The sequence below is a fragment of the Lissotriton vulgaris genome, unplaced genomic scaffold (genome assembly GCF_964263255.1).
Source record: "Lissotriton vulgaris unplaced genomic scaffold, aLisVul1.2 SCAFFOLD_3164, whole genome shotgun sequence".
Lineage (NCBI taxonomy): Eukaryota > Metazoa > Chordata > Amphibia > Caudata > Salamandridae > Lissotriton > Lissotriton vulgaris.
The window spans coordinates 151532-267759 of record NW_028248696.1 but is presented as its reverse complement, the minus strand read 5'-3'; the positions used below and the strand labels follow the sequence as shown (position 1 = coordinate 267759).

The window sequence follows — 116228 nt, the reverse complement described above, 5'->3', positions numbered from 1 at the left end:
GCCACTCCGGACGAAATCAAGACATGGACTGAACAAGGAGGGGTCCAGACAGATCAGGGATGGATGACAAAGGGGAAAGCCACATGGTTTCTCCCCGACTCTATGGTTCAAGCTATCATTAATACAGCACATAGTCCAGCACACTTAGGAGGTAAAGCCAAGTTAGACAGCATACAGAACATTTGGTCCAACAAATATTTACGTGCAGCAGCAAAACAGAAAGTACGTACCTGCATGATCTGTTGTCAGTTCAATCCAGGCAAATGCATTCCCGTGGAACAAGGTGGATTTCATCCTCCTGACCACCCTTTTGAAGTCCTCCAGATGGATTATATCCAGATGGACCGATGTTGAGGATTCAAGTATGTCCTCGTAGTTGTATGTGCCCTATCCAGATGGACAGAAGCGTACCCAGTCCCAGATTACACTGCCGTGACTACTGCCAAACAGTTGGTTCGTGAATTCTTCCCGCGATACGGCTTGCCCCGTGTCGTGTACTCGGATAATGGACAGCCATTCTCTTCTGAACTCATGAAACAAGTATCTCTCCTGTTAGGGTACCAGTGGAAGTTCCATTGCGTACGACATCCAGAGGCAGCTGGCCTCGTAGAGAGACACAATCAGACTCTGAAAACACGACTAGCAAAGATCTGTGCAGAAAAAGGCGTAGATTGGATGGTAGCCTTGGCGGTTGCCCTCTTTTACATGCGTATGGTAGCTCATTCCAGAACCGGACTATCTCCTTATGAGGTTGTCTTCGGTAGACCTCCAAATATTTGGGGTACACCTATGCCTAGAAAAATCACTGACGTTGACAGTAATATGCTGACAGATTACCTGGCTTCCTTGATGTCTGCACTACTCTCTTGTTCGCAGGTTGCCGCCGCCTTTCCAGACAACACCCAGGTTAAGGACCACGCCATTGTCCCTGGCGATGTCGTGCTTGTGAGAAATTTCGACCAGTCAAGCCCCCTGGAGCCGCGTTGGAAGTCACCGAAACTTGTGCTACTAACAACGAGGACAGCTATAAAAGTGGAAGGACGTAAGGGCTGGATCCATGCCCATCACGTCAAACGGTTCTACGGACTTGGCTCAGATTCCAAAGACTGTTTCGCGAAGGTTTCTGAGAACATTTCTGATAATGACACTAAACTCCCTTTGTTAGAGAAAACTCCGCAGCAGGAGTATAAATCAAAACTACGGTCTAGTAAGTCAGGCAGCGTTTAATTGTTTAAGTCCCCCTCGGGTGAAGCGGTTAGACAGGTTCCTGACATGTATGAGATAGACCCAAATAGTGAGAGAGATAGACAGGAAATAATGAAAATGAAATATTGTAAGAATCTACGTAGTAAATGCATCGTTACCTTGCTTATTATGTTTTTTCTAAGTATATCGATTATATGTATGAGCTTGACACTACATGTTTTCTTTCCTCCTTTTGGTTCACATGTACATTCCTCTTTCAATGACACTGTAGAGCACACATTCAGTGACCTGCCACCTCACGAATTATCCTATCGACTAGCACTGCGCAACAATACCTTTATCCGAATGTTACACCATTCTCATCAGACCAGCAATGTCACGAATTGCTGGGTATGTGGCCGACTCCCACCTTACCAGAAAATGAAGGGAGCTCTGCCCCTCTTTCCTTATCCGTTTTCGCACAATGGTTCGTGCGGGGCATGGTTTACTTTAATGTCCTCATTAGACAGTAAGTCCGCAATTACCCAGGGCAATTGGATATGGGGAGACCTGAATACAGTTATGAATAAAGTATGTTTCCCAGACAAGGACGGTCTTCCCCAAAGGATAGGGACCGATCTAGAAAATGAAGTGTATAATTTAGGTAATTTTTCCCTTACCCTCATGATCCTGAACGTCCAGTCTGAGACTAATTCGGACTTACCGTTTATAACCGTCTTACCAGTGAAAGGCGAATTATGCGTTAGAAAGAATGGTTCAGTACACCTAGGACACAGTGATTGTAATACTGTGGTCGAATTCAGTGATAAAGGAAAGTCTACTTTCAAAGCTTCCCGCCATTCTTATTTTATTTGTGGTCAGACAGCTTATGTACGTCTGCCCTTAGATTGGGGTGGAACATGTTATATTGCGTTCCTACTGCCACCAGTTTTTCTAGCCCCATCCAATTATCATCGAGATACCCATCTTGTGCATGTTAGACATAAGAGAGACCTTCCTCCTGTTATCGATTACTCCGAGTCAGCGTGGGACCAGTATAAGGATTACATTAAAGGATACTTCTGGTTCATAGGTCCCGTCCAAAATAGTAAAATAATACGCAGGTTAACAAGAACTCTTGAAGCAGTAGTGAACGAAACTACATTTGCTTTAGGTAACTTGACCAAAGAGCAGTCTGCTATGAGACTTGTTGTTCTTCAGAACCGCCTTGTTCTTGATGTCATCTTGGCCGATAGGCGCGGAGCTTGTAGAGTGATCGGCTCCAGTTGTTGTGTGTTTATTCCAAATAACGCACCATCAGTGTATGCAGCAATAACAAGACTCCATAAGATAGCTCGTGAATTACATCAGGACCCATGGTCCTGGTCCGGCTGGCTCTGGAGTGTAATAGCGGGATGGGGCTGGACCGTACTGTCATTTATTGGAATAGTACTGCTCATACTCTTCAGTTGCTGTCTCTGTCTGCAATGTGGGCCAGCGATTTGCGGCTTGTGCGCCACTGCTTGTGTTCCCCATCCACGTTCACGTTCCCGTGCTCGAATGAAAAAGGACAAGCAAATGATGTTATACGAACAAATAGATGGTCTCATGAAGATAGATATATCCTAAAGGGCGCAGTAGGGGCCAAGGAGGGAATGAGGAAACAGAAATTTTTAGGTAGTCAGTGTGTCCCCCCACTCGCACCCTATCCATGTACCTATGTCCCATGTATGTCCATGTTATTGTGTAACTCCCTTCCCGTGTCTGCCATGAAAATGCCTCTGCATTTCCGTCTAATGTTAGCATGTCAGTTAGTGGGCCCTCCATGTATAAAGTACTGATTCCACATTAAGGCCTATGTTTCCAATGCATTTACATGGTGCATTTTTTAATATCGCAAAGCACACGTTTTCCACGTTTTCCTGGCCCAGTTGAGCCAGGCCCTGAATTGAGGCTCCGAGCCTCTTCTGTCTCAGAAAGCTGCAGTTTAGGTATGCATCCCTGACCTCTACCTTACTTCCTGCCCAGCCGAGCGGTGCCCGGCTCGGCCTGGCCTGCCTGCCAAGACGGTATTTTGCCTACAGTTATATGTTCAGCCTCCGCAAAAACACATTCCAGTCTAGTGAAATAGGTAAACATATTCCCGCCTGCAGAGCAAAGGGCCCGGCCTTCCTGTCTCCTTGCAAGTAATTTACTGCACCCGTTGCCATGGTAGGCCCATGGCCCCCGTACATTGCACGAAGAAACATATGCACGCGCTAGCATTCAGTAATGAACGGCCTCTGCTGGAGAGACCTTTTACTTCAGACAATACATCCTCCAAACACAAGATATCAGATATGCTATAGGTGTAGGTCGTTCTGACATCCCAGACACCAGACTCCTCTACTAGTGCTAAAGTCAAGCCCCCCAGCTCTCCCCAGTTACACGTCAATACCACGTCATGTTCAGTTGCGCGCGCATGTATGGTAAAGGTTACTGCTGACCCTGCAGATTTTCTCTATGCATCCACCCACTTGTGACACTTCTGTGACTCATCTGGTACACACCTCCGTGTACTCCTCCTTACACGCCTTCTTTTACGCCCATATGTTCTTATCTCTCTCTTTTCACTTGTTACGCCTACTGTATTCATTGCAATTGTACAGTTTTACTATATATAATGTGTGATGTTAATAAAACGTTAGATATCCCTTCCTGAACCTTAGTGGTGATGGAACCCGATTCTCAGTGACTCGAGTCATCTTAATTAAAGCCCGTATGACTCAGATACCACGGACTCTGCCTCTCATTTTTTATGAGCTATCCTTATTGTCATTTAATGTATAGAAAAATAGTCCCGGTAATTTTATTTACCAAAGGAGGATGCCTCTACCATTGATGTAGTCACCACGTCTCTAACAGTCGTCCGCATTGCACCTGAAATTATTTTAATTGGACTCCTATGGGTGGCGGAAACGGCTCTTCATAAACAGATTTATCTGCCATGGGTGGCGGGTGACAAAGTTGTTTCTGAAGAGGGGGAAAGGAATTGTAGCGTAGTTCCTATTTTCCCAATAGGCCCTGCGCATTGAAATAACATAAACAGTAGTATCGACGTAGAAGTGCGGATCTTCCAGGCCTCCACTGACTATGCTAAACTTAATTGGGTTTGTTACCAACTAGCTCAGAGGTCACTGGAAACTTTCTTGACTGAAATAGGAAGTGATCAGCTTCCCTGGCACAGACAAGAAGGGATTCAGTTTTCCAACAACCGTGCAACATGACAACTTTGCTCCTCAGATCAAGAGTCAATCTCTAGGGTCGTGTGAAACAATAGACAGTTATTTTACTCAGTCAGGTTGGTGCAGTTTACTTTCACAATATGTAGAGAACAGAGAGACGGGCGTTTGTCAATAAAAGGTTAACATTTATTGAACAGTCTTTCTTCTCGTACAAGAGAAATGTATTGCCACAATTGCAAGACTTGTTATTATAAAAAGTACGTACAGTAAGATAAGTATTGCGAGATAATACTGTAAAAGCATTGATATGGTTTCTTAGCCATACAATGGTTTAAAAGTAATAAAACATATATACATTCATATATACATTAGGCTAAAATACTCAACTGGTGCTTCTAACTACGCCTACCCCAGTGTACCTGACCTAAGCCTAATACTTGGGAGGGGAGTAAGTAAGTAGCTTTAAGTTAAGTTGGTTTTGCCAAGGTTTGCTTCAAGAATTCTCATGAAGGGTTTAGTCAACACCATACCTCTGAATAGAATGATGGAGGTCTGGTATCTCCTTCAGGGAAACTCGGTATCCCAGTCACCCGCGAGGGTAGACCAGAAACGCTGGAGCTGGATTTCTCTGCAGGAGAAAGGCAGCGTCTCTCTTCAGCGCGTCGAGGAGGAGGAGGGGGGACAGCGTCCGTGGGCAGCTTGCATCTGCTGGGCTCTTCGCAGAGGGATGGCTGTTCAGCTCCTAAGTTCACCACACCATCGTTCGCGCTTTAGCAGCGATAATGGTATCAGCAGCTTCACCAACAGCAACGAGACAGCAGCAGCATCAGCGTACTGCAGACAGCGTTTGCTTAAGGCAACGTTGGTAATATTTATACCTGACAGGTGCCTGGTTTGACGTAAGTTTGCTGGACATAAGACGTCAATTAAGATGTCACTAGGAAGTGATCACTATCAGTTGCTCATTAGAGTTCTATTACTAATCAAAACACAGCAAGCGGGGATTTCCAGGTTTGCTGAGTTTTTATCTTGTTGAAGAACTCAGAGTGTTAATCTAGGAATCTCAGATAGTGACTTCTGCTCTGTCATTGCACTAATTGGTTGCAAAGGAAGTGGCAGAGAAAGCTATCCTGGAATGTGGCTCTGTTCGTGTGAGGCCAGAGATGAGTTTCTGAATATCGCACTTGAACGGTTATGCCAATATAGGGAATAAATGGATTCATAGCCGAATAGGGGCATAAGGTCACAGTATCGATCAGGATCCTAGATAAGCACGCAACACCCACTCCACAGGTTCATGTCCATCAAATTACTAAAACTAGAGCAATAAGATGCATGTGTAACATTGCCCACCCCAAAATACATAAATGCATTTGAAATTGGAGTATATTGTAATACGTGAAAATTATAGGTACTGTACGTTTTTTGAAGCATAGAAATCATTCAAAAATTATAGCATATGAAATCGATGAACGATTATGCAAAAGAATTACACATGAAATATCTCTGAAACGGAAGAAGGGTGAGATAAATCATCACATATAAATGCATTGCAATAAATGTGCTAGAGGCTGGTGTAAGTTATTATGTCTCTAGATGTGTTTAGAAATAGAAGTTGAAGCTTCTGTTCTCTAAGAATAGTTTTTACCTTAAGCAAAGAATTTTTCGTGCCAAAAAAGGGTCAATATTAAAAAGTGTTCAATTCAAAAGAATAATGCTTGAACGGGGAAATAGAGTTCCAACGCTTTTAGCAGTTTTTGTTGATCAAAACTGAAGGCCGAATTCAGAGTTCATGGGAACGCTGTGTGTCGGAAAGCTTCTCCAAAGTTATTGTTTCTGTTCGGGTGAGAACATCATATCAGACAGGCTCTCAAAGAATTGGTCTACAAAATCAGGTGACAGTTCAACCAAATTAGATAGCGCTGTAACTTGGCAGGTGTGAGAATGATTGCTGTCATCATAGTCGGGATCAGCAATGCTCACAGAAGGTCGTACCTGGGTGATGCTGCTTTTGTCACTCGCTCCACTGTTACCACCTAGTCGTAGCACAGGAGTCTCAACGAATGCCGTCATCAGGATTGGTAGCCGCTGGGGACAACACAATGCGTGAGCCGTTATCGGACTGAGCAAAGTATCGACGTCCATTGGTACTGCTCATGGAAGTGAAAGACAGATGTCCAACACGCACTCATCTCCGCATAGCATACATCGAAGTACCGGTAAGATACAGTTCTGCCATATAGGTCTGAATGAAAGGAACCAGGTCATGTTTAGATCTCTCAGCCTGGCCAATCCAAGGACGTTAGTTATCCTGTCCCGGTAGCGCATTGCTAGGATTGTCTCTTCCATTCCCATGGGAGCTATGTCTGAGTTTTGGCTTGCCATAACGAAGCAGGACGGTCAAAAATAAAATCCCTGCTACAAGTCCCAAAAATAAGGGTATGCCGCCAAAAACAGAGTGGACAAAATTAGGAACGATTCCCAGAATTGCTTGAAATGGTGTTAGCAGTCCCGTAAAAATCGTCTTAAATATGCCTGGGATGCCTGTGGCACTAGACATGTTAAGGAGTTGGCTAAGCATTTCTACGAAATGCACGGGGCAATTTGTTGATAAAAGTTCATGAACTTCAGTAGCTGTCCTTGCAACTAGAAGATCATACGTCTCTTTTGATGACGTTATGGGCACTGTTGTCTGCAAAAGCACGGACTTCATTTTGCTTAAAGTATCAATTCGTATACAATAGAGATTCAGACGAGGCCATATGGGAGTCTCTGTGTCTACAGGCCCGCTCGGAAACAATGCCTGCATACAGCATTTGACCATGGATGTTACTCTTACTAGATAACTTTTCCCTGGCACAAGGCCACAACATCTGTGATCCGTTCTAAGAATGTAACTCCCATTTGCAAGTTGCATAAAGAAGGGCTCTATCTGAGTTACAGGTGTGACAAGCTGGTGGCATGAAAGGTTGTTAGAATTTCCATCACAAGCTCCGTATAAATTAATACCCTGGCACAAAAGTATACCGCTTAGTGAATGTTTACAATTTTCACCACTAAGAAATACATTTTTGTCGCTGTCACTATAGCAAGAATGTGTGTATGGTAATTTCCATTCAGATTTTACATATCCTTTACCCAATCGTTCATACTGGCCAGTAGGTATGTATTCAAGGCACTTTTTAAATCAGAAAGTTGTCATCGGAATAGTGATAATTCCGTGTATTATCCATTCATGACAGGACTTTCTGACATTGTCAATGTTAATCTCTCAAGTTTTTCGATGCTCAGGATTGTATAGTCTGCTCCTTTCTGTGCCAAACTGATTTGTTTATCAGTAAGGTTAAAAATGGAAAATAATGACGTTGTGTTTATTAAACGCCAAGGCACATAGCCTGAACGAAGATTTTGCTGCGTCCAGCCTAATTGTACAATAGAGCGTAATTGTGACTGGCCATGTTGTAACATTAGCAAGTCTCTTTCTATTACATCAAAGGCAGAGGATACAATATTGTCCAACGAATATATTTCTGGAGGACGGAGTCATTAACCCATTGTCCACTACAGAAAGTGATTTTTCCCAATTAATACGATCAATTTCTCGTATTTTTTCAGCTGTTTCAATTTGTTTGACTTTCCAAGCCTCGTTGTATGCAGCATAGATACTGGTCGCTATGAAACGCTTTTGACGCTGTTTGCGTGGTCCAAGAATGAAATCGCGCAAATCAGCACCATCTTTTAGTAAAGACAAGTGTTGCTTAATTTCAGCCAGTGTGGATGTTCCTAGCCATTCAAGGCAGAGTTTCCCTACACTGTATGTTGTTACTATCCCTGGATGTTGTCTCTGGGAGTATCTCGGGTCTTGTCTGGACATTTTTAACCCCTGTGTTTTGTTCAGGAATCTATCTTGACAGCTGTTTGTGTCAGTAGGCCAGATTAACCACTTTTTCCAATCAGGATGTGTTCTGTTAAAATGTAAAATTTGTGACACGTCTAACTCAATATCTGTAGTTGTATTTTCAGGTATTGGCTTTGGATAGACGGTTTTTTAAGGTCCTTGATCTTAGCTAGGCCAAGACAGGATGTTTGGTGTATTGTCATTTAAAAACATCATTTGTTCTGGTATCATGCAGGTTCTGAATAGTGCTTCAAGGACTTGTACCTGCCAATCTTTTGTACCCCAAATGATTTTCGTTTCAATGTTATTTTTCCAATAATCAAAACCAAATGTCATCATTTTGTCATAAAATGCTTCTGAATATATCAATTTAGAATTTGTCAGCATTGTTTTCATTCCTGTTTTATCTAACAGTTTGTAATAAAACGTTTCTGCATCACTGGTGTTAAACCCTGAGAAGTATTTGAATTTCTCAAAGAATGTTTTAGAACTGCTTTTAGGTGGTGTAGCACAATGTTCCCATTGATTATACATAAAAACATTTCTAGGCTGTGCAGATTTATGCAAGTAATGATCGCCATAATGTGTGTAGCAGAATAATTGCTCATAACTAGATGAACCTTGTAAATAATCATGTTCTGTAAATCTAGCTGACATTACTAAATCAGACATCATGTCATTAATACTGTTAAAGTCCCAATCATCAGAGAATGTACTAGCTTTTACAAAGTCAATTAAGGAAACCTTCAGTTGATGAGGATACTTCTGGATCTCGACCGGACCATAGATCTCGTAGTCAGTTTTCTCCCATACTACCCCACCAGGTATTGGAATGGCTGTGACATTTACTGTTGACAGTTCTCTTTTCTTCACGTGGGATGATCTGTGTGGTTTGAGGACTAGGTTGATGTTCTGACTTGCTGTGTCCATTCAATTGTAATAAACTTTCCTAAAATTTAAACTAAAATTAGGCATAGTAGGAGTATGAATACCCCTGAAATAATCCAATGCTCAATCAACGGTGAGTCCAGATATAATTCTTTGATTTGTTGAAGGAGTCCTGTTGTATTTTCTTTAGAAAACTTTTTTGTTTCTGGCATCACTTCGGGGTCGTTTTGATCTTCAGAGAAGTTGTCGAAGTTGATGAAATAACCAGAGGCAGTTCTGTCAATTGTTGGGATTGTTCCTTCAATCTGTCTCTCGGTAGCACATTCTGATGCCACATTATTGTAGACTGGAATTTCTTGACGAACTGTTCCAATCTGTGTTTCAAGAGGCACGAGTTCCATGGCATTATTGCATAGTCCTTCTCTGTGCACTGCAGGCTGATCGAATGTGATTAGTCTTTCAGTTTGAACCTCTTGGGTTGTTGCAAGTTTGGGTATTCTGTTGTTTCTTGGGAGTCCACTGGGCCTACTGTTGATTATAGGCGACATGGTTGTGGTTTTACCAGGTCGATAGACACGACTCTGTTCTTATTTTTACCAGCAAGGGGCGGTAGTACAACTGATCTTGTTTCGGTGACTGCCAAGACAGGTACTGCTTTTCTGTAAGAAGGCCCAAATTCCTTCTTCACCGCGATTTTTTCTCTGACTAGATCCCCAATCTTTGGAATCCAGACAGGCCTTGCTGGGGCTGTTGCTTGTGGTGCCTCGTCAGTGGTATCTGGCTGTTGCTTTAACTTTATGTTGCTTAAGGATTTTCTTGTTTCATTCAGTTCCTGTAAAACAGCCAAACGATCTTTGATGTCAAAGTCTGTTGTTTTTTCTTGTACCACTGACATCTGACTATCGAGGTCCTGAATGTTCATTCTAATTCCGAACAATAGTTCGTATGGGCTGAAACCTTTTAGAGATTTTCTTGGCAAGTTGTTAAGACTGGACTGGACACTTATTAAATGTTTGACCCGCCCAGCGCCTGAACCTAATACCTTCGCTGTTATAGATCGCTTTATGTCTCGGTTTTTTCTTTCAACCACACTATTCCCTTCGGGGTGCGACGGACAAGAATACCGCAACCCAATTCCCATGCTGGCCATGGCCTCCTTATAAGCTCAAAAGCTGAAAGCAGGACCCTGGTCAGAATGGAACGTGGTAATTGCGTATGTGCCGATAAAGACTCGCAGATCTTTTATACCCGTTCTAGCGTCAGCCGAGCGCTGGGGCCACATTTTTTAAGTGTGTTTAGCCTTAACTGATTAATAGGACACAGGATGGGGTGTAGGCAGCGTTACGCTGTTTCTGATCGGTAGCCGGTAGCATGGTTCACTACTGCGATCCCTATTGCAGTTTTCACAGTTGTTTGCATATATTTGGTGTTCTACACTCATTCCCGGCCACCAGTATACTGATTGTAATTCAGTCAGTGATTCCTTGATCTCTCTGTGTCTAAGACCCAAACCCATATGTGCGTCTGCTATTAAAAATATTCTCCTGTTCGTGTTTGGAATAACTCTGTCCCCCACTCCAGGGAATCGAGCAAAAGGAACGGAGTTTGCATCGATTACGTATGCATAATTGAGTGGATAGTTCACGGGTAGTGCTGCACAGTCGCCTTTTATGGTCGTTTTAACCGCCAGCATGGTTTCCCCGTCTATGTATTTTTTCTGTACGCTTTTTTGTGGCTACGGAAGCCGGTTTAGTTGCTTCCGCTGTGGCTGTATTAGCCAATGAATTCCCTGCAACGTGAACGCCATCACGTTGAAGACTCTGTGCGTGTACCACGTGAGTCTTTTGTAGTTCTTTCTGTAAAAGAGCTACCTGTTTCCAGAGCAATTTATGCTTTATTATGGCACCTGTGTCATCTTTGTAATCGTTTTCAATCCAACTCTGCAGTTTATTATTGTAAGAGTTGACGCAAAAATGAGAATCGCACACGATAAGTGTCGGGAATTCACGTTCTGCATTTTCGAGCGCCATCTTCAAACATCTGATTTCAGCTCTTCGAGCCGAACAGTTTCTCAATGATTCAGTTTTTGTTACTTTCGGTCTGAATTTACCGCACAGCCAACGACCTTTAATAATCGCACATGCTGCATCGTAGGATTTGCTCTCTACGTTAAAATGCTGTACAAACCTATCTGTATAGATTATACAGGCGTATTGTGGGAGAGGCAGAAGTTCGATTGGCAGAGGATATTCTTCTTCATATTCTAAATCATTCAGTTCTTCAAATTGTGGAGCAAAATAGTATCTCACATCTTCTGCTCCTAGAGAATCTACACACTGTATCCATTTTGGATCCAGTGACACTGTAGGCAGGTTTACTGGGCTGAATAGCGCCTCGAAGGCGGATTCCGCTGTGAGGATATTAATCCGTTTGCCGTGTGATTGTTCTCGTTCATTTGCTAATGCGATTTGCACTGCTTTCACAGTTCTTTCTGTGAGACTGAATGCCTTTTCTGCTTGTGTGTACAAGTGAGATTTAATTGAAATAGGTACCTTTTCTCCCTCATTAGAGGTCAGGTACGTGAATCCGCATCTTCCTGGGATGACTCGGATTACAAGACCGCGTGTATTGTCACGTGTATCTAATTTAGTTTTAGCTAACATGTCTGTTTGCAGTGATCTCAAAATTTCTGTGTGTTTTTGAGTCCAATTGATTTGTTTAAAATCAGGTTTAATTAGTTCGTAGAGAGGTTTAACCCTCTCCGCGTAATTTAGAATGTAAGTTCTTCCGAAATTCAGAAAACCTAGTATGGATTGTAAATTCTTCAGCGTTTTTGGAGCTTGGAGTACAGCACACTTTTCTAAGAAGTTGTCTGCTAGGCTTTTTCCTTCACTTGATAATTCGTACCCTAAGAATAGTACTGTCAGATGGGCAATTCGAGACTTTTTAAAGTTGAATTTGTAACCCTCTTCTGCGAACCCAAGTATAATGGTGTTCACTCTTTTCAAGTGAGTATCCAAGTCGTCGTCTGTGAGATAGATATCATCTACGTAAGATAATGCCTCATCATCATAGATTTGTAGTAACTCTGTTACCCTAGCTGAGAATAGTCCTGGGCTGTTCTTGAACCCCTGTGGGAGTCGACAGAATTTTTTTGCGACCCAAATGCTGAGAAAGCGGTCAAATATCTGCTTTCTGGTGCAATGTTTTGACAAAAGAAACCATTAGATATGTCTAATGTCGTTTTATATTTTTTCCTAACTATGTTATTCATTAGGGCTGCACTATGCGAATTTTGTACTGCAAATGTTTTACAACATGTATTTAGGTGTCTGTAGTCCAAAACTAGACGATATGAATTGTCTGGCTTGGAGACAGGAAACAAAGGATTGTTCATTTGAGAGGTGCATGTTTCAATCACCCCCTGGTATTGAAGTTGATCTAAGATCTCCCTGACCTGTTTTTTAGCTTCTTGCTTAATGGGATACTGCCGTTGGGCAGCTGGTTCACTTTTTAGTTGGATTTTGTGAGGAGGAGAGTCCTCATCCCATCCTACATGATTTTTATATAATGCCGGTGCCTGGGCCACTGCCCATTTCCTTGCATATGTATATTTTTTGTGAATCGGAATGTGATTCGAGAAGGCAGGCATAATCACTTCTTCGCCACAAGGGCACTCCCTGACAAACTCTGGGGGCCAATCTTTTTCAGCTAACAGAATATCATAGCCTTTTGAGAGTTTATCCCAAAATAGATCCTTTATTTTCCTAGTCTTATCACCCTCTATACGCAATGTTATTTCGTATATTTTATGGGGCTCGCTAAGTCTGGTGTCGGCAGTTTCAACCTGAATGTATTCATTCGTGTCCACTCCCCGTTTTTCAATTGTGTCCTCAGTATTCTCGGCATGGTTGATTACTCTAATACTGGCTACCTTCTTTTTTGGAAATTGAGATTTTTTACTCTGAGCAGGTTCCTTTTCTTTGGTCTTGGTGTGCTCTCCTGGGTCTGACCGTCCTCTTCTTTCCGATTTCTACGAAAAAGATCGAGAGGGACGTGTATCAATACTTTGATATCTATCAGGTTTTTTCAAATTATCCCTATTTCTAAGGTTATATCTTTTCTCAGAGGGCTCCCTCTGGGGAGACTGGTGTTCTCAAGTCGGAGTTCTTTCCCTCCGTCGAGGAGACCTTCCTCTGGACTGAAAAACTTTTTCCTTGGGAGTGGATTGTTTATTTCCATCCCAGCTCTTTTTAGGAGTGTTTGAATTATTTTTAATAAAAAAAATTTCAGGATTTTTGAGCAGTTGGGGCTTTACTGGTTTCCCACCCAAGCTGTCTCTACCTAATTCTTCATAGCATTTTTCTATGATTCTGGCAAGCTCAACTGGCTGATCTGTCATATCTGTTTCCTTCAACTTATGGCAGATCGCCACAGATGCTGCTTCTCCCTTTATGTTGGCTAATAATATAGCCGAGACCTGCTTAAAGTCTTTCAGTAATTTCATACCAAGATTTAAGGCGGGCTCTGGACCGTATTCATTTTGAATCTGTTTTAGCACTTCTGGTATTACCGCCATAGACGGAACACCGTGTGTTTTTGTGTAAATGGAAGCAAAGACTGTACCCCAAGTGTCGCAGTCCTCCACGTGTGGTGCGATTCCCATAGGAAGGCAGATGGTCAAGATTCTGTGTTTCTCTATAGGGGTAGTATCAGGAAATACTGCCTCTATTTGAGTGATTTTCTGTGCTAACCAGAAAGAGATTTGTTCCCGTTTTACGGGTGTTTTACCAAGACATGACTGTATGTTCTGTGGTGTAATTTTATTAGTATTCCCCTAATGAGGGGTCAGCTGTGGTATATTAACAGCTGGCTGGACTGTTGCAGTCCGCATTACATATTGGTCTAATTGTCTATGTATTTTAATTAATGTTTTTAGCTGTACTAACAGCTCTTCTCTAGACATTTTTGCAATGTCAGGATGTGGTGTGTAGCCGGCTAGAACCGGCCACGTTGCTCCTGGTCTACCTAGTGGACCGAGCCTGGTAATATGATCATTGTTTTAGGGCGCCATTAAACCAGAGCAGGTGCTCTTGGAATTTTAGTGGGATTTCAGTCTCCTCGAAAGGAGCGTACTCTTCCGGAGGTTCCTCTATTTTGTAATAGTGAAACTCTTTTGTTCTAGCGTTTGCCGCTGGAAAGTTTATCCATGAATAGAATACATCTGTCTGCCGATATTCGTGAGCCTCTATCACGAAGATTACTGTACCACCTTGTGGTGTCAGTCCGTTTTCTATAAGTTTTAACGTTATAGATTTTCTTAAGTGGACCGGGATGATTATTGCATCCGGGTCAGTTTGTAGGAGACTCGAGTCTTCCTCTATTAGTAGGGTTGCCAGCCTAGCTGCTTCCCTTTCTTCTTCTTCACTGTCTGACATTTTATAAATGCAGGCTTTGCAGAGTAGGTCTCCAAGGAGACAAAGATTAGGTGCACAATATTTTGGAACACTGTATCCTTCAACGTTGAATAAACCAGAGCTTTACATAGGAATCTCTTCCTACTGAGTTCGGGCGGATTTTAACCTTTCACCCACTCCAGATGTCTATTGGAGTATTTACGGGAAAAAGGGGTCTGTGTGAAATATGCACGACTGAGTTACTCTAACGTCTTGCGTTAGTTTATCGCCTTACCAAACGTTGGGCGCCATGTAGCGTAGTTCCTATTTTCCCAATAGGCCCTGCGCATTGGAATAACATAAACAGTAGTATCGACGTAGAAGTGCGGATCTTCCAGGCCTCTACTGACTATGCTAAACTTAATTGGGTTTGTTACCAACTAGCTCAGAGGTCACTGGAAACTTTCTTGACTGAAATAGGAAGTGATCAGCTTCCCTGGCACAGACAAGAAGGGATTCAGTTTTCCAACAACCATGCAACATGACAACTTTGCTCCTCAGATCAAGAGTCAATCTCTAGGGTCGTGTGAAAGAATAGACAGTTATTTTACTCAGTCAGGTTGGTGCAGTTTACTTTCACAATATGTAGAGAACAGAGAGACGGGCGTTTGTCAATAAAAGGTTAACATTTATTGAACAGTCTCTCTTCTCGTACAAGAGAAATGTATTGCCACAATTGCAAGACTTGTTATTATAAAAAGTACGTACAGTAAGATAAGTATTGCGAGATAATACCGTAAAAGCATTGATATGGTTTCTTAGCCATACAATGGTTTAAAAGTAATAAAACATATATACATTCATATATACATTAGGCTAAAATACTCAACTGGTGCTTCTAACTACGCCTACCCCAGTGTACCTGACCTAAGCCTAATACTTGGGAGGGGAGTAAGTAAGTAGCTTTAAGTTAAGTTGGTTTTGCCAAGGTTTGCTTCAAGAATTCTCATTAAGGGTTTAGTCAACACCATACCTCTGAATAGAATGATGGAGGTCTGGTATCTCCTTCAGGGAAACTCGGTATCCCAGTCACCCGCGAGGGTAGACCAGAAACGCTGGAGCTGGATGTCTCTGCAGGAGAAAGGCAGCGTCTCTCTTCAGCGCGTCGAGGAGGAGGAAGGGGGACAGCGTCCGCGGGCAGCTTGCATCTGCTGGGCTCTTCGCAGGGGGATGGCTGTTCAGCTCCTAAGTTCACCACACCATCGTTCGCGCTTTAGCAGCGATAATGGTATCAGCGGCTTCACCAACAGCAACGAGACAGCAGCAGCATCAGCGTACTGCAGACAAGGCAATGTTGGTAATATTTATACCTGACAGGTGCCTGGTTTGACGTAAGTTTGCTGGACATAAGACGTCAATTAAGATGTCACTAGGAAGTGATCGCTAACAGTTGCTGTTGGACAGGCCACATGACGGGCCGCTCTCCCCCGGCTCAACCAGGCCCGAGCCCAGTCACGCAAGTACCACACACCACCATTGCACGACCTCCGTCCCCTCAGGGACCCCTGCCCTCGAACATGTTAACCTCGTGGGTCCGATCCACTGCCGGCCCACACGCCCAGCCCGGGCCGCCATCTTGGACACTTCACCACGAGGCCGCCTGGCCCCCGATCGACCTCAACCCTGGGCCTAGCCCGGCCTCAGACATTCCGGCACCACCCTCCGCCCAGGAGGTGAGCGGGCTACTTGGCAAGTCAATGGGAGAAAGAGGTGCCGATGGCTCTCCCCCGCCCAGTGCCGCTCGCCCATCGCCTCCCCGGGCGCTGGCTCCGCCCCCCTGCTGGGTGTCTGGACTCCCTCATCCCGGACCTCCTGACCTCCAAGTGCGAGGGTCCGGACATCAAAGCACGCCAGCCCTATAACTGGGGCAGCTCCAGAGCAGGAAGGCAGTTGTATCTTGGAGTCGAGAGACGTAAAGAGGAACTCATCCTGGACGGACTACTGGCGCTGCCGTAGCTCTGTCCTGTGCACCATCGTCCTGCCTGTTGGCGCTGCCACAGCCGTCGTAACCTTCATCCTTCATCGTCGTCGGGATCTGCTGGCGTGGCCGCGGACCGTTGTAACCGTCATCTTTCACCGGGACCTGCAGGCTCCGCCGCGGACCGTCGTCCTTCCTTCATCCATCTCGGGACCTGCTTGGCTCCTCCACGGCCCGATCATCTAGAACGCCGAGCTCGAGGATTGAGAGCTATTTGGTACTCATTGGTAACTAAGACTGTCCCGCTACCCTTTTCCTCAGCCAGAGATCAGAACCGAGGGGACCCCTGAGTCCAGACCTCCGTGTATCATACCAACGTAACCTAAGAATTGCACATAAAGTCTCGTTAACCTTCAATCTTGTGTGGTGTCCGTCTGTGGGGGGGAAGTTACTTGTCTGTACAGTCGTTGGAGACGGCTCTCCCTGGAGACCTCTCCCCGTAATCTCGGCCGACCCTCCCGGTCCGTCTAACATTGGTGGCCAGCGGCGCGATCCGAATCACCGCATAACGTACAGAGAGTAGCTCACCCCACAACGAACCACAATGTCAACTAAAGAGAGCGGATCAACTGAGAAGTTCCAAATGGAAAAACTAGAGGAGTACAGCCATCGTGAACTAAAGCAGTTCTGCATCGAACTAGGTATCGCTACCACCGGACTAAGCACCAAGGACGATTTTAAGCATGCCCTAGAATCTTGGGCAGAGACCGGGGATGTCGAAGCCCCTGAGCAAAACACCGCGAAAAATACCAACACGGCCCCTGAGGGGCAAAGAACCAGTCTCTCGCAAGACGAGATCCAAGAAAGAGAAAAAGCCCGACTACACGAACTAGAAATGGCCCGACTCAAGATGGACGTAGAACTCAAGTTGGCCGAACAAAAAATAAACTTAGAGCACCTACGTCTCCGAGAAGAAAGAGAGGAGAAACAGAGGCAAAGGGAGCTCGAGGAAAAGAAACTAGCGTACGAGCACGAACGGAACCTAGCCGAGATCAACCTGCGCAAGCAGAATAAAGAGTTAGGGGTGCCCGACAGACCACACACCCCAGGGACCACGGAGAAAAAAGTACACATCCCCAAGGATGTTGTCCGAGAATATTTTCGAGAAGACGACATCCAGCAATGGTTTAAGGCCTATGAAATCGCGATGACTGCGCACCGGATCGATAGAAACGATTGGGGAGCCGGCCTATGGGGCAAATTCCTCAATGAGGGCCGCGATACCCTGTTACAGCTCCCAGACCACCAGATGACCTCCTACGACCATATGAAAGCGGCCCTCCTCACCCGCTATGGCCTCACGCCCGAGATGTACCGTCAGAGGTTCCGAGACTGCACACGCATTCCGGGTACAACTTGGGTGGACTATGTAACGTACTTTAGCCGAGCCTTCGAAGGCTGGATCAGAGGGAACAACGTCACGACCTACGAGCAGCTGTTCAATCTGATGGTATGGGAGCATCTGTCCAACAATTGCTTCATTGAACTACGCCAACACCTCCTCGACAGCAAGTTAACCGATCCCCGGCAGCTCGCAGCCGAAGCTGACCGGTGGGAGATCACCAGAGTGGGCCGGAATGGGTCCTACGAGCAGAACAGGAACAACAATGGTCACCACCGACCCAGAGGAGGAGGAGGGGGCCAAGGACGAGGAAGAGACAACACTCCGGCCGCCCCCACTACCAGCACCACCCCCCCGGCCAACCGGGGCAGCACCCCGGCGCGACCGGGGTACAGAGCCAATGTTACATGTCACCGATGCCAACGAGTCGGCCACTATGCAAACGACCCAAGCTGCCCGCAGTATCAGAGTCCAAAACCCCGCCATGTGGCCGCCGCGGCACTAGGGGAAGAACAGATCTCCGAGGAACAAGAAACAGACGAGCAAGAGTATCAAGAGTGGGAGCCAGCAGCCATGACTCTCGCGTGCTTAGGGGGAAGAGACATGGTCCCGCGGGTCCCCCTACCCGCTAACACCCAGAAGTACAGCCAATGGGTGAGCATCAATGGACAACGGGCCGAAGCCCTTCGAGACACCGGGGCCAGTGTGACAGCCGTCCGCTGTCATCTGGTGACCCCAGAACAATATCTACCGAACATTCTCTGCCCTGTGCGATCAGCCGACAACTCGGAAAGTCTGTGTCGGATGGCCTGCGTCCCCTTTGAGTGGGGAGGGGTCTCCGGCATATTGAAGGTAACGGTCCGAGACGACGCCCCCGTGGACTGCCTCCTCGGAAATGACCTGGAAAGCTCCCCGTGGGCAGCCGTGGAGCGAAAAGAACACTTGGGGATGTTGGGCGTCCCGGACTGGGCGTGCGTCACCACCCGGTCCATGGCCGCCCGTGCCAACCATCACCCGGAAGAACCAGAATGGCCGGCGCCACCGCCTCCGGTCGCCCCAGCCGAGACCCCCGACCATGACATCCCCCTCGAACTTGCTCAACCTTCCGACCTCGCTAATCTTGACCAGTGGGCTCAAGAAGGGGGACCCACACAAGAACAATTTCGTCAGGAACAGAAGACCTGTCCCTCCCTCGAGGGACTCCGACAACAAGCGCTCGCCCAAAGCGCAGGGGATACCTCCGGAACTCATTGGGTCTACTGGGACAATGATCTGTTGTACAGCGAGCAACGAATCGCCGAGCTGGGGGCCAACCGAGTACTAGTAGTGCCCCTCCGCTTTAGAGACTTCCTGCTAAATCTGGCCCACGATGTCCCCCTGGCAGGGCACCTGGGACAAGATAAAACCTACAGCCGCCTAGTGACCCACTTCTTCTGGCCCAAAATGAGAAACGATGTGCACCAGCATTGCCGATCTTGCCCCACGTGCCAAGCCAGTGGAAAGAGCGGCCGCAAACTAAAGGCCCCCCTGCAACCCTTTCCAGTAGTCACGACCCCATTTGAGAGGGTCGGAATAGACATTGTGGGACCCCTGGACCCGCGTACAAGACAAGGCCATCGCTTCATCCTGGTACTAGTGGACCACGCCACCCGCTACCCTGGGGCTATTCCTCTCCGGACCGTGACAGCCTCAGTGGTCGGCCGGGCCCTGATGGGGATCTTCTCCCGTGTGGGGTTCCCCCGAGAAGTCGTCAGCGACAGAGGCACAAACTTTATCTCTAAATACATGAAGTCCCTCTGGCAACAGTGTGGGGTCACCTACCGCTTCACGACCCCCTATCACCCCCAAGGAAACGGACTTGTTGAGCGGTTCAATCGCACGCTAAAAGGGATGATCGGGGGATTGGAAGAGCCCCTCCGTCGCCAGTGGGACGTGCTGCTGCCGTGCCTCCTCTTCGCCTACCGGGAGGTCCCACAGAAGTCCCTAGGCTTCAGCCCATTCGAACTGCTATATGGGCACCCAGTGCGGGGGCCGCTCAGCCTGATCAAAGAAGGCTGGGAGATGCCTCCGGCCAAGAGTCCTCCAGATGTCTTCCGGTACCTCCTCACCCTCCGCAACCAGTCCCGGCGGTTCAGAGACCTAGCAAAAGCCAACCTAGAGGCCAGTCAAGAGGACATGAAGAAATGGTATGACCAGAACGCCTCATCCATTGAATTCGAGCCGGGGCAACAGGTATGGGTAATGTCCCCCACAGAGCCATGCGCTCTCCAAGACAAATGGACGGGACCCTTCAAGGTAATCGAGCGCAAGGGTCCTGCCACCTATCTGATCGATATGGAGTCCTCCCGGAATCCACTCCGAGTCCTCCACACCAACAGACTGAAACCCCACTTTGCACGAACAGAACTCAGCCTATTGATGGCCACAGACAATGGGGTTGAAGACGACTCCGAGCCTCTCCCTGACCTCTTGCGGACCCAGGAGCAAGACGGCTCCGTGGATGGGGTCCGACTCTCGGAGACCCTCACCAGAGAACAACGCCAAGAGTGCCAAGCCCTCCTGTCACGGTTCGCCAGTCTGTTCTCCCTCACCCCAGGTGTCACTTCCTGGTGTGTGCACGATGTGGACACCGGAGACAGCCCTCCTATCCGCCACCGGGCCTACCGCGTACCTGATCGGGTACGGGCCTGCATCCAGGCGGAAGTAGCTAAGATGCTCACGCTCGGGGTCATCGAGCCCTCAGACAGTCCATGGGCCAGCCCGGTCGTACTGGTCCCCAAAGCAGCCGCCCCCGGAACCACACCAGAACTCCGGTTCTGCGTCGACTACCGGGGCCTGAATGAAGTCACCAGAACGGACGCACACCCCATCCCCCGGGCAGATGAACTGGTCGACCGAATGGGCGCTGCCCGCTACCTCAGCATCTTCGACCTGACAGCAGGTTATTGGCAGATCGGCCTCACACCCCGAGCACAAGAACGTTCTGCCTTCTCCACCCCCGATGGCCACTATCATTTTACGGTCATGCCCTTCGGCATGAAAAATGCCCCAGCAACTTTCCAACGGCTCGTCAATCAGGTCCTGGCGGGGCTCGAAGAGTTCAGCGCCGCCTACCTGGACGACATCGCTGTGTACAGCCACCATTGGACCGAGCACCTCCACCACCTCCGAGCAGTGCTGCAAGCCCTTCAGCGAGCTGGCCTCACGATCAAGGCCAGCAAGTGCCAAATTGGACAAGGGTCGGTGACCTACCTCGGACACCAGGTGGGAAGCGGCCTAGTGGCCCCTCTACAGCTGAAAATTGCCGCCATCCAGAACTGGCAGCCCCCTATCACCCAAACCGAGGTGCGAGCCTTCCTGGGCCTCACGGGCTACTACCGAAGGTTCGTGAAAGACTATGGTACCATAGTGGGGCCTCTCACCGAACTCACGTCAAAGAATCAGCCCAAGAAGGTGAACTGGACCCCAGAGTGTCAAGCGGCATTCGAACAGTTGAAGGCCGCCATGTGTTCCGCTCCTGTGCTCCAGGCCCCAGACTACAGCCGGGAGTTCGTCGTCCAGACGGACGCCTCCGACCAGGGCATTGGGGCGGTCCTGTCTCAAGTGAACACCGAAGGCCTTGATCAACCGGTGGCCTTCATCAGCCGGAGACTCCTACCACGGGAGCAACGCTGGAGCACCATAGAGAGGGAAGCCTTCGCTGTGGTATGGGCCCTCAAGAAGCTCCGGCCCTACCTTTTTGGCACCCACTTTCGGGTACAGACTGACCACCGACCCCTGCAGTGGTTGATGCATATGCGGGGGGAAAACCCAAAATTGCTACGCTGGTCCATCTCCTTGCAAGGTATGGACTTCACAGTCGAACACCGGCCTGGGTCAGACCACGCCAACGCGGATGGCCTGTCCCGGTTTTTCCGCCTTGACGAGGAGAGTCCCCAAGAGGATGGGTAACTCTCCCCGCCTTCAGCTGGGGGGGACGCATGTTGGACAGGCCACATGACGGGCCGCTCTCCCCCGGCTCAACCAGGCCCGAGCCCAGTCACGCAAGTACCACACACCACCATTGCACGTCCTCCGTCCCCTCAGGGACCCCTGCCCTCGAACATGTTAACCTCGTGGGTCCGATCCACTGCCGGCCCACACGCCCAGCCCGGGCCGCCATCTTGGACACTTCACCACGAGGCCGCCTGGCCCCCGATCGACCTCAACCCTGGGCCTAGCCCGGCCTCAGACATTCCGGCACCACCCTCCGCCCAGGAGGTGAGCGGGCTACTTGGCAAGTCAATGGGAGAAAGAGGTGCCGATGGCTCTCCCCCGCCCAGTGCCGCTCGCCCATCGCCTCCCCGGGCGCTGGCTCCGCCCCCCTGCTGGGTGTCTGGACTCCCTCATCCCGGACCTCCCGACCTCCAAGTGCGAGGGTCCGGACATCAAAGCACGCCAGCCCTATAACTGGGGCAGCTCCAGAGCAGGAAGGCAGTTGTATCTTGGAGTCGAGAGACGTAAAGAGGAACTCATCCTGGACGGACTACTGGCGCTGCCGTAGCTCTGTCCTGTGCACCATCGTCCTGCCTGTTGGCGCTGCCACAGCCGTCGTAACCTTCATCCTTCATCGTCGTCGGGATCTGCTGGCGTGGCCGCGGACCGTTGTAACCGTCATCTTTCACCGGGACCTGCAGGCTCCGCCGCGGACCGTCGTCCTTCCTTCATCCATCTCGGGACCTGCTTGGCTCCTCCACGGCCCGATCATCTAGAACGCCGAGCTCGAGGATTGAGAGCTATTTGGTACTCATTGGTAACTAAGACTGTCCCGCTACCCTTTTCCTCAGCCAGAGATCAGAACCGAGGGGACCCCTGAGTCCAGACCTCCGTGTATCATACCAACGTAACCTAAGAATTGCACATAAAGTCTCGTTAACCTTCAATCTTGTGTGGTGTCCGTCTGTGGGGGGGAAGTTACTTGTCTGTACAGTCGTTGGAGACGGCTCTCCCTGGAGACCTCTCCCCGTAATCTCGGCCGACCCTCCCGGTCCGTCTAACAGTTGCTCATTAGAGTTCTATTACTAATCAAAACACAGCAAGCGGGGATTTCCAGGTTTGCTGAGTTTTTATCTTGTTGAAGAACTCAGAGTGTTAATCTAGGAATCTCAGATAGTGACTTCTGCTCTGTCATTGCACTAATTGGTTGCAAAGGAAGTGGCAGAGAAAGCTATCCTGGAATGTGGCTCTGTTCGTGTGAGGCCAGAGATGAGTTTCTGAATATCGCACTTGAACGGTTATGCCAATATAGGGAATAAATGGATTTATAGCCGAATAGGGGCATAAGGTCACAGTATCGATCAGGATCCTAGATAAGCACGCAACAGAATGGGGATGCAACTATGGAACCTGGAGAGCATGGTTGGAATGTTTATACTTTGTTTGCTATTAAAAGCATGTAGTAGGTTCATTGACTAGGAGAAACTCTTTCTGACATTGCTAAAGAGCTATAACTTTAGCACTTGCCAAATAAGCATTCAAACACTGCTCTTCAATTACAGCGCCCGTTCACAGCGGCGGCAGTCTGTTCCACGTGCCAATGAGTAGGACCAGACACCAAGATAGCTGTTGGCGTAAATGAAGCTGGGTCCTTCAAGATTACTCCTCCCCACCCCTCCTTCCTAGGACCTTAGTAATGTATGGATGTTAGACCTAACAGCTTTAAGGTGGTCTTACACCCCGCCCCCTACCTTGTGCCTACCTCCTCCTTTTCTGATCTGGTTTTTGTTGGCTTTAGGACTCTGTGAACTTTACCACTGCTAACAAGTGCTCAAGTGTATATGCGGTCTCCTCTAAACATGGGGATATTGGCTCCTCCCAAATTTGCATATTTAATTTACTTCTAAGTCCATAGTAAAGTGCACTACGTGTGCCCAGGGCCTGTAAATTAAATGCTACGAGTGGGCCTGCACAGGTTATTTTAGGGTTTGCCTGCTTCTTACCAGACTAGAATTGTGGCTGTTGCTTGACGAGGGCTCATACACCAGTCAAACTCCAACTCAATTTCTAACAATGGGCCTAGCATGTAATCTATTCCAAAAGGGGCGGCAGGTCCCGGCTCACGCTGGTGTTTGGATGGGGCGCGCAAGCCTGTGCTCACTGCTGATTTAGGTCTGAATCATTTGTAATCTCTGTCATTGTAGGTTTACGGTACGTGGTAGCAGCTCGCACTCTTCCCTACTCTGAGATCAAGACAACAGACAATACAGCAGACAAGGTAAGGACGTGACTTCATGGTGTCCACCTGAGCACAACTAGTAACCAGGGCACGTTGTATGTCCAAGTGCTTACGTGTCAGGGTGTGTTCTTGAGATGCTCTACTCAGTCACTCTTGCCAGCATTTTAGAACAAGCATTTGCAATGCAACAGGTCTCGCAGTTGTGAGAGTTTGAGCTATTGGCATTGTAAATGGCAATGCCTTTTATTTACGTGTTGGTTTTTAAAACAAAAATAAAAAGCACTGTCATTTACAATGCCAGTAGCTTAAACTCTCGCAAATGCGAGACCTATTGCATTGCAAATGCTTGTTATACATGGTGTATTTACTTTGTGCTACATGTGTGCACTGTATTTTCATAGTTGGTGTGGTTTTTGTTGTGCTGCTTCTATCTGCCACAATGTCCTTATGGTGCAATAGTGTACAATTGTACTTATTGTTTTATTCATTCTGCATGCTTGGAGCAGCGAACCGTGTGCGTCCTTCAGAAGGCTGTTAGTGGAAGAGGTGTAGCGCAGCGGCCAGGGTGCCTGACTCCGGACAACAGGGTTCACGGTTCGATCCCCGGTGCCAGCGGCAGGGCAGCCCAGCACCATGTGACTCTGGGCAATAGCTTGCTTAATCTTCCCAAGGGCCCCCAGCGCCGGGAAACCGCTTCAGAGGTAGCTGTGCGCTGTACAAATTCAAGGTTGTTGTTATTATTATTAGTGTCTCTCGCGAAGCTGAAGAACTTGAAGCAGGCGGTTTATCCTCCCTTAAGGCTGCAGTATCCTTTCCAGACTGTGGTGTGTCTCTCCCGTGGGTTCCAGGGTGTAGGTTACTGTATCGTTCCCTGATGCCGCGCCCCCCCTTTGCCCCTGGTATTCTCCATTGTGGTCTGGTGTCACATTGCTGCTCTGGCTCCATGCACAGCTTCAGGTTATCACCGTCACCGTGTTCCCTCTGCTGCTGCTGGGATGCACAAGATGATACGCCGCCTGTTCTCACTGCCGCATCCAGTGTACTTGGGAGGTACTTCCCCGCCAAGCCCGGCTTTGCGGCCCTCTGTGTCAGCCTGAGACATGGTTGTAGGGAGGTGGCATGGAGGAGTCTCCCAAGGCACTGAGGGCGGCGGGAGACTGACTGGGCCTTCCCGTCTACCTACACTCCGGCTCCGAGTCTGAATCCGAGGCCGTACTGTCCTGAAGCCTGGCACGCACCAAAGCACGCTCCTACGGCAGCACGGCGACAGCTGCATGGGCCGAAAGGTACACCGAGCACCCCGTGAGCTCCAGGGACATGCTGCAGGGCATCGCGCTGAAGTATGGTGTAACGGTAAAGAATGCAGGAGCGACTAGTTGGATGGAGGGGCATCAGGAGCTGAAGGGTTCTGCTGCGATGCCTTCGTCCTAGCAGTTGAAGGTAACAACGTCTGTAGTCCTGGAGGAATATAGTGGGGGTCGGCAGATGGCGCAGGGCTGGCTGAGCCTGGAGAGGATACAGGGGACAGCTGGGGATTGGAGAGGAGCGGCCTGGTGAGGGCAGGCAGGAGGGTATGTGGCAGTCGGAGGAAGCGCACGCCCGGGCATGTATGTTACTAACACTACCCAGATATAGATGTGAAAAAAATGGCAGTGTAGTGAGCATCATCCTAAAGAGAATGATGGACAGTAGATAGTGCTCTGAAAATTATGACGGAACCATGTGAGTACTGCAAAAATCCTATGCACAGCTCCATAGTTAAACAAGTGGAGCGCGGCCAGAAGTCCATGTACAGTGTTTACCTTGCGGGAGCGAGCGCTATAATTGTTAACAGATGGCACCGCTGCCGGCTTCCGCAGGGTAAATGCTGTACATGCACGAGGGCTCATTGGAAACCATGCATAACATGCAAGAGTTTCCACAAAAGCCCGGAGTGATTCCAAGAGGTCACTCCAAAGCAGCGCTTGCGCCCTGCGTAGGTGAGACCTAAAAATGGTCTAAAATCTAATGGATGACTCTTCCCAATGGAAAGTTTTACAAATATAAGGCCACCATCTCCCTACCACCAAGTACCTACTCACTAAGCATACCTAGCGCATGTGTACTGCTGTCCTGCATTGTAAGCCTAGGGTCAGGGTCTCAGACATTGGGACACGACTTGCTTGACTTGACCAGTCATATAGTTCCTAGGCCGCGTCTCCCCTCTCCCTCCCACATACAGGTTACTGGTGCCTCATGGTTGTGACTAGGTTTAATTATAATGTGTAGTCTCCATTTTCCGCCACGAAATACCCACTCAAGTATAAGAACGCTTTAAAATTACGAGTTGTAACTTTAATCTAATTTTAAACTCTAACATCCATCTGCAATACCTTTTGTAGTTTGATACTAATTCATTTAATGTCCTTTCTCGAAGTGGACACTATCTACTAGAAAAAACATTTTACAGATGGGTATTTTTCAACCATATAAGCAGTGTTTTTCTTAACTTGCTGAATGTCCCATCTAAATGGTCTTTTTTAATGACGTATCAAAATTTGCTACTGTCTTTTGTTTCTTGCATTCAGTCTGTTCAAATTTCTAAAATCATTACAACTATCGGTTTTATTGTGTCCACTTTGTCATTCATAATCTCAAGCTTTATTCATCTACACTCACAAGCACCGTACATACACACTCCAAGCAGCGCACATACACACTCCAAGCAGCGCACATGCACACTCCAAGCAGCGCACATGCACACTCCAAGCAGCGCACATGCACACTCCAAGCAGCGCACATGCACACTCCAAGCAGCGCACATGCACACTCCAAGCAGCGCACATGCACACTCCAAGAAGCGCACATACACACTCCAAGCAGGGCACATGCACACTCCAAGCAGGGCACATGCACACTCCAAGCAGGGCACATACACACTCCAAGCAGCGCACATGCACACTCCAAGTAGCGCACATGCACACTCCAAGCAGGGCACATGCACACTCCAAGCAGCGTCCCAACACAAACACATGGGGAGAGTATGTAGCTTTACGGCTGGAGCGGTTGACCTCGAAGCTGGGGAACCGGATTCGAGTCTCTGCAACAACGCATCCTGTGATTCCAGGTAAATCTCCCAGTGCCCAACGAAAATAAATGTGTCCATCTGTAACGAAACTGGTGCTCATGTAAAGCGCTTTGATACCCAATGTCTCTGGTCTAGTTTGCGCTATATAAAACTCCTAATTAAAAAGAAAATTCCAAGAGACATACATGCACACTCCAAGCGGCGTACAAGCACACTCCAAGCGGCGTACAAGCACACTCCAAGCAGCGCACATGCACACTCCCAGCAGCGCACATGCACACTCCCAGCAGCGCACATGCACACTCCAAGCAGCGCACATGCACACCCCAAGCAGCGCACATGCACACTCCAAGCAGCGCACATGCACACTCCAAGCAGCGCACATGCACACTCCAAGCAGCGCACATGCACACTCCAAGCAGCGCACATGCACACTCCAAGCAGCGCACATGCACACTCCCAGCAGCGCACATGCACACTCCCAGCAGCGCACATGCACACTCCAAACAGCGCACATGCACACTCCAAGCAGCGCACATGCACACTCCAAGCAGCGCGCATACATACACACTCCAAGCAGCGCACATGCACACTCCAAGCAGTGCACATGCACACTCCAAGCAGTGCACATGCACACTCCAAGCAACGCACATGCACACTCCAAGCAGCGCATACATGCACACTCCAAGCAGCGCGCATACATACACACTCCAATCAGCGCTCATGCACACTCCAAGCAGCGCGCATACATACACACTCCAATCAGCGCTCATGCACACTCCAAGCAGCGCGCATACATACACACTCCAAGCAGCGCACATGCACACTCCAAGCAGCGCACATGCACACTCCAAGCGGCGCACATGCACACTCCAAGCGGCGCACATGCACACTCCAAGCGGCGCACATGCACACTCCAAGCAGCGCACATGCACACTCCAAGCAGCGCACATGCACACTCCAAGCAGCGCACATGCACACTCCAAGCAGCGCACATGCACACTCCTAGCAGCGCACATGCACACTCCAAGCAGCGCGCATACATACACACTCCAATCAGCGCTCATGCACACTCCAAGCAGCGCACATACATACACACTCCAAGCAGCGCACATGCACACTCCAAGCAGCGCACATGCACACTCCAAGCAGCGCACATACACACTCCAAGCAGCGCACATACACACGCCAAGGAGCGTACATGCACACTCCAAGCAACGTAAAAAAAACAAACACACGGGGAGAGGATGTAGCCTTATGGCTAGAGCAGTTGACCTTGAAGCTGGGGAACCGGGTTTGAGTCTATGCAACAACGCATCCTGTGATTCTGGATAAATCTCCCAGTGCCCAACGAAAATAAATGTGTCCATCTGTAACGAAACTGGTTCTCATGTAAAACGCTCTGATACCCAAGGTCTCTGGTCAAGTTTGCGCTATATAGAACTCTTAATTAAAAAGAAAATTCCAAGAGACATACATACACACTCCAAGCGGCATACATGCACACTCCAAGCAGCGCGCATACATACACACTCCAAGCAGCGCACATACACACTCCAAGCAGTGCACATACACACTTCAAGGAGCGTACATGCACATTCCAAGGAATGCACATGCGCACTCCAAGCAGCGCAAATGTGCACTCCAAGCAGCGCACATGCGCACTCCAAGCAGCGCACATGCGCACTCCAAGCAGCGCACATGCACACTCCCAGCAGCGCACATGCACACTCCCAGCAGCGCACATGCACACTCCCAGCAGCGCACATGCACACTCCCAGCAGCGCACATGCACACTCCCAGCAGCGCACATGCACACTCCAAGCAGCGCGCATACATACACACTCCAAGCAGCGCGCATACATACACACTCCAAGCAGGGCACATGCACACTCCAAGCAGCGTCCCAACACAAACACATGGGGAGAGTATGTAGCTTTACGGCTAGAGCGGTTGACCTCGAAGCTGGGGAACCGGGTTCGAGTCTCTGCAACAACGCATCCTGTGATTCCAGGTAAATCTCCCAGTGCCCAACGAAAATAAATGTGTCCATCTGTAACGAAACTGGTGCTCATGTAAAGCGCTTTGATACCCAATGTCTCTGGTCTAGTTTGCGCTATATAAAACTCCTAATTAAAAAGAAAATTCCAAGAGACATACATGCACACTCCAAGCGGCGTACAAGCACACTCCAAGCAGCGCACATGCACACTCCCAGCAGCGCACATGCACACTCCCAGCAGCGCACATGCACACTCCCAGCAGCGCACATGCACACTCCAAGCAGCGCACATGCACACTCCAAGCAGCGCACATGCACACTCCCAGCAGCGCACATGCACACTCCAAACAGCGCACATGCACACTCCAAGCAGCGCACATGCACACTCCAAGCAGCGCGCATACATACACACTCCAAGCAGCGCACATGCACACTCCAAGCAGTGCACATGCACACTCCAAGCAGTGCACATGCACACTCCAAGCAACGCACATGCACACTCCAAGCAGCGCATACATGCACACTCCAAGCAGCGCGCATACATACACACTCCAATCAGCGCTCATGCACACTCCAAGCAGCGCGCATACATACACACTCCAAGCAGCGCACATGCACACTCCAAGCGGCACACATGCACACTCCAAGCAGCGCACATGCACACTCCAAGCAGCGTACATGCACACTCCAAGCAGCGCACATGCACACTCCAAGCGGCGCACATGCACACTCCAAGCGGCGCACATGCACACTCCAAGCAGCGCACATGCACACTCCAAGCAGCGCACATGCACACTCCAAGCAGCGCACATGCACACTCCAAGCAGCGCACATGCACACTCCAAGCAGCGCACATGCACACTCCAAGCAGCGCACATGCACACTCCAAGCAGCGCACATGCACACTCCTAGCAGCGCACATGCACACTCCAAGCAGCGCGCATACATACACACTCCAATCAGCGCTCATGCACACTCCAAGCAGCGCGCATACATACACACTCCAAGCAGCGCACATGCACATTCCAAGCAGCGCACATGCACACTCCAAGCAGCGCACATACACACTCCAAGCAGCGCACATACACACGCCAAGGAGCGTACATGCACACTCCAAGCGGCGCACATGCACACTCCAAGCGGCGCACATGCACACTCCAAGCAGCGCACATGCACACTCCAAGCAGCGCACATGCACACTCCAAGCAGCGCACATGCACACTCCAAGCAGCGCACATGCACACTCCAAGCAGCGCACATGCACACTCCTAGCAGCGCATATGCACACTCCAAGCAGCGCGCATACATACACACTCCAATCAGCGCTCATGCACACTCCAAGCAGCGCGCATACATGCACACTCCAAGCAGCGCACATGCACACTCCAAGCAGCGCACATGCACACTCCAAGCAGCGCACATACACACTCCAAGCAGCGCACATACACACGCCAAGGAGCGTACATGCACACTCCAAGCAACGTAAAAAAAAAAAACACATGGGGAGAGGATGTAGCCTTACGGCTAGAGCAGTTGACCTCGAAGCTGGGGAACCGGGTTTGACTCTATGCAACAACGCATCCTGTGATTCTGGATAAATCTCCCAGTGCCCAACGAAAATAAATGTGTCCATCTGTAACGAAACTGGTTCTCATGTAAAACGCTCTGATACCCAAGGTCTCTGGTCAAGTTTGCGCTATATAGAACTCTTAATTAAAAAGAAAATTCCAAGAGACATACATACACACTCCAAGCCGCATACATGCACACTCCAAGCAGCGCGCATACATACACACTCCAAGCAGCGCACATACACACTCCAAGCAGTGCACATACACACTTCAAGGAGCGTACATGCACATTCCAAGGAATGCACATGCGCACTCCAAGCAGCGCAAATGTGCACTCCAAGCAGCGCACATGCGCACTCCAAGCAGCGCACATGCGCACTCCAAGCAGCACACATGCGCACTCCAAGCAGCGCACATGCACACTCCCAGCAGCGCACATGCACACTCCCAGCAGCGCACATGCACACTCCCAGCAGCGCACATGCACACTCCCAGCAGCGCACATGCACACTCCCAGCAGCGCACATGCACACTCCCAGCTGCGCACATGCGCACTCCCAGCAGCGCACATGCACACTCCAAGCAGCGCGCATACATACACACTCCAAGCAGCGCGCATACATACACACTCCAAGCAGCGCGCATACATGCACACTCCAAGCAGCGCGCATGCACACTCCAAGCAGCGCGCATTCACACTCCAAGCAGCGCCCATGCACATTCCAAGCAGCGCCCATGCACTCTCCAAGCAGCGCACATGCACACTCCAAGCTTCTTATGATTGGCGTACATGCACACTCCAAGCGGCGTACATGCACACTCCAAGTGGCGTACACACACACACTCCAAGCAGTTTATGCACACTCCAAGCAGCGTACACGCACACTCCAAGCAGGGTACACGCACACTCCTAACAGCGTTTATATCTACTCACAAGCAGCGTACATAGAGACTTGCTAGCGTAGCATGGAGACCATATTGACCCTCAGCACATCCACCCTGTCATTCACACACTGAAGCAGTGTGCGTACAGTCTTGCAAGCGTGGAGACCATATTGACGCCCCGCATATCCACTCTGCCATTGATACTCTCAAGCAGCGTACATAGAGACTCACAAGCAGCATATGTACACACTCGCAAACATGGCGACTATAGCAAAATGCTTTTTTTCATCATGATCACCCCCATTTATTTTTATGTCAAAATTGGCTATGCTTCTAGTTAGCACAGTTAACTTTCCTGTGAGTCTGTATTAGATGGTGCAAAGCGTACCCTGGGCCTGCAAGTTAAGTGTCACTTATGGACTGCGCCAATCTTTGTACCATCATTAGATTGATCATGCTGGAACTGACTGCAGGCCTACTACAGTAGCCTGAATGTGTAGTTTTAATACTGCAATGTTGACCTGTTATAATTGGGCCTTGAAAAATCATTAAAGGCATGCAGGTCTAGGGGATTGAATAATCTACTTGACCTAACTGTAATCTACTTGACCCCTAAACTGGTCTCAAATTGTGTGATCCTTGGCAAATATTTAATTTTATAGTGCCACCTTTTTCTTAAATATCACATTTTAGAGTACCTTCAAATATGTGAGTTCAGCATTTCTGCTGTACAAAATTAGCATTGCCATCAGAGCAGGGTCTGGAGTGTTTCTCAGTTCATGTTTAAAAACTCATAATTAATAAATATATCACTAAATCATAATGTGGTTGCGCCCTGTCATTTACAAACAGTATGTTTTCTATTGAAGTGGACAAAAACTTTACCATTACCATGCAGTTTTACTGATAAAACTATGTAGTGCATAAACAATGTGTAAACTTTGGGTTTCAGCAAACATATTTATCATTTGCATGTCACCAAGTAAAGTGTTCTGATTTGTTTTCATCTTTTTACAGTATTGTTTTCATCACACAGAATTACAAAAATTGGAATTCATGAAATATATTTTGAAATGTTTGTACAGATCACTTTAATAGCTATTTAAAACTTGACGCACTACAGCTTTTTATTTCACACTCTTTGTACAGCACATCAGACAGTTCACTTAACAAAACTCTGGATAGACAGTAATTGTAAGAAGATGTAAACTGACTTCTGACCTTTGTATGCCCAGAGCAAACGTGACAAGTTAAAAACAAGATTTAAAGGCATCTTTGTTGCTCCTTCACATTCTGAATGAACAGAGCACCTGTTCTTTGTCAGCTCGGCAGAACAGGTGAAGAGGCACTAAATATAGCTCGCCCTGATCAAATCTGACTCGCCATAGTGAGTTGCATGTAGCTTTCTCGAGGGATGATTATAATTAATAATAAATCAATATTAATAATTCACCCCTCAGTAGGCTTTTATGCCCAATAAGGCAGGGTGAATGGTATTTGAATGTGAATTGTTCAAGTTATCAATAAAAATAGACCCAGAAAGCGATGGAGTTGGGTTGGATACAGAAAACAGGTTTTGTCCCAGTCGAATATTTTACCGTCTGACTTAGTCTCTGAAATGGAAGGCAGAAATGCTTGATCCGCACTTTTGTGGAGCTTGGATTCCTCACGTGGAGCAAGGCTGAAAGATGCATCCATGAGGCTGGGTAGCCTCACTGCAACTTCCCCATGAAACAGATTTGCTGCTGCAGACACGCTTGAGCAGGAGCAATCGGTGTCTATGGACCAGCCGCAAAGCACCTTTGTTGTGTTGTCGTTGCCGGTTTGCCCCAGTTGTCCGGAGGATTTAAATGATGGGATTGTGGGCTAACATTTTAATTCATTCAGTTCCCATTTTGATCAATATCACATATAAGAGCACCTTCAAATATGAGAGTTCAGCATGTCTGCTGTACAAAAAACTCTCTTGTTTGATTTAATGGACTAAACCTTTGCTCCATATACAATGCAAATCTAGCTGTGTATAGGATACACATGAACCCTGACTTGCCTCTTAGTTCATTAACAGCATTGTCATCACGATGGGGGCAGGGATGTTTCTCAAATCATGTTTAGAACTATCACTTTTAATAAATACATGACTGAAGCATAAAGAGGCCGCCCTTATCACTTTTAATAAGTACATGACTAAAGCATGAAGAGGTAGCCCACTGTCATTTGCAATCGACAAATTTTATATTGAAATGGCCACATCATTTACCACGGACATGGGGCTTTACTAATAAAACTATATAGTGTACAATGTTCGGAAATTGAGTTTCTGCAAATATGTGTCATTTGCACATCACAAACTGAAGTGTTCTGATTTATTTTACTCCCATTTAACTCTGTTTGCATCACACTTCTTAGTTTAAAAAATGTGTTTTCATAATTCCTGATATATTTGGTAATATTTGTAATATTCATTGGCAGGCTATTTATTTAAATGTTATGTGTTATAGAACAAAACTGACATCTTCAGCCAGCTCACTTGACGAAAACATCTAACTGCAGTAAGACAACGAAAAATAACCTCCATTTTCCAAGCAGCAATTCGTAAAAAGACAAACTGACATTTGATCTCTTTCTTTGAACAGACAGCAAATGTGTCAAGATAAACAAGATTTAATGGCATCTTTATTGCTCATTCACTTTCTGAATAAACAGAACAACTGTTCCTTTCCAGCTTATATTCACTTTGCAATAGAAACACATAGACTTGTGTATGCAATAGGGTGAGAATATAATGCAGTCCTAAGGGAGGAAAATAGTGTAATGCATTAACAGGTAAGTACACAACTTACTCTTCCAGTCTTTGAAGGTTTAGACCAACACTGGGCTAGGTTCTCTATAAGGTAAGTGCTGCACCACCAGCGGCAGTGGGGCAGCGAGGTGCAGAGGTCACTGTACATCAATGGAGACTGGGGGCTCCTCGAAGAGGCACATTTTGCAGGTAAGTATCTGCGGTTTCAAGGCACAGTCCTGGTGGTTAAGTTCAGCAAAGGGGAAAACAAGGCAGCACCAAAGCTACACCACCATGCGGTATGTGTTTGGTGAGGGGCCCTGGAGGGTGGCACAATAAGTACTGCAGCCCTTAAAGACCATCTCTGGTCACAAGGCCCTTGGAACCACTGGTACCTTTTTACAAGGGTCTTACAGGTGAGCCAGAGGTGCGCCAATGGTAAAAACAAAGATATCATTTTGGGAAGGAACACAGGCACTGGGAGCCTGATTTGCAGGGATCCAGTGCACACTCAAAGTGCATCAGAGACCGGGAAAAAGTGGGAGGATGGGGTAACTATTCAAAAAGGACACTTTCCTACAGCATACATAGAGACTCACAAGCAAGGAGACCATATAGACAAGCAAGGAGGTCATACTGACTGTCAGCACTTCTGCTCTGTCATCCATACTCTCCAGCTCTCATCGTACACACTCACAAACAGCTTACACAGTGGATCGCAAGCATGGGGACCATAATGACCTCCATGCATCCATCTTTCATACTGTCAAGCAGCGGTCGCACACACAAGCAACACACATACACACTTGCAAGCATTGAGGCTATATAGATGCTCTGAGCAGCTACTCTGTACTTCAAACTCCAAAGCAAGGTACTCACACTCTGCAAGTAAGGAGACCATATTAACCCTTTAAGTGCTGCCGTCGGCCAACGGTCGTCACGAGCACTACCTTGCCAGTGCTGCGCACGACCATTGGCCGACGGGTCAGCATTCGTTATTCGAACGTTCAGCACTGGGCGCTGAACGTTCGACGCTCGGAAGGTGTTAACTTTTACTGCATCCATTGTATCATTTGTAGTCTTGATCTGCGTCCATACACATTTCCTAGCACGGCACAGACTGCCTAAAGCATTAAGACCTCTGTCATTCATGCTCTCAAGCTGAGAACAAACACACCCACAGCCTCAAAGAGCATATTGACTTTGAGCGCGTCCATTCTCACTCACACTCTCATGCAGCGTTCATACACAAATGCACTCCGAGTATACGCAGTAGCAGACATGGAGCCCACATTCATTCTATGCTTCCACTCTCCTTCGTACCGTACAAGTCAGAGGCCACCGAAGTCATCTGCGGCGTCCCTCAAGGATCCTCGCTGAGCCCCACCCTCTTCAACGTCTACATGAGCCCCCTCGTGGCCATTGCACGCCAGCACAACCTCAACATCATCTCCTACGCTGACGACACCCAGCTGATCCTCTACCTGACCAACGACCCCGCCGCCGCCAGAGCCGACCTTCACGAAGGGATGAAAGACGTAGCCGAGTGGATGACGACCAGCCGCCTGAAACTGAACTCAGACAAGACGGAAGTCCTCATCATGGGCTCCTCGCCCTCCGCCTGGGACGACTCCTGGTGGCCCCCCGCCCTGGGCACCGCACCCAAACCGACAGACCACGCACGCAACCTGGGCGTCATCCTGGACTCCTCCCTCTCCATGACCAGACAAGTCAACGCCGTCTCCTCGTCGTGCTTCAACATCCTGCGCATGCTACGGAAGATCTTCTGGTGGATCCCCACCGAGACCAGGAAGACGGTCACCCAGGCCCTCGTCACCAGCCGACTGGACTACGGCAACGCCCTCTATGCCGGAACCACCGCCAAGCTCCAGAAGAGACTCCAGCGGATCCAGAACACCTCAGCCAGACTCATCCTCGACATCCCACGACACAGCCACATCTCCGGACATCTGAGAGTCCTGCATTGGCTCCCCGTCAACAAAAGAATCGCCTTTCGTCTCCTCACTCACGCACACAAAGCCCTACACGATCAAGGCCCGAGCTACCTCAACAACCGCATCAACTTCTACGCTTCCAAACGCCATCTCCGATCAGCCAGTCACGCCCTCGCCGCCGTCCCCCGCATCCGAAGAACGACAACAGGAGGAAGGTCCTTCTCCTACCTGGCCGCCAAGACCTGGAACTCCCTCCCGACCTGCACCTGACCCAAGACCACCTCTCCTTCAGGAAGAAGCTCAAGACCTGGCTGTTCGAGCAGTAGCAGCACCCCCAAGCACCTTGAGACCCTCCGGGTAAGTAGTGCGCTCTACAAATGTTTTTGATTGATTGATTGTATCTCGAGCTTCGTTCATACACACTCACATGCAGCATACATACACACTTCACACTTGCAAGCATTGAGACCATATTGACTCTCAGCGCATCCACTCTTTCATTCCTACTTTTGAGAGGCGTTTAAACACCGTACCAAACAGAGAACATACACAGTCGAAGGGAGGAGGAATATTTTGATACTCCATGGATCCTCTCTGTTATTCATAATCTCAAGCAACGAAGGGCCACACCCACAGCTGTAAAGCGCTTATTGACTCTTAGTGTGTCCACTTTGCCAGTCTTACTTTCAAGCAGTGTTTACATACACTCACATAATAAATGCTCGGAAGCAGCATACATGGCTGCACTTAAGCAGCATACATTGTTGCTCTGAAGCAGCGTACATGGTCGCTCGGAAGCGGTATACATGGTCGCTCGGAAGTGGCATACATGGTCGCTCAGGAGCAGCGTACATGGTCGCTCGGAAGCAGCGTACATGGTCACTCGAAAGCAGCGCACATGGTCGCTCAGAAGCAGCGCATATGGGAGCACGGAAGCTGCGTACATGGGAGCACGGAAGTGCGTACATGGGAGCACGGAAGCTGCGTACATGGGAGCACGGAAGCTGCGTACATGGGAACTCGGAAGCCGCGTACATGGGAGCTTGGAAGCCGCGTACATGGGAGCTTGGAAGCCGCGTACATGGGAGCACGGAAGCCACGTACATGGGAGCTCGGAAGCCGCGTACATGGACACTCTGAATCAGCGTACATACCTCCCTGAAGCTGCATATACACATTCTCAGAAGCAGCGTACCTACGCACTCACAAGCATGGAGACCATACTGATTGGCTAAGTGAATGACACCAGGGTTAAGACCTGTTGCCATTTTGAACTGAAAAAATAAACATTTATTCTAGAAGGTGAAAACATTCATCGGATTTAAAACTTCTACAAAAAATTATTGTAGGTCAATCTTTTTTGTCCTCAAAATGAAGTGCCACGCAATCTGCATAAAGCTTATTCTGTCGAAGAAAGCACATTTCCTGTATATCACGGACATGTCCACAATTAGCTTGACTAGAAACTGAACGAGAACATACAAGCCATGCATTTAGCTATTAGTAGACTGACATTACTACTAAATTAAATATAAAGCTTGTAGTGTACTTTTTTAACTATTTCCCAAATACTGGCATTTGCAGGTCCTAGCTCGGAATACGCTCTCTGGTTCAGTATATAGTGCAGTGCATTGTGGGAGGAAGTGTCAATCACAGTGAGCTGCGTAAAGAGGTGTCTTTGGTAACTGAGAGGAGACAAGGAGGAGGACTCAACCTGGGCGAAGAGACCTCTTGTCTGCTGCTTACGTTACATGGAATAGCACACAGGAAATCAGTACTGCGCTTGCTAAACAGACCCAGGCGTACTATTTCTGCAGCATAGGGAGGCGGGATAGTACTTATCTGTGGTCTTCGCTCCAATTGGACAGCATTACTCCGGAATTGACGTTGTCAGTCAAAGAGCTACACTTCTCCAACATGTTCGACAACTGGTGCAAGTTTCCTTAGTGATTCCATCCCTTGGTGAAAACCCTTATCTAAAGATTGTCTAGGGTGGAGATCTTTAGAGGCTTTGTGCTTTAACTCTAATTTTAGTAGGGAGGGATCAATATGCAGGAGAATTCTCGCCTCACCTTCTCTTCCCTTCTCTTTTCAGGTGGACACCATGTCGTCTGTGATCATAAAAATTGATGGCGTTGAGGTGGCCATGGTTAGCCCTGGATTGAATACGACTGTCGTCAACCTCAAACTTCCTCAGCATAATCACATGGGTTTGAGGGTAAGCAGTGCTCTGAGAGATAAGAGTGTGTCACCGGAGTGAGTTGGCATGGGCTGTATATAAGGGAACATTTCCATAAGGCTTGCAGCCAGACCCCAAAGAGGACAGGTCAATGCTCAATGTATACGTGATGAATAAGTTAATGCGGGGTTGGATCTAGGAATGTGACCCCATCACCGCACCCCGTAAATGTCAAGGGCCTGCCTCTGTTCATTTTTATTAAGGAGTCTGACTTCATTTGCAGTCAGACACGTTATACTAGTGCAAAATGAAGGAAAAACAAACCCTAAGTTGTTGGTACCTTCAAGATCCAATGTATTTATAGCGCTCAGAAATCATTAAGTTAATTATTCATTTATTGGGATACTGATTCTCCAGCTCTCTAATTGTAGCCCTGGTAAAAGAATGTAAATGAACCCTGACAAGGAATAAGGGGGCGTGAAAGGTAGGGATGCCCTACAAGGATTTCCTACAAGGAAACCCTACAGGGATAATGCTGTACAAGAAGAGGTATTCGCGCCACCAAAGCCATGGGCCATCTCGCGGTCCATGGGGCAAGAAGGCTCAGTTCTGTCCGAGTATCTCTCTTTCCCTTTGGGACTGAGGACGCCACCTTTGAAGTGAGGTATGGTTTGGAGGGGAGAGATGCGATCTAGATCGAGTAAAGTAATAGAAAAAGGACTCCTTCTAATGTAAATGTTCTGATATTTACAGGTGCTTGAATGTGTGGCAATACTAAGGGTTTTGTTGTATCCTGCATAGAGAAACTAGTAGCCTTTTAGAGTAGTTTCAAGTCTTCTTTATTAGATCCACGTCACAATCTTAGTCCAGCCAGCTCTATATAGGTACAAGTCATGTACCAGCCATACACCAGCCCCACCAGCAGCAGCCTGCCTAGCTGCTCAGCCCATCTCCAATTGTCCCCACACATCCACTCAGGCAACCAGGCATTCCACGCATCACAGTCACACCAACATTCCGTTACCATCTCACACTCTGGCTGAGCAGCTAGGAAGACCCAGGTTGATTCCACATAAATGCAATACTTAGGATAGAACAGGTTTCTGATGGGAGTTTTGCAGACAGTGAGGTAGTTGCATCGCTTTCTGACCGGGGAAGATGTGCATTGTTATGCTGATATTGAAAAAAAAGTGTTACCGTTTATTATGGAGAAATAAAGAAAGCTAAATTCGCATCTAGTTTGTGCTTGATGACTTTCAGCCGTTGCAGTGTTGATGCATTGTCGACTTACAAGGTTTTGTTGTGTCTGTGTGAGGAAAGAAATTGTGTTGGGAAGAGTTGTATGCAGATGAGTATCGCCAGCAGTGCCCTGACATGGGGGATTTGTTCACGTTTGTTGTACAGACGGTTCTGTGCAGATGTCTTTATTGTGTCCGTTCACGGTGCACTGTTGTACTGTGTCCTTAGTGTCCATCTTTTGTTCGGTTGAAGGGTGCACCCTCTTTGCGTTGTGATTGAGTGTTTAGACGATGACAGGTTGGTACCGAGTGTTTGGACGATGTTAGTTGAATGGTGGTTGAAGTTGTGACAGGTTGGTATCGAGTGTTTGGATGTTTTCAGTTGAATGGTGGTTGAAGTTGTGACAGGTTGGTATCGAGTGTTTGGATGTTTTCAGTCGAATGGTGGTTGGAGTTGTGACAGGTTGGTATCGAGTGTTTGGACGATGTTAGTTGAATGGGGGTTGGAGTTGTGACAGGTTGGTATCAAGTGTTTGCACGATGTTAGTTGAATGGTGGTTAAAGTTGTGACAGGTTGGTATCGAGTGTTTGGATGTTTTCAGTCGAATGGTGGTTGGAGTTGTGACAGGTTGGTATCGAGTGTTTGGACGATGTCAGTTGAATGGTGGTTGGAGTTGTGACAGGTTGGTATCGAGTGTTTGGATGTTTTCAGTTGAATGGTGGTTGAAGTTGTGACAGGTTGGTATCGAGTGTTTTTGGACGATGTTAATTGAATGGTGGTTGAAGTTGTGACAGGTTGGTATCGAGTGTTTGGATGTTTTCAGTTGAATGGTGGTTGGAGTTGTGACAGGTTGGTATCGGGTGTTTGGACGATGTCAGTTGAATGGTGGTTGGAGTTGTGACAGGTTGGTATCGAGTGCTTGGATGTTTTCAGTTGAATGGTGGTTGGAGTTGTGACAGTTTGGTATCGAGTGTTTGGACGTTGTTAGTTGAATGGTGGTTGGAGTCGTTCCATATTGTTGTTTTGGAGACTGGAGTGCATTGTTTGGTGGTTGATTAAAGGTAGGTGTGATGCAACTTGTGTCTGTCACCTGGTCCTTTCCTTGTCTAGATGTCCTGCCTTTTTGTTGTTCTGTGTTTGTTCTCTACATCCTCAGTATTTTCTGTGAGTCAGCTTCAACCTGCAGAATCTGCCCAAGGCCTTATCTGAGAGGTGGGCCTTAACTCTCTCACCTGATCACTGAACTGCTGTATGGACTTGGATAGTAATGAACATTTCAGCATCTGTCCTTGCACCAGTGATGTGCACCTGCCTCTGCTCTGGTCTAAATTGACCCATCTTTAGCTGCTCCCCACTCAGCCCAAGGCCTCTCTGTCCTGTGAGTTGGGGAAAGGGGAGTGATGGTTCCCTGGAATGCTGACAAAAACCATTAAACGTGTTCTGAAGCAGCACAAGTGAGAGACCAGCCATGAAAGGGCAGCCCTTCAGTTTGGCCAAAGTTCAGTTAAAAATGTAAATGATACACGTCAAGAAGCTGTAACCAAGGTGAATTGAGGGAAAGTAAGTAATTGTATAATATAACAGCCAAACTCATGACAATGTGACAAAATATAAAGTTATAACCTCTACCTCAGATTGAGAAGAGGGACTTAAAGAAACACTTTAAATGTCAGAGAAGAAAGCCACGAAGAAGCGAGCTAGAATCATATTTAAAGAATACTCTCCTGAGGAAGGGAAACTTAAAAGATTAGTCAAACAAACAGCATTTAGAAGGAGAAGCGGACAAAGACAATTCAGATTGCAGAATCAGTGGCAAGCGATTATGGCGTACGCATGGTGGCCACCAAATGGTGGACAACAGCTGACGAAATACAAGCCTAAATAGAAGAAGGTGGACAACCGAATTAGAGAACTTATTTGTTGATAATCTACTACTACAGATCTTGTATGTGTATAACATTTGCTCACTGCTGTTGTAAAACAACTGACTTACACCTGCGGACGGACAGACGTGGAATAGAAGTTTGGAAGCCATTTAAAGAAAGCTTAAAATAAGCTATTTTCTTGAGCAAAAACCATTGTTCTTTTTCAAGGCTGAACACAGTAAGAGAAACACTTAGTTAAGGATAGGATAGGATAGGATAGTGAAGGATAATAAATGATTTAAGAATTATCTGCAAACAAAACCTGTCCATAGGAAGAAAAGTAAGTAAACTGAGTGGTGCTCAGAAGAGGAGGCTGCCACATGCAGCGCCCTGGGGTATCCCCCCATGTCTTCTAAATACTGCAGATGTATGAAGACCTGAAGAATGGATCAGCAGTGGAGTATGTGTGATACACACACTCTGCATACCTGATAAGTAATCCTACTGAGGTGTGAAGATTTACAAATAGCAGAGGTAGGTAAATGATGTGATGGGTGGCAAGTGAGGTTTGTGGGTAGCGTTGCATCTGCAAAGTTTGCTCGTCCTGCTTTGTCTTTCAATACAAAGATCTTTTTAAAGCGGTGTGTGGTTTTGGGGACATGTGGATTCTTGTATTGATGAAAGTGTTGTAGATGGACTTGGGGGATGTGAGTGAGCACTCAGCGAGTAATTCTTCTGGAGTATTCAAACCGGGTGGGTGGTAGGTGAAGGGTTCGGAAGAAGTACGGTGAAGGAGTCGCTGCGTAAATCTTGGTCTTCAAGGGAGTCCATGTACTAATCCTTCTTCACCAAACTTGTGTTCTCTTTCTGCAGGTGTCGCAGATCTTGGCAGGTTTGGTGTGCGTCATATTCTGCTGGACCAGTCCGTACTACCTAACTGGACTATGGACAGGGATTCCGGTGAGAAGTTTGGGCCTGCTGCATTGATGATTGGTTTTAGGAGCACTAACCTAGGCCTTAGCAGCTACTGGGCTTAGAGTTTATGGGAACTGACATCCTCAGCACCTGAAGGCCCATTAGCAGGGCAAGGAAGGCTTTTGTGCATAAAGATGTAAAGTTGCAATGGACCAACATCCCAGGACCATTAAGACGTGCCACAGAGTGCCCTTGAGGGAGTAAAACGCATTAAGGTCTACAGCAAGTGACCACTGACTGCCTTCTAATGAGGGTAAAGTTGTGTATTCCAAAGGGGCTTTGCGGTTGGCTGTGTCGGAGAGCACTGCAGTGAATGAATGAGTGAGCGAGAGAGCAGATGAGTGAATGAATGAGTGAGCGAGAGAGCAGATGAGTGAATGCCAATCCACATTTGTTAAATGCCCAAAAGTTGATGGAAGGATTCTTGCATTAAGTCTAACCACTGGCAATCGCTCTGGGTGCCATTCCAACGCATCGTTCTTTTTCTTACCTTGCCACCTCAGTTTGTACCCAGCTCTATGCAAATCACTCCTGACCCACCTCCAAAAGGAACAGACCAGCCTGAACTGACAATCCAGGCCCTTTCGGAACTGGAACACCGGTAACCCAAGAACGGCTCTGCCCTGATTGGGGGTCTTCTGTCAGGTGTAACTTGATTCTAGTGGCATTGGGATGGGCCCGAGCGATTGCCAGTGGCTGAGAATAATTCAAGCATTCCATCCATCACTTTATGTATAATTTAGAGCGTCTCCCTAAGTGCGACGGGCATACCCAGATGGGGGGTCCGGTGCTCACTGTAACACTGGAACCAAATGCTACCAGCCTGACGAGCCCTAATAAAGGTGAAATCGATCGTGGGTTGCTTGCGTTCCGGTTCAAGGAGGCCCTGACTTGCAGTTCAGCCTGGACTGTCCCCATTGGAGCAGGGTCAAGACTGATTTGCATATGGCTGGGTCCAAACTCAAGTGACATGCTGGAAGGAAAACTATGGGTTGGAATGCTACCCGAGCAATTGCCAGTGGTTGAGATTAATTGAAGCATTTCCTCCATCTTCTTGTTCTCCACACCTGTTGCCACTTTTGTGGCCATAAAAGCAGACAGTTGACAACCATCCTTTCCAAAGAAATACATCGGACCGACCTTCCAAGGAACGAGACAGACAGAATTCTCCAGGGTTTCCTAAGCAGTTACTTAACACCTTAAGTGCTGCTCCCGTCCAACGGTTGACGGCAACAATACCTCGGGAGTGCTGCCGTCGGCCATTGGACGTTCCAACTGCACCTGCGCAATGGAACGTTCAGCACTGGAGCTGGACGTTCCATAGCCGTTAAGGTGTTAATGACTCTGGTAAGTTGACCGCTCCAAAACAAAACAAACTTAACTCAAAGGACATGTCATTCATAGGACTAAGTGTGCGGACCGTTGGTATGGAGGTTCAAACTTTACCAAGTTTGTAAAAAGTTAGTAAAGTGTAACCAACTTACAACATTGAACTTTTAATGAGAGTATTACCAGGTGAAATATTCTTTCAGAAAAAAGCAAAACCTATGTTTTCGAGTAACACTCTCCTGGAAATGTTTTTTTCCTGAAAAATCTTCTGCATAAAACTTTTTGCAGTAAATTTAACCCACAACGGTGATTTTGCAAGTGGTGACACATATTTTACATTTGCCACCCTGCTTAAATTATAAAAGTGAACACCTGTGTTTCAGGGGGTGGATGGTAAGAAAGGGGAACAGTGACTTGGAACGTAGAATTAACTAGACTTTCCGCACACGTTTGCCATAGTATAGCCTATGGCAAATCCCCGCCGCTCTTCAGAGCAGGCCTCTGCCCCCACTGACAAGCAGAACTCTGGAGATGACCAGAAATACCTAAGAAAAGCCCAGAGGGCTTCAGAAATTGGCAGCTGAGTATGGAAAGGCTGCAGCAATGCAGGATGCCTGCAGGGAGAGGGTCTGAGAAAGCTTTGCAGGTTCTCACTCCAGGGAGAGGCTCGTCTGTATCCCTGATCGACTCCAGATCTTTAGGAGATCAGACCCAGTATGAGACGCCAGGAAATGCTGGGGTGGACAAGTGGAGCCTCTCTCTGGAATGAAGATTGTTTATCCATGGGTGGGACAGGAAGGCAAGCACACAAATGAGTTGATTTGGGTTCCAAACCAGAGCCAATACACGAATCAACCATGACTTTGCATCTTTACTTTTATTTGATATTTACTTCCTTGCCCTAACTTAACAGCACTTTTACTTAGTTTGCATTTTTAAAGATACACCGCGAATTTGCACAAAACATCAGGAAAACTACTTTTACGGTATGTACAATTTAGTATTATGGTTAAAAATCACTAAAGTAATGGGAAATAATTTAAGGTTTACTTTTAGGTCTCAGACCTAGAGTTGCTGGAATTCATTGAATTACAATGTAGAGTTAGGCTTAGTTTTAAAATTAACTATTAATGTAACTATTTAAATATAAAATCAGTGTAAGTTACAGTTAAGGTTAATGTTTCGTAATTAAATAGCATTCAGTTAAAAACAAATATGTATAAAATATATAAAGTTAGGATTTGCATAAAGTGTATAATGATGTTAATGTAGGGTTAGCATAAGATTTAATGCAATAGTAGGCAAGTTAAATCGATGTAAAGTATTTAAATACAATAAGCATTGGGTTAACAAGGTTATAATCTAGGGTATTAAATGTTTGAACTTCATTAAATACATTTAAATTCGGGTTAGGTTTCATTGGAATGGAAAGTAAAGTTGGAGACGTAAAGGTAGGCTGAAGTAAGTGGTTGAAGTACAGGCGTGGAAGTAAAGGTAGAAGTAAAAACACACAATGTTTCATGATACGTACTTGTCCCATTGGATTCCTTGGCAGGGCCATCTAATGCATCAATGACGTGTTACCTCTGAAAACGGTCTGAAAAAACATTTTAGAAAATATATCCTCCAAGCTATAGCCTGCCAAAATTTCCACCTGACACAAATCTATCTATAAAAAAGATCTGCCTATATTGAATTATTTCTAAATCCAGCCAAACTTGCATATTGTAATACTTAGTATATTTGTTTAACTGCTTTCCATAGAGGGGTGAAATGGAGTTCGTAATTAGTGTAGGTAGAAATTTTATTTTAGGCAGAGATTTTAGCAGTGTGATCCTCTGGACTGGGTCCCAAAAACATTTTGCGCATGTATGGTGAGCTTATTCCTACACATAGACTTTTTAAATAAGTTTTAAACCACTTTTATAATGAATAAAAAGTAGTTTTATACTCTTAAAAATACTTACACCAAGATTTTAGTCTGAGTAAATCTACTCCCACTGGCATGGGCAGACAGTGGCTGTTCCCAGAGGGTATGATATGAAAGTTTGTGCACACCCACAAACGTTGACATGTGTCGGTATTCACGAACCTTTCCCGGACCCACTCCGCCTTACAAAATATTGGAGATACCATACTCCTGTCAAGGGCAGCAATAAATCCTGTTGAGGGTGTGATTAGGGACAGGGCACCCCCCAACATTGGTGAAGTGTAGGGAAGGGGTTTCTGTTGGGAAAAAAAATGCATCTGACACATGGTGAGGCAAAGCCCACATCCCTGTTCGACTTTATGAACAAGTGCACATGTTAAAACGCCTCTGCATGTGAGTAATCGGAAATTCAGAAAGGTTTCCCAGAAATACATGTGGAAACATTTAACTGCAATCCCACTAGAAACTCTTACGAATTTGAGCAAGTCGATAACCAACAGACGCGGATCTTTTATTTATTTTTTGTTTGAATCTGGCACATTCTTGCCCTTTGTTTCCTCATGATAATAGTCGTTGCTGACAGACACTGTTCTCCTTCACAGCTGTCTAGGGTCTATTTCAAAGTGTCCTTTTCTCACCCCTTGCTTCCATGTTGTATCTACTACCTTGGATGGGGAGGAGAGTGGCCTCCAGATAAACTGAGAGCAAATGGTGACCTGGCCTTCTGAAGTTATTTGCCTTCTCAGGTTTCTTCGAGGTCCTCCATGTGTCACTGGCAGCCAGTAGAGCTCAACAGACCGTAGAGACCTGCTACTAAATGTGGCTTTCACCATACCCATGACTCCATAGTTCAATAACAACACCTTTCATTGCGGAACCTTATGAACGATGCCCTTACGCCCATCGTCAGTGCTCCTGACACTTCTCACCTGCACAATGAGGTCACCAGCTGTCCCCTCTCTTGTCCCCTATGTACCATTCTTAAGTTCACTCTGAGTAAGACTGGTGTCCAGTTGGGGGTGTTATTTGGAGGTGCCCCATAACCCCCAGGGATGAGGTTCTAGGTTCAGGAGTTGATGCCAAAACTCCAGTGAGATGTTCTGTAGGAGAACCTTAGGCTCTTTCTTCACACATGGTTCTTTCCAGGGTTGGAATGCGAAAGGTTCATTTGTCCTCAACTTGTTTTTTTTAATATCTTTTTATTGAATTTTTGATGGATAAAGTCACCCTCCTGACTGAGTCCTCCGCATTCAGGTGGCCTAGCTCACGAGTTGATAAGCTGTGTTAACAACGTCTACTTTGAAATCTCTTGATTTTTCTGAAGAAAGGAGCCTGTAAGGAGGGCTTGCCTTTGATGCATGAGAGACATCCATCACAACCCTACTGGGTCCATATTACACTGTGCCCCGGGGCCACAATAGGCATTTGCACCCACTTTGCGCTCCCCGGGGCACTTTAGTGGTAAGAAGGGGATGTAGATGCTTGTGTGGCCTCTCAGTAATACCGATTGCGCGACCGTACATAAAGCACCAGGGCTATCTTCAGGGGGCGTTCCCTCATTTGCATGAGGGCACGCCCCCATGCAAATTTGGGAATGCCTTTGCCTCTGCACCTGCGCCGTATTACGGATGCGGGAGTAGAGGCAAAGAAGCTCTCAGGAGGCGCAATGACAGTGTGCCACCTAAAAGGTGGGGCGCTGTCAGTGCAATCCCTGAGTGCGGCCCTCTGGAGGGGGAAAAGGGGTCCATCCCCTTGCAGGCGGGTGCAATCACTGACTGAACCGGCCTGCAAGGGGATCTCTAATTCCTCTTTAAAGTGTACCAGGACCCCCGTTCGGAACAACCTGCATCAAAGAGGACAGAGAAGACCAGTATTTGTGACGACTTGACTAGCAGACATTAAAAGAGGGCTACTCTGTCCCTCTGGCAATGCTCCTGGAACTGCCTGATCGAGACTCGTCCTAGGCTAACTCTCGTTTCACGCAGACAGAGGGATCCGTGTGAGAGCCCGAAGCACCCTCAGACTCCCCTGGAGTAGTGGCACTAGTCCCCTGCAACCTGCAGGTAAGACAATGCTCCATATTCGAAAAATCGCTGTCCATCAGGCCCCCCAAGGGATTTCCTAAATCCAGGTGGTCTAGTGTGTTTGGGAACTGTAGTCCTGCCTTCCACGAAGTTAAAGCCAGCTACCATGGTCCCTGGGACCACTGGACGTCGAAGTAACCATCTGCTCTGCTTGCCGCTGCCAAGGCTTGTTGGTCGCCAGTCTGACCACTGACCCCGGCATTAGGTGCAGCACCTAGAGGGAATTCAATTTGACGTTCATCTGACATAAGCAGTGGCCTGGTTGTTGTGTTTTTGCATCTTGTTCCCCACAGCACCGTTAAAGTGGTAAAAGAAGCTTTGCCGCGGCTCCCGTTCAGCACCAGGAGCAGCCAGGACAACTCTGCACCTGGGCTCCAAGGGCCGGGTAAAATTGAACTGACTGCCTTGCTTTGGTCCTGGGACTCGCATCACCTTTACCCTCCATTAGTTCCACGCAACTCTCCCTTCATGTGACCAATTATCACTTTTGTTTTTTACCATTGACGTAAATGATAAAGTTCCACTGTATTATTTTAAACTGCTTTTCCATTGTTTTCTAAAATCCATTACTCCGGTTAAATGTATCTGATTTCCTTCGATTTGGTGTCTAAATTAAGATACAAATCTGCTTTATTTCTTATAAATTGGTGTCAGATTTCTTTCGAGTCATGTCAATTACTTATCGTCCATGTTGGTACTCTGAAATGCTTAACACGTGTTCCTCTATTAAAGCCGGACTACTCTTTGCTACTCTACCAGGACTGAGCTAAGGATTTAGTAGATCGAATCCAAGGCCAATTTTTGGGGTTCGTGATAGTATTGCATGGTGAAGCCGAACCAGCATCACTACAGAATACTCCATCTTCCTACAATACTCTGCTGAGAAATATGGGAAATTCAAGCATAAAATCCGAAGGATTCTGAGGATTAGTACAGCCACAAAAAGTGGGTGGGTGGGAGCCCACTCCTCTGCTGGGATGCTTTTCCAGTTGCAATGGGCGGTGCTGATAGGTCTTTTGTGGTGTAGGGTGGGTATGCTGAAACTGGCGAGAGCATAATATGTCCAGGTATCAGTTGTTGGCATGTTGTGATGTTGCTGATTGAGGAGAAAATTGGATCTAGTAGAAGTAGGTTAGGCAATCTGCTGAGTTAAGCTCAGGTTTCGGAGGTTTTCTAGAAGGGCCTTGAGTATGGACGGTTGTGGTCTTCTAGGTGCAAGCTAAGGTCTTCGAGGAGGATGAAGATTCTGGTGTTGATGGCGGTGCGACAAAGCCTGTGGAGATGCTGGCTAAATTGGTGCAGGGTCCTAGTGCTCGGTATAAAAGGGTTCCGAATAGGGAGAAGTTGGTAGTGCTGTGTATCTTGAACTTGAGGTGTTCCATGTAGCTGGTGGGGGTGTCTGTCTATGTGGTGCCAGCTGATAGTATTTTTTAATATGGTGGCGATTCCACCTCTGGGTTTTTTCTGATAGTCTTGCCTGGTGATCTTGTAGTTGGCAGAGGTGGCGGTAGCGATGTTTGGTGCAGGGGTTTGGTTTAGTCATGTTTCCATGGGTTTGGTTTAGCCATGTTTCCATGGGTTTGGTTTAGCCATGTTTCCAAGAAAAAGAACAGGTCTGGACGTGGTTGTGCAGTAGGTCCCATATATCCGTGGCATGTTTGGTGAGCGAGTAGCTGTTAAGGAGTATGCATGAGTTGTGTGGGTGGTGTTTGGTCTGTGTGAGCGGGTGGCTGGTTTCTATGAGTGTGAGCAAGAATGGTGCTGGGTGCTAATCAATCAATTAGTATTTGTTAAAATGCACATTGTCACCCTGTGAGTGGGTGTGGTGAGCCTCAGTCGGAGAGACAGGTCTTGAGTCCCCTCCTAATGTTGGTGAGCAAGCGGGAGGTCCAGATGTGGAGTGGAGGTCGTTCCAGGAATTGGTTGCGAGGTAGGAACAACCTCTGCAGTGGATTCGTCGGATGCAGGGGACGTGGGCGCGGGATGCGGATCGGAGATGTCTGATCAGTTGGTGGAAGGTCCTGCGATGGTTGATGTAAGAAGGTCCGGCGTTGTGTAGGGCTTTGTAGGCGAGAGTCAGCAGTTTGAACTGGCATCTCATCGGGGCGGGGAACCAGTAGAGGTTTCTGAGGTGGGGGGTGATGCTGGTCTGTTTGGGGGGGGTCAAGGATTAGTCTGGCTGAGGTGTTCTGTATGGTCTGTGGTCGTTTGAGGAGGTGGGTGGTGGTTTGGCGTGAAGTGCATTCCTGTAGTGCAGTTGGCTGGTAACGGTGGCTTGAGTCATCGGTTTCCTGGTGCTGACCGGGATTAACCTGAAAATCTTGTGAAGCACGCGGAGGGTGGGGAAGCAGGGGAGGCGACTGCGTTGACCTGACGCTTTATGGATAGATCGCGGCTGTTGGTGCATGAATGGTGGGTTTAGTGTGTGGGAGAGTGCATGAGAACTAGCAGGAGAGGGATATGAACGCTCCTACTGTTGATGTGTGTGTAATGCGGTGTGGCTGCAGTGTGGTGAGGAGTGACCAGGGTTGAGAGCATAGAGGAGCGCGGCAGGGTAGCACTGGGCGGTGGAGAACCACAGTTACTGGTGCTGGGCGTGGTCAAGGCACGGACAGACTCAGACGGGCTTGCGTTCGGTATGCCAGAGATGTTTCCGCACGTCTGCTGTCAGTAAGTAGGTCCTGGGAGGAGGGAAGAGCAAATGATGCTGTGGATGGGAAACAATGGTGTTGCTTCCTGTGCAAATGGATGATGGGGAATCCAGTGATGTCACTTCTTACGCCATCTTCTTCTTACGTTTCAAGAGGACCTCTTCCAGCCCCTGCACGCCATCTGCTGTCAGTCATTCGAGACAGCTACTGTTCCAAGCTGCTGGAAGAAGGCAGTGGTATCCCTGCTTTTAAAAAAACCTACGCTCGACCCTGCCTGCCTTTCTAACTACCGGCCAATCTCCCTGCTCCCTTTTCCGGTTAAAATTATGGAAAAGCTGGTCACCCGTCCTCTGTCCAGTTTCCTAGAAGGGAACAGCTGGTTGGATGAGACGCAATTCGGCTTCCGCCCAGCACATGGGACGGAATCCGCGTTGGTGACCGTGTTAGACAATCTGCGGGCGCGAGTCGACAGTGGTCGGGCAGCATTCTTGGTGCTGCTCGACATGTCGGCCGCGTTCGACACGGTCAGTCATCCCACCCTGATTTCTAGGCTGGAGGAATGCGGGGTCAGGGACAAGGCCAGGGATTGGTTAATCTCCTACTTGGACTGCCGTCAGCAACGGGTTTCATTACCCCCCTTCAGTTCGGAGGAACGGAGAGTGGGACAAGGAGTACCTCAGGGCTCGGCCATCAGCCCTATACTCTTTAATGTCTACCTCCGCCCCCTAGTCCAGCTCATTAAAACCTTCGGTATCTCTGCATTTAATTATGCAGATGATACCCAGCTGGTCTTCTCTCTGGAGGGACAGGATGCAGTCCCATTGGAGACCTTTCATCGGTGCATGCAGGCGACAGCGGAATGGCTCCGGCTGAACTCGTTACAGTTCAACGGAACTAAGACGGAGGTTTTACACTGTTCCACTGATCGAGTTCCTCGTGACCTCCCAGTGGACTTCTGGCCTCCGTCCTTCTCGGAGACGGTGTCTGCGGCACAATCAGCGCGCAATTTAGGCGTCACTTTTGGGCCTAACCTGCAGTTGGATCTACATGTGAATAAGATCTCGTCAACATGTATGATGCTGATTCGTATGCTGCGCAAGGTCCTTCCTCTCCTCCCTGTGCAAGCCAGACCAGAAGTAGTGCGTTGTACCATCCTAAGTCGACTTGACCATTGTAACGCACTACTTCTGGAGGCCCCGGTAACACTCTTGGGCAAGTTGCAAAGGGTGCAAAACATCGCTGCTAAACTCGCCCTTTCTCGCCCTTACCATAGTTCTTCTACGGCAGCTCTGCGAGAACTTCATTGGCTGCCAGTTCATCTTCGGGTGCGCTACAAAGCAGCATGTATTGTGTTTAGGGCTATTCACGATCTGGGCCCCATTCCTTTGCGGCGAATGTTTGCCTGGTATTGTCCATCTAGAGCGTTACGCTCTTTGTCATCCAGGCTACTGGTAGTCCCACGATTCCAGAGAGTGAGGATGGGGGGCCGCTCTTTCAGAGTAGCGGCAGCCAAACTCTGGAACTCTCTGCCTATATCCTTGAGAAGCCTTGGAGATCTCTTATCCTTTAGAAAGGCTCTAAAAACTCATCTTTTTCCCAGGATAGGCTGAGCTACTGTTTTCATTGAGTACGGGTCAAAGCGCCAGGATGCCCTTGGTGGTGACAGGTTGCGCTATATAAGTATGCCACAATACAATACAATTACGCAGATGACTGATGGGAAATGAGGCCCTCTTGCTTGGCTTCTTCTTTTAACCACATGGCTGCTGCGGGGATTTTTGCGCTGTGCTGGTGATTTATATTTTCCATTATTCATGACGAGCTCAGCTCGTCATCAGCACACGACACCCGTGGGTGATGACGAGCTGAGCTCGTCATCAGCATCGAAAGGGTTAAAGACTATCTTGCTTGTAAAGTAGGTGTCACATCTTGTGCAAATGTAAGATGAGAAATCCAGTGATGTCACTTCCTGTGCAAATGGATAATGAGAAATCAAGTGATGTCACTCTCTGTGCAGATGGACAAAGGTAAATCCAGTGATGTCAATTCCTTTGCAGGTGGGTGACGGGTGCAGGTCACAAGTTTAAGCCCTATATATGGCAAGATCACAGCCTTCCAGCCTTCTGAGGTTGCTAAACTGAGTAACATAAATTGGTTAATACTAACACCTGTTATTTGCAAACCTTAGAAGTGACAGAAGTGCAGTATCAAGTGCTGTATTTAAAAAAACAAATAGTTATTTTTTCATTGTCTTCTAATCCCTCAATTGACCCTTACTTTGTGCCTTTTCTTTTGCAGTTAATCGTGACTGGAGTTTTCTACATTCTTTCTCAGACTATGAAGGATCCTAGTTGGGTAAGCTTGGACCTTTATTCTGTGACACAAACATTTCACTCAGTATATTTGAGCTATTTTTGATTATGTATCGTTTAGGAAAGACGGTGCAATGAAACACATGAGGAGCAAATCAAAGTGACGTAGGGGCAGATGTATCAATATACCTATTTGCGATTCTCAAATAGCGTTTTTTTGAGAATCGCTATTTGAGAATTGCAAAATGGTATGTATGTAAAAATTAGCTATTTTTTTTGCGATTTCTTAAAATTCCTTAATTGCAATTAGCAAATTGCTAATCGCAATTAAGGAATAACTTCCCATTCATTTCTATGGGCCAGGAGGCCCATAGGAAGGAATGGGAAGTTATTCTCAATTTGCGATTCGCAATTTGCTAATTGCAAATTTAGAATAATTTCAAGGGTGCAAGGGTGCACCCCTGACATTTACATGTGTTCGCATATGGCATACATACATGCCCTAAGGGCATGTATGAGCGCCACATGGCACCTTTTACAAATGCCAAAAAGTGCATTTGTAAAAGAATTCGCAAATTAACACCAAATACAAGTTGGTGGTAATTTGCTATTTCTTAAGGGCAAATCGCTAAATTGAAATGCTTGATGCATAGCATTTAAGGAATCACAATTTGCGATTCCTTAAATGCTTACGCAAAATTAAGGAATCGCAAATTTAGCGATTGCTTAATTTTGCTATGCATTTTGCTTCATACATTCCAAATAGTGAATTTTTAGTCGCAAACGCTGCTTTTTTGCGAATCGCAGCGTTTGCGACTAAAAATTACCTTGATACATCTGCCCCATAATCCTATAACTGATTTTTTTAAATGTTATTTTTATAAATTTCAAAACCTGTACTGCCACTTCCCCACAATTCATCACAATTACTCTTTCTCTTTGCGCTGATTTCAACAGTATGGCATCTGGAAATGTATTTTAACAAAAAAAAATTGTAAACGGTGTGTTCCTCTCCAGTGAAATTTACATCAGGAAATGTTTGAGATTTTTCAACTTACAAAATCAAATTGTTTAAGAAAACATTAACAGTGCGAGGAAAACCTACAAGATGCAATTTATTTTGTGATTTAAATACTTTCAAATAAGGAAAGGCCTAGACTCTTCAAAGACTTGCTTGAATAACTTTTAATGTGAAAAATTGGGAGAGGTAAATATAGCTGAAGTGTGTGCAACCATTACCCCCAAGTACGTAAATTGTGCCAACTCCTAGCACAAGCCAACATCCGGCAGGGTCTCCGCAGGAGTCCCAACTAATGCTGCCGGTGGGGCAAAAGGGACTTACCACGATTAATCTGCAGTCTGACAAAGCCCCAAAATTGTCCAGGAGTCGTTACAGCATCCCAAGAGATTCCTGACTCACTGGGCTTGGCGTAAGGAAGATGGATCTAGCCCTTAAATTGAGGCCCAAACCCCATGACATTCAGCACCTCAAGTCGACTGTGTCAAAGGCTTTCTCCCGGTCAATAGAGACCAGAGCCATTTCCCTATCACCCTGCTCGACCTCATACATGACATGGGACGAGCGCCTGAGGTTCATCCCAGTGTTGCACCCCCGGATAAACCCACACTGGTCCTTGGGAACCAGGCTGGCCATAAAAGGGTTTAAGCGGGGAGCCAAAAGCTTGGACAGGACCTTCACGTCAGAGCTTATCATGGTAAGCGGCCTATATGCCGAGGGATCCAACTTGCAATTCATTCTAAAAATAGGTGGCTTAGAACACCTCTTTAACTCAAAACCTGACACCTGCCTTCACACCATAAACGCAAGGATAACTAGAAATGACCTAAATTTCAACATCGCGAAGCACGAGATTTTGACATGAAAACAATGACAAAAATAATGGCGTATCGTCATACGGCCCAAGGAACTCCAGGTTCATCCAAACAACATCAAGAGAAGTCAGAAACCTAGGTGTAAGCATGGATTCAGACCTGTCCTTGATCCCACATCAATACCATCACCGGGAGTGCTTTTGTACACAATGAACACCCTGCGTCGCATTCTCCCATACCTAGGATATCAACAAAAGCAACAAGCTTTTCTCGCATTCGGGATCTCCAAGCTTGACTATGCCAGCAGGCTATACCTCGGTTCACCCATCATCATCATTCGGAAAATCCAGCTAATCCACAATGCCGCTGTAAGACGTCTTCTCTGCCTTCACCTAGGAGAACGCATGACTCCAGTCTTGCAATCACTCCTCCAGCTAAAAGGACAATGTTTAGGGCACCCTGTATTGTCCACGGAGCCTCCCAAGGAAAAGGACTTCTATATTTACAAGCTACTTCCAAGCAATACAAACCAAACGGAGCACTACGCTGCAGGCTTGCACCACTTCTCGTCATAGCACCGTACCATAAGAGATCCGTACGAGGCGCAGTGTCCTCCGTGCAAGCTGCCAACCGATGACGCTCACTACCAGCTAACATTCAGAGCATCCAGGAGCATATATAATCTTCAGAAGACAGGTAGAAACATGGCAGTTTTTAAAAATACCTAGATCATCCCACAACCATGGTGTGGAACCCGGAAAAACAATCACACCTTCACGTTCAGTCTTCAGCTTACAACCCACAGACATGGAACAAGCCAACCTGCAAAGTCATTTTTATGTCCAGATTAGATAAGAAGACCTATGGTTAGCCTGGGCTTTACAAGATGAAGTGAATTCAAATGTAACCCTTCCTGCACACTAATACTAATACCATGAAACGCAGTGGCCTGCAGTCAATGGTAGCCTCATTATTATCGACTCCTGTAGGATGCATCTGTTACAGGTCTTGCGCGTCACCCAGTACTGAACCGGCCAATAAACCAGCCATCACCAACTGAGCAGGCATAGGAAACAACACACCATGTCCCAGCGAGCTAGACACTGAATGCTTCTTTCCATCACACAATGACATCCAGACATAAGATGATAGGAACAAAGTTCATCCCAGCTGATCTCCCCTCCACCTCTCTCTCCAACCAGGCCTGCTCACCACCAGAAATAAAACTTTAAACTAAAGTTCTGTTTGAACAACCCAATGCAGCTTAGTGAATTCATAAGAATGAGCATCAGAGTTCTGCAGAGATGGCAGCTTATTGAAAACCATAAAGCGCTCGTCTTGCTCACACGTCTTCACCCTCCATACTGCTAAGCGCTGTGCCCAATAATCTGATAATCGCACCCCGGTGGTCATCACGCACAACGAGAAACATTACCCACATAGGATAAAAAAAAATGACTGTACCCTTCCAACCACACCTCCTGTGAGGTGTAGCCTTCTGCCCAAGTAGGCAAGTGCTGCAGGGTCCAACATAGGGAGAGTAAGCGCTATATAAATGCTGCTGTACTGTACAGAGAGTTATCAGTACTTGCCTACCAAGTAAACTTTCCAGGTGTGTGCTTCTTCACAATGGAATAGACTTCCCATCTCCATCTGGATGATTCAGGAGGAGTTGCCTTTTCGCAAAGCGCTGAAAACTTTTATTTTCTGCTAAACTCCATTGGACAAGATTCAGCATCTGTGCAGGAGCGCCGGGACACCCCATTGGGGTAGCTGTGCGCTATATAAAATACACTAAATAAATAAATAGTCGTCCATATAGATACTGTCCTCATGTGTAACTAGACAATCCCGGCCAGGCCTACTCCAGTGCAGAAAAAGCCATCTGTATCTGAGTTTGCTTGCGTTCCCGTTTTAAGGGGACCTGATCTGGCAGTTCACCCTGGACTCTTTCCATTTGAGCAGGATCAAGGTTGACTTACATATGGAGGACTTTTTTCTGGAGTGCTGAACTAGGGAAAACATGATAGGTCGAAGTGTGGCTTGAGCATCTTCCATTGGATGAAACATTTGCAGTCATTCCACACATCACCTTTGTGCTTTCATCAAAATAGGTTGTCATCGGTGTGTGAGCAGCATGTCACTGCCAGGCTTGTGCCCGTACCCTTGCAGATAAAATCAAGTGTCTGAGGAGGCTGTCCATGCCAGACTTGTTACCAATGCTGATATAGTCCTCAGTGTGTGAGCAGCCTGTCCTTGCCAGGAGTACATCCATCGAGTACTTTTGTGCACTCTGCGCATGTGCAGTTTGTCCTTCCATAAAGTCTCCAGTGGCAGTAGCGTCCCCTATGGTTTAAGGTCACTGTGTAAACAGGGTGCGGGTGTGGACACGTTGTGTGGACAGGGTGAGTGTGTGGACAGGGTGAGTGTGTGAACAGGGTGCAAGTGTAGGACCAGGTACAAATGCTGCGGATTCTGCAATTCCGGAATCTCGCTTTATTGCTGTTCCTAAGTTATGATTTCATTCTGTGCGTTCAGTCTAGCGTCCTTCCCATGATGATGGTGGGGGTGTTCTGTAGTGCACTACCACTTCTCTCCTCTGATCACCTTTCTTGTCTCCCCTCTCCTTAGCTGTTGGCCTCTTCGATAATGAACATTCTGAGTTTCCTGCTGGGTGTTGTTGCCATTATCCTGTTTTCCATCCAGTGGGAGCAGCGGTGGAATAACCTGGAGGTGAGAGTTCCGGGCTCAATGGTGCACTTAGATGGAGATTGGTGCAGTAATGTAGAACCATCATTTAAACTAGACCCAACAGGCCCTAGATTCATGCCTTGGATTAATTTACAAATGTCAATGTTGGGCTTAGCCCCTTCTGAAGGGTCATCTCCAAACGCTTGCCTTCACCCTCCTGTTTACTGAACCTGTTTTTGTTGGCTTTAGGATTCTGCTAACCAGTACTAAAGTGCCTGTGCTTTCTCCTTTAAACATTGTAAAATTGGCATACACCCAATAGGCATATTTTGTTTACTTGTTAGTCTCTATTAAAGTGGTACTACATGCACCCAGGCCTGTAAATGAAATGCTACTAGTGGGCCTGCAGTACTTGCTGTGCCACCCACTTAAGTAGCCCTTTAATTATATCTCAAGCCTGCCATTGTGACCCGTGTGTGGATTGTGAAACTGCCATTTGGACCTGGCAAGATACATTTCTTGCCAGGCCCAAACCTCCCTTTTTAATACATAAAGGTCACCCTATGGGTATGCCCTACACAGCCCAGAGGGCAGCGTCCAGTGTATTTAACCCCTTCGCTGTGGCGGCTATTCTGCCGCAGCGCTAAGGGGGCAGGGGGGGGGGGGGGCTGCGTGGCACGCCCATGCTGGTAACGGATCCGCTCCGTCACCAACCCAGGTCGCGCTGTGCTCATGACGGAGCAGTATTGTCACGGCCCGGCCCGCTTAATAGAACGCTCAGCGCAGGCGCGGAATCCACGCCGCCCAGGCGTGCCGAGCGGGCCGTGACGGAACAGCTCCGTCATCAGCACAGCGCGACCGCGGCTGGTGACGGAGCGGTTCCGTCACCAGCAGGGGAGGGGTTAAAGAGTTGAACATGTATGTTTAAGTTTTACATGCCCTGATAATGAAAAAATCTTGCATTTGTTTTTCACTCCTGTGAGGCCTACCTCTCCCATAGGATAACATTAGGTTCCCATATTACATTTGATGAGTGGTACTTTCAATTGGGAGCAGATAGGAATGTTAAGTTTGGTGTTTATGGAATTGTAATTTAAAACCTTCTTTAATGGTAAAGTCAGGTTTTATGTCGCAATTCTGGAAATGACACTTTCAGAAAGTTGTCATTTTCATGTCCTAACCATTGGATGCTTGCAGCCTGTATACTAGGTCATGTGACGAGGGTAGGTGTAGCTGGCAGTAGGTTTTTGTGTATTGCTCCCAGACAATGAGATAAAGGGAGGCTAGGTATTGGCAAGACGGGCCACTCTGACTTAACGAAAGGGAGGAGCTGTCACCACACTTGCACATTAAAAAGCCTTTGCCTGAACTCCCTTACGAAGGGTTTCTCGCTAGTCTTTTGTATCCTCGGACAAGCTGTGGGCCAGGTCAGGGAGGAAGTCGTTGCTTGACACCTCAGGGGGGTGGAAGCCTCTAGAAATGTCCAATTCAAAGGGCGTAGCTAGTATAAATAACAGCCCAACTCTTCAGTACAGATCTGGACCTGACTGATAAAGAAGGATTGCTGTTCTGCTTTGTTGCAAGAAGGACTGCCACTCTGCTACCCTGCTGTCCTCGAGCTTAAGTGAGAAGGATTGTACCTACAACTTGAACCCAGTGCCACAAGAGTGACTCCAAAGGCTAGTTGTCAGGCCTACTGATGATAGCCTCAGGGGCAGAACAGGGTAAAACAACTTTGCACCCAGAACCAGGACTCTGCCAGAGTCCTGTCATCCTAAGTTATGCCTCCCCAGTCCTGGACCATTGAAAGAGGGCCTGAAGGTGCTCTGCCAGCCCATACTGTGGTTCCAGCAGAACCAGTGTCTCCACATCTGGACAGCTGAGTGACACCTCTCCGATGCAGGACTTTGTATCACTGCCTGCAGTCTCCTCAAAACCACCGCTGCTTGATGCATCCTAGACACGGCTTGTGCATTATAAGCCCCTTGTTGACGGCATCCTTGATAAAAACCCAGGACTCCTCATCGCGAGCCCCACAAATTCTCCGTAACATGCCAGTGCGTGACTTATCTTCAATGTAGGAATTTGCATTGCGAGCCTCTCGACGATGGCATACTCGACAATGATGCAGGACCTCACATTGCAGCCGTGCAGACCCGAGAAACCACTGTTGCATGCCCCGTCCTTGACACAGGACTCCGTATCGCTCTACAACCAGGATTTAAGGTACTTTGTTCAGTGGACCTAATTTGGTCCCTCTAGCCAGCCCGCACTCCATTGGGGTCGGCCTGAGCTTGTAACATTGTCCCGGCCGAGCGGGACCAGATAGCCACAGTTGACGCTTTGTGCTTTACAGCATTATTTTCCCATAAATCTTCAAAATTGCACATTTATGATTCAATTGATTGGATTTTGTCAATGTCGTCTGAAATTATTTATTATATTTTACTCTATTTTTCTAAATTGGTATGTGTTTTTTCTTGTGTTGAGTTATGATTTTATTACAGTTTGAAGTGCTGCATAAATACTGTGCACATTGCCTTCAAGGTAAACGTTATTGCTCTGGGCCAACCCGCCAGAGGGTTAATCACAGATATATTTGGGGTTTCCTTTTGACTTCATCCGGACAAGGATTGTGGTTGCTGCTTGAGTTGAGCTTCACCCCCATCAACGAGTAACCCAATTTCTTGCAGTTGAATGCACTGCCTTGCTCGTTCTGCACTGGAATTTCCGGTATCGTGCAAAATCACTTTTGCAAAAAGAAGACCACTGTATGTCTTGTTTGTTTATAGCCAAACAATACAACAGCATGTTTCAATATCTGCATGCCACAACAAAAACACAAGATGAACATAAAGGAACACACTGCAAAAACACACATTCTTCTCTAACACAAATGTGATGTTGTGGTTTGCTATTCTTGTGTTGTGTGGAGTGGTGTTGCCCTTAGGTTACAGTTTTATTTTTGTGTTATTTGTTTGGTTTATGTGTTTGGCATTGTTCAATCTCCAAATAAAGAAGGCCCATATAGCCTGGTTTAAAAAATGAAACTGGTAGCTATCATTTCTTGTCAGTCAGTGGACTGACCTGAACGAACTGGCATTTCGGATACTTGTTGGCGAACACAGGCTGGGTGCCTACTATGGACTCCCTGAATTATTGATATACGAAGGACTGAAAATGTATCATTCTCGTGATCTGGGAATCGATCCATAACATTGAAAATAGCGCCATGACCTGCTCTCTTCCTCTTGGACCTAATTAGGGAATTAGGAGTGTGACATTTACTCTGAACGTTTTTGGAAGAGCAATGTAGGTCCAGTTTATACGCATGGGCATTTGGGACTATTCAAACACCGTAAGAAGCTGACTAGGATTAAGACTACTAGACTACCTTGAAAAAGTCTTACAAGATGAAACACTTATTGGCTGATATCTTGAAAGTGTTTTTGCACAGAATAAACTCACAATGAACATTCATTGGATCTTATTATTGGCGTCTGTAGAGAAAATATCTGTTTGTCCCTTCAAAAAGACTGTTAAATTGGATGGTATACTGTGTTCTTATTAATAAATACCCATTATGGATGTGGTTACAATAACTACCCATGAGGGTGCTGAGGTTGCAGTTCTATAATAAGTTCAGTCGGTGGAATAGCCCTGCATTGGAACTCTGTGGTACACAGGGACTTCTGAATCCATAAAAGCACCCAAATGGTAAACCACGACCCCTGCAGTCTGGAAGGATGATGGTCAAATGCCAATAGACCAAAGAGTAGCTGCACCCCCCAAGACTTATGTTGTGTTGGCTTTTATTATTAATTAATTGGTGCTCCACCATTCATCAGTGGTGTGTAGGTAGGTAGAAAATTTCGCGGAGTTTAAAGTGGACGTTGTCATCAGAGATGTCATTTGAGATGTCATCAGTGATGTCATGAGTGATGTCACTGACCATGTCATGAGTGATGTAATATGTGACGTCATCAGCAGTGCATTGCACGCGCAAGTTATAGTGAGTCCAACTAACTATAACGTGGCAATTTCAATGGTTTTATGCGATTAAAATTTCCACCTAACTATAATTGGTGTGAAACTTATGGTTTTTTCAGTGAATTTAATAGGTTTTTTAAATGCTAATTCCTAACTATAACTGGTGTGCAACCTATGGTTTTTTCAGTGTGTGTGTATATATATATATATATATATATATATATTCAATGAAAAAACCATAGGTTATAGGCCATATATAGTTAGGAATTAGCATTTACAAAACCTTATTTTACTCGCATAAAACCATTGAAATTCCATATATAGTTAGCTAACTATAAGCGCTAACTATATATCGCGCACCCGCAATCCACTGCTGATGATGTCACATATTACATCATTCATGACATGGTCAGTGACATCACTGATGACATCACTGATCAAAACATCCAGTGATTGTATGTGTCTGTAAAGTTTAAATATGTTTCACATATTGAAGAATGAGTGGATGTATAAGTGTCTGGATGAAGAATTTAGTAGGTGCATGACTGACTGTATGAGTGAGTGATTAAATGTGTCTCACTGAGTACATGGGTTAGTGACTAAACTGTCTTAATTCGTGCATCAGTATGTTTGTTGTTGTGTAAGCTGCTGCATGTGTTGATCAGTAGCTATGAGAGTGGCCATATGGGTTATTGATTGGTTGCCCAAATATTTGAATGGGAGGCTGAGTGTGTGTGTGGGTGGCTGGGAGGTGCGTGACTCTGTGCATAGATGTGTAAGCAGTTGATTCACTAGGAGTATGAGTTCAAGAGTGCATGTGGAAACAGCTATATGGGCGGTTGACTGTGCATGGGTGTGTTGGTGAGTGAATGGATTTCTCATTGCTACATGTGCAAGTAAGTACGTATGTAAAACACAATACATGTGAGAGTTGAGATATATAAATAACTGAACATAAGAGCCAGTGAATGTGTGAGTGGCTGTATCGATCACTGTGAGCTTGTATCAGGGATTATATAAGAGAGTAAATATGTGTTATTATATGTTTGAATAAGTAAGATGTGTATAACTGTATAGTTGAGGAAATGGAGGTGTGATTGATTCTTTGCATGACTGACTAGGTGTGTGAGTAACTCCATGGATGAGTGACAGTCTGTGAGTGTCTGTTTATACTGAGTGTATGTAAGGTTATATTAGAGTCTGAAGAGGTTCATTGTATTATCACATGAGTGATGTGATCAGTGATGACAAATGAGATGTCATCAGTGATGTCATTTGAGTTGTCATCAGTGATGTCATCAGTGATGTCATTTGAGATGTCATCGTTGATATCATTTGAGTTGTCATCAGTGATGTCATTTGAGATGTCATCAGTGATGTCATCAGTGATGTCACTGACCATGTCATGAATGATGTAATATGTGACATCATCAGCAGTGGATTGCGGGTGCGCGATATATAGTTAGCGCTTATAGTTAGCTAACTATATATGGAATTTCAATGGTTTTATGCGAGTAAAATAAGGTTTTGTAAATGCTAATTCCTAACTATATATGGCCTATAACCTATGGTTTTTTCATTGAATTTTCAAGGTTTTGTAAATGCAAATTCCTAACTATATATCCACTATAACCTATGGTTTTTTCTGTGAATTTCATTGGTTTTTTAATAGCAAATATGAAAAGCTTTAAAATGTCAAGTACGTGATAGATAAAAACATTTTCGTATTTATGCACGCTGATGTGCTTTGAACGCTGCCCCCCCCCCTCCCCTCTTTTGCCTTAGTAGTACTCTCTCTTTGCAGATACTGAAGGGTAGTTAACGCAGGCCTTTACCCCCGTTGTAATCCGTCGTGCCTCCTTGTCTCTCCATTTGATTGATTGTTGTCCAAGCATTTACTGTTTTAGAATTGGTTCTCTTTGGATCATTCTCTATTTACAAACAAGCACAAAGTCGCAATACTCTGTTTAGTCTTTGCAGATAGTGAAAAATCGTGTAAAAAAATAAAAGTAATCGAGCAAAATCAGTAGGCCACTAATTGGATCTCTTTTGACCTCGCTAAAATAGAAATATTAGGAACAACCCTTCTTGAGAAATACGAAAATAGTGAGATGAACTGAGCTCCACACCATGAGGGCTGCAAGACAGCTCGGCTCCATCACCCATCCCGCACAAAATAATGACAAACCCTATGCAAATATTAAAAATATAGACAACACACCAGCAAAGAAACAGGGTAAAACATTTTATTAAAAAACTATTTACATAACGTTGGTTTATAAGATGATGTCAGTAGTGGACCGATGTGTGAATAGATCGAAAACAGCACAAGGCTCCAAGATCCGGATAGCAAGCTCCTGGATGTTGGGTGCCATAGTTTAGAGTTCTGAATTTCAGCCTTTTTCAATGCCTGTGCTTTGTTGAATCAAAATGGCGGCTTGACACAAAGCTGACTCAAGCGTTGTTACTGATGCTATGCAGACCAAAACTGGTTTTCAGTTTGTACATTTTTCTAGATTTTTCAATCCAAGTTTGGTTGACTTTGTAGAACGATGGCTTCAGATTTTCAACATACGGTGTGGTGGCGCTGACTGGGAGGGGGCGCTTCGCTCCTGCCCCCTCCCCAAGTAAGATTTTCATACGTGAAAGTACGTTAATGGTTTTGGTCCCTGAGATGCTTCGATGTCACTACCATTCTCAAATAGCATAAGTTCTGGATGTTGGGTGCCATAGTTAAGAGTTCTGAGCAGCGCTTGTAACACTGTCTGAAGCTTATTTCCACCTACTGCAGCTTCACTATTCTCAAAGTAAGTGAGTGTCGTTTGTGGACCTGACTGCATTAGAAAACAATGTGATATGTTACCTTCCTAAACAGCTTGACGGAGGCCCCTGAGGGGCGGTGTGATGGCCATGGACTCGGAGAAGACGCTTGGCTCCGACACCCTCCCCAAGTCTTATAGCACTGGTGTAGCCTGAGATCGCCCCCGACATAGGCGGCCGGCTCCCGGGGTCCGGCGGAACTTTTTGCCTTTTGATGACTCTTCAATTCTGGACCTTGTCCCACAATCCGTTTGACCTGAAGACAAGCTGTAGTGGGGCGCCCCTTTATCGTTTTAGTTGCCATTCCGCCCGCTTTTGCTACACTGTGCCTCTTCCGCCATTCAGCTGTTTTCCGCCCGCTCTTGCGACTACAGCGTCTCGCTCACCATGTAGTTGAGATGCGCCCGCTCTTGCGGTGCAGCGATAGGCGGCTGCCACAGGACTCTCAAAATGGCGGCCGGCTCTTCGGTTTTGGGCCTGGTCCACTAAAATGGCCCTGGGACACCTTGGAACTCGGACGCTTGTCTGCTAGGGCTTGGGTCCCATTCTCGAAAAGCGTCCCCTCAGCCGTGAAGATTCTACAAAAGTCTTGGGGGCCTCCGACTCCCGCAGGCTTCTGGTGGGGAGCGGCTGCCATGATTGCTCGTGGAATGGCCACGACGGAGCTACGAGATGGTAGTGGTCTCATGCTGACGCCAGCTTTAGTCTGAAACATCCAGAAACACTGTAGACTACCAATTCGATCAGTTCCGGTAGCGCCCCAACATGACCCGGAAGAGAAGAACTTGCCCTCCCCTCTTTGACTGATGGTTCTTGTTGCCTGTCCCCTCTGTTGTCATTTAACAGAACTTTTTGGACTGCTGAAAGGGGTTGTGTTCTGAACGCTGGTTGGTGGAGACATTTAGACTATATTCTTGACCTACGTTGTCGCGTAATGCGTTTTATGACACGCCGCGTTAGCGCACCCGGAAGTGATCCGAGGCGCGGCGCGCAGCGCGTAACGTAAGCATAACAGGTCATGTGACTTGTTAATAAAACTTTTCATTGGTTCATTTTACTTTTGTTAATTTAATGATGAAAAGCTTGGTCATATGACCTAAAAATTACGCTTTTTATTATTTTCGAACAATATTTTTTTTTCAAACATATGTTATAATATTCCAGGCTAATGTACTTTCCCGGAAAATTTACAACTGTCTTGCAAGTAAAATATATTCCTTTTTCGAGAAAAAGGGCGTTTCTTCCTTCCATGACGGAGCCGTTGAGTAAAAGAGATTCGGCCTGCTGTCTTAGTCGCCGATACGCCTGATTATCAGATTCTTATCGATCACTTTATGTTGCAGACATGAAAAACACAACTGCCCTTGACCATTTATCTTTACTGCGTTCCTACATATTATACCTTTTATCCGTCATGTAATTGGACTGCTTTATTTCACTTGCCTTTTACTGATTCGAAAACAGTCACTAAAAGTAAAAACTTTACAAATGAAAATACTACTACTGTGTTTTGTTTTAAAAACCTTTATTGTGAAAATGTCAGTATACAAATACGGGCCTATAACCACGTGGGCCGGCCACGGAGCAAACTGAAATCGTATATGATGAGGAGACATTTACACTGTAGAAGAACGTAACGAGCGGGCCATTAGGTGACAAGAACAAAGGTGTCTAACAGTTGCGGAATCGGTGGACGTACATTTTGTAATTAAAATACGACAGGGCCACTTACAATAACATTTTCTAGATATACATTTGCGGGCAAAGAGTTACGAGTCCCATTTATACCGGCGCCATTTTGGGCGAGGCCGGGCAGGTCCAAGATATAGTCAAAATGTCTCCACCAACCATCGGCCAGACCAGAACCCCTTTCGGCCCTTTATGCTACAAGATGGTGTCTTCCATTCAGAAAATATTGGTGGCAGCATTTTGAAAGGAAACAGAAACAGCCGTTCTCCTAGTGAGTTTCACATTGTTACATTTAGGAAGAATGTTGAAGAGTAGTATGTGGAAAATCTGAAGCCATTTTTCTACAAACTCTCAATCAGACTTGGATGGAAAAAAAAAACCTGAAGAATGTACAAACTGAAAACCAATTTTTGTCTGTATAGCACCAACAGTAACGCTTGAGTCAGCTTTGTGTCAAGCCGCCATTTTCATTCAATCAATAGCGTCCCCCTGCACACATTCAGGGACCTGGTCGTGTCTTCAGATGAAACGCATTGTAGGAAAAGAAGCAGAAAGGAAAAGGAAAAAAGTTCCGCCGGACCTAGTGAAGCTGCAGCAGGTGCAAATAAGCTTCAGACAGTCTTACAAGCACTGCTCAGAACTCTCAACTGAGGCACTCAACATCCAGGACTTGCCATTCGGATCTTGGCGCCTTGTATTTTTGTTTTGTTTTTGATGGAGGGGAAACAACAAAAAACAGACATTGAAAAAGGCTCAACAGTGCAGGGCGCCTTGTGCTGGTTCCGACCTATTCACACATCGGTCCGCTACTGACATCACCTCATAAACCAACGGGGCACCCCACGCCGACTTTCGGCGCAGCATTGTAGGATGGCCACACCAGTGCGGCAATTTGCTGGACACCACCTCGGTGCCATCCAGATCTCGGCGCGTTCATTCAATCAATAGCGTCCCCCTGCACACATTCAGGGACCTGGTCGTGTCTTCAGAAGAAACGCATTGTAGGAAAAGAAGCAGAAAGGAAAAGGCAAAAAGTTCCGCCGGACCTAGTGAAGCTGCAGCAGGTGCAAATAAGCTTCAGACAGTCCTACAAGCACTGCTCAGAAATCTCAACTGAGGCACTCAACATCCAGGACTTGCCATTCGGATCTTGGCGCCTTGTGCTGGTTCCGACCTATTCACACATCAGTCCACTACTGACATCACCTCATAAGCCAACGGGGCACCCCACGCCGACTTCCGGCGCAGCATTGTAGGATGGCCACACCAGTGCAGCCACTTGCTGGACACCACCTCGGTGCCATCCGGATCTCAGCGCGTTCGACTCACTGTACCGGAAGAGTGACCGCAACTCAGCTGGACACGCCGTCTTTCGGCGCAGCATTGTAGGATGGCCACACCAGTACGGCAATTTGCTGGACACCACCTCGGCGCCATCCGGATCTCGGCGCGTTCGAGTCACTGTACCGCAACAGTGACCGCAATTCAGCTGGACACGCCGTCTTTCGGCGCAGCATTGTAGGATGGCCACACCAGTGCGGCAATTTGCTGGACACCACCTCGGTGCCATCCGGATCTCGGCGCGTTGTGCTGCCTTCGGCCTATTCGCACATCGGTCCGCTACTGACGCCGCCTCATGTGCCAACGGATTTTCTACGCTTTTTGTAGCCCTATGTCGCATAACAGGTCATGTGACTTGTTTATAAAACTTTTCATTGGTTCATTTTACTTTTGGTTTCCTAAAGATGGAAGGCTTGGTCATATGACCTAAAAATAACACTTTTCATTGGTTTAGAACATTTTTTTTTCCCAAACGATGAAAGCCCCACCTTGTTTCTGGATCATTCAGACTGAAGCTGGCGTCAGCATGAGAGCACCACCATCTCGTGGCTCCGTCGTGGTCATTCCGCGAGCAATCATGGCAGCCGCTCCCCACCGGAAGCCTGCGGGAGTCGGGGGCCCCCAAGACTTTTATACAATCTTCACGGCTGAGGGGACGCTTTTCGAGAATGGAGCCCAAGCCCTAGCAGGCAAGCGTCCGAGTTCCAAAGTGTCCCAGGGCCATTTCAGTGGACCAGGCCCAAAACCGAGGAGCCGTCCGCCATTTTAAGAGCCATGTGGCAGCCGCCTATCGCTGCACTGCAAGAGTGGGAGCAACTCAACAACATGGTGAGCGAGACGCTGTGGCCGCAAGAGCGAGCGCAACTCAGCTAGATGGCCGCCACCTGGGGAGGCCCGTTCACGCCGGCTCCCCCACGCCCCCCCCCCGGGCCGCCGCACGCCAATTTTCGGAGCAGCATTGTAGGATACCAAAACCAGTGCGGCAGTTTACTGGACATCACCTGGGTGCCTGTCGTACATGTTGTGTCAGCCATGTGACACTGGACACAGACCGCTACTGACGAGGCCTCCCCCCGCACCACCCGGGACGCCCCACGCTGTTTTTCTGTGCTGCATTGTAGGATCCCTAAACCAGTGCGGCACCCAGGCGACATCACCTGGGTGCCGTCCAGAACTCTGCACGTTGTGCTGCCTTGGGACTATTCGCACAACAGACCGCTACTGACGAGGCCTCCCCCCGCCCCACCCGGGACGCCCCACGCCAATTTTCGGAGCAGCATTGTAGGATCCCTAAACCAGTGCGGCACCCAGGCGACATCACCTGGGTGCCGTCCAGAACTCGGCACGTTGTGCTGCCTTGGGACTATTCGCACAAAAGACAGCTTCTAACCATTGTTGCTTTTTGTGTTGAGAAATGTTTAAATGTTTTTAGTTTTTGTTCCGTTTGTTAAAGTTAGTAGTTAATAAAGTTTTATAACCTTACTTTGTTGGAGTGTTATCTATTTTTTTAAAAACGGGTGAATGGGGCCTTGATTCGGGTTATTGTCATGTGTGGGCTTTGGAAGTGTGCTGCTGCAGGATCGGACATTTCAAACTCAAATGCACGTTCTTTTTCTTACCTTTCCGAAGCATGGAGCGCAATAGCAGGCAGAGAAAGGGTGATGCACGTGTTGAACACTACCTGACCTGGCAAGTTGCTGGCAGTGCCCCCCCGCCCGCTCCTGAAAGAGGGCACACACACACCGCCGCCCCGAGTACTTCACAAATCTTTAAAAGACCATGCGCTTGTTCATGAGGCTTAAATGGTTTATCACCTCTTCTAGAACCCCTACATCGACCCTCTGACGTTTCATGGAAAAATTACCATGTAACACAATACCAAGCCCTGTCAGCTGAAACCCCCAAGGAATCGTGGGGCATATTATCAAGGGGGTTTATCTCCGCTTTTTTGGCTTTAAAAACCATGAAAGCGGAGATAAAATTATTTCCCTATTATCAAGCTGTCGCTAACACCAGTTAGTGACAGCTAAAAGGAGATAGCGACCATCTTGGGCCCCGCTTTGCATGTCAGTGATACTTATCACTAATGACATGCAAAGTGGCGTGCCAAGATGTTAGCGACTGGAAACAGTCCCTAACATCGCTACCTTCTATTACCAACTTTTGGAGATATTCGCGCTAAGCGCGAATATCTCCAAAATCTAACACCTGCCCTGAGCAGTTCTTAGCCATGTTATCCAATGGGAGGTGGATAACATGGCTAAGAGCATTAGGTCGATAATACATGAATATCGCTGACTTTTCTGCGATAATAGCAAGGTTTATCTGCGATAAAAATCGCCGATGTGCGGCGATAATTTTTGTCTCTAAACAAGTTATAGACAAAAATTATCGCTAGTTGTTCGTAATATGCCCCCGGGTTTTTGCTTGCAGAAATCGGGAGGCGGGAGACTAGCACTGAAATCAGTACTCACACGCCTGAATCAGGAGGATTGGCATGTCTGAATTCTCTACAGCTGGGGCCATAAACTACATCCGCAGGGTTAGGTGATAGCCTGGAACCAGCCTGGCATCTAAAATGGCTGCCGTGCACGACAAAATTGTGGCATTCGAAAAAAGGCAAGATGGCGCAGCCGCTGGAAGAGATATATCAACATATATCAGCCTCCTCAGCCACCCTCAGGAAACATAGGGGATTAGGATATGTCTCCCGCACCCCCTTATACCTAGTACTTTAATTAACGAAGCACAAAATGGCGAATTCCCGTTTCGCTACCAGTTTGCGGCCCAGTTCGCGGCCCGTGAAGCGCTTCTACCGTGAAAAATCATTTTTTTTTTATTTTCCCCACGGGACCCTTTAATAACCCCAACAACATTCCTAGGGGGTCAAGAGGGGGATACCTTGCCCCCTTTCATTAAATTCCCCCTTAGTTTTTCACCTTTTCTTCTCTCTCGATCCTACCGAGAGACAAGATGGCGGCCGCTCCGGACTGTCACGCAGCAAAAAAAAAAAAAAAGCTCACGCACAGCCGCTGGAAGAGATGTATCAACATATATCAGCCTCCTCACCCACCCTCAGGAAACATAGGGGATTAGGATACGTCTCCCGCACCCACTTATAACTAGTAATTTAATTTACGAAGCACAAAATGGCGAATTCCCGTTTCGCTACCAGTTCGCGGCCGCGCTTCTACCGTGAAAAATCATTTTTTTTTTATTTTCCCCACGGGACCCTTTAATAACCCCAACAACATTCCTAGGGGGTCAAGAGGGGGATACCTTGCCCCCTTTCATTAAATTCCCCCTTCGTTTTCCACCTCTTCTTCTCTCTCGATCCTACCGAGAGACAAGATGGCGTCCGCTCCGGACTGTTTAGAATGTTGACAGACACCGGAGAGCCAATCAGCTTTCTGCGCGCAAAGTTCCGATAAGCGAAAAGTAAGCGGACCGGATCGCTGCCCAGAGCGCTGTTACAGATATATATCTTGGTTTGAACGTTAATTTCTCAAAAACTACTGGAGCACATATATTGAGACCTAGCAAAGGCACATCGGGCTAACAGTCCCTACAATTTTGCCAAGTTTCGTGCAAATCCATTCAGCCGTTCGAGCTAAAAGTGAGTCCAACCGCCCTATGGAAAACTCAATGCAAAAAACGCGTTTTGGGACCCCCCTTTTTTCTCAGCCCCCCCTTGACGAAACCCCACCAAATTTTCAGGGGCTGCTCAGAAACAAAATGTGCCATTTTCCTGAAAATTTCAGCCGGTTCCGTCCACAAACGCCAAAGTTATTAGACATAGAATTTTCAAAAGTCCCATAGGGAAAAAATTCTAACTATATATACCTACTGGCTATCGCCAGTAGGTAATATATATATATATATATATATATATATATATATATATAAAATTTCTATGGAAAATGAAAGCCCTCATTTTGTTCCTTTTCAAATTAAATGTATTAAGTGTTACCACTTTATTCCAATTTATTCCAATCAAGATGACTTCAGGTGTGCCATACTTTTGTCATAAGTAATACTGTTAGCGTTCTAGTTGTTCTTTAGAACACTCTGGGACATTCTGTCATTGGGCTATAGTTGGGCAACATCTGGCTGATATTTGGGCTGCATTTGGGCTCTTTTGTCTCTGGTGGCCATCTTGGGAGACTGCATATCAGAATTTTTTTAATGAAATATAAGAGGATTTGAGAAGTCACTCAAAATGTGCCCTAATTTTTCTTTCTTCAGCACTAATCATAATTTCTATGGCAAAATGAACCCCCTCATTTTGTTCCTTTGCAAATTAAATGTTTTAAGTGTTAACACTTTATTCCAATCAAGATGACTTCAGGTGTGCCATACTTTTGTCATAAGTAAGACTGTTAGCGCTCTAGTTGTTCTTTAGAACACTCTGGGACATTCTGTCATTGGGCTATAGTTGGGCTACATCTGGCTGATATTTGGGCTACATTTGTTTTTTTTTGTCTCTGGTGGCCATCTTTGGGCTACATTGGGCTACATTTGGGCTCTAACATATATATATATATAGCCAAATGTAGCCAATATATATTTATTCAAAGTTAATTTTCGTAAAAACCACTGGAGCATATATCTTGAGACATAGCAAAGGCACATCGGGGTACCAGTCCCTACAATTTTGCCAAGTTTGGTGGAAATCTATTCAGCCGTTCGGGCTAAAAGTGAGGTCGACCGCCCTATGGAAATTAACATGGGGAAAACACGTTTTGGGACCCCCTTTTATCTTGGCCCCCGCTTGACGAATCCCCCCAAACATTCGAGGAAGGACCGGAGCTCAGCGAGGCAAATTTGAGGAAATTTTCAGGCAGATTCGTCAACCGGCGCCAAAGTTATTCACAATAGAATTTTGAGATTTTGCATTGAAAAGAATCCTAACTATAACTACCTACTGGCGACCGCCAGTAGGTTAAATATATATATAAATTACATACTGGCAGTTGCCAGTAGGTAGTTCTAGTTAGGACCTATTTTCCATAGGAAATCTGCAACATTCTATTTGGAAAAACTTTGGCGCCGGTTGACGAATCTTTGCAAAATTTTCAAAACTGGTGGGGCGCTCCGTTCATCTCGCTCCTATCCTGAAAGTCTCTGGATGATTCGTGTAGAGGGGCCGAGAAAAAAGGGGGGTCCCAAAACGTGTTTTCCCCATGCAATTTTCCATAGGAACCGTTAGTCGCGGCTACAGCCCGAACTGCTGAACGGAATTACACCAAATTTGGCAAAGAGGTAGTGAATGGTTCAGACTCATGCCTTTTGCTTAACCCTTTCGCTGCGGCGGCTATTCCGCCGCAGCGCTAATGGGGCGGGGCGGCCGCGCGGCGGCCGCATGCTGGTGACAGAACCGCTCCGTCATCAGCCGCGGTTGAGCTGTGCTGGTGACGGAGCGGTTCCGTCATGACCCGCCCCGCTCAATACAACTGCCGCGCAGGCGCGAAATCAGCGCCGCGCAGGCGCGGCGGCCGGGCCATGACGGAACCGCTCCGTCATCAGCACAGCCCAACCGTAGCTGATGACGGAGCGGGTCCGTCATCAGCAGGGGAGGGGTTAAATGGTGTTAATCTATTTAGTAGTTCCTGAGAAAATCACAATTAAAAGTAAATATATATGAGGGGCGTGGCTTAGCGGGCGGCGATGGCGGTCGCAGCTTCCTAGAGCTCCCGCCGGCCCGTTACATATCCGACCATTTATCCTGGCCCCCCGCACCCGCACTGCAGACCAATTGCAGGGCAAGGGTGACGGAAGGTGCTGAGAGTCCTCTGGTGTGTGAAGCGGCGCTCCTAGACCGTCCGGTGCGGCGAAGTTGCCGGCGGCGGCCAGCAGCCTGGTCCTGGGCGGCGAAACCGGGGCCTCGATTTTGGAGCCTCCTGGCAGAGGGGCTTGTACGTGGGCCGGCCGCGCAGTGGGGCTGCCTGGGCCTGGGGCCTTCTGGGGGCGGCGGAGTGGCAGACGGGCCCCCGGTTGTCTCGCCGGTTGCAGTGGAAGTGACCGGTGCACGGAGGACACCCGAAAGGAGCAGCGGCCTACATCGATGCCGGGCAGCCGGGCCTCGAGTTTGGTGGTTCTTGCCAGCTGGGGCTGGCGTCTGACTCTGGCTGCGACTGACCAGCGGCGGGGCCTGGGGAGCTGAGACCCCTTGCATGTGGCCTTATTTTGAAGACTGAGCACGACGCTACACTACCTCCTCTGGCGGCAGACTAGTGGGTAGTCGGACGGACCAGCGAGGATCGTGCCCGTTCCTGGCGCAGCCCGGCTGCAGTTTACGTAAAGTGAGTGACTCCCCTGGGGCCCCGGTTTTGGTGCTGTCAGCTGCTGGGCGTGGGAGAACGGCTGCTGGAGTGGGTGAGGCCCGCAGCGCCCGGCGACTTTGTGTAGAGCGGCCGGAGGCGGGTTGGCCACGGAACCACGAGGCGGCCGGTGAGGTGGGTGCAGACCGGGGGCCTGACTGAGTCTGGCTTGCAGCACCTGTCCTAGCTTCGACCAGGGAGCCAACCCGGTACCAGTGGTAGCGGTGTGAAAGACGTCTGTATCCAGGAGCAGAAGAGACGCTGGGTTGGCCTACATTGGACATCATTGGAGGTGGTAGGAATTTACGCTAGTGCAAACGCTCATAACACAGCAGCACCAAGGTTGGCTGCAGCCATGACCAGGGGAGGTGGCGGTCCATCCAAACAAGGGCCCATTGATAAATTCACGGGGCCCAGTGGGGGGCCCGGAGCATCGGGAGGAAGTCATGGAGCGGGCCGGACAATGCGGCGCTCATGGCGGCGATCACCCAGGGACATGCTGGACGCCAAGATTGGGGCAGTGGGTGCAGATGTGACCCTGCTGCGCCAGGACCTGCGGAATGCAGTGGCACGAATTCCGGAGACGGAATCCAGGATTTCGATGGTTGAAGACGACGTCGCGACCCTGAAGCAAAAAATGGCGGGGGTGGAAAACGTTCAGAAGGGCCTTGCGCTCCGTGTGGAGGATGCCGAAGGGCGCGCACGCAGAAACAACCTTCGCTTCGTTGGTTTTCCGGAGAGGTGTGAGAAGGGAAACATGGAACAGTTTCTATCCCAGTGGTTGGAGAGCTGGCTACCCCCAGGGGCTCTCTCCAATTGCTTTGTAATTGAGCGTGCTCATCGGGCCCTGACGCCGAGGCCACCGGAGGGCGAGCGGCCCAGACCAGTGATTGCTAGACTGTTGAATTACCATGATAGGGATGCTATCTTGCGGGAAGCAAGAGCCAGAGACTCCATTACATTCGAGAATCAGAAAATCATGATCTTTCCTGACTACACCAGGCTGGTGCAGCAACAGCGACACTCATTTATAGCCGCCAAGGCGAAACTGCGGGGTCTGAAAATCCAGTATTCCTTGCTGTATCCAGCCCGCCTGCGGGTGGTCTTCCAGTCGCGGACACACTTCTTTGATACACCTGAGGACGTCTTTAAGTAGACTGACGAAACAGTGAGGATCAGGCCGCATGCTCAACCGGGACTGGACCCGGGCAGTTCGAGGGGAGCGTCGCAGGAACGAAGGGACCAGCCTGCCCGGGGCAGACGGAACCGGAGGTCCAGATCGCAGAAGAGATCCGCTTCCGCCAGTGGGACACAAGATAGTGGAACTATGGACTCTGATCACTCTGTAAAGGACCTTTGAGGGCCTGGAGAGAACTGCGCTTGTCGGTTGATGCCACAGGCTCCGGCTGAAGGGGTTGCACGTCCTGGTCACATCGCTTGGATGCATTAACACTGCCTATATTGCTGTTTCTAAATAGTACCTTGTACATGTGTGGTATTGCGGGATGGGGTTCGGGAGGTTACTCAATATGGGCCACCAACCTCCTACTAAAGTGGGAGTTGACTTGGGGGGGGGGGGTAGGGGGTTTCTACTGTTTTCGGTGGGTGTTGGGATCCATTGGTATGGTTGGCCTTGGGTCCTCTGTTTTGGGCCCGAGGTTGCCCATGCCGTGACAGGTACTTCAGAGTTCTATGAGGTATAGGGGTGGGGGGCGTGGGGCGACAGGGGGGGAAGGAGGGGGAGAGTTGGGGCTGGGTTGGGTTAGGGTAGGTGGGGGGGTTGGTGGTGTTGTGGGGGGGACCTGGGGGAGGTGGGGGGGACTGCACGTGATTTTTTCTGATTTACTGATGATGGTACTGAGTGTGTGGGTGTGGCGCAGTGGGCCTATTTAGTTAGTCCCGCTCGATTATGGCTGAAGTGTCTCCAGCGCTCCCCAGAGAGTCCATGCGGGTGGTAACCTGGAATGTCAGGGGGATGCTTGACCAGATTAAACGGGGGCGATTTTGCGATGGGGGGAAGAGGGAGGCTGCAGACGTACTATAGCTACAAGAGACGCACATGATGGGATCAAAGGTGCTTAGTCTACAGAGGTTTGGCTACCAACAAGTCTTTCATGCCGGGTTTTCTAGGGGGTCCAGAGGTGTTGCTATCTTGATTCATCGCAGGCTGGCCTACGTCCACGAGAAGCAGTGGGCAGATCCACAGGGCCGCTACATTTTTGTTAAAGGGATGGTGGGCACTGAGCCAGTGGTTTTTGGGAGTGTCTACGCCCCTCCTCCTCTGCAGTGGGCCTTGTCTGAGAAGCTGTTTGCAGTACGGGAGGACATCCCAGAGTCCTTGGCTGTAGTGGGGGGCGACTGGAATGAGGTGATGGATGTATGTATGGACCGTCAGAGACTGCAGGGGACACCAGCGGCTGCCTCCCCTACCCGGTTGAATGCAGTGGTGGAGGGGATGGGCTGGGTGGATGTGTGGCGACATATGCATTCCAAGGTACGCGAGTACACATATGTTTCTGTGGTGCATGGCTCCTTCTCGAGATTGGATTATGTGTTTGTGCCCAGTGTGTTCCTGAGCAGAGTGCGGGAGGCCGGGATCTTGCCAAGAGGGCTGTCTGACCACTCCCCGGTGGTGGTTAGGGTCGAGCTGATTAGGAATAGACAACCGTTCCGATGGAGGATGTCCTCGTGGCACCTTCAGCAGCCCGGCTATATCCAGCATCTATGGGGGGCGATTGCCCATTACTGGCAGGAAAACCTAGTGGAAGATATAGACGCAGTCGTAGTTTGGGAGGCGATGAAACCCACCATACGGGGTATAGACATCAAGTGGTGTGCGGCGGCCCGTCGACGACGCCGGGAGACCATCGCTGAGGCGGCCACGCTGGTGGAAACCTTGGAACTGCGGTGCCGGGGAGGGGGAGATGAGATTGCGGTGAGGTCGCTCCTACAGGCACAACAGTCCTATGCATCTGTGTTACTGGATGAGGCTAGACAAGCGTGGCTGGCCACGCGGAATAGAGTTTATCAGTGGGGAGATAAGTCCTGTTCAATGCTCCATAGGCTATGTCAACGTACTCTCCAACCGATTACGCTGCTGGGCCTCACGGCTGAGGACGGAGTGGCGATTATGGACCCGGCTGAGCTAGCAGCGAGTTTTGCCAGCTACTTTACGGCGCAATACGCTCCACGGGATTGTCTGTCGGCGGATGAGGTCGCTAAATTCATTGATGACTTACCTCCAAGGGCAGTCTCTGATGAGACCAGGATGGCACTCGACGCCCCCTTACAGCGGAAGAACTAGGAGACGCACGGGGACAGCTCAACACGGGAAAGGCACCTGGGCCAAGTGGCTTCCCGTGTGAATTCTATAAGAAATTTCAGCTCCTACTGGGGTCCCATTACCGGAGTGCACTGGAGGCGGCACGAACGCGGGGTAGGTTGCCACCTGACTGGCGTCATGCTGAGGTTGTGGTCTTTCAGAAGCCGGGCAGACCCCCTGATAGACATGACACTTACCGCCCAATATCTCTGCTCAACATAGAGGCTAAAATACTGCCTAAGGCATTGGCGAACCGACTACTCCCGTATGTGACAGATCTGGTCCATCCGGACCAGGCCGGCTTTATGCCGCACAGGGCGACGAGGCATAACATCCGGCGGGCACAGGCGGCGGTTGATGCCATGGGGGCCACGGGGGAACAGGCGGCTCTGCTACTAGCAGACATTGATAAAGCTTTTGACTCGGTTAGTTGGACGTACCTATTTGCGCTCCTGCCTCGCCTCAATCTGGGCCCAGTGTTTATTTCCTATATCAAGCTACTGTATACTGATATCACAGCTTCGGTGCGTGTCTCCGGGGCGGTCTCAGAAAAGTTTCCGATTGGTCGGGGGACCAGGCAGGGGTGCCCACTCTCCCCATACTTATTTGCACTGGCTATGGAGCCTCTGGCCTCTTGGGTGCGCATCGATGCACAGATGCGGGGATTTGTGTGGAGTGGGAACCTCACTGATAGAATTGCATTGTATGCAGATGATGTCCTCTTCTTCCTTACTGATTTACATAGATCGGAGCCCCGAGTCTTGGAAATTATGCGTATTTTCGGGGAGGTATCGGGCCTCTGCCTAAACCCACGTAAATTCACCCTGTGGGTGTTGGGGGGCGGGATTGTGGCGGACCACTGGGCATCGGGGTTGCAGGTAGCAGCCGGGGGATTGAAGTATATGGGAGTGTTCCTCTCGGAATCCGTAGATATTACCTGGGAACGTAACATAGTACCAGTATGGGAGAGGGTTCAGATGGACGTGAAAACGTGGTCTCAGATGCCCCTAACTATTTTCGGTAGGTCCGCGATCTTCAACATGGTTGTGCTCCCACGCCTTCTATACCAGCTGCAAAGCTACCCCCACTTAATTAACCCCCAGTGGTTTCGGCAGGTCAACTCTGTCTTAGGCCGTTTCCTGTGGGCTGGGGGGGCTGCCAGGGTGGCGCTGCGGACATGCTTACTGTCCACGTATTGTGGTGGTCTGACCACTTCGGACCTATTGTCCTATTATCAGGCCTCCCAGTTGCTGGTACTTAATGAATGGTGGTATGGAGACAGAGGGGACCCAGCATATGCCCTGGAGCGCTTGCTGATGGGAGGCAACACACTACACACGATCCTGTATTCGGCTGGGCTGCGGCGGACACTACCATGTGCCACGCAAGTTGTTTTTATTGTGTGGCGACAGGCGCTGCGTCGTATGGGTTGGTGGGGTAAGTTAACGGCGGAGACTCCGTTGTGGAACAATGGGCAGCTCCCCGCGCTGGCTTCATTGGCGGGGTTCGATGGCTGGGACGCCATTGGAATCTCGTCGTTGGGCCATGTACTGACCGGGGTCACCCTTAAATCATTCCAGGAGCTCAGTACTGAGTTCCACATGCCCCAAACTTAATTCTTTCAATACTTACAGTTTCACCAAGCGCTAGCACCTAGCATCGCTAACATGGAGTCGCTCCCGGAATTTAGCCCAGTTGAAGCGAAGGTCTTCATGGGAGACCTTGGGGATAAGAAGGTGTCCCGAATCTATCAAACACTGGTCACTCATTGCTCCTCCACCCTACTTCCCCTCAGGGAGGCATGGGAGGCAGATGTTGGTCCCCTGGATGAGGGTGATTGGAGGGAAGCCCTGGAGTCCCCGCGAGGGGCTGCCATTGCAATGCGACTTAGGCTAATCCAATTCAAGTATCTACACAGGGCCTATTACACCCGAGAGCGGCTGTGGAAGGCGGGACTGATTGGGTCACCGGAGTGTCTGCGCTGTGGGGCTGCAACCGGTACGCTGCTGCTTACTGTCTGGTCGTGTGCTGGGCTGATCGGTTTCTGGAGGGGTGTATGGAGTTGCCTGTCAGAGGTATTGGGATGGGATCTTCCCCGCACCCATCGATTAGGGTTGCCCCATGTATTGGAGGGTGTCGTGAGAATATATATAAACGCCATCTATTGTTGCTGGGGCTTGTTGTTGCCAAAAGAGACCTGGCCCGAGCGTGGAAGGGAGAGCGGGCCCCCCCCCTGTGTGCCTGGAAGGCTGGACTAGACTACTTTATGGGACTAGAGCGCCCGATCTTTGAAGCAAGAGGATGCCCCCGTAAGCGTTGCAGAGCGTTGTAAAACACAGCCCCCTGGTGCATACTGGAGGTACCTGGTAGGCTAGTTGGGACCCACAGGATTGATTAGGAATTAATTCTCGAACTTAAAACGCGCCACAGGGCGTGTTTGCAGACATGTCACCTCAGGCCATGCCCCCTTCCTTCACCACTGTGCAAGCGCGCCCCGCGGCGCCTTTTAAGTTGGGGAATTAATTCTCTTCTAATACTGAGGGTCGTTGAGGGCCAAATAGCCCGCAGGTATCTCCAGTATGCTCCAGGGAGCTGCGTTGCTGACGGGTGTTCAGAGGCCACGCCCCTTTTTACACCTCTCTGCAACCCTGCTCTGTGGCGCTTACTGGAGTAGAGCTGCCTCTTTTAAATGCGAAGGAACAATGAGAAGTCAGGATAGCAGCTTGGTACAAGGACGGTGAAGGGGTTGAAATCCGGGTTGAAATCCATGGAAGGAAGTGAAGGAAGGATGCTGGAGATCCATTAATTCGAATTATCTGAAAATAAAATGAAGAATGTCAAGCGTCTGATGAAAATCAGAAGAAAGTCAGTAATAATCGATGTAAGCATACTTAAAATTGATAAATGAGTACACATCAAGAATATAACCCAAAATATATACTCCGTCCAAGGGAGGGACGGGAGGGATAATGTTAGCCTCCGTGTCTTTAACCTCTTAGCAGCTATGGAACGTCCAGCTCTAGTGCTGAACGTTCCATTGCGCAGGTGAGGTTCGAACGTCCAACGGTCGACGGCAGCACTCCTGAGGTAGTGGTGCTGTCGGCCGTTGGAATAGGCGCAGCACCTAAGAGGTTAATGAAATCCAGATTCTCTGGTCATGTCAATAGGAGAATCGCAATTTCATTACAAGACAAGGAGGCTACATTATGCATGTTGGTAGCCATGAATAACCGCATCAGAGACATGTTCAATTGGTTTGCAGTAGTGATGGGCAAAGGTAGAAGCATTAGACCAATCTGCACACTAAAGGATAACATCCAACTTACCACCAGACCAGAAAGATTTGCTGGCCATAGCACTTCTTAGAGGATGAGCTTGAAATTCAATACCAGCAAAAGTTCATAGCCAACTTAACCCACCTAGCAATAGAGCAGGAAGAGATGGGTTTAAAGGGTTTGACATAGGAAACCAGAAGTTGATTTGCACCAGGAGGATGAAGGTCTTTCATTCTTGAGTCATATTCCTTCATGCAATCAACTACACAAAGCTTTTTGCAGAGATCAAAACGAGGGTAGAAAATTAAATCAGACATAGTTTTAGTTCTTCTATAAATTTCAAATTTAACACCAAACATGTCATAAATCCTATAAGAGATATCTAGGGCCTTCACGTCGGATACCCTGCGACAAGAAACCAGACATAAGAGAGAGGCAAGTTTAATTGAAAGACATTTTTTGTTAAGAAGGGAGTTATCAGGCCAGGAGCAAAAAAGGTCAAGCAATAGTTTAACATCCCAAACAGATTGATATTTAGGCCTAGGGGGCCTTTTAAGTCTGATACTTTTAAGGACTCTACAAATAATAACATTCTTACCTACGGTCTTACCGTTGACAATAGAGTGTCCTGCGGAAATGGCAGACCTATAACAGTTAATAGATCTATAGGAGAGACCACTGTCGAAAAGTTCCACTAGGAAATTGACTATATTAACGATAGGAGCTTCCACAGGATCCAAGTCCCTTTCCAAGCACCAACTAGACCATTTTTTCCAGATGTTATTATGTCTGTAGTGTGTTCCAGGTGCCCAAGATTCTCCGAGGAGTGTGAGAGCAGATGACGAAAGTCCAGACAATTGGTTAGATTGCCTGACACTTTCCAGGCAAGAAGGTTCAGGTTCCCTGAAAGAACCAGGTGGTTATCTTCTCCGTTTGCGTTTAGGAGGAGTCCTTGAGAAGCCGGAATCACGAGGGGAACATCGCAAGAAAGTTCCAGAGCTGTGGGGAACCATGCTTGAGATGGCCAGAAAGGGGTTATCAGGACCAGAGAGCACTGTTCCTGTCTCACTTTCTGCGGAACCCTTTGGATCATAGCAAAGGGGGGAAAGGCGTAGGGGCGGAGAGCAGCCCAAGGTTGGAGGAAAGCGTTGATAGCGAGAGCACCCGGGCCTGGCATCCAGCTGAAATACTGTGAAAGTTGGAAAGTCAAACGGCTTGCAAAAAGGTCTACATCAAAAGGACCCCAATAGCGAGCTAGAGAATTGAAAACGGTCGGATTGAGTTTCCAATCGCTGAAATCTACTAGGAATCTCGAGTTCCAATCCGCTGAGAGATTGGATTTCCCGGGGAGGTACTCTGCCCCCAGGGAGATCTTGTGTTCCAAACAGAACATCCAGAGTTTCTTGGCCAGATCTGATAGGTCGGCAGATCTCGTACCGCCAAGACGGTTGATATACGAGACTGCGGAAACGTTGCCCATCTTCAGGAGAACGGATCTGCCATGAAGAGATTTTCTGAAGCTCATCAATGCATAGAGCCCGGCCGTCATTTCTAAGAAATTTATATGGTGGGAAGACTCCGAAGGGGTCCATACACCACCAGTGTCCTGGTCGAGGAGACAAGCACCCCAACCATGAAGGCTGGCGTCTGACTCTAGAACGAAGTCTGGAGTTGAACCAAAGATAGCTCTTCCATTCCAGGCGTCCAAATTGTCCAGCCACCAAGAAAGTTCCAGTCTGGCTTCTTCGTCCAGAGAAACCTGGTGTCCGTACCAAAGTCCGGATCTGAGAGCTTTGGCTTTCACTCTCTGAAGAGCACGTTAGTTCAGGGGACCAGGGAAGATAGCTTGGATCGAGGAAGAAAGAAGACCAGGAAGTCTGGCCAACTCCCTGAGGGAGAGAGACTGATGTTTGAGGACAAATCTGATCTCCTTCCGAATTTTGGCAATCTTCTTTTTGGGGAGTAAGAGGAGACACCTGGATGTGTCCACAGTGAAGCCTTGGAACTCCAGAGATTTGGAGGGTAAAAGGATGGATTTTTCCATGTTTATAATGAACCCAAGGTTCTCTATGAGGTTCATGGAGGTTTGAAGATCTTCTAGAATCTGTGAGTGAGATTGGGACATTATCAAGATATCGTCTGAAGAGATGATGAGACGAATACCCCTGGCTCTTCTCATGATCTTGGTGAAACACCAAGGGGCGGATGAAAGACCAAAAGGGAGGGCGATTGTCCCAAATAAATTGGAGAAAAGGTTGATGTTCTATTGCCATGGGTATGGTAAAATAGGCATCTTTTAAGTCCAATTTGACCAGCCAATCTCCTTTGAGTAGAAGGTCCCTGAGCAGATGGATGCCTTCCATCTTGAAATGACGATAGACAAGGTATTTGTTTACCTCCCGAAGGTTTATTACTGGACGCCAACCCTTGTCCTTCTTTTCGACTAGGAAAAGGGTGCTTACAAAGTTCTTTTGAGACCAAGGAACCTCTATTATTGCGCCCTTCTTCAGCATAGAAGAAACCTCTTATTTGACGATCTCTAGATGTTCTGAAGAAAGAACCAGAGGATTGGGAGTGGCAGATTGGAAAGGAATCTCTGTAAAATCTATTTTGAAACCCTGAACTGTTTCGAGAACCCACGGGTCTTGTGTCCAAGATTCCCAGACGTGAATGAAATGTTTGAGCCTGCCCCCGACCTTTGGAGGGGAGGAAGAAAGAGAAGCACTTACTTTGGGTGTTGTTGTTGGAAGCACCACGAGCGGGAAGCCTCTTCCGCGTGAACCTCTTCCTGTCTGTGGGAAGTACTGCCTGGTGTTGGAGGGGTAGAAGCCTCTACCGGATGAACCTCTTCCTCTTCCGTAAGTGAAGGGCCGGAAATTCCCTCGGCCGGAAGAACGGCCCCTTCTACCGGCCTGACCAAAAACACGTTTCATATTGTTTTGGGCTTTGTCCAAAGCTGTAAATGTTGCGACGTATTTGCCAAGAGTTTTAATCCTATCCTCTCTGAAGAGGAGGCCGTTTGGCTTACACAATGGCTCTTTTTCTGCAAGATCCCCGAGTTTCGGGTTGATTCTATTAAGCACAGATTTCCTCCTTTCAATATTGAGCGAAGAATTAGCATTCCCAAGGAGTACTATGGCTCTCTGGCTCCAACCCCTTATTAGGTTTATATCCAATGGTGTGTTAGAAAATTGCGATACCTCAGCAAGGTCGAGGATCCTAGTAAGGGAGCCTAGTAGGTCAAGAAGACGATCTTGACAGGCTTTAAGAGCCCGTTCCAGGCTTTTTCTTGGATCCTTGCCTAACTTAAACAAGAACTTAATCAGGACGGGGTCTAAGTTAGGTGTCTGACAGACTTTATCCTCTATGAATGGACGAGGACACTCGGACCTCATGGTGTTACGCGATTCTCTTTCTAGAGAGTTCCTCAGCCACTTGGTCACGAATTTAGCTACGGGATCATGTGGATACCACTTGTTACTGTTAGGATGGGAGATGTATTTTGGGGAGAACATTTCCCCACCAAGAGGGTCGAGGATCGCGTCCTTCGACGAGGGGGAGGAATCCGCCTCTGAGAAAGTGTTAAGGTCCCAGTCATCAGTGTCTTGCTCATCAAGATCCAGGACGAATTCGTCGTCGGGATCGTCGAAGAATTAGTCTTCCTCAGAGCTGGGATCGACACGAGCACTGACAATAGTTGCGCCGCTGAGGGCGCCCACCAAATTTGTGCCGCTAGGGACACCCAAACCATGCGTGCCGCGAGGGGCAACCTTACCTTTTGGGGCGAACAACAAATTCAGATTTACTCACCTGTTATCAGGAGAGAACTCAGTGCTGCATCTTTTAGCCCAGCACTGACCCTGAAAAGTAATTCTTACCGTACTTACCAGTAACTTGTATTTTCTTCCATAGGAATCCATTGTCTGGTTTTCACCAGAAAAGTTTCTAAGTGCCTATTTTCACAAACTACAAATATTCCTTAAAAATTGCCTGTATGACTTAAACATATTCTTTCAACTGTTTACAGGAGCTGCTCCAGTGCTGGATCCAGGATCCAACACGGAGTAAGAAAAAGTAACGATAACACTACTTACCTGCTAAGTGAATTTCCTCCCATAGGATAACATTGGTGATTCTATGTGAAAACATTTCGAAGTGTCAACTTTTAAAATACAATAATATTCCTTAAAAATCACTACTGTAACCAAAACACTTTTACTCAACTGTTTACAGGAGATGTCCCAGGACTGAATCTATGATCCAGTCCTGTGGTTAGAAAAGTAATCCATAAAGTAACTAATTGCATTTAACTAGAAATTCACATTGAGCTCAATGTTGCATTGTGTTTGAAATTGTGTTGCCCATTGCAACAACTGTAACTACTGTACTTAAGTCTATTTGCAAAGTATTTAAACTAAAGTAATTTATTCTGAGAAAGTATATTTTGTAATGTAATGTATAATGTAATTATAAAGTAATTTAAAAAATAAAATATCCAAAAAAAAATAGTTTAAATAATTTTTGTAAATCAGTATCAAAAAAATAAATATAACCACTAATACATGTCATTTACAAAACCTTTGAAATCCACAGAAAAAACCATAGGTTTCAGACATGTTATAGTTAGGAATTGCGATTCTCCTATTATCATGCCTAGAGAATCTAGATTTCATTAAAGACACGGAGGCTCACATTATGCAATGACTTTTAATTGCAGATCCAAGCCAGTCGCATCACAATATAAAGGTTCCAATAAGAACACTGAGATAAAGTAAGACATTACACATAGCAATCATCAGCCTCTTTTAAATTTGGCGAAAGTAGATCCAGTAGATTCCAGAAGATTCGAAGTGAATGGAAGCAAAATTGAAGAAGAAGAAGACAGTCAATCGACCTCCTGATGATGACACGTCAAAAGTAGATTAAGTAGAAGGGTTTTCTGAAAGAAAGAGGACAATAAAATTGTATCCTAAAAACAAAGGAATCAGACTCATATCCAGATGAACAATTGAACAATAAATAATAAACATTTTGAAATGCATAACATCAAGATGATAAATAACATCATGTTAAGTTATACCCAATACCATGGGATGGGTTGGGTGGGATAATGTGAGCCTCCGTGTCTTTAATGAAATCTAGATTCTCTAGGCATGATAATAGGAGAATCGCAATTTCATTACAAGAACGGAGGCTACATTATGCATGTTGGTAGCCCTGTAAAATTACATTAGACATGTGTTCAATTGGTTTACAATAATGTCTTGCGAAGGTAGTTGCATTAGACCAGTCAGCAGCTTTAAGGATATCATCCAATTTACCTACGGACCAAAGAGACTTACTTGCCATGGCACCTCTAAGAGAATGAGCTTGAAATTTGGAAATATCAATACCAGCTAAAGACATAGCAGACTTAACCCATCTGGCAATAGAAGTGGAGGAAATAGCCTTATGAGGCTTAACGAAGGAAATGAGAAGTTGATTCTCATTAAGCGCTTTCATACATTCGACTACACAAAGTTTCGGAGAAGGATTGAAACGAGGATAGAAGATTGAATCAGACATGGTCTTGGTTCTTCTATAGACCTCACATTTAACTCCAAATAAATTATATGACCTATTAGAAATCTCCAGAGCTTTAACATCAGAAACTCTACGACAGGAGATAAGGCAAAGAAGAGTTACGAGTTTAAAAGAAAGACATTTTCTGCTTAAAAATGAATTATCTGGCCAGGAAGTGAAGAGATCTAGAATCAAATTCACATCCCAGAGAGTATCATATTTCGGCCTTGGGGGTCTCTTTAGACGAATGCTCTTCATTACCCTACAAACAATCACATTTTTAGCGATTGACTTGCCGTTAATGAGGACATGACCAGCAGAGATCGCCGATCTATAACAGTTGATTGATCTATAACTCAATCCCTTGTCGAAGAGTTCAGCGAGGAAATTCACTATATCAACGATAGGTGCTTGAGTGGGATCCAAATCCCTCTCCATGCACCAACGAAGCCAGCATTTCCAGATATTGTTGTATCTGTAGTGAGTTCCCGGTGCCCATGACTCTCTGAGGAGAGTTTTGTGTTCTAAACAGAACATCCAGAGTTTCCTTGCTAGGTTCGAAAGGTCGGCAGACTTCGTACCTCCTAACCGATTGATGTAGGCCACTGCCAAAACATTGTCCATTTTCAGAACAACCGATCTCCCTTGAATTGAGTGTTTGAAACTCATAAGGGCGTATAGGCCAGCAGTAAGTTCTAGGAAATTGATGTGGTGAGATGACTCCTCCTGAGACCAAACACCACCTGTATTCTGGTCTAGGAAACAAGCACGCCAACCATGAAGGGAAGCGTCTGATTCCAGCACAAAGTCCTGTACTGACCCGAAAATTGCTTTCCCATTCCAAGCTTCCAGGTTTCTAACCACCAGTTCAGTTCTGTTTTGGCCTCCAAATCTAGGGTGATTCGATCTTCGTACCAAAGACCAGACCTCAACGCCCTTCCTTTTATCCTTTGTAAGGCCGGGTAATTCAGAGGGCCTGGGAAGATCGACTGAATGGAAGAAGATAAGAGGCCTAGAAGTCTTGCCAGTTCCCTTAAAGGGATGTCTTCCTGTCTTAAACCATGATGAATCTCTTTCTTGATCTTCGAGATTTTTGAAGGAGGTAAAAGGAGAAGACACTTGGAAGTGTTTAGAGTGAAACCCAAAAACTCCAGAGATTTGGAGGGGGTTAGAATAGACTTCTCTTTGTTGACAATGAAGCCTAGACTTTCCAACAGATTCATAACCGTTTCCAGGTCTATACGAATCTGAGTCAGGTCTTGTGACATTATCAAAATGTCGTTGAGGTAAATAATAAGCCGAACGCCTCGTTCTCTTAAGAAGGAAGCTACTGCTCTCATTACCTTGGTAAAACACCAAGGGTCGGACGAAAGCCCGAAGGGGAGAGCCTTGAACTGAAAAAGATGATTTTTCCAGAGAAATTGTAGGTAAGGTTGATGTATTTCAGCCATCGGGATAGTGAAGTAGGCGTCAATCAAATCTAGTTTAAATAATTTTAGTAAATCAGTATCAAAAAAATTAAATATAACCACTAATACATGTCATTTACAAAACCTTTGAAATCCACTGAAAAAACCATAGGTTTCAGACATGTTATAGTTGGGAATTAGCATTTAAAAAACCTTTGAAATTCACTGAAAAAACCATAGGTTTCAGACATGTTATAGTTGGGAATTAGCATTTAAAAAACCTTTGAAATCCACTGAAAAAACCATAGGTTTCAGACATGTTATAGTTGGGAATTAGCATTTAAAAAACCTTTGAAATCCACTGAAAAAACCATAGGTTTCAGACATGTTATAGTTGGGAATTAGCATTTAAAAAACCTTAGAAATTCACTGAAAAAACCATAGGTTCACTCGTACAAAACCAATGAAATTCCTCCGTTATAGTTAGTTCTACTAACTATAACTCGTGCGCCTGCAATCCACTGCTGATGATGTCACATATTACATCATTCATGACATGGTCAGTGACCTCACTGATGACATCACTTATGACATCTCAAATGACATCTGTAATGCCTCTGCCTGAACTACAACTGGATCAGCTGATCTCCCACCTATGGGAGTGCCCAAGAAGTTTCAAAGAGGGAGAAGGCGTCACCTGGCGGTTACAAGCATCTGAAGAAGGCATAATCGCCGAAATGCATTATGCTGTATACTGCAGTGAATAAAGAGCTCCTGAAACTTACCCTGCTGTGTCCTAGGATTACTTCATATGCAAGTGGTAGAGTGGTTATATTTTCCGCGTCTGCCAGGAACGCGGTACTAGGACCCTTCTTCCAAGAGTCATGGGACATTACTGGCAAAGAAACTGTTCTGGAATCGAGGTATCGATAGTTCCCTGTGACCACCCCAGGAACGAGCGAGCTCAGTGGCCGCTGTCAGTGGCAGACCATGACTGCACGGGGAGGCGGGTTGAATCCCTCCCGCTTCACGGCCCGACTTGTTCCATTGCTGGAGGCTAAGGCGTTGGGGATCGGAGGGAGCCCTGGACACATGATACACGGGCTCGCCTGCCGCAACACGGTCTATCTTTTGCAAGGCAAAACACAGCACTCATGTGATCATGATCTGGCTGCCACACTGACTACATCTGGTGCATGCTGGGAGAGGTAGTTGGACATTGTAATGCCCCTGCCCGAACTACAACTGGATCAGCTGATCTCCCATCTATGGGAGTGCCCAAGGAGTTTCAAAAGAGGGAAAAGGCGTCACCTGGCGGTTACCAGCATCTGAAGAAGGCATAATCGCCGAAATGCATTATGCTGTATACTGCAGTGAATAAAGGGCTCCTGAAACTTACCCCGCTGTGTGCTAGGATTACTTCATATGCAAGTGGTCGAGTGGTGATATTTTCCGCGTCTGCCAGGAACGCGGTACTAGGACCCTTCTTCCAAGAGTCATGGGACATTACTGGCAAAGAAACTGTTCTGGAATCGAGGTATCGATAGTTCCCTGTGACCACCCAGAGAACGAGCGAGCTCCGTGGCCGCTGTCAGTGGCAGACCATGACTGCACGGGGAGGCGGGTTGAATCCCTCCCCCTTCACGGCCCGACTTGTTCCATTGCTGGAGGCTGAGGCGTTGGGGATCGGAGGGAGCCCTGGACACATGATACACGGGCTCGCCTGCCGCAACACAGTCTATCTTTTGCAAGGCAAAACACAGCGCTCATGTTATCATGATCTGGCTGCCACACTGACTACATCTGGTGCATGCTGGGAGAGGTAGTTGGACATTGTAATGCCCCTGCCCGAACTACAACTGGATTTAGAAAAGGGGGTGGTGATGAACAGAGTGTCTGAGTTAAACAGACCACTCTTACCCAGTCCAAAGATCAGGGCTTGATCCATCACCGTTATTTATCTCACTGCCCCATCCCAGCTCAGAACCTGGCTATATGCAAATCAGTCTGTCCCTGGCCCAGTGCATCATGGGAACAGGGCAGACTAAACTACCAAGCCAATTCTTCACCAGAAAGGAGACAAGCTACCGGGGACCGGTTTCTGGCATTTCAGCCTTCTTCGGCCCGGCTTGCTTGAATCCTGATGGAGCAGTGAGAAAGGGACTCATGTCTGAGTATACCCTGCCACACCTATAGTGGCCAAAAACGATTTAGAAAAGGGGGTGGTGATGAACAGAGTGTCTGAGTTAAACAGACCACTCTTACCCAGTCCAAAGATCAGGGCTTGATCCATCACCGTTATTTATCTCACTGCCCCATCCCAGCTCAGAACCTGGCTATATGCAAATCAGTCTGTCCCTGGCCCAGTGCATCATGGGAACAGGGCAGACTAAACTACCAAGCCAATTCTTCACCAGAAAGGAGACAAGCTACCGGGGACCGGTTTCTGGCATTTCAGCCTTCTTCGGCCCGGCTTGCTTGAATCCTGATGGAGCAGTGAGAAAGGGACTCATGTCTGAGTATACCCTGCCACACCTATAGTGGCCAAAAACGATTTAGAAAAGGGGGTGGTGATGAACAGAGTGTCTGAGTTAAACAGACCACTCTTACCCAGTCCAAAGATCAGGGCTTGATCCATCACCGTTATTTATCTCACTGCCCCATCCCAGCTCAGAACCTGGCTATATGCAAATCAGTCTGTCCCTGGCCCAGTGCATCATGGGAACAGGGCAGACTAAACTACCAAGCCAATTCTTCACCAGAAAGGAGACAAGCTACCGGGGACCGGTTTCTGGCATTTCAGCCTTCTTCGGCCCGGCTTGCTTGAATCCTGATGGAGCAGTGAGAAAGGGACTCATGTCTGAGTATACCCTGCCACACCTATAGTGGCCAAAAACGATTTAGAAAAGGGGGTGGTGATGAACAGAGTGTCTGAGTTAAACAGACCACTCTTACCCAGTCCAAAGATCAGGGCTTGATCCATCACCGTTATTTATCTCACTGCCCCATCCCAGCTCAGAACCTGGCTATATGCAAATCAGTCTGTCCCTGGCCCAGTGCATCATGGGAACAGGGCAGACTAAACTACCAAGCCAATTCTTCACCAGAAAGGAGACAAGCTACCGGGGACCAAATGACATCTGTAATGCCTCTGCCTGAACTACAACTGGATCAGCTGATCTCCCATCTAAGGGAGTGCCCAAGGAGTTTCAAAAGAGGGAAAAGGCGTCACCTGGCGGTTACCAGCATCTGAAGAAGGCATAATCGCCGAAATGCATTATGCTGTATACTGCAGTGAATAAAGGGCTCCTGAAACTTACCCCGCTGTGTGCTAGGATTACTTCATATGCAAGTGGTCGAGTGGTGATACATATATTTATAAAATTTAATTATTTCTTAATTTACAAAAAACACAGACTCTCGTAGAAAACACGTTGCACTACAGAGAATTCACACCTTGATAAAAAAGATTTGTGTATATTTAATTTGTTGGTCCAGCACGGGGGCATGTCCCGTCAGTGAGGTCTTATGGATGATGCATGGTTTTAAAGGGGGCATTCATTCCACTCTTGTCGTGTTCTCTGCTCTGGTATTGTAATAATGCTGGTCATCAAAGGGACCTCTAGTGAGGCGGGACAAATGTGAATATCCATGTAGCTCCTAATGTACATTTCTTTCTGCTTGTCCCTTGCAGATGTTTGTGATTGTCGGTCTTCTTGGTGGAATGTTCTGCTCTCTACAAACCTTCGTTCCCCTTCGGCTTGGACACACTTCTCAGGAGGTAAACCCTTTACTTCAGTCCCCCATCTTACCCCATTTCCCTCTGAAGACCTTATCCTCTCTATTATCTTTCTTGTGTCTTTATTCTCCCAGTCATCCTCAACCCTGTACATTATCTTTCTCCCTCCCTCCCGTTGGGTTTCTTTTTTTTTTCCCCCAAGTCATTTTGTTGCAGCCTGTTTGATAAATTTTGATGCTCAGTTTTAAGCCTTCTGCTTTGCTATAATGAGGAAGCACATATTTTATCTTTTTGAAATGTTTCATTTCAGTGCTCTGGATTATTGACTAGTATTTATTTTACTCTTTGGAGTTTTTTGCTCCGTTGCGCTTCCTTGTTTCACCCATCTTGCCTTTTTACTTGGATTTCACATTTTTCTTCTGCTCCTAAAAGTATGTTTTGATTGCTTGATACTTTATTTGGCATTTGGTTACTCTTTTTAATTAGTTTTTTTACAATTATCGGTTCATTTTCTAGTACCTTTGGTTTTTATTTTGGCTCCTTGAATTCTTGTTTGGTTACTTTAATTTTCCGGGTTGGTTTGTTTAATTTAAGTCACATTTGTGGTTATATTTCTTACTGATTCCATGTTTTGTTCTTTTTTTTTTTCTTCTTTACCCCGCTCTGCTAATCATCACACCCCTCCCCCCAGCCCCCAACCTGGTCTATTCTACCTCAAGTCTACAAACGCTGCATTTCACAGACTAGTATTAAGCCCAAAACTCCCTACACTGGCTCCCAATCCCTGAGAGAATCAATTTCAAGTCCCTCTGCATCACACACAAAATCCTTAAGGACAAGGGCCCCCCAATCTTGAGATCACTGATCAAACCATACAAAGCCAACAGGACACTTAGATCCGACCACCTCCTCCTGGCAAACGTCCCCAGACTCAGGAAGGCCCGGGCAGGCGGTCGCCTGTTTTCATACAACGCCTCCACGCTCTGGAATTCCCTGCCACTTAACATCCGCAGGGAAACCAACCTACTAACTTTCCGCAAACTCCTGAAAACATGGCTGTTCCCTTAGTTCTCCTCTGTTCCCTAGCCAATTCCTCAAGTCCAGCACTGGGACGCCCCCGGGTAGCTACGCGCTTTACAAATCTAATTCTAATTTGGTAGTTGAGGGATGCAATCTGTGTCTTTAATGGGCACATTGGTGCCTTCTTAGAAGAGTTTCTGCTATCATGTGCCGGATTCTGTAAGTTCCTGTTTTTGATCAAATATGTTCATGTTCCTCTGGATCAAAAAACGTGACGCCCTTCATCCCACTGTATTTAACAATCAGATTGATTTAAAAATGCTGTTTGTAGAACCACAGTAGAGAGTAGGTAGACAAAGAGCTGAGGAGAAATGGAACCATTGATAGTGAGAGCTTCCTGGTCAGGAAAGACAGTGGAAGGGAATGAGCACAGCAAGGTGTTGGGGGGGGGCTTGTCCACCCCAGGGGGTCCTTCATTTTGTAGGACACTGAGTATATGATGCAGAATAGCATTTCTTCACCTCATAAGGTTTAGAATACTATGTGTAACAAAAATGAGCACATAGTCTGGTACAATATACTTGCTTTTTTGTTTTACAGTTGTCGTTTAAGATTGATTAAAATGCTAATACCTGTCACTTATGGAAAATTAAGTTGAGCATGGCAAGCATTGAGCTATACGATCAAAGTTATTGGTATAGCTTGAAGTTGTTGGTGCTCGAAATAAATGAGGTATTTACAAGAATTTGATAAATGAAATCAAATAAACTAGTTGGATGAAACTAAAAGTTTGTGATTAGTATATCACAGTAAATGAAAAGATATCAGTGGCCTGAAAAGTTTGCAACATGGACCTCAAGTAAGGTAATACATGTTCGTGTGTTTGAGGCATGTGTGCTGTAGATACACTTGCTTTGCATACTCCAACCATCTAGTGTTGGCGTAAGGCTGTGGTGGAACATTGGCATCACCAGATAATTTAGTAAATTCAGAGGGTTCATTTTGTGATTCATCAGCAGCGGCATTGATGCGACATACTCCTGTCATGATGTGGACTCTTTAATGCTCTGTGTGCCTCTTTCTCTTTTCCTTCTATGTGCTGAAGGATGCAAAGACACTGGTGGACAGGAAGCCCCTGCTGGACCCTCAGCCTCCGGCTTATGGAGAGAAATCTCTGACCTTGGACTAGACTAGAGGTGCTTTGCCAAGTCCTCGATGGCGCCACCATCGACTCTTCGGGAGCTACTCACGGTTGTGATTCATGCAGTTGTATTTGTAAAGTTAAGGCCACCAGCTTCAGAGGGTTTCTCCAGCACCAGTATCTACAGACGTATGGGTTTCTCTTCACTGCTACCTGCAGCACTAATAGAATATCACCAAATGTATTGGCTCTAGGCCGAAAGTAGCAAAAGTTTGTATTTTTCTTCAAATCAGTAAACAATACTTTCTTTTCTCCCCCGTCTTATTTGGGATGTTTGTTCAAAGCACCGTGAGTTCAATGCCATGTCATTCATGGTTATGAGGGCGGGATCATATAAGCGGAATGTTCTCTGTATCCCTCTACTTTGAGGTAAAGATACCTCCATGCATGTCTATCCGTTGTTACTCGCTGTACAATTGCACGCGGAACAGAACATACTCGTGCTCTCATATTCATGCTTTCAGATGACTACAGTCCTACAGAAGTGGAGATTGGCGGGTGCCTGTAAGCCCTCTCTTCCGGTCTGCTGTGGGGCAGATGATCACCCTTCAGAGGTACTCTTCTGTGAGAATGCGCACATCTGTACACTCCTTTCTTCTGTGACATGTGTAAATTGTCTATCAGTAACAGTATCGCAGAAGGATTGCCCATTTCACCCTGAGAAAAAGATTGTCTACCTATCGGTTGCATCACTCAATCCTTGTTCACCAATCGCTGCAGAATCCTTGCCCATCAGTCACTGCACAACAGAATGCCTACCCATCATGTGTCACAGAATCCGTGTCCATCAGCCACTGCACAACAGAATGCCTACCCATCACGTGTCACAGAATCCGTGTCCATCAGTCACTGCACAACAGAATGCCTACCCATCATGTGTCACAGAATCCATGTCCATCAGTCACTGCACAACAGAATGCCTACCCATCATGTGTCACAGAATCCGTGTCCATCAGTCACTGCACAACAGAATGCCTACCCATCATGTGCCACAGAATCCGTGTCCATCAGTCACTGCACAACAGAATGCCTACCCATCATGTGCCACAGAATCCATGTACATCAGTCACTGCACAACAGAATGCCTACCCATCATGTGTTCCAGAATCCATGTCCATCAGTCACTGCACAACAGAATGCCTACCCATCATGTGTCACAGAATCCATGTCCATCAGTCACTGCACAACAGAATGCCTACCCATCATGTGTTCCAGAATCCATGTCCATCAGTCACTGCACAACAGAATGCCTACCCATCATGTGTTCCAGAATCCATGTCCATCAGTCACTGCACAACAGAATGCCTACCCATCATGTGTCACAGAATCCGTGTCCATCAGTCACTGCACAACAGAATGCCTGCCCATCATGTGTCACAGACTCCGTGTCCATCAGTCACTGCACAACAGAATGCCTACTCATCATCTGTCATAGAATCAGTGTCCATCAGTCACTGCACAACAGAATGCCTGCCCATCATGTGTCACAGAATCCATGTCTATCAGTCACTGCACAACAGAATGCCTACCCATCATGTGTTCCAGAATCCATGTCCATCAGTCACTGCACAACAGAATGCCTACCCATCATGTGTTCCAGAATCCATGTCCATCAGTCACTGCACAACAGAATGCCAGCCCATCATGTGTCACAGAATCAGTGTCCATCAGTCACTGCACAACAGAATGCCTACTCCTCATGTGTCACAGAATCCGTGTCCATCAGTCACTGCACAACAGAATGCCTACCCATGTGTCACAGAATCCGTGTCCCTCAGTCCCTGCACGTCAGTTCCTACCCATCATGTGTCACAGAATCCGTGTCCATCAGTCACTGCACAACAGAATGCCTGCCCATCATGTGTCACAGAATCAGTGTCCATCAGTAACTGCACAACAGAATGCCTGCCCATCAAGTGTCACAGAATCTGTGTCCATCAGTCACTGCACAACAGAATGCCTACCCATCATGTGTTACAGAATCCGTGTCCATCAGTCACTGCACAACAGAATGCCTACCCATCATGTGTCACAGAATCCGTGTCCATCAGTCACTGCACAACAGAGTGCATACCCATCATGTGTTACAGAATCCGTGTCCATCAGTCACTGCACAACAGAATGCCTACCCATCATGTGTCACAGAATCCGTGTCCATCAGTCACTGCACAACAGAGTGCATACCCATCATGTGTTACAGAATCCGTGTCCATCAGTCACTGCACAACAGAATGCCTACCCATCATGTGTCACAGAATCCGTGTCCATCAGTCACTGCACAACAGAGTGCATACCCATCATGTGTTACAGAATCCGTGTCCATCAGTCACTGCACAACAGAATGCCTACCCATCATGTGTCACAGAATCCGTGTCCATCATTCACTGCACAACAGAATGCCTGCCCATCATGTGTCATAGAATCCGTGTCCCTCAGTCACTGCACAACAGAATGCCTACCCATCATGTGTCACAGAATCCGTGTCCATCAGTCACTGCACAACAGAATGCCTGCCCATCATGTGTCACAGACTCCGTGTCCATCAGTCACTGCACAACAGAATGCCTGCCCATCATGTGTCACAGAATCCGTGTCCATCAGTCACTGCACAACAGAATGCCTGCCCATCATGTGTCATAGAATCCGTGTCCATCAGTCACTGCACAACAGAATGCCTGCCCATCATGTGTCATAGAATCAGTGTCCATCAGTCATTGCACAACAGAATGCCTACCCATCATGTGTCACAGAATCCGTGTCCATCAGTCACTGCACAACAGAATGCCTACCCATCATGTGTCACAGAATCCATGTCCATCAGTCGCTGCACAACAGAATGCCCACCCATCATGTGTCACAGACTCCGTGTCCATCAGTCACTGCACAACAGAGTGCCTACCCGTGTGTCACAGAATCCGTGTCCATCAGTCACTGCGCAACAGAATGCCCACCCATCATGTGTCACAGAATCCGTGTCCATCAGTCACTGCACAACAGAATGCCTACCCATCATGTGTCACAGAATCCATGTCCATCAGTCACTGCACAACAGAATGCCCACCCATCATGTGTCACAGACTCCGTGTCCATCAGTCACTGCACAACAGAGTGCCTACCCGTGTGTCACAGAATCCGTGTCCATCAGTCACTGCGCAACAGAATGCCCACCCATCATGTGTCACAGAATCTGTGTCCATCAGTCACTGCACAACAGAGTGCCTACCCGTGTGTCACAGAATCAGTGTCCATCAGTATCCGCACAACAGAGTGCCTACCCATCATGTGTCACAGAATCTGTGTCTATCAGTCACTGCGCAACAGAATGCCTACCCATCATGTGTCACAGAATCCGTGTCCATCAGTCTCCGCACAACAGAATGCCTACCCATCATGTGTCACAGAATCAGTGTCCATCAGTCTCCGCACAACAGAATGCCTACCCATCATGTGTCACAGAATCCGTGTCCATCAGTCTCTGCAAAACAGAATGCCCACCCATCATGTGTCATAGAATCAGTGTCCATCAGTCTCTGCACAACAGAATGCCTACCCATCATGTGTCACAGAATCTGTGTCCATCAGTCACTGCACAACAGAGTGCCTACCCATCATGTGTTACAGAATCCGTGTCCATCAGTCACTGCACAACAGAATGCCTACCCATCATGTGTCACAGAATCCGTGTCCATCAGTCACTGCACAACAGAATGCCTGCCCATCATGTGTCACAGAATCCTCAGTCACTGCACAACAGAATGCCTGCCCATCATGTGTCACAGACTCCGTGTCCATCAGTCACTGCACAACAGAATGCCTGCCCATCATGTGTCACAGAATCCGTGTCCATCAGTCACTGCACAACAGAATGCCTGCCCATCATGTGTCATAGAATCCGTGTCCATCAGTCACTGCACAACAGAATGCCTGCCCATCATGTGTCACAGAATCAGTGTCCATCAGTCACTGCACAACAGAATGCCTGCCCATCATGTGTCATAGAATCAGTGTCCATCAGTCATTGCACAACAGAATGCCTACCCATCATGTGTCACAGAATCCGTGTCCATCAGTCACTGCACAACAGAATGCCTACCCATCATGTGTCACAGAATCCATGTCCATCAGTCACTGCACAACAGAATGCCCACCCATCATGTGTCACAGACTCCGTGTCCATCAGTCACTGCACAACAGAGTGCCTACCCGTGTGTCACAGAATCCATGTCCATCAGTCACTGCGCAACAGAATGCCCACCCATCATGTGTCACAGAATCCGTGTCCATCAGTCACTGCACAACAGAATGCCTACCCATCATGTGTCACAGAATCCATGTCCATCAGTCACTGCACAACAGAATGCCCACCCATCGTGTGTCACAGACTCCGTGTCCATCAGTCACTGCACAACAGAGTGCCTACCCGTGTGTCACAGAATCCGTGTCCATCAGTCACTGCGCAACAGAATGCCCACCCATCATGTGTCACAGAATCTGTGTCCATCAGTCACTGCACAACAGAGTGCCTACCCGTGTGTCACAGAATCAGTGTCCATCAGTATCCGCACAACAGAGTGCCTACCCATCATGTGTCACAGAATCTGTGTCCATCAGTCACTGCGCAACAGAATGCCTACCCATCATGTGTCACAGAATCCGTGTCCATCAGTCTCCGCACAACAGAATGCCTACCCATCATGTGTCACAGAATCAGTGTCCATCAGTCTCCGCACAACAGAATGCCTACCCATCATGTGTCACAGAATCCGTGTCCATCAGTCTCTGCAAAACAGAATGCCCACCCATCATGTGTCATAGAATCAGTGTCCATCAGTCTCTGCACAACAGAATGCGTGCCCATCATGTGTCACAGAATCCGTGTCCATCAGTCACTGCACAACAGAATGCCTACCCATCATGTGTCACAGAATCCGTGTCCATCAGACACTGCACAACAGAATGCCTACCCGTGTGTCACAGAATCAGTGTCCATCAGTATCCACACAACAGAGTGCCTACCCATCATATCTTACAGAATCCGTGTCCATCAGTCACTGCACAACAGAGTGCCTACCCATCATGTGTTACAGAATCCGTGTCCATCAGTCACTGCACAACAGAATGCCTACCCATCATGTGTCACAGAATCCGTGTCCATCAGTCACTGCACAACAGAGTGCCTGCCCATCATGTGTCACAGAATCCGTGTCCATCAGTCACTGCACAACAGAATGCCCACCCATCATGTGTCACAGAATCTGTGTCCATCAGTCACTGCGCAACAGAATGCCTACCCATCATGTGTCACAGAATCCGTGTCCATCAGTCTCCGCACAACAGAATGCCTACCCATCATGTGTCACAGAATCAGTGTCCATCAGTCTCCGCACAACAGAATGCCTACCCATCATGTGTCACAGAATCTGTGTCCATCAGTCTCTGCAAAACAGAATGCCCACCCATCATGTGTCATAGAATCAGTGTCCACCAGTCTCTGCACAACAGAATGCCTGACCATCATGTGTCACAGAATCCGTGTCCATCAGTCACTGCACAACAGAATGCCTACCCATCATGTGTCACAGAATCCGTGTCCATCAGTCTCCGCACAACAGAATGCCTACCCATCATGTGTCACAGAATCAGTGTCCATCAGTCTCCGCACAACAGAATGCCTACCCATCATGTGTCACAGAATCTGTGTCCATCAGTCTCTGCAAAACAGAATGCCCACCCATCATGTGTCATAGAATCAGTGTCCATCAGTCTCTGCACAACAGAATGCGTGCCCATCATGTGTCACAGAATCCGTGTCCATCAGTCACTGCACAACAGAATGCCTACCCATCATGTGTCACAGAATCCGTGTCCATCAGACACTGCACAACAGAATGCCTACCCGTGTGTCACAGAATCAGTGTCCATCAGTATCCACACAACAGAGTGCCTACCCATCATATCTTACAGAATCCGTGTCCATCAGTCACTGCACAACAGAGTGCCTACCCATCATGTGTTACAGAATCCGTGTCCATCCGTCACTGCACAACAGAATGCCTACCCATCATGTGTCACAGAATCCGTGTCCATTAGTCACTGCACAACAGAATGCCTACCCATCATGTGTTACAGAATCCGTGTCCATCAGTCACTGCACAACAGAATGCCTACCCATCATGTGTCACAGAATCCGTGTCCATCAGACACTGCACAACAGAATGCCTACCCGTGTGTCACAGAATCAGTGTCCATCAGTATCTGCACAACAGAATGCCTACTCATCATCTGTCATAGAATCAGTGTCCATCAGTCACTGCACAACAGAATGCCTGCCCATCATGTGTCACAGAATCCATGTCTGTCAGTCACTGCACAACAGAATGCCTACCCATCATGTGTTCCAGAATCCATGTCCATCAGTCACTGCACAACAGAATGCCTACCCATCATGTGTCACAGAATCTGTGTCCATCAGTCTCTGCAAAACAGAATGCCCACCCATCATGTGTCATAGAATCAGTGTCCACCAGTCTCTGCACAACAGAATGCCTACCCATCATGTGTTCCAGAATCCATGTCCATCAGTCACTGCACAACAGAATGCCTACCCATCATGTGTCACAGAATCCGTGTCCATCAGTCACTGCACAACAGAATGCCTGCCCATCATGTGTCACAGACTCCGTGTCCATCAGTCACTGCACAACAGAATGCCTACTCATCATCTGTCATAGAATCAGTGTCCATCAGTCACTGCACAACAGAATGCCTGCCCATCATGTGTCACAGAATCCATGTCTATCAGTCACTGCACAACAGAATGCCTACCCATCATGTGTTCCAGAATCCATGTCCATCAGTCACTGCACAACAGAATGCCTACCCATCATGTGTTCCAGAATCCATGTCCATCAGTCACTGCACAACAGAATGCCAGCCCATCATGTGTCACAGAATCAGTGTCCATCAGTCACTGCACAACAGAATGCCTACTCCTCATGTGTCACAGAATCCGTGTCCATCAGTCACTGCACAACAGAATGCCTACCCATGTGTCACAGAATCCGTGTCCCTCAGTCCCTGCACGTCAGTTCCTACCCATCATGTGTCACAGAATCCGTGTCCATCAGTCACTGCACAACAGAATGCCTGCCCATCACGTGTCACAGAATCAGTGTCCATCAGTAACTGCACAACAGAATGCCTGCCCATCATGTGTCACAGAATCTGTGTCCATCAGTCACTGCACAACAGAATGCCTACCCATCATGTGTTACAGAATCCGTGTCCATCAGTCACTGCACAACAGAATGCCTACCCATCATGTGTCACAGAATCCGTGTCCATCAGTCACTGCACAACAGAGTGCATACCCATCATGTGTTACAGAATCCGTGTCCATCAGTCACTGCACAACAGAATAACTACCCATCATGTGTCACAGAATCCGTGTCCATCAGTCACTGCACAACAGAGTGCCTACCCATTAGGTGTCATAGAATCCGTATCCATCAGTCACTGCACAACAGAATGCCTACTCATCATCTGTCACAGAATCAGTGTCCATCAGTCACTGCACAACAGAGTGCCTATCCATCATGTGTCACAGAATACGTGTCCATCAGTCTCTGCAAAACAGAATGCCCAGCCATCATGTGTCACAGAATCAGTGTCCATCAGTCTCTGCACAACAGAGTGCCTACCCATCATGTGTCACAGAATCTGTGTCCATCAGTCACTGCACAACAGAATGCCTACCCATCATGTGTCACAGAATCCGTGTCCATCAGACACTGCACAACAGAATGCCTACCCGTGTGTCACAGAATCAGTGTCCATCAGTATCCACACAACAGAGTGCCTACCCATCATATGTTACAGAATCCGTGTCCATCAGTCACTGCACAACAGAGTGCCTACCCATCATGTGTTACAGAATCCGTGTCCATCAGTCACTGCACAACAGAATGCCTACCCATCATGTGTCACAGAATCCGTGTCCATCAGTCACTGCACAACAGAGTGCCTGCCCATCAAGTGTCACAGAATCCGTGTCCATCAGTCACTGCACAACAGAATGCCCACCCATCATGTGTCATAGAATCAGTGTCCATCAGTCATTGCACAACAGAATGCCCACCCATCATGTTTCACAGACTCCGTGTCCATCAGTCACTGCACAACAGAATGCCTACTCATCATCTGTCACAGAATCAGTGTCCATCAGTCACTGCACAACAGAATGCCTACCCATCATGTGTCACAGAATCCGTGTCCATCGATCACTGCACAACAGAATGCCTGCCCATCATGTGTCACAGAATCAGTGTCCATCAGTCACTGCACAACAGAATGCCCACCCATCATGTGTCACAGAATCCGTGTCCATCAGTCACTGCACAACAGAATGCCTACCCATCATGTGTCACAGAATCCATGTCCATCAGTCACTGCACAACAGAATGCCTGCCCATCATGTGTCACAGACTCCGTGTCCATCAGTCACTGCACAACAGAATGCCTACTCATCATCTGTCACAGAATCAGTGTCCATCAGTCACTGCACAACAGAATGCCTGCCCATCATGTGTCACAGAATCCGAGTCCATCAGTCACTGCACAACAGAATGCCTGCCCATCATGTGTCACAGAATCCGTGTCCATCAGTCACTGCACAACAGAATGCCCACCCATCATGTGTCATAGAATCCGTGCCCATCAGTCATTGCACAACAGAATGCCCACCCATCATGTGTCACAGACTCCGTGTCCATCAGTCACTGCACAACAGAATGCCTACTCATCATCTGTCACAGAATCAGTGTCCATCAGTCACTGCACAACAGAATGCCTACCCATCATGTGTCACAGAATCCGTGTCCATCAGTCACTGCACAACAGAATGCCTGCCCATCATGTGTCACAGAATCAGTGTCCATCAGTCACTGCACAACAGAATGCCTACCCATCATATGTCACAGAATCCATGTCCATCAGTCACTGCACAACAGAATGCCTACCCATCATGTGTCACAGACTCCGTGTCCATCAGTCACTGCACCACAGAATGCCTACTCATCATCTGTCACAGAATCAGTGTCCATCAGTCACTGCACAACAGAATGCCTGCCCATCATGTGTCACAGAATCCGTGTCCATCAGTCACTGCACAACAGAATGCCTGCCAGTCATGTGTCACAGAATCCGTGTCCATCAGTCACTGCACAACAGAATGCCTACCCATCATGTGTCACAGAATCCGTGTCCATCAGTCACTGCACAACAGAATGCCTGCCCATCATGTGTCTTAGAATCCGTGTCCATCAGTCACTGCACAACAGAATGCCTGCCCATCATGTGTCACATAATCCGTGTCCATCAGTCACTGCACAACAGTATGCCTACCCGTGTGTCACAGAATCAGTGTCCATCAGTATCCGCACAACAGAGTGCCTACCCATCATATGTTACAGAATCTCGTGTCCATCAGTCACTGCGCAACAGAGTGCCTACCCATCATGTGTTACAGAATCCGTGTCAATCAGTCACTGCACAACAGAATGCCTACCCATCATGTGTCACAGAATCCGTGTCGATCAGTCACTGCACAACAGAGTGCCTACCCATCATGTGTTACAGAATCCGTGTCCATCAGTCACTGCACAACAGAGTGCCTACCCATCATGTGTTACAGAATCCGTGTCCATCAGTCACTGCACAACAGAATGCCCACCCATCATGTGTCACAGAATCAGTGTCCATCAGTCACTGCACAACAGAATGCCCACCCATCATGTGTCATAGAATCAGTGTCCATCAGTCACTGCACAACAGAATGCCTGCCCATCATGTGTCACAGAATCTGTGTCCATCAGTCACTGCACAACAGAATGCCTACCCATCATGTGTCACAGAATCCGTGTCCATCAGTCACTGCACAACAGAATGCCTGCCCATCATGTGTCACCGAATCCGTGTCCATCAGTCACTGCACAACAGAATGCCTGCCCATCATGTGTCACAGAATCCGTGTCCATCAGTCACTGCACAACAGAATGCCTACCCGTGTGTCACAGAATCAGTGTCCATCAGTATCTGCACAACAGAGTGCCTACCCATCATATGTTACAGAATCCGTGTCCATCAGTCACTGCACAACAGAGTGCCTACCCATCATGTGTTACAGAATCCGTGTCCATCAGTCACTGCACAACAGAATGCCTACCCATCATGTGTCACAGAATCCGTGTCCATCAGTCACTGCACAACAGAGTGCCTACCCATCATGTGTTACAGAATCCGTGTCCATCAGTCACTGCACAACAGAATGCCTACCCATCATGTGTCACAGAATCCGTGTCCATCAGTCACTGCACAACAGAATGCCTGCCCATCATGTGTCACAGAATCAGTGTCCATCAGTCACTGCACAACAGAATGCCTGCCCATCATGTGTCATAGAATCAGTGTCCATCAGTCATTGCACAACAGAATGCCTACCCATCATGTGTCACAGAATCCGTGTCCATCAGTCACTGCACAACAGAATGCCTACCCATCATGTGTCACAGAATCCATGTCCATCAGTCACTGCACAACAGAATGCCCACCCATCATGTGTCACAGACTCCATGTCCATCAGTCACTGCACAACAGAGTGCCTACCCGTGTGTCACAGAATCCGTGTCCATCAGTCACTGCGCAACAGAATGCCCACCCATCATGTGTCACAGAATCCGTGTCCATCAGTCACTGCACAACAGAATGCCTACCCATCATGTGTCACAGAATCCATGTCCATCAGTCACTGCACAACAGAATGCCCACCCATCATGTGTCACAGACTCCGTGTCCATCAGTCACTGCACAACAGAGTGCCTACCCGTGTGTCACAGAATCCGTGTCCATCAGTCACTGCGCAACAGAATGCCCACCCATCATGTGTCACAGAATCTGTGTCCATCAGTCACTGCACAACAGAGTGCCTACCCGTGTGTCACAGAATCAGTGTCCATCAGTATCCGCACAACAGAGTGCCTACCCATCATGTGTCACAGAGTCTGTGTCCATCAGTCACTGCGCAACAGAATGCCTACCCATCATGTGTCACAGAATCCGTGTCCATCAGTCTCCGCACAACAGAATGCCTACCCATCATGTGTCACAGAATCAGTGTCCATCAGTCTCCGCACAACAGAATGCCTACCCATCATGTGTCACAGAATCCGTGTCCATCAGTCTCTGCAAAACAGAATGCCCACCCATCATGTGTCATAGAATCAGTGTCCATCAGTCTCTGCACAACAGAATGCCTACCCATCATGTGTCACAGAATCTGTGTCCATCAGTCACTGCACAACAGAGTGCCTACCCATCATGTGTTACAGAATCCGTGTCCATCAGTCACTGCACAACAGAATGCCTACCCATCATGTGTCACAGAATCCGTGTCCATCAGTCACTGCACAACAGAATGCCTGCCCATCATGTGTCACAGAATCCTCAGTCACTGCACAACAGAATGCCTGCCCATCATGTGTCACAGAATCTGTGTCCATCAGTCACTGCACAACAGAATGCCTACCCATCATGTGTTACAGAATCCGTGTCCATCAGTCACTGCACAACAGAATGCCTACCCATCATGTGTCACAGAATCCGTGTCCATCAGTCACTGCACAACAGAGTGCATACCCATCATGTGTTACAGAATCCGTGTCCATCAGTCACTGCACAACAGAATGCCTACCCATCATGTGTCACAGAATCCGTGTCCATCAGTCACTGCACAACAGAGTGCCTACCCATTAGGTGTCATAGAATCCGTATCCATCAGTCACTGCACAACAGAATGCCTACTCATCATCTGTCACAGAATCAGTGTCCATCAGTCACTGCACAACAGAGTGCCTATCCATCATGTGTCACAGAATACGTGTCCATCAGTCTCTGCAAAACAGAATGCCCAGCCATCATGTGTCACAGAATCAGTGTCCATCAGTCTCTGCACAACAGAGTGCCTACCCATCATGTGTCACAGAATCCGTGTCCATCAGTCACTGCACAACAGAATGCCTACCCATCATGTGTCACAGAATCCGTGTCCATCAGACACTGCACAACAGAATGCCTACCCGTGTGTCACAGAATCAGTGTCCATCAGTATCCACACAACAGAGTGCCTACCCATCATATGTTACAGAATCCGTGTCCATCAGTCACTGCACAACAGAGTGCCTACCCATCATGTGTTACAGAATCCGTGTCCATCAGTCACTGCACAACAGAATGCCTACCCATCATGTGTCACAGAATCCGTGTCCATCAGTCACTGCACAACAGAGTGCCTGCCCATCAAGTGTCACAGAATCCGTGTCCATCAGTCACTGCACAACAGAATGCCCACCCATCATGTGTCATAGAATTAGTGTCCATCAGTCATTGCACAACAGAATGCCCACCCATCATGTTTCAGAGACTCCGTGTCCATCAGTCACTGCACAACAGAATGCCTACTCATCATCTGTCACAGAATCAGTGTCCATCAGTCACTGCACAACAGAATGCCTACCCATCATGTGTCACAGAATCCGTGTCCATCGATCACTGCACAACAGAATGCCTGCCCATCATGTGTCACAGAATCAGTGTCCATCAGTCACTGCACAACAGAATGCCCACCCATCATGTGTCACAGAATCCGTGTCCATCAGTCACTGCACAACAGAATGCCTACCCATCATGTGTCACAGAATCCATGTCCATCAGTCACTGCACAACAGAATACCTGCCCATCATGTGTCACAGACTCCGTGTCCATCAGTCACTGCACAACAGAATGCCTACTCATCATCTGTCACAGAATCAGTGTCCATCAGTCACTGCACAACAGAATGCCTGCCCATCATGTGTCACAGAATCCGAGTCCATCAGTCACTGCACAACAGAATGCCTGCCCATCATGTGTCACAGAATCCGTGTCCATCAGTCACTGCACAACAGAATGCCCACCCATCATGTGTCATAGAATCCGTGCCCATCAGTCATTGCACAACAGAATGCCCACCCATCATGTGTCACAGACTCCGTGTCCATCAGTCACTGCACAACAGAATGCCTACTCATCATCTGTCACAGAATCAGTGTCCATCAGTCACTGCACAACAGAATGCCTACCCATCATGTGTCACAGAATCCGTGTCCATCAGTCACTGCACAACAGAATGCCTGCCCATCATGTGTCACAGAATCAGTGTCCATCAGTCACTGCACAACAGAATGCCTACCCATCATATGTCACAGAATCCATGTCCATCAGTCACTGCACAACAGAATGCCTACCCATCATGTGTCACAGACTCCGTGTCCATCAGTCACTGCACCACAGAATGCCTACTCATCATCTGTCACAGAATCAGTGTCCATCAGTCACTGCACAACAGAATGCCTGCCCATCATGTGTCACAGAATCCGTGTCCATCAGTCACTGCACAACAGAATGCCTGCCAGTCATGTGTCACAGAATCCGTGTCCATCAGTCACTGCACAACAGAATGCCTACCCATCATGTGTCACAGAATCCGTGTCCATCAGTCACTGCACAACAGAATGCCTGCCCATCATGTGTCTTAGAATCTGTGTCCATCAGTCACTGCACAACAGAATGCCTGCCCATCATGTGTCACATAATCCGTGTCCATCAGTCACTGCACAACAGTATGCCTACCCGTGTGTCACAGAATCAGTGTCCATCAGTATCCGCACAACAGAGTGCCTACCCATCATATGTTACAGAATCTCGTGTCCATCAGTCACTGCGCAACAGAGTGCCTACCCATCATGTGTTACAGAATCCGTGTCAATCAGTCACTGCACAACAGAATGCCTACCCATCATGTGTCACAGAATCCGTGTCGATCAGTCACTGCACAACAGAGTGCCTACCCATCATGTGTTACAGAATCCGTGTCCATCAGTCACTGCACAACAGAGTGCCTACCCATCATGTGTTACAGAATCCGTGTCCATCAGTCACTGCACAACAGAATGCCCACCCATCATGTGTCACAGAATCAGTGTCCATCAGTCACTGCACAACAGAATGCCCACCCATCATGTGTCATAGAATCAGTGTCCATCAGTCACTGCACAACAGAATGCCTGCCCATCATGTGTCACAGAATCTGTGTCCATCAGTCACTGCACAACAGAATGCCTACCCATCATGTGTCACAGAATCCGTGTCCATCAGTCACTGCACAACAGAATGCCTGCCCATCATGTGTCACCGAATCCGTGTCCATCAGTCACTGCACAACAGAATGCCTGCCCATCATGTGTCACAGAATCCGTGTCCATCAGTCACTGCACAACAGAATGCCTACCCGTGTGTCACAGAATCAGTGTCCATCAGTATCTGCACAACAGAGTGCCTACCCATCATATGTTACAGAATCCGTGTCCATCAGTCACTGCACAACAGAGTGCCTACCCATCATGTGTTACAGAATCCGTGTCCATCAGTCACTGCACAACAGAATGCCTACCCATCATGTGTCACAGAATCCGTGTCCATCAGTCACTGCACAACAGAGTGCCTACCCATCATGTGTTACAGAATCCGTGTCCATCAGTCACTGCACAACAGAATGCCTACCCATCATGTGTCACAGAATCCGTGTCCATCAGTCACTGCACAACAGAATGCCTGCCCATCATGTGTCACAGAATCAGTGTCCATCAGTCACTGCACAACAGAATGCCTGCCCATCATGTGTCATAGAATCAGTGTCCATCAGTCATTGCACAACAGAATGCCTACCCATCATGTGTCACAGAATCCGTGTCCATCAGTCACTGCACAACAGAATGCCTACCCATCATGTGTCACAGAATCCATGTCCATCAGTCACTGCACAACAGAATGCCCACCCATCATGTGTCACAGACTCCATGTCCATCAGTCACTGCACAACAGAGTGCCTACCCGTGTGTCACAGAATCCGTGTCCATCAGTCACTGCGCAACAGAATGCCCACCCATCATGTGTCACAGAATCCGTGTCCATCAGTCACTGCACAACAGAATGCCTACCTATCATGTGTCACAGAATCCATGTCCATCAGTCACTGCACAACAGAATGCCCACCCATCATGTGTCACAGACTCCGTGTCCATCAGTCACTGCACAACAGAGTGCCTACCCGTGTGTCACAGAATCCGTGTCCATCAGTCACTGCGCAACAGAATGCCCACCCATCATGTGTCACAGAATCTGTGTCCATCAGTCACTGCACAACAGAGTGCCTACCCGTGTGTCACAGAATCAGTGTCCATCAGTATCCGCACAACAGAGTGCCTACCCATCATGTGTCACAGAGTCTGTGTCCATCAGTCACTGCGCAACAGAATGCCTACCCATCATGTGTCACAGAATCCGTGTCCATCAGTCTCCGCACAACAGAATGCCTACCCATCATGTGTCACAGAATCAGTGTCCATCAGTCTCCGCACAACAGAATGCCTACCCATCATGTGTCACAGAATCCGTGTCCATCAGTCTCTGTAAAACAGAATGCCCACCCATCATGTGTCATAGAATCAGTGTCCATCAGTCTCTGCACAACAGAATGCCTACCCATCATGTGTCACAGAATCTGTGTCCATCAGTCACTGCACAACAGAGTGCCTACCCATCATGTGTTACAGAATCCGTGTCCATCAGTCACTGCACAACAGAATGCCTACCCATCATGTGTCACAGAATCCGTGTCCATCAGTCACTGCACAACAGAATGCCTGCCCATCATGTGTCACAGAATCCTCAGTCACTGCACAACAGAATGCCTGCCCATCATGTGTCACAGACTCCGTGTCCATCAGTCACTGCACAACAGAATGCCTGCCCATCATGTGTCACAGAATCCGTGTCCATCAGTCACTGCACAACAGAATGCCTGCCCATCATGTGTCATAGAATCCGTGTCCATCAGTCACTGCACAACAGAATGCCTGCCCATCATGTGTCACAGAATCAGTGTCCATCAGTCACTGCACAACAGAATGCCTGCCCATCATGTGTCATAGAATCAGTGTCCATCAGTCATTGCACAACAGAATGCCTACCCATCATGTGTCACAGAATCCGTGTCCATCAGTCACTGCACAACAGAATGCCTACCCATCATGTGTCACAGAATCCATGTCCATCAGTCACTGCACAACAGAATGCCCACCCATCATGTGTCACAGACTCCGTGTCCATCAGTCACTGCACAACAGAGTGCCTACCCGTGTGTCACAGAATCCATGTCCATCAGTCACTGCGCAACAGAATGCCCACCCATCATGTGTCACAGAATCCGTGTCCATCAGTCACTGCACAACAGAATGCCTACCCATCATGTGTCACAGAATCCATGTCCATCAGTCACTGCACAACAGAATGCCCACCCATCATGTGTCACAGACTCCGTGTCCATCAGTCACTGCACAACAGAGTGCCTACCCGTGTGTCACAGAATCCGTGTCCATCAGTCACTGCGCAACAGAATGCCCACCCATCATGTGTCACAGAATCTGTGTCCATCAGTCACTGCACAACAGAGTGCCTACCCGTGTGTCACAGAATCAGTGTCCATCAGTATCCGCACAACAGAGTGCCTACCCATCATGTGTCACAGAATCTGTGTCCATCAGTCACTGCGCAACAGAATGCCTACCCATCATGTGTCACAGAATCCGTGTCCATCAGTCTCCGCACAACAGAATGCCTACCCATCATGTGTCACAGAATCAGTGTCCATCAGTCTCCGCACAACAGAATGCCTACCCATCATGTGTCACAGAATCCGTGTCCATCAGTCTCTGCAAAACAGAATGCCCACCCATCATGTGTCATAGAATCAGTGTCCATCAGTCTCTGCACAACAGAATGCGTGCCCATCATGTGTCACAGAATCCGTGTCCATCAGTCACTGCACAACAGAATGCCTACCCATCATGTGTCACAGAATCCGTGTCCATCAGACACTGCACAACAGAATGCCTACCCGTGTGTCACAGAATCAGTGTCCATCAGTATCCACACAACAGAGTGCCTACCCATCATATCTTACGGAATCCATGTCCATCAGTCACTGCACAACAGAGTGCCTACCCATCATGTGTTACAGAATCCGTGTCCATCAGTCACTGCACAACAGAATGCCTACCCATCATGTGTCACAGAATCCGTGTCCATCAGTCACTGCACAACAGAGTGCCTGCCCATCATGTGTCACAGAATCCGTGTCCATCAGTCACTGCACAACAGAATGCCCACCCATCATGTGTCACAGAATCTGTGTCCATCAGTCACTGCGCAACAGAATGCCTACCCATCATGTGTCACAGAATCCGTGTCCATCAGTCTCCGCACAACAGAATGCCTACCCATCATGTGTCACAGAATCAGTGTCCATCAGTCTCCGCACAACAGAATGCCTACCCATCATGTGTCACAGAATCTGTGTCCATCAGTCTCTGCAAAACAGAATGCCCACCCATCATGTGTCATAGAATCAGTGTCCATCAGTCTCTGCACAACAGAATGCCTGCCCATCATGTGTCACAGAATCCGTGTCCATCAGTCACTGCACAACAGAATGCCTACCCATCATGTGTCACAGAATCCGTGTCCATCAGACACTGCACAACAAAATGCCTACCCGTGTGTCACAGAATCAGTGTCCATCAGTATCCACACAACAGAGTGCCTACCCATCATATGTTACAGAATCCGTGTCCATCAGTCACTGCACAACAGAGTGCCTACCCATCATGTGTTACAGAATCCGTGTCCATCAGTCACTGCACAACAGAGTGCCTACCCATCATGTGTTACAGAATCCGTGTCCATCAGTCACTGCACAACAGAATGCCCACCCATCATGTGTGATAGAATCAGTGTCCATCAGTCACTGCACAACAGAATGCCCACCCATCATGTGTCACAGACTCCGTGTCCATCAGTCACTGCACAACAGAATGCCTACTCATCATCTGTCACAGAATCAGTGTCCATCAGTCACTGCACAACAGAGTGCCTGCCCATCATGTGTCACAGAATCCGTGTCCATCAGTCACTGCGCAACAGAATGCCCACCCATAATGTGTCATAGAATCAGTGTCCATCAGTCACTGCACAACAGAATGCCCACCCATCATGTGTCACAGAATCTGTTTTCATCAGTCCCTGCACGTCAGTTCCTACCCATCATGTGTCGCAGTATCCGAGTCCATCAGTCACTGCACAACAGAATGCCTACCCATCATGTGTCACAGAATCCGTGTCCATCAGTCACTGCACAACAGAATGCCTGCCCATCATGTGTCACAGAATCAGTGTCCATCAGTCACTGCACAACAGAATGCCTACTCCTCATGTGTCACAGAATCCATGTCCATTAGTCACTGCACAACAGAATGCCTACCCATCATGTGTCATAGAATCCGTATCCATCAGTCACTGCACAACAGAATGCCCACCCATCATGTGTCACAGAATCCGTGTCCATCAGTCACTGCACAACAGAATGCCTACCCATCATGTGTCACAGAATCCATGTCCATCAGTCACTGCACAACAGAATGCCTGCCCATCATGTGTCACAGACTCCGTGTCCATCAGTCACTGCACAACAGAATGCCTACTCATCATCTGTCACAGAATCAGTGTCCATCAGTCACTGCACAACAGAATGCCAGCCCATCATGTGTCACAGAATCCGTGTCCATCAGTCACTGCACAACTGAATGCCTGCCCATCATGTGTCACAGAATCCGTGTCCATCAGTCACTGCACAACAGAATGCCTACCCATCATGTGTCATAGAATCCGTGTCCATCAGTCATTGCACAACAGAATGCCCACCCATCATGTGTCACATACTCCGTGTCCATCAGTCACTGCACAACAGAATGCCTGCCCATCATGTGTCACAGAATCCATGTCCATCAGTCACTGCACAACAGAATGCCCACCCATCATGTGTCACAGACTCCGTGTCCATCAGTCACTGCACAACAGAAGGCCTACCCGTGTGTCACAGAATCCGTGTCCATCAGTCTCCGCACAACAGAATGCCTACCCATCATGTGTCACAGAATCCGTGTCCATCAGTCACTGCGCAACAGAATGCCCACCCATCATGTGTCATAGAATTAGTGTCCATCAGTCACTGCACAACAGAATGCCCACCCATCATGTGTCACAGAATCTGTTTTCATCAGTCCCTGCATGTCAGTTCCTACCCATCATGTGTCGCAGTATCCGAGTCCATCAGTCACTGCACAACAGAATGCCTGCCCATCATGTGTCACAGAATCCGTGTCCATCAGTCACTGCACAACAGAATGCCCACCCATCATGTGTCATAGAATCCGTGCCCATCAGTCATTGCACAACAGAATGCCCACCCATCATGTGTCACAGACTCCGTGTCCATCAGTCACTGCACAACAGAATGCCTACTCATCATCTGTCACAGAATCAGTGTCCATCAGTCACTGCACAACAGAATGCCTACCCATCATGTGTCACAGAATCCGTGTCCATCAGTCACTGCACAACAGAATGCCTGCCCATCATGTGTCACAGAATCAGTGTCCATCAGTCACTGCACAACAGAATGCCTACCCATCATGTGTCACAGAATTCGTGTCCATCAGTCACTGCACAACAGAATGCCTACCCATTAGGTGTCATAGAATCCGTATCCATCAGTCACTGCACAACAGAATGCCTACTCATCATCTGTCACAGAATCAGTGTCCATCAGTCACTGCACAACAGAGTGCCTATCCATCATGTGTCACAGAATCCGTGTCCATCAGTCTCTGCAAAACAGAATGCCCAGCCATCATGTGTCACAGAATCAGTGTCCATCAGTCTCTGCACAACAGAGTGCCTACCCATCATGTGTCACAGAATCCGTGTCCATCAGTCACTGCACAACAGAATGCCTACCCATCATGTGTCACTGAATCCGTGTCCATCAGACACTGCACAACAGAATGCCTACCCGTGTGTCACAGAATCAGTGTCCATCAGTATCCACACAACAGAGTGCCTACCCATCATATGTTACAGAATCCGTGTCCATCAGTCACTGCACAACAGAGTGCCTACCCATCATGTGTTACAGAATCCGTGTCCATCAGTCACTGCACAACAGAATGCCTACCCATCATGTGTCACAGAATCCGTGTCCATCAGTCACTGCACAACAGAGTGCCTGCCCATCAAGTGTCACAGAATCCGTGTCCATCAGTCACTGCACAACAGAATGCCCACCCATCATGTGTCATAGAATCAGTGTCCATCAGTCATTGCACAACAGAATGCCCACCCATCATGTTTCACAGACTCCGTGTCCATCAGTCACTGCACAACAGAATGCCTACTCATCATCTGTCACAGAATCAGTGTCCATCAGTCACTGCACAACAGAATGCCTACCCATCATGTGTCACAGAATCCGTGTCCATCGATCACTGCACAACAGAATGCCTGCCCATCATGTGTCACAGAATCAGTGTCCATCAGTCACTGCACAACAGAATGCCCACCCATCATGTGTCACAGAATCCGTGTCCATCAGTCACTGCACAACAGAATGCCTACCCATCATGTGTCACAGAATCCATGTCCATCAGTCACTGCACAACAGAATGCCTGCCCATCATGTGTCACAGACTCCGTGTCCATCAGTCACTGCACAACAGAATGCCTACTCATCATCTGTCACAGAATCAGTGTCCATCAGTCACTGCACAACAGAATGCCTGCCCATCATGTGTCACAGAATCCGAGTCCATCAGTCACTGCACAACAGAATGCCTGCCCATCATGTGTCACAGAATCCGTGTCCATCAGTCACTGCACAACAGAATGCCCACCCATCATGTGTCATAGAATCCGTGCCCATCAGTCATTGCACAACAGAATGCCCACCCATCATGTGTCACAGACTCCGTGTCCATCAGTCACTGCACAACAGAATGCCTACTCATCATCTGTCACAGAATCAGTGTCCATCAGTCACTGCACAACAGAATGCCTACCCATCATGTGTCACAGAATCTGTGTCCATCAGTCACTGCACAACAGAATGCCTGCCCATCATGTGTCACAGAATCAGTGTCCATCAGTCACTGCACAACAGAATGCCTACCCATCATGTGTCACAGAATCCGTGTCCATCATTCACTGCACAACAGAATGCCTACCCATTATGTGTCATAGAATCCGTATCAATCAGTCACTGCACAACAGAATGCCCACCCATCATGTGTCACAGAATCCGTGTCCATCAGTCACTGCACAACAGAATGCCTACCCATCATATGTCACAGAATCCATGTCCATCAGTCACTGCACAACAGAATGCCTACCCATCATGTGTCACAGACTCCGTGTCCATCAGTCACTGCACAACAGAATGCCTGCCCATCATGTGTCACAGAATCCGTGTCCATCAGTCACTGCACAACAGAATGCCTACCCGTGTGTCACAGAATCAGTGTCCATCAGTATCCGCACAACAGAGTGCCTACCCATCATATGTTACAGAATCTCGTGTCCATCAGTCACTGCGCAACAGAGTGCCTACCCATCATGTGTTACAGAATCCGTGTCAATCAGTCACTGCACAACAGAATGCCTACCCATCATGTGTCACAGAATCCGTGTCGATCAGTCACTGCACAACAGAGTGCCTACCCATCATGTGTTACAGAATCCGTGTCCATCAGTCACTGCACAACAGAGTGCCTACCCATCATGTGTTACAGAATCCGTGTCCATCAGTCACTGCACAACAGAATGCCCACCCATCATGTGTCACAGAATCAGTGTCCATCAGTCACTGCACAACAGAATGCCCACCCATCATGTGTCATAGAATCAGTGTCCATCAGTCACTGCACAACAGAATGCCCGCCCATCATGTGTCATAGAATCAGTGTCCATCAGTCACTGCACAACAGAATGCCTGCCCATCATGTGTCACAGAATCCGTGTCCATCAGTCACTGCACAACAGAATGCCTGCCCATCATGTGTCACAGAATCCGTGTCCATCAGTCACTGCACAACAGAATGCCTACTCATCATCTGTCACAGAATCCGTGTCCATCAGTCACTGCACAACAGAATGCCTGCCCATCATGTGTCACAGAATCTGTGTCCATCAGTCACTGCACAACAGAATGCCTACCCATCATGTGTCACAGAATCCGTGTCCATCAGTCACTGCACAACAGAATGCCTGCCCATCATGTGTCACCGAATCCGTGTCCATCAGTCACTGCACAACAGAATGCCTGCCCATCATGTGTCACAGAATCCGTGTCCATCAGTCACTGCACAACAGAATGCCTACCCGTGTGTCACAGAATCAGTGTCCATCAGTATCTGCACAACAGAGTGCCTACCCATCATATGTTACAGAATCCGTGTCCATCAGTCACTGCACAACAGAGTGCCTACCCATCATGTGTTACAGAATCCGTGTCCATCAGTCACTGCACAACAGAATGCCTACCCATCATGTGTCACAGAATCCGTGTCCATCAGTCACTGCACAACAGAGTGCCTACCCATCATGTGTTACAGAATCCGTGTCCATCAGTCACTGCACAACAGAATGCCTACCCATCATGTGTCACAGAATCTGTGTCCATCAGTCACTGCACAACAGAGTGCCTACCCATCATGTGTTACAGAATCCGTGTCCATCAGTCACTGCACAACAGAATGCCTACCCATCATGTGTCACAGAATCTGTGTCCATCAGTCACTGCACAACAGAATGCCCACCCATCATGTGTCATAGAATCAGTGTCCATCAGTCACTGCACAACAGAATGCCCACCCATCATGTGTCATTGAATCAGTGTCCATCAGTCACTGCACAACAGAATGCCTACCCATCATGTGTCACAGACTCCGTGTCCATCAGTCACTG

The 116228-nt window shown here is 47.5% G+C and overlaps 1 protein-coding gene across 1 annotated transcript; it reads left to right on the top strand.

Moving 5' to 3' along the window:
- The first annotated feature begins 24133 nt into the window (after nt 1–24133).
- On the top strand, nt 24134–93475 carry LOC147663857 (uncharacterized). The gene is made up of 7 exons (XM_086950147.1): nt 24134–24224; nt 38543–38665; nt 42604–42690; nt 52998–53054; nt 57476–57577; nt 90958–91044; nt 93128–93475. The coding sequence occupies exons 2-7, from the start codon at nt 38552–38554 to the stop codon at nt 93209–93211; spliced, it is 531 nt and encodes a 176-aa protein (XP_086806273.1). The 5' UTR covers nt 24134–24224; nt 38543–38551; the 3' UTR covers nt 93212–93475.
- The last annotated feature ends 22753 nt before the right edge of the window (nt 93476–116228 follow it).

Bases quoted from the DNA above. Each gene is read 5' to 3' on its own strand.
- LOC147663857 (XM_086950147.1), top strand. From the start codon at position 38,552: ATGTCGTCTGTGATCATAAAAATTGATGGCGTTGAGGTGGCCATGGTT. The intron at 38,666-42,603 runs GTAAGCAGTGCT...CTCTTTCTGCAG, and splicing joins ATAATCACATGGGTTTGAGG to GTGTCGCAGATCTTGGCAGG. The intron at 42,691-52,997 runs GTGAGAAGTTTG...TTTCTTTTGCAG, and splicing joins GACTATGGACAGGGATTCCG to TTAATCGTGACTGGAGTTTT.